Genomic DNA, 104180 nt, shown 5'->3' with positions numbered 1-104180 from the left:
ATGGGCTCCAAGTTTTCTAGGAGGACCGTGCGCCTCACGAGGCCTGGCGAGTAGAACACACTGTGCTCTCGCCCAAGAAGTATCACTGACCAGGCAGGTCAGGAAGGCACACAGCACTCCCTGGCAGAGTCAGATGTGGCTCCCAGCCAGGATGTCAGTAGGGTAGCTGGCAGAAGGCAAGGAGGCTTGGGAGAGTGAGATCCAATGCCCATGAGCCAAAGGATTATTTTAGTATCCAGCAGTGTCAGCCAGCGTAAGGACATGGGGAGGGGGGAACAAGCAGAGGGAAGAGGCCAGAGAGGCGGCAGTCCTGACCCCTCCCGGCGGCCAGTGGTGGCGCCAGCCAGGGTCACAACCGTCAGAGTGTGAAAACCATACACCTCTTATGCAGTTGGATGGTGCAAGTGTGATTTTAGCGGGCACGAATTGAGCACACCCAGAATGAGAGCAGGTCTCAGTATCCAGGCTGGCCTTGAACTTGCTAGGTAACCGCGGATGAAGACCCTCTGGTCCTCATGCCTCAATCACATAGTCTGCGGGTGCCAGGCAAGCAATCTACCAACACAGACAGCTGTATCTCCAACCCTGGGCATTTACTGTGTGTGGGCGCCCGTAAAGATGGCTGCACTCCATCTTGGCACAAGGACACAGCTGCCAGCAAAGTCACAAGACCTAAAGGTCAAAGGTGTGGCTGCAGAAGGATGCTTTGGCTGTCTTAGTCTAAGTAACAACAGACCTGAATCTGAGGCGTGGCTACTCCTGACTCGAAAGGCTAGGGAGCAAGACGTTGGAGCTAAGGTGTGGTTACTGAACCCTTAGAATAAGTAAGGAAGCAAAGTCTGCTCCATATACATGATGCCGTGTTCCCCTTTTGGGATAAGGTATATAAGAGCTGTGGAAAGAAACTCGCATTTCAGTATTGACTGACCTGCCCTCCTGACCTTCATTCTGTGTCTCTGTCTTCCTTTATCGTCTATAGCCAGCCTTTCCCTCATCCACACTCCCCCGCTCAGGTACTTGGGGCTGCACGGCTGGCTCCGACTGCAGCCCCGCAAAGACCGCTGCCGACAACTGTTCTCATCTTTTGTTTTGCTTTTATGACCCGACAGAAGCCCCCCCCCCCCCACGCCCTCTATCCAGTCTTCCTTCTCTGTTTCTCTTCACATACATGTGGGCCTCCCCGGGGTATCAGCCACCCGTGGTATATCAAGTTGCAGTGAACTAGGCTGCTAGGCTCCTCCTTTTCTGTTAAGGCTGGGTGAGGCAATCCAGTAGGAGGGATGGGTTCCAAAAACAGGCAAGAGTCGGAGACAAAACCTGTTCCTACTGTTAGGAGTCCCACAAGAAGATCAACTTACACAGCTGTAACATATATGAAGAAAGCCTAGTGTTTTTGTTTTTTTTTTTTAAGTTTCAAACTGCAATACAAAAGCAAGTGCTTTAAAGGCCATTTGTATGAAATGTTAAAAGTATACTTTTGATAACCATCAAAAAATGTTAAATTATATATGTACGTGTGTGTGTATGGTGTGCATGTATGTGTGTGTGTATGTATGGGTGTATGTGTGTATGCATGTGTGTATGTGTGTGTGTAGGTATATATGTATGCATGTGTATGTGTGTATGCATGTGTGTATGTGTGTGTGTAGGTATATATGTATGCATGTGTGTGTGTATGTAAGTGTGTATATGTATGTGTGTGTATGTATGTGTGTGAGTGTGTGTGTGTGTATGGAGGTCAGGACAGCTTTTCAGGAATTGGATCTTTCTACAATGTGGGTTCTGGAACTGAACTTGGGTCATTAGGCTTGGCCACAGGCTCCGGTACCTACAAAAGCATCTTGTCAGCCCCCCACTTTCATTAACCCTTTTATTACTCTTTGTTTATCGTGTGTGTACATGATGGAGGTCAGAGGACAATGTGGGGGATCCCTTCTCTCATCAGCCGCTCTGTGGTCCCAAGGCTTTTACGTGATGAACACCCTGGCCAGTCTAACAACTTGTAACGTTTTAGATAAACAGACCTTTGCGTTTGCTTTGATAAAGAAAAGGACTTACTCTTCTTACATGACAGGCATGTGTGCTTAGATGATATATTATTTTTATTTCCGTCACATATACCGAGGAGGAAACGCAGACTGAGACTGAATTATATTACACGGCATTTAAGGGAGGCTGCTTGCTGACAGCAAGCACCTGAACGGACTTCCAGGGCTGTGGTAGAGTTGGTTCAAGTCGCCCAGTTCCTCCTTCCCAGGACAGCCCTGTCCTCCTTGGGCGTCAACACCCTGGGTACTCCAGGAAGTCACGCTCCACGCACTCCTCCAGCTGCTGCAGGACCCTCGAGCTCTCTGTGACAGGGAGATCTGGCACTGAGGCTCCCAGAGCATTGGGGGGCAGGTGGCTTTGGGTCTTGAAAGCACAGTTTAACGTCTTGAAAAACGGGATCAACTGCTTGATGCTAGAAAGGGAATGTTGGCGCAGGAGAGGGAACTCGCTCTCCCTGGTGGCCTCATCAGAGCTGCCAGTTTCCTGCAGAGAGACCCAAAGCCAGGATCACATCCTGGGTCTTTAACCTGTTCCATAGTAAACACAGTCCAACTCCAGGCTCCTCCTCTTAGACTCAAAACCATAGAGCAGCCTGGGAAGAAAACCATCTTCTACATCACCGTTACTCGGGGAGCTTTATTCACAGCAAGAAAACAAGGGACGGAACTTATAAGCTTCAAAACTGAGAGGAGAGTCCTAGGTCCTTAGAGATGAAGGGACATTCAGGGCTTTGTCACTTTGCCTCACTTCGTTTTTGTATTTTTTGTTTGTTTGTTTTTTTGTTTTTGAGATAGTGTCTTATATAGCCCGGTCGGCCTTGAACTCACTACATGCCAAGGAGGACTCTCCTCTTGGTCCTTCTACCTCTACTAGTGCTAGGGTTACTGGTGTGCACCACTCCACTCTGTTTCTGTAGTGCTGTGGATCGAACCCGGGGCCGTCACTGTGCGTGCCAGGCAAGCATTCTCCAGCTGAGCTACGTTTCTGGGCCTACGAATGCTGCTTTGAAAAGGAAAGCACTTACCCCGTATTTTGATCGGAGAAGCTCTAGGATCCTCACAGTGTGGGGTCTACACTCTTGGTGGCTCTCTTCCAGCTCTGACAGGGAGGCGGGGTGCTCTGTGTCCACTTCGGGGACAAACGCCCATCTGTAACTGCAGGGGACAACCAAGCCAGGTGTGCTGAAAGAGCTCGTGTGTCTCAGGAGCTGACTATTTCCATAGGCTGCACTGTATGCCAGTCAGTACAATCTATCTCAGTTCTGTTGACCCTAACAGAAATCCCGCTTCCCGCGGTCACTACCGCTCAGTCTCTAGGGCAAAGCCCTAGGCACCACCCTAATCCCCGTCCTGTCTGTAGATTTCCCATTCTGGGCCTGCAGGAGTGGAATCAGACATGCCCCTCAGGGGACAGCCTTTGTCACCCATCCTATCTCAAGAGTCAGCCATGGAGGAACAGGCCGTCTCCAGACTTTGGAGACCGCACGCATGCCACTGCTCATGGCCCTTCTTTCCAAGGCCTTGATTCAGGTGTGCAGCTGAACACAAGTGACGTTTGCTCAGATCCGGTATGGCCCCTCCACAGACATCGCACACAGAGCTGCTCCAGCCTCTGGTTCCCATTGCCAGGGGCACTGACCTGCCCACCAGGAGGGCGCCAGTGTCCCGAGACTGTGCCACCCCACTTGTGTCCCCCAGCAGCCACTGCTCTTCGCTTCTGTTCCTATGGTGGTGCATTTTCAAGAATGTCACTCAAATGGGGTGGTGGCACTGTGTGACCTTCTCAGTCCGGTTTCTTTCACTCCGTAATAGTCATTTAAGAGAATGCACAAGTGTTTTTACCCATGACTCCTCTCTCTTCGTGGGGACAAGCCTTTGGGGCCAGGCATGACACTCAGAGTGGGAACAGCTGTGCTAAGCCTGTGGGAAGTGAGTGCCAGAGAGGCCCAACTCCACATAAAGCCTCCACATCTAACCGCAAGACACAGCTTGAGCTCTACCAATGCAGCGACCCTTTCACAAGCGTCCAGCAGCAAAAGCCACTGCAGCATGTACAAGAGCCATGTTTGCAAGCATGATCACCCGCCAAGTCCTGAAACCGCAGCTGTCTGGGGAAATCTGAAACCTGGGCTGTAGTCAGCCCGCCACATGCTGCTCAGTGTGTGAGTGTGTGTGTGAGTGTGAGTGTGTGTGTGTGTGTGAGCCCGCCACACGCTGCTCAGTGTGTGAGTGTGTGTGAGTGTGAGTGTGAGTGTGTGAGTGTGTGAGTGTGTGTGTAAGTGTGTGTGAGTGTGAGAGTGTGTGAGTGAGTGAGTGTGTGTGAGTGTGAGTGTAAGTGTGTGTGAGTGTGTGAGTGTGAGAGAGTGTGTAAGTGTGAGTGTGTGAGTGTGTGTGAGTGTGAGAGAGTGTGTGAGTGTGAGAGTGTGTGTGAGTGAGAGTGTATGTGAGTGTGTGTGTGAGTGTGTTGTGAGTGTGAGAGTGTGTGTGTGTGTGTACATGTGTGCGTGTGCGCCTGTGTGTGCTGCGGTTTCTCTGCACACGAAAGCACAGTGAAGTGCTCGACGCCAGGGATAAAAAACCACCGACTTCAAAGGATGTGTGGCCTCACCCGACTTACATCTGAAACAGTGGCATCTTGTCAGGTGGGAAAGAAAGCGCTGTGTCCAGGAATTTGCAAGCAGAGAGGTACATGATGAGGTCACCTGGGGACACAGCCCCACCCGAAGGCCCGGTCCCATCAGCAGCTGGGACTTTTATTCTGTTTACTTTGTTGCTGTTTCTATAAATTAAGAAAGAAATGTTTGTTATACATTCATCCACATCAGCTGCACCTTATTTGCTTAGGAAAAGTCCTCAGACACATTTCCCTGGGAAAAAAACCTTCCCAACACAGGCTCAGTGATGCATGCGTGCGTGTGTGCATGTGCACGTGTGTGCACGCATGCATGTGTGTGTGCGCATGGAGAACACTCACTCAAGGTCATCTTCAGTTACAGAGCCAGTTTGAAGACAACTGACCATACGCAAGACCCTGTCTGGAAAACGGGAGGGGCCAAGAGAGTTGTCCTTTGCTTTCCTCCAGAGGACCCAGCTTCAATTCCCAGCACCCACAACTGCCTGTAACTGCAGTTCCAGGGGAATCTGATGCCCCCTAGTGGCTTCCTTAGACACTGCAAGGACATGGTGCATATACAAACACACAGGCACACATGTACACAGGTTAAACAGATAAATACACCTTGAAAAGAGGGGGGAGCGTTTTCACACCAGCTGGTCACACTGACAGTACTCCCCGAAGACAGCAGGCGGTGTGACAGCCTACTCACCTACAGCTGTATCTAAACTGTTACCTCCCAACACGCAGTACAAAGCTTACGTGGTTTACCTCAGAGACTCGTCTTCCTCTTTCAGATCCTCTTCAAGCTGCATGAACGTCTGGATCTTAGAAAGAAGACGTATATTAGGTCACTATGCGAGAGTGATCACATTTATCTAAGTGTATGCACCCACAAAAAGATCGTGGTGGCGCACGCCTTTGATGCTAGCACTCAGGGAGGCAGAGGCAGGCGGGTCTCTAAGTTTGCCGCCAGCCTGGTCTTACAAAGTGAGTTACAGGACGGCCAGGGCTACACAGAGAAACCCTGTCTTGAAAAAACCAAAACAAAAGGCTAACAGGCAGAGCCCAGGCAGAGCCTACCAAGCAGGGAGGCCGAGGGCTGGATCAGCCCAAACCAACAAGAGGAAAGCTAGTGTGCTCAGGTATGGCTGGAGGTCACAGATGAAACACTCTCTGTTTAGCTGAGAGATAACTATGTGCCATCAACATGATTACAATTACCCTTTAGATAAGTTAGATGCCCACGGGGTGGCGTATCGGATGACAACACTTGCCTAAGACCCACCAGGTCTACTCACCAGTTCGGAGACCATGATTGGCCACAGTGAGGTCAGATGCTGGGGAGATATTCTTAGCAGCAGAACTCTGAAAAAAAGAAACATCTGAGCAGCGACTGTGGATGTCTGTCCGACTCTGAGGTTGTCTGTCAGGCGCTCTGAGGAAAGAGATTGTAGAGAAGTCACACAGATATGCAGGCTGGGGTTTCTTGTTAGCTAAAAAAAAAAAAGAAAAAGTAGAAGGGTATGGTAGCACACGCCTTTAATCCTAACAGAGGCAGGGGGATCTCTGTGAGTTCGAGGCCAGCCTGGTCTACAGAGTGAGTTCCAGGACAGACAGAGCTGCACAGAGAAACCCTGTCTTCAAAAGCAAACAAAACAAAACAAAAACAAAAGAAAAGTCTTTGACACCCTGATGATGACACCACATAAGAGACGAGCCCTGTGTGGACATGCAGGCACACCTGTAACCCCTGGCAAAGGCTCGCCATAATTGCCACAGTGTGAGCTCAGCCTGCCCCATGTGATGAGTTCTATGCTAGCTAGGGCTATAGTGACTTCTACTCCCTGTCTGAAAAACAAAACAAAACAAACAAACAAAAAAGGTGAGGCAGGTGGAGATGTAGCTTAGTCTTTACAGGGCCTGCCTAGCATGCATGGAGCCCTTGGCTTTTTTCCTTAGCACCACATGAACCGGGTGTGGTCTCACGCCCTGTCATCACAGAGAGTTTGAGGCCAGCCTGGACTATATGAGATGACTGGGGGCGAGGCAAAGAGTACGCGTTTGTGCCACAAACGCCCAACGGGTCCTGATATATAGCCCAGGTTAGCCTCAAACACAGGGAGCCTGCCTTGGCCTTCCAAGCACAGGATATGTTACCATGCCTGACTCTTCATCCATCCTCTTCACCACTGCCGCCCGATCGGTTATCAGCTAGAGTCCTCACCTCAATCTCACACAGCCCGAAGGACTGCGCTACTGTAGCCTTTACCTCACTGTCCCATTTCCCCGGCATTGTAACAACCCAGGTGTGTGTGCATCTCTGTCCTCTGTGCCCAGTGACATCCTTCAGCACGAGAGCCCAGGCCTGCCTCACAGGACATTGGTCACTCACGAGGAGGCCGAGTTCCGAGACCAGGAGAGACCGGGTGATCCCCGAGGCTCTCCCTTGGACAGACAGTTAAGGAGCTGCTGCTCTGTTGCCTCACAGCAGCCTCCGACCGACCGACAGCTCCAACTAGAACACGGCTCCTCCACACTCCTTGTCCTGCATCCTATGTTGAATCGTACATAAAACTTCCCATCAGCTCTCACAAAAACTTATAAAATTATGTCAGACTTTTCCTTTGTTTTGAGGATTGGGCATCATGTGTTGACAGAAGTTTCTGTCCCGCCTGGTCCTGCAGCCGTTTAGTCCCAAACGAACACACAGAGGCTCATATAAGTTATATGAGTTATAAACTGTTTGGCTGATGGCTCAGGCTTCTTATTGGCTAGCGCTCTCTCAATTATTGACCTATTTCTATGAATCTGTGTATGTCATGTGGTCCTGGCTTATAGGAGAATGCTCAGGCGTCCTACCTTTCATTTGTCCAACTCCGCCCACTACCTTTCTCTATCCCTGTTTGGATTCCCCACCTGGCTAAATCCTGCATGTCCACTAGCCAAAACAGCTTTATTCATCAACTAATGAGAGAAACGTATATTCGCAGCATCCAGAAGGATGCCCCCATCAGATTTCCTCTGGAGATTCCCTCCACAGTGGCTCCTCCCTCTTCCTGGCCCTCAATACCCCTCTCATAGCTTGCCCCCATCTCTCATTCCTTATATAAGAACGTAACTGCTGCTCGCTTGACCAATCATGGTTGAGATGACAGAATTGCTCCTGACGCTCCCCTCAGAGAAGCTTAAAGGGAGGCCGAGTGTCCCTCTCAGGGCCATCGCCATTTTGTACAGGTGAGTGGCCCCACACACACGTGGGATAATGAATGCTCTTGCTAATTGCATGTGAGTGGAGGTCTTTTGTGGGACTTCTCCGGGGACCCCAACAATCCCACCTCAGTGGGATGACTTCTGTTGAGAAAGGCTGCTGTGTGCTTTTATTCATTCTTTTTGGGACAATATGATGAAGTTACCGCACACGCACGCAAACACACACACACACACACACACACACACACTTAAACATGGAGCCTTTAAGGTGATTAGGCCCAGGTGAGTGGGTTTAGTACCAGCACAAAGGGACAAGTTTGTTTGTCCCCAGGACAGATGTGGCAAAAGCCCAGCATCACATGCTAGCTTGTCAGCCCTGGAGTTTCCAGCTCCAGAACTGCGAGCAAACACATTTCTGTTCACCACAGAACACCCAGCATTGGGTCTTGGGCTGCAGAACCCTGGAGCCGTCCAGGACGGGTGTGCGTCTTACCTTGTATCAGAGGAAGGTAGAGGTGGTATTGGTCCAGCTCGCCACTGAACACAGCAAAGGCCTGGCGCTTCAGCAGCATGGCCTTCTGCTCCAAACTGGGGAACAGCTTCAGGGAGCTACTCTGCATGTCTGCAACAAACACACCGCAGGCCACCTGTGTGAGAACCAGTCCATCTGGGACGCCCCCTCCCCCTTCTCAAAGTGCGGATTGCCTTTGAGAACATGCAGAAGTCATTGCTGCACACATTTAAAAATACAGAACTCCTATGTCAGGTGGGAAAGGCAGGTCACATCTATGGTCTTGTCACCCCAGAGGCTGACACAGGAGGATTGCCAAGAGTCTGAGGCCAGAGCTGGGGTGGTGATTGGGGGGTGGCTCACACCTTTAATCCCTGCATTGGGGAGGCAGAGGCAGGCCGATCTCAGTGAGTTGAGGGCCAGCCTGGTCTACAGATCTAGTTCCAGGTCAGCCAAGATGCACAGAGAAATGCTATCTCGGAACACCCCCTCCCTCCATTCCCAAAAAAGTTTTAGGCCAGCCTGGGTTACATAATGTTGAGTTCCAGGAAGCTGAGGCCATTGATCCAGACCCTTTCTCAAAAAAAAAAAAAAAAAAAGCCCAAATCAAAATGACAATACCACTAAACCTAACCCCTACCAACACCAACAACCCCCACCCCAGGAAAGAAACCAAAATAGCCGCTTTATGGGTAAAAGGGAAAAGTTTATTCTAAACCGCCAAGGCTGCTCTCCTGGGAAAGCAAGCAGAAGGGACAGAGGAAAGATTTCCAGGGTGAAATGGGAACTGAGGGGGGGGGGGAGAATATGAGAGGGGGCAAAGGCTTCGGGAGCCTAGAGGCCAGCACCGGCCTTGGTAACAGGCACCGCAGCCCAGCGTTAGAAGAGCCACATATCCCTCTTGCACGCAGATGATTAGAATGGCTCCTTTTAGCAGACAGGAACTTTCTCCGAGCCCCTGAGAAAATGGGGGCTTTTGTCTCAAGGCTGGACCTTAGGAAAGGAATGTCTTGGAGGACCAGCCACCCCCAAGCAAACAATTAATGACACGCAATAACAGGGAGTTAGGAAAGGCCTGGGGTGGGCACGGTAACGCTGGTCTGTAACACGGGCACCTGGAGGCCCTCGCAGGAGGATTGAGCGTGTGAAGCCAGCCCGGGCTGCAGAGTGAGACCCTGTCTGAAATCGCAATCTGCCTAATAAACTACAGCTGGCTTAAGACCTTCGGTGACAGGTGTGGAGCTTTCACTGTGAGACGCAGGCAGTCAAGGCCTGCCAACCGCCTGGGCAACTCACTTAGTCCTCACAGAAGCCACACACCCATCAGCTGTCACGTAGCGCCACAGAAGTTTTCCGGGAGCGATCCTGGCATAAGCCTTATTAGAGACTGCCAGCCTTTTCTTAGAATAGCTCATTGAGTTAGGAGACAGCCACCGTCAGCCCCCTCCCTAACTTCCTGAGAAGTAGAATTTAGGGCTCACACAATGCAGTTAGGGTACTAAGTAACCCCTGCTTATGCAGCTATTTACCAATTCCTGAGGCCTCTTCCCCTGCTAACAACCTGCTTATCTCTACCTGCATTGCCTCTTAGCAGATGTCCTGCTCACCTGTAATTAAGAAGGTCAGGCAGGTGGTTTGGCAGACCACGACCCCAGCACCCCGCCACGATTCCGGCCTTACGCAGCTTCCCGCCCTAACCACTCTATATAACATGCTTGAGAAAAATAAAACTTTGCAGCTCCATCAGAAAGCCTGCCCTGTTGCCATTTTTCATGTCTCCTGTCCTTCATTCCAGGACCTTTGGGGTTCAGGCCTTCGCTGCTGCCCCTATGGTCAGGGCACGAGGGCATGGTGGCGCACACCTTTAATCCCCACATTCGGGAGGTACCGTCATACAGATTTCTTTGAGTCAAGGACCAAGTTCCAGAACATCCAGGGTTACCTAGAGAGATCCCGTCTCAAAAAAAGTTTCACATGGTAGAAGCTGATTGATTGATAATGAGGGTACCAGTCCCGAAGTGTGACAATTAATTTGAAACTTACTCATTAAATCCTTAAACATTGTTTTCTCGTGAGTCAGAAGATGATCAATAATGGACTTCCAGCTGGATATGAAAAAAAAAAAAAAAAGCAAAATTAGTTAAACATGCATTAATGACAATTTGGTTAAAAGCATTAAGAAAATAGCAAGCAAGCCCTTCTGGGAGCTATTAAAACTGCTCTGTGGGGCTGCAGGGATGGCTCAGTCAGTAAAATCACAGGCTGTGAGAGCAAAGGGACCTGGGCTTAAATCCCAGCAGCTACGGAGAAGCCAGGCCCCAGCACCGTGGGGACGGAGACGGGACCATGGGGCTTAGCTGCTAGCATTGCCTGAGCCCTTGCAGGGTTCAGTGAGAGACCCTGTCTGAGAAACACGGTGGAGAGTGACTGAGGTGGACACCTGAGCGAACCTCTATCCTCCACCTGTGCACACACTCACACACACACACCATACACTCACATATACACACCACACACACTCACACCATACACACTCACACACACCTCACACACCTCACACACATACACCACACACACTCACATACACACACCTCACACACTCACACACACACACCATACACCTCACACTCACACCTCACACACACACACCTCACACACACACACCTCACACACACACCTCACACACACCTCACACTCACACACCTCACACACATACACCATACACTCACCTCACACACACACCTCACACACACACACCTCACACACACACCTCACACACACCTCACACTCACACACCTCACACACATACACCATACACTCACCTCACACACACACCTCACACACACCACACACCTCACACTCACACACCTCACACACATACACACACACACCTCACACACACCTCACACACTCACACCACACACACATACACCTCACACACATACACCTCACACACTCACACCACACACACTCACATACACACACCTCACACACTCACACACACACACCACACACACTCACACCACACACACATACACCTCACACACTCACACCACACACACTCACACCATACACTCACATATACACACACACACCTCACATACTCACAAATACACACAAACACACTCACATACACACACTCACATATACACACTCACACTCACACACACACCTCATACACACTCACACACACACACCTCTCACACATGCACACACACACACACTCACTCATGTAACCACACTCACCCAGAAGTGTAGCTGGGCTTTTCTTTGGGCCACGGCTCACAACAAAACAACCTGGAGACTCACTATTAATTATAAACGCCCAGCCCTTAGCTTAGGCTCGTGTGTAACTATTTCTTACTGAACACAAGACGTGTCCATCTGAAAGAAGGCGGGGTCCAGAAACAGCTCCAGCACTTCCTTCCTCCAGGCCCGTTTGGTGTAGGCATAGCCGCTCAGGGAGCTCAGCAGCTGGGCGCCTGCTCGGAAGCTGGGAGCATTGTATGCACTGTGGGGAGCGGGAGAGGAGGGCCAGGGTCAAAGGTCCGGGAAACACTCGATCCATTTGTGAATGGGGATGGGGCGGTGCCGTCACCTGTGATTGCGCAGGTAAGGAAACACGTAGAACAGCAAGCGGGAGAGCAACGGCACTGCCTTCTCCTTCTCGTCGCTTCGATAAACCATGTCCAGGAGAGGAGCCAGAACCTAAAAGAATGAGGTTGTTATGAGAACAGACTTCTGAAGTGGCAACCAAAGCTCCATGCTACAGCCTGACAGGATTTCTAATTTGATGTAGAATGTCCCCCAAAGTCCTGTGGGTTGGAGACTTGGCTGCCCACCTGTGGCACACTGGGAGAGGCTGAAACCTTAGGAGGTAGGGCCTAGCAGGAGGAGAGAGGTGGCTGGCAGCATGCCCACGCTTCCTGAACACCAGGAGGCCGAGCTGTGGGATCCCACCACGAGGCTGTGCCTCACCACAGCCCAGAGCAACCCAGGCCACCAACTGGACTGAAGCCTGTGACACCGTGAGCCAGAGGGACTTTTCCTTCCTTTGACATGAGTTTCTCAGGTGTTTTCTTGCTGCGGACACAGGTCTGGACTCCAGACCTCTTGTCAGACTGCAGCCCGCCTCGCACCAGGAATGGGCGCGTGCCTTCAAGGTGACTCACGACAGCAAGCATTTCCACGAGCCAGGCACACACTCACCTCTGCCAAGAGAGAGAGCGCTTGCACACTGTAAGCGGAGGGGGCAGAGGCTGACACCATGGCTGCAGCTGAAGCCTCAGCAGCATCTGCTGACAGAAAGGAGGTGTCCATTTAGCCCAAGGGCTGAGTGACCGCTTCCTTCCCCAAAGCACTTTCACGACGGCTGCAGACACTAACCAGTATTCGCTGACAATATTCAATTTCATCCGAAAGAAGTGTCTAAGTTAGGGTTCTGTTTATTGCTGTGATAAAGGCCATGGCCAAAAGCAAACTGGGGAGGAAAAGTTCATTTCAGGCAGCAGGTGCCATCTTCCAGGAAGGGAAGTCAGGGCAGGAGCTGGGGGGCAGGAGCTGCGGCAGACGAAGGAGGCAACTCTGCTGCCGGCTGGCTGGCTCCCCAGGGCTCCTCAGCCTGCCTTCCTGTACGGTTTACGGCCACAGGCCAGGGCAGCATGGCTCCATTATTCTGGGCCCTCCTACACCAAACCCTAATCCCGAATATGCCCTACAGACTTGCCTACAGGCATCTGACAGAGGCATTTCTCAACTGAGGGTCCTCTTCCCAGATGACCAGAGCTTGTGTCAAGTCATAACCCTAACCAGGACCAAGTGTGTAGGTATTCGGATCAAATGCACCAGCCCGGTCACTGCCTCTGGGTCCTTTTGGGTGACCAGTTAGCACTCCGGTCCCAGTGCCCAGAGCCCATCTTCCAACACTGGTTTGCTTTGCCCCCAGTCTACCTTTGTCCCTGTCACAGCACTGACAAGCCTTGGTCCCCAGTTCCGAGCACATCCGACCTTCTCCTGAGCTCCCACACAGCTCCCCCCCACCCCCCCACCCCGTGGGGCCAGTATCTTGGCTGTTTAGGAGCTGTTGTGGGACACACTTCTCCATCTCCACACAACATCCTTCCTGTCCTCCATCTGGCAAATGTCCTCCATTCTCCTGCCTCTCTCTCTCTCTCTCTCCCAGAAGAACCTGCCCAGGAGGGGGAAATGCCAGCTGAGCCCATTGAGCTTAGGTGTGATTATATTACAGTTTGCCCCTCTGGAATTAGCACCTGAACTTGCTGAAGGTACCAAATACAGACAGTGACTCAATCCCTCGTAAAGCTCAGTTAAAGATTTCTCCGGCACATCCCATTCCATCCATCCCCATGCGACACTTTCTGTGATGTTCAATAAATACGGAGCCTTCCTCTGTTAAACAGGCATACAGACACACAACAGACAGACAGACAGACACAGGGCCAGAGTCACAAGGCAACACTCAGGCAGGTACACACTCAGACACACAACAGGCAGACGAAAGACAGACAGACACAGAGCAGGAAGCATAATTCAAAGCTGGTCTCTCTCGCTTACATGACTTTGGGAGGAAGTGCTGTGGCTTCTCTCCTTAAAGCATTACACCGGTGACTGAGTCACCACGTGATTAACTCCCTGCCCACTTCACACGTTGTTCTAAGTAACGGCCTTGCTGTGCCACGGCTCTCTGGAAAGCATCCTTCCTACCTGTCCTTTGACTGACTTCCCTCCCTCCCTTAACGATCTCCTGGCCAACCTTTAAGAGTAGATGTGAGCACCGCATTCACACATTGCCACCTTCCCTCTGTGATATCCCCTGAATGGGGGCTGAGTTACAGAAGTCAAAACTGGTGCCCAGTGCCGACTGCTACAGCCATGGCGAACCGGCTGTACCTAAGGCTCCGTGAACAAGGGAGAAGAGAAGGTGGGAAGACCAAGAGCCAGAGGGACCAGAACGCGGGCAGCTAGGGAGTGTCTAAGAGGCATGACACCCACAGAACCCCAACAATTTGGCTGCCTCAATAAAGGCTGCACTGTTACACCATGGACGTGATAATCAGATAAGGGAGATTTCTCAAGGCCCCGCCCCTAGAGCTGCAGGCAACCAATGACAGAGAGAGGCAGATTCAGTCTTCTCCAGGGACAAGCCACACCCCCCTAGGTTATCAGATCCCAGTGCCCTAAACAAATGCACATGGGAGCAACAACCAAGCAGGGCGTGTGTGAAACAGCAGTTACAGAAGTGGTGGCCGGGCGGTGGTGGCGCACGCCTTTAGTCCCAGCACCGAGGAGGCACAGGCAGGCGGATCTCTGTGAGTTCGAGGCCAGCCTGGTCTACAAAGGGAGTTTCAGGGTATCAAGGACAGGTACATAAACAAACCCTGTCTCAAAGAGTGAAGACGAGGAAGAGAAGGAGTAAGATGAGGAGGAGAAGAAAAGGAAGAGATCATAAGCATGAAGAGAGTAAGGGGGCACAGCAAATGTAAATATAGTACTTACATGTGAAATTGCCAAAGACGCAAACGATTTCATTCTATAGAGATGGATAAATGCCTTTTCATGAGGGACTGAATTACAAACAGGTTGTTAAACAGCAAGGCTAAACTGGGCTGGGCAACTGCTCCTGGGTAGATGCTTACCCAGCATACGTGAGGCTTGAGGCTCAAGCAGAATTGTCAAAAAAGAGAAGACAGAAGAGAAGAGAAAAGAAACCAACACGAAGGAGGCGGAGGCCACGGGCTGGGAGTTCAAAGCCACTCTCGGCTACAGAGTGTGAGGCTAGGCTGGATTATGACACTGCCTTAAACAACAGCAACAAAGCCCCACAAACCAAACCAAAACACCGAAACAAGCAAGCAAGCCAGAAGCCGGCGGCACTCCAGGTCCTTACTGCTAACTGGTCACGATGCTGAGGCCAGAACGTAGAGGCTCCGAGCCGCAGTCTCCTACCCTCCCCCCATCTTTCTCCTCTGCTGGCCCCACCCGAAGCTCCCCGTCATCATCTGGACCCTGGCCAGACGGGCTTCAGACAGCCACAGCCACTGGCCGGATCCTGCCCTGGTCACCACCAGGTGGCCACCACCCCTCCCCTTTGGGGAATTCCACCCCAGATCCTCTCACTGTACTGTCATGGATGCTCTGTCAGCTGGTGACGTCACGTGCAACGCCAAATCAGCCCCTGCTATTTCCCCAAGGCCAAAATCAAGCCTCCTTGGCTGCGTTTTCAGACCACCACACCTGACCTCCACATCAAGGGCTGGTCCTGAGCTCAGGCCGCCCCACTCCACAGTTTTGCTGCTGAGCCAGTATTGCTCCTCCTGCAAACCGCTCTGGGGTCCTTTCAACAGGGCTTCTAGCTTCTGCTCTTGCACAATGTAGCCGGCCTGACAACCGTCACAGTGATGCTTTCTGGAAGACGGAGTGTGACCGACCACATGACCGCTCTGACTAATGGGGCAGCGTGAGACCGTAGATGGCCAGGGCTCCACACCAAGCCCACAGTCTCCAGTCTCCATCTCACTTCTGAACAGTTCTATTGAGGCTCTGTTCTTCACACTGAGAGCCTAGCAGGTAGACAGAAACCCCGGTACTCAGGCAGACAGACAGACAGACAGGGAGAGGGGCCACGGCTGGGAATAAAGGTGGCGAATTTCCAAGATGGCTGGCTTCTTCCTCCCCCTCCTGATTTAAACAACAGCCTGGCTTTTTGTCTGCCACCAGCATGCTGCCTGCGGCTGGACTAGCCAGTCCACACGACAGCTGCGGACCAATCAACTATCCTGTCTGTCTCGAGCCTGAGCAGGGGAGGAACACTCTTCTGAGGCTTTTAAATTAAACCCCAGGTAAGACGGGACCCTGGGCTCTGTAAGCCCTGTCTACTGAGCGAGGGTCTCTTCTCTGCGTGTGGTCCCTCACCCCCAGTACCTGCCTTCCTTCACCTCTCAATTCTGTCTACTGCGCTTCAGAGCTCTCTGCTGCCGCCCATTGTCCTTCAGAGTGTTCATGCTCTTTGCATCCTTAACGGGCAAAGGAAACAAACCCTATCAAGACCCCTAGACTGTGTCAACTGGGGCTGGAGAGACGGCTCAGCTGCTACGGCACCAGCTGCTCCAGCAGAGGACCACGGCGCAGCTCACAACCATCTGTAACTGCAGTTCCCGGGAACCCGCGCTCTCCCTGGCTTCTGTGGGCACTTGGTACACATGTGGTACAGGCACACATGCAGACAAAACTCCCACAACACATAACAAACAACAACAACAGAAACAAACCACCCTGGCCTCCCAGCGCCGGTGTCTCAACCTAATGCAAGGGTGCCCTTGAGAACGCACACATGTGCAGCAGCACACACACTTCGGGTGGGGACGGTCTCACTGCAGAGTGCTTTCCATGCCAATCCGACGCCGGCCTTTCTTCACCACTACCAAAACAAATGCAGCCGGAAGCCGAACTGTTGAGTGCTGCTGTGAAACTTGCTAAGTAAGGCGCAGGGAGAAGCCCGGGGGGGGGGGGGGGGGGCTCCCTCTACTGTCATCGGGTGGGGTGCAGTTACTCAACAGCAGACAGGCAAGGACAGCCCAACAGCTGCAGTGTGTGTGCGGCTTGTCGGCAACAGCTCAGCCTCGGCTAAGCATCTCGTGAACGGGTGGGGCCATCTCTCCCTACAACCTCAGCCCTTACCACAGCACCGTCTGGGAAAGCAGAGTTACTAAAGCAGCCAATGAAGGGGCTGGAGAGAGTTCCGTCAACTAGTGCTGATCGAGCAAGGAGGCCCGAGTTTGACCCCCAGCTCCATGAAGAAAGCTGGGCATGGTGGCTGGCTCATGTGACTCCAGGGCTGGGGAGGTAGAGACAGGTGGGTCTCAGAAACTCGGTGGCCGGCCAACCAGCCCAGTCAGCAAGCCCAGGTTCCAGGCAGAATACCAGCCTCAAAAAATAAGGCGGGGGCCACTCTGAGGAACAATAGCTGAGGACGATCTCCTGCCACATCCACCACCACCAGACCACACCTCTACCATCATATCCACACACCACCATCATCATCACCACACCCACATACCACCAGACCACATCACTACATCAGCACCATCACCATCATCACCACCATCACCATCACCATCACCACCACCATTACCATCACCACCATCATCACAATCACCATCATCACCACCATCACCACCATCACCACCATCACCATCATCATCACCATCATCACCACCATCACCATCACCATCACCACCACCACCATCATCATCACCACACCCACATACCACCAGACCACATCACTACATCAGCACCATCACCATCATCACCACCATCATCACCACCATCATCACCACCACCATCACCACCATCATCACAATCACCATCATCATCACCATCACCACCGTCATCACCACCATCACCACACACCAACCACACCATCACTGCCATTCCCCCCCGCCTCCCCCCACCACACACTGGCACAGATACCGCATTATCACCACGGGACAAAGCGTTACTGTTCCCCAGTTATCCAGCAGCTATGGCAGGACTAATGGGCTGAGCTGCCAGGTCTGTCCCTCCTCGTTCTGGGAGACAGAGAATTCCTGTTTGGGTGGCTCCATTCTTTTCTAACAGAGACTGTTTGTGTTTTAATCCCGTGTGTACCGAGTCTCCACTGTGAATGTGTGCGTGTGAGTGCCGTGCTGAGTTGGTCACAGAGGGCATCAGGTCCCCTGGAACTGAGTCCCAGGCAGTTGTGAGCAGCCAGGCGGATGCTGGGAACAAAGGCAGGTCGGCTGCAAGGGCAGGAAGAGCCCCAGCTTCGGGGCTGCTTTACCCTCTCACAGGCGCCAGCCCTTTGAACCCTCCACACCCGGTGGCCCACGAAGAGCCTCCTGAGTCCCAGAGAACTTGACTCCATTTGAGCACTGGGCCTGGATGTGCCCAGAGCCAGATACTGACCAAGACTTCTTCTTCACTTGTGAGGGTTTCATTTCTGATATACCAGATTCGGCTCTGTGTCCTCAGCTCTCTGTGCTCAGCTCTGCAGACCACCAACCTGCACACCCAAGGCCATTTCTCAGTATTGAGACTTGGGGATGATTTGAGGATCCCTCGGGGATTTATGTGTTAACTTGAATCCCTGTGAGGTGAGGACTTCTGGTGTGACGAGGGTTAGTCGCATGAGGCCACAGGGCAACATCATCTTACGTCAGAACTGTGCCAGCAGCAGGATGCTACCAAACGTGACCCCTATGGGCTGCGCTCTGAGAACCACAAGCCCAAGTCAAACTCCCTTCCTCGTAACGGCTACTGGCAACAGAAAATGGACCAGCACATTTGCCTGGAAAGAACAGCCACACAATACAACTCAGGGACAGATACCCCCTGCCCCTCAGCTACATGGGCAATGCCCTAAGATCTGCGAGGGACAGCCCACACCGTGGCTCCTACAGCATTTCCTGTGGGGTTCTTGACCTCCGCCCTGGGGAGCTCTGGGTAAGACAGCATCACCAACATATCTCAGCCTTTGGCCAACATTCAGTGTACACATGGCCATGGACCTCCACAGCCTAGGGATGGTCAGGGACAACACTGGGAGATACACAGGCATGATCCCCGTTCCCACATAGGAAAACGCGTGTTCTCTGTTTCTATCTCCAGGGCCTTGTTTGGTTAGCGTGGATGTTACTCTGGGGACTCCCACCCACCCATCCAGGTTCAGAAGAAGCTGACTATGGCAGCCTATGTCCCTTTCTAGCTGGGGACCCCAGGGGCCACACCAGACCCAGATAAGTGCCTCGCTCGCTCGGCCACCACCAGGGAAGCTTCCTCTTGCAGCAGAAGGGAACTAACAAGGAGACCCACACAACTGCACCGTGTAACCAGCCATGGAGCACTCAGTCCTACAGGGCGACGGCTTCATCAAACCCCTCCATGCAGGGCTCCGGGCTCAGTGAGGGAGAGGAGTGGGCAGGAGCGGGACAGGAAGAGGCAAAGGGGACGGCGGGCGACTCCCAGACGCCGCGGGACTGGCGCCCACTAGCTCACATAGACCCGTGGTAGCACAGCCGGTGTCTAGAGGAGGAAGCGAGCATAGTTCCCACCCCAACCCCCAGTGCACATCAGCTCACAAGGCCAAGGCTGGTTTTCCCCGGGGCAGTCTCCCTGGGCACATTAACGCACTTAAGGGAGGCCCCACACCCATTAGCAGGTGAGCAACACCGAGTAAACACAACAGTATTTTTGTCTCGTGTGGCTTTGTTTGAGCTCCCCATCATCACCGCCCGGCCCTTTGCTTGTGTATTATTGTTTTCTGACAATTTTGTGTTTCATGGTTTGGTTTTGTGTATCTGTAAAAGCTCGTGTGCATTTCTTGTGCCTTTTCTATTTTACATAGTTTTCCTGTTTGTTTGCCTGTTTATTTGAGAGAGAGGGAGAGAGAGAGAGAGAGAGAGGGAGGGAGGGAGAGAGAGAGATCATGGAGTTGGTTGGGGGGAGGATCTGGCAGGAGTTTAGGGGAAACCATAATCAGAATATATTATCTGAAAAATTATTTTTAGTTTTATATATGTACAAATGCATAAAACGTGTGCGCATACAAACACACACACACAAAACAGGCATGGACACGTGCTTGTCACTAAGCCCACAAGTGCGCGATGCAGAGGATGGGACGGGGTAGGCACCTGCGCCCACGCACAGGCTACTTAAATGAGCTCAGATGTGGGTTTCCACCTTCCAATGCCTCCTGAAGCTCCACCAAGGACAGCTGATGGGCTAGAATGGCGTACACTGGAGATTACACCCTCATGTTCTGAGCTATGGTAATCATAATCAGGTTAATTAACATCACTCCCATCCCTCACACACCCCGTGTCCCTTCCCCCACCCCCCACCCCGTGAATATGAAGGTGGCTGGACGAACACGGTCAGAACGTGGCCGAAAGAGGGACGCATGCTGTACAACGCTTTGGGGAAGTGAGAGACAGGCTCCCGAGAAGAGGCAGGGGGCCCTCCACCTCAGGTTACTCTGTTCCCTGGATTTCGTGCCTCCTACAGCAAACGTTTACATCCAGCTTGCAAGACGTGTTTGTTCTTGTTGGGTGTCAGACCACAGCTCCAGACCCCAGACTGGTGACAGAGTGAGTGAGCGGGTGCTGTCCTCAGGGGACCCTGAGTCTGGGTGTGGCTTCTGCCTTGCTTTCCTGCTTTCTGAGATCTAATCTACAGCACATGCCGGGCAACAGTGTTTCAAAGTTTCTGTCCTGAGAGAGAAAGCTGTGGGAAGGCTGCTCTGCCCGTATTTAGTGTGCGCTTCCTGGCGTTTAGTTACAGCTTCCCTTCCTTGGGTCTTTGCTTTCCTCGTCCCATTCATATGCAAAGTGCACTGAGGCAGACGTGAGGTTCCTGGCACCTGTCCCCAGGCCTTCCGGTCCCTTTCTCTTACAAACAGACGCTCGGGCCCCTGGCTGAGGCGAGCATTTCTTCCCAACCCCGTCTCCACATACCGTGCTCCTCGTCTTCAGCATCAGACTCTTCCAGGGAGGCCTGAGGCTGGGTTCTCACCTCCAGGGTTCTGCTGAGCCAGCTGGTTTGTTCCAAGGAGGAGCCAGCAATGGTCCCTACCGCTTCCAGGATTTTCTGGGTGATTTCCTGGAGAGCCAGCAGAAGCAAAATGGGACATGGTTAAAGGGGAGGGAAGTTCAGGTTCCACAGAAACAGGACACGGGCTGCCGTCGTGAGCCACTGAGGGCCAGTGACTTCCCACTGACAGATGGGGGATGGCGGATTTTAATAAAAGGCTCTACCTAAGAGACAGCAAAGCAAACATTAATGAGGCTGCAGGGTTTTTCTTCCCGGGCTTTGGACTCCCGTACGCTCACCGAATGTGTGCCTCTGACTGGCCTGCTTCCCGTCTTCACTCGGCACATGCTGTTAATGGCTGCTGTCCTCTACCAGCCGGCAGACATAACATGCAGAGCCCAGAAGTCAGAGGACGGGAAGGTCTGTACATGCACCGTTTACTACGCTGCAGCACCAGCCCTGCCACGCCAGGCCCAAAGGCGACATGGAGTCGCTCTTGCTGAAGCCCCTCTCACGGGCATGGTGGTGATGCTCCCTCTGCCTTAATCCCCACGCAGAAGCAGGGCAGCATGGACCCATGGCTGGATGGGCTCTGCTGCTGCTTCATCACCCGGTTTTGCTCTCCTCAGCCTTTCCCTGTCTGCAGAACCAGCGTTCTCTGCTCCGCAAACTGGAACGCTTACTCTAGTTACGGGATGACGCGCTGCCTCGTTCTAGAGCCACAATAAAGCCAGCCAGAGTGTTTGTAAGTCACGCCATGTGCAGCAGAGCACGCTTGGCATCCCACCACTTGGTAGACGGGGGAGGGGTGCTGAGCTGGTGCCACACGGTGGGACTCTACCTCAAACAAAGGTGTCTTTAAGATAAACTGCTGTCGTTGTGTTATTTGCATGAGAAATACATCTCTCAATGATAGAAGAAGAAGCAAATTAAGTAAATAAAGTTAGTCACGCTGGGCTGAAGTAGTGACCAGCTGTTTACAATTATCAGACGAGAGTCTGGCCAGGTTCTGGACAAGAGCTCTGTGTAAACACGGGGGGGGGGGGGTTTGAATCTCCAGCACCCACATACCGGGTTGAAGGCAGGGCTTATGGCCCCCAGCGCTGTGGGAGATAGGATTGCTGACTCCGCTGGAGGCCAGTCTAGCTCCAGGTTCAGTGAGAGGCCCTGTCTCAAGGGAGTAAGGCGGGGAGCAACAGGGGAAGGTAGCCAGGGTCCTTCTCTGGCCTTAGCATGCATGCACATGGTGAAACACGCATGTGCACACCACACACATCTGATCAGGATCAGGGACTGGGTGTAACTCAGCTGGTGGAGTGTGTCATGAAGTCTCCTGGGTTTGATCCCTAGTACTGCATACCCCAGATGTGGTGGCACACACCTACAATCCTAACACCTGAAGGGCAGAGGAAGGAAGGTCACAAGTTCAAGGCCAGGCCGCGAGGCTGCAGATCCACGGCCATGAGTCTGGGTTGTTTTTAGTTCCTCAACAGCCATTTTGTTACCCTGTCTGAGCCAGCATCTTTATGGCTGCCAGGGCATATGAAGTCAGCAGAACACTAGCTTCTACTCAACCAAAGTTCAGACGTTATCGTTGCTTTACAGACAGACGTCGGTGTGCAGAGGCAGGAGGGTGGCTCTAACAGGACAGTTTTCAGAGAAAAGCCCAGCCCAAGCCTGCATGAGCCCTTCCCTAATGGAAGAGACTCAGGGCACCGGCAAAGCTAAGATGCGACCCTGCCTGCGGCTCCGCAGCATCGGCATTCCCGAGGACAGACGATGGATGGCACTGCAGGACTGCTGACCTTTTCAGACATTCCCATATACACACCTGAAGGTCTTTTTGGTCCTTCTTGCTTTCAGGGTTGGGTGTTCTCGTCACAAAGTCGTTAAGTATACTGTTGGGAAACAGTGATTGGTCAGACCGGGTAGAGAGAGAAAATAAAATGTGTTCCTATAGGAAGCGCTGTACTCCCCCCCCCCCCGTGCATGTGGAGACGCTGTACCTGAGAAGCAGAAAATACCCGGGGGCAGCCAGGTTCAGCTGCACAGACTCCTTCAGGACGCCCAGGAGTGAGGGGAAGTTCTCCTGCAAGTCTGGTACGGAGAGCCTATGTGAGAAGCAACAACGGGAGACAGCGGTCTCAGCGAGGCACAGAAGCGTGTTCACCCCAAGCACATTTTAGACGCAGGAGAGCAGACGGGCAGGCGAAAGCGCGTCTGACTGGCTCAACCCTGGCCTGTTTTAGGTTTTTACAGTCCGTGCAAGCCTGGCTTTAGAACTGGTGCAAGCTTCTGTCATGTGGGGTACTCTGGGTAAAATAATAGCCTCAAGCAGCTGGCCAGCCTTCATTTCTGGCCGTGCTTGCCAGCACAGAGAACAGCATGCATCGTGGGTAGTCAGGATGCAGCATACAGGAAGGTGACACCCGACAGGGAACACAGCCCGGGGCAGCTCTCAAGTCAGGCCTCTCCAGCAGCTAATGAGGAGGGCGATGACATCACCACCTCACACACACACACACACACACACACACACGCACGCACACGCACGCACGTGCACACACGCGCATGCACGCACACATGCACACACATGCACTCACACACACGCGCGCACACACGAACGCACGCGCACACACGCATGCACACACACACATGCGCACACACACACGCACGCACGCTCGGCCAGGCATTGCCGCAGCACAGTTGGCAAAGCTCTGAAGCAGCCAGCCGTAGGCCCGCACGCTGGTACCCACCTCACTCCCTCCCGCTCCACCTTGGGGATTCCTCCTCTGCAGCACAAGGGTGATAAGAACCCATCCTGAGTCTACCTGGCAGCTCAGCACAGAGGCCACTGGGGTCAGCCGGTGTCACAACAGCACTGGCTATGTTGGGCCCAGGGTAGCTTGGTATACACCTGCCGCTTGGCTACACTGTGGCCATGACCTAAGGCAACACCCGACTCCAGGAGAAGGCCACAAACTGGGGGCACCCAGGAATGGACCTTCCAAGGGAAAATACCAACTATGGCAGAACGGGATCCCAAGATGTCCCTTGGCCCAGCACACCCCCATCCCTTTCACCAAGACACCCTAAACAAATGTCAGCCAGTCACGGGTTCTGAACCTTACAAACCCCTCACCCCAACCCCTGAAATGATAAAGCCCCACCCCAACTAGAGCTTGAGGCTCTCTGATTGTGCCAATGCATTGGACACATGGAGGGTCCAAGTTCGAACTTGAATACTTGAATAAAGACTCTTTGCTTTTACATCCGGGATTCCGTCTCCTCGCTGGGTATAACGGCTATCCCCAGGAGTGGTGTGACCAGCCAGGAGGACTGTGTGACTCTCCTGAGTGACGATAAACAGCTATTGTGAATTAACTCATCAACCCAGTGGCTGCTGGGATCGCCGGCCTCAGTTTACCTTTTGCAGATGTAGACAGCGAGGAGCGGGTCTGGCTGAGAGACTAACTTTGTGAACTAAGGAGACTGCACTGGGTTATCAGGGTTATTTACTGTGAACCCGCCCCCAACAACCCCAAAGGCATTTGAAATGCACAGTTTCCAGATGGTGGCGCTGTTGTGGGAGGCTGTGGAATTTGGGGGTTAGGAGGCATGGCTGGCTGAGGCGTAGGTGCCCCTTCCTTCCCTCGCTTAGCCCAGCACAGAGGTCCCTATGCAAGCTGTACCAGGGCTGCAGCTACAGAGGCCCACCTTAGCATGCTGGGGAATCCCCTGCACAGCAGCCTCAGGCCAGGCTGAGACTCAGCCAAGGAAACCAAACCAGAGGTCACAGGCGTAAACCGCAGGGGGCCCTATGCACCGTGCCCAAAGCCATCGCTCCTTTTCCTAAAAGGGGCCTGGGTCTTTCCTAGCTGTGGGTGTTTGAGGCCAATTCCATATACATCGGAACCTTTTACAGCTTAAAGGTCCTCGTGTAAAGAAAGCCTCGCTGACACAGACCATTCATCCTACAGTACATGGACTTTAAATGTCAGCTCAGTTCTTCAGAGAAAGAAAAGTACGGCCTGCCGGGGAACAGTGAAGTCAAGGCCCTTGTTCCTCACAGCACAGTGGGGCCACCTGCCGTGCAGGCGCAGGCAGGCTGGAGGGAACGCCTCACCTTTGGATGAAAGTGTAGCAGAACTGTAACACAGGAATGTCCACCAAGGGCGATTTCTGAAAAGGAAGGCAACACCGGTCACCCACGCTAGGAGGAAGGGAGAATCGTTCTTGTAAAACACTGGTTCACACCTACACAGGAAGCTGGGGAGGATGTGCTCCACAATAAACACATAGAAAAAATGACATCTAGACCAGAGGAGAGCTGCCCTGCCTAGCTCACACTCCCTTAAGTCCCAAGGAGCTGGAATTGTAGGAAAAAATGGCCCCCAAACGCTTCTTAGAAAGCTACTTAGAGAAGTCGAACTAAAATAACCATAGAAACACCAAACTTCATTTAGGCAAATAAAATCTTGTTCCTTTCTACACCTTCCAAACAAGAAATCACAGTTTCCTATAGGCTTTCAAGTAACCTGAAGAAATACCACACAGGGAAAGCTGTCTTCTGACTGTTTTCAGCTTGCCCTGGACAGACTTTCTCCGCCAGGTGTTGACTTAGTATTGTAAGAGCTACAGCCATCAACACCAACTCAAGTGACTGCAGGGAAAGCTCAAGGTGGCTGCAAGAACCCTGTTTGCCCGGCCGGTCTCTGTGCACATCTCCTTACCCGGCTTTCCTGGAGCTCTTCCTCCTAAGAGCTGAGGACTATTAACATATTAGCAGGCCTGCTGTCCCTGGGTGTGTGCTTTCTACAGCTTGGAAATTCTTTATTGGGGACATGTGGACCTTCCAAAGTAGGACCTATGTTTCTTAGGCTGTATGGGAGGGTCAGGAGAGCAAGTCCAGATGGCCTGCCCCCCCCACCCCCATGCCCCTCCGGTTTGTCGCGCTCTGACTCATTTGAGCTCCTCCTTTTTGTCACCCGCACACACAAACTGAGCCCCAGGGGGTGTGTGACAGCAGGGGACCTCAGCACAGGACCCTGCAGGCCACCTCCCAAGCACCTAACAGCCCTTCATCACAACCCTGGGCCGCCATCTACTGGGAGTGCTCCCTGGGGTGCTCCCGGGGTGACTCACCTCATCCCCCTTGACCTGCCCTGGCCTCTTCACCACCTCCTTCACCAGCTGCAGCACCGACTCTGTCTGCAGGGTGCTGAGAGCACAAACCAGGTCAACAAGTGTGTGCTGGGATGCGCTTGCCGCTGGGACGATCTGCCCAGAAGAGAAGAATTCCTTGAAAGCTCACAGAAGGAAGTAAAAGAAAGGGCAAATGCACAGCCTCCCACAGCGGCTGTCAGTGGACACAGAAACTTGTTTTCACCATGAAAGGCTTAAACTAGCAAAGAAATGAAATGAAGCCCAAGTAACTGGACTGCTGGGCGGAATTTGCTAACCTCCGGCCCTGAGATAGCAGGATACCAAGAATTCACACTGCCCCTCCTTTCAGTGAGTCGGCAGGTGGTAAATAGGGTCCTTAAGAAACAAAGAGACAGCTGCAACTCTGGTTTGCCCAGACAAGATTAATTAGCACACCCCTAAGCCCTAAGGTCTGCTGACCCTAACAGCAAGACCATCCAGCCTCCAAGGGTCACATACTCAGTGGACAGAGGGGCCCACCCCCTCCCTAAACTTGTGGGTTTTGCCTTTAAAAACGCCTGTGCCTGGAGAATGAAGCTTCTCTCTGGCCTGCGTGCTGGAGGAGCCCGTTTGCACAAACGTTTCCTGTTCTTTAAAGCCTCTTGCGTGTTGCATCAACTGGACTGGACATTGAGTTCTTGGGGTTATGGACTTAAACTGGGAGACTCCTCACTCTGAGGGTCTCACAACCATAGTGTGTTTGGAGGTGCGCACACGTGTGAACCCATGTGTGGATATGTGCCTCTGTGTGTGTGTGTGTGTGTGTGTGTGTGTGAGCGCGCACGCGCCTGTGTGTGTGGAGGCCCCAGGCTGAGGATGCCTGTCCTCCGCCTTTGTTCTCTGCCTCTTTAATTTTCATTTTCTTTGCCATGCGAGAGCATGCGTGCAGGGGTACTTGAGTGCCGTGGCGCCCGTGCGGCATCGAGCGCGGCTCCACCGCACGCGGCACAGGTCCTCGGCGGCAGTGAGCCGCAGCGCGCTCACACACTGAGCGCCCTCCACGCCTCCCCGACTTCACCTCACCTTCGTCTTGCTGTGGCGCCGAGCGTGCTGTCTGCTCCACACCGTAGCAACTGCAGCTACGAGCTGAGCCCCGAGATGGGCTGCCAAGGGGTTCAGCAGGTCTAAAATTTTTTGTCTTATGATCTGGCAAACAGAAAAAGCAAGAATTAACTGCCAATAAGAAGGTCTTCACAGAGCAGCATCAGGCCCTCCTCCACCTGCTGCACGCTTGGCGGTGTGAACCAGCAGGCTTGGCGGTGTGAACCAGCAGACTCCCTTTTAGGCGTGTGAAGGTCTGCTCACCACGGAAGGGCACCAATGACAGCTCAAAGGCAAGCGTGGTAGACCCAGGAGTTTGGTTACGATAGAGTCTCACCTTTAGTCTGGAATTTACATGGAGACCACACTAGGCTGGAGCTTACACCTCCTGAGAGCTGGGATTAAATGGTGTGTACTGTCGTGCTCAGCTTATTTATTTTCCAAGAATCCAGTAATTCTGAATTTTGTGTGTGTGTGTGTGTGTGTGTGTGTGTGTGTGTGTGTGTGTGTGTAAGAGAGAGTACACATGTGTGCCACGGCACCTGCGTGGAGGTCAGAGGACAAGCCTCGGCATCAGGCCACGGTGAGAGTTTGGACACCCGTCACTGTGCCGATTCCCTCTCTGGCTTCATCATTTCCTGTCTCTCTATAAGCCAAGCATGAGAGCACCTGCCTGTACCCCCACTGCTGCAAGTCTGAGGCCAGCTAGGTCTGCATGGTGAGTTCCAGTCAGGGCTCAGGTGTGAAAGGCAGGCACTTCTACCCACTGAGCCATCCCACCATCCCCAGCGAGCTTGACAGGGTTACTTAGGAGAGTAAGTGTGAGAGGGTTACCTACAGGAGCACAGGTAACTCAGACCACAGGAGGAAAATCTCAGGGAGGGGTGGAGTTCCATATGGGTCTCTTGTGCATCCCCTACACACACACACACACACACACACACACACACACACAAAATGGAATGTTAGTGGGCCCCATCTTGTCAGAGTCTCATGGGACCAATCACAGCTGCTCTCATTTCAAGACAGCAGTGGCCATGTCCTCAAGACATGGCCTCTACACAGGACAGCACTCTACACAGACCTCTGGAGCCGCCGACTGAACGTTCTGCGTGTACCTGTCATCAGAGCATCTGAGATGCCAGCACCGCCAAGTGCATGTGAGTGTGAGCCTGAAGGCCACACCTGGGTACCCACTTCCTGTGCTAGAGAATTCTGAGCCACCGTAAACAGTAACAGATAATCACAGACCAGCTCGTGTGCCTGGGGCCTTCTGAGACAGAGATGGGGAAGCCAACAGTCAGTACTGAATGAGAGAAGCTCTTAAGGGCACACTGATGATGCACACTGGAGGACCCAGGCCTCAGATGCACATCAGAGAGACAGGGCATATTTAAGTGGGATTCCTTAGACACTCAGGGGAGGACCTAGTCTAACCATCAGACTTTGGTTTTGTCAATGAGTCTCCAACAAAGGCGGAAACCACTCACTCCTCTGCTCTGTATAAAAATAAAAACGATTGTTCTTGTGAGAAAGGGCCTCATGTGAAGGCGGCTGCAAACTCAGTCTGTAGCTGAGGCTAGCCCCAAACTGGCTTTCCTGCCCCCACCCTCAAACGCTGAACACTACAGGCATGTGCCACAGTACGTACCCTAGGGGAGATCTCTCCAGCTCATTTGAGCTGCGGGTCCCGTTGGGCATTTGTTATGATTTGTGTATTACACGAACACACCTTTCTTCTTTGTCTCTTGAGACAAGGTCTGGCTACACAGCCCTGACTGGAACTCACCGTGCAGACCTAGCTGGCCTCAGACTTGCAGCAGTGGGGGTACAGGCAGGTGCTCTCATGCTTGGCTTACAGAGAGACGAGGAAATGATGAAGCCAGAGAGGGACTCGGCACAGTGACGGGTGTCCAGCTGTAACCCCAGCACGTGCAGACCAGCCAACTCAAGGAAGGCCGCTCACCTTCGTGGTTTTGAAGTAGACGGAGGAGGATCCTTTTGTGGCTCCCAGGAGATCCACGGGTCTCTTCTGAGCTTCCTCCTTTCTGAGAACATTCCAGATAAGGGCCATGGTGTTCACAATTCGAGGGAGCTCTTCCAAGATGGCGTTCTTGGCATTCCTCAAGTTGACTGGGTCACTGATGGCAGCAGTCTGAAAGTTCAAATGGGACCCTGAGGCTCACTGCACCAGCCAAGTCCCCTCTTACCTGCGGGGTTTAGGGCCGCCCATGTGGTGGCCTAGAAGTGACACCTGTCCCTGTATGTGTGAAGCCACTACTTGCTTTCAGAAAAAGAGAGACAGAGCATGCTGACATGCCACACTTCAAATTATAAACTTTTTCCTCGGACAGGGTCTCTCTATTCTGTAGCCCTGGCTGTCCTAGAACTCACTACACAGACCAGGCTGGTCTCAAACTCAGAGATCCACCTGCCTCTGCCTCTGGACTATTAAACAGTAGGCGTACTTTAAGACTGTGCTTTGTTTTGTTTTTTAAGAGAGGGTCTTGGGGAGTCCAGACTGGCCTGCAACTTGCTACTTAGCCAAAGAAGGCCCTGAGCTCCTCACCCTCCTGCCTCCGCCCGAAACTGCTGGCAGCAGTCCAGGCCTGTGCCACCCGGCCCGGCTTTTGTCCTAAGACTTAGCTAGACAGTAGAGCAGCCTCCTCAGATTTCACACCAGGAGGTAAAAAAACAAAACAAAACAAAACAACAACAACCCTTAAGACTAAAGTGAGTGGGGGGCCAGGGACAGGGTCCAGTGAATAAGAAGAGTATCTGTTGTGCAAGCCTGAACACCTGAGTTCAAATCCCCAGCATCCACCTGTAATGTCAGTACTGGGGAGGGCAGCAAGCAGCTCCCGGGAGCTCACCAGCCAGCTGGGCAGCCAAGCCCAAACCGAAAGCTTCTGGCTTTCTGTTCAGTGAGAGGCCCTGTCTTATGGCAAAAGGCAGACAGCAATAGAGGAAGACACCCAAGTCTTCCTCAGGCCTCCACATGCACGCACACAGGCTCATGAATCTGCCCATGCATGCAACACACACACACACACACACACACACACACACACACACACGCCAATATAGGCCTAAAACCACACAATCTGCTTTACGTTTTATCCTCATTGTCAGCGGATGGAACAATGGGCAACAGCTGGAGGAACTTGCCCACATTTGTTTCCTGTGTGTGCGTGTATATACATGCATCTGTGTGTGTGCATTTGCATAGTGTGCTTATATTTGCATAATGCACGCACTCGTAGAACTCATATTTATACTCTCATTTACATCTCTTACATACATTTGCATGGCATTAGCATCGTTTATTACTATTGTGTACTTGACACAGTCACAGCCCAGTAAAGATAAACAATACATGCAATTTGCCTCACACTCAAGGGAAATAAAATGTACCTTTTTGTGTTGGGTGGGTTGTTCCAAAAGACAGAAATGGCTAATGGTTGTTAGACCTTCCAGAAGAGTAAGTGGGTAATCCGGAGAGATGTTTTCCTTCTTTGAGGTTGTGCTGTGGCGGAGAGATGAGAAACTGTTGAACAAAATAATTAGGAGGAGACAGCAAAATTGCTGAGTTTGATTCCTAGAGTCCACTTAGAAGTGAAGGGAAGAACTGACTCCTAAGTTGTCCTTTAAATCACATGCACACACACACACACGTACCCACACACACATGCATGCACATACATACACGCATGCGCGCACACAAATACGCACACACATGCATGCACTCACACACTTAACTGGTCAATAAATACTAGAAAAATATTTAAAAATGAGACACTGGATTGTGATAGGGACCCTGCAGTATAGCTCTTCACCACTGGTGGCTTCTGGCAGGAGTGAGGAAGGACTCAGTTCTCTTTAAGGAAATGGCCACTGGGAGTTGGACCAGGCTCCAGTGAGTATATGGGTAACACAAACTGGACTAGGTATTTTTCTTCTTTTCTTTGGGGAAGGTCATAATTCAGGAGGTGGGGGTAGATCTGGGAAGACAGGGAAATGAGTGTGATCAGGGTGCAATATGTAAACTTCCCAAATAATCAATAAAATACTACATTGGGGAAAAAAATGAAATACTGGTTCTGAGAATTTAGAAGCTCATGAAGCCATGAAGGTTTCCAGTCTGACACTCAAACATGGAAAGTAGAGACAGGCCACGATGCTTGATTACCTGGGGCTCCCGAAATGAAATGTACGGGTATCTTTGTGTTATTTTACATTCATGCAATCACTATGGAAGGGTTAAGGTGTTTTAGAGTTACTCTGAAGTTGGTTTGGGCTTTGTTTGTCTCCATTTGGTAACCCTGACTCAATGACTGGCAGCTGTGACACAGCCTGGGCAGCTGTGTGGGTTTAATTTCACTTCGAGGCGGGGTATCGTGTAGCACACACCCCACCGTGTGGCCAAGGATGGCCTCGAGTGCTTGCTGGCCAGAGGCACTGCTGGGGACTGAACCCGCGGGTTTGTAAGTGCTGCCAGGCAGCATTCTACCAGACCCGGTGGGGTTAAAGCCAAAGGGTCCGAACATGCGCACTCCTGTTGACAGCGCTCACCAGCCTTCTCATGGGGCTGGATTACCTTCCAGTTGGTAACCATGGCAAAACAGACATTCCTCACAAACCCTGCCACGAGAGCGTCGGGTTAGGCATACCTGATGGACAATTTGACGGACTCGCTCTCATACTGCCTGACCAGCTCGTCCAAATTCTTGCAGATCTGAATGACAAAGGGTGCCACGGTCCAGCCCAGAGACTTCCCGAAGTACGGCAAGCACTGGGTGACCAGGCTCACCCAGGCCGGGTGCATACCATAGCCATAGGCGGGTTGCAGACCCCTCACCACGGCAGAGACCAGCAGGCCCTGGGAGGTGAGGGGGTGCGGCTGCACGTACTGCACGGCGCTGATGGCCTGCTGAAAGTTGAGGGCCCTCTGCCACTCTCGGGACAGGGCCGGCTGGCTCTGGGCGTCGTCCTCCCGACCCTGGCCCAGGTGGTGCTCCAGGACGATCAGTGATTGTAGGAGCTTGAGTAGCTCAATCTGCAGTGGGTGCTCGCTCCAAATCTGGTCCTGCCCTAGGTTGATGAGGCTCTCCTCAAAGAGGCCGTCCTCCGCCGGGATGCCGCGGTCGGCGGTGGCCAGACCGTAGCGCTTCTGGCTGGTGTGCATGGACGCTGACAGGGACAGTAGGACGAACTCCTGGACCTTGCACCTCTGCAGCAGGCTGTGGATAAACTCCACGCTCTTCCCTTCCGAGGACTTGGCCACGGACACCAGCTGGGTCGTTATCCTTATCAGGACCTCCACACTCTTGACCTGCACGTCCCGGTTGCCCAGGACATCCCTGTGGCAGACCTGCAGGTGGCAGGGGTAGTAGGACCGCAGGAAGCTCAGGCACAGGTAGGTGAGGAGCTCGATCAGCAGGGAGTGGGGGCACACGTTGGGGGCCTGGGTCTGCAGCTTGCCATAAAAGCTCTGGCCAACGAGAGCCTCCTGGTGGCGTGCCAGGAGATTGGAGATGAGGTTGAGGTGCGCGGTGGAGCTGGTGTCTATGCCGGCCCTGGACACAGCCTCAATGAACTCCTTGGGGTTGGTCTTAAGCACGGCCTCCAGCACGGAGAAGGCGTAGAGAACCCTCTGGGAGTCGTAGGGCTGCAAGTAGAGCAAGATGTGTTTGAACAGTGCCTCCAGCGACCCCTGCTTCTCCTTCTGCTTCCTCAGCAGCCTGGACGTGGTGATGGCTTGGAGCTCCACATCAGCCTCCTCATCGCTGGAAAGGGACTCAGAAGCCTGTGTCTTGTCTGAGTCTGTGCGCGCTAGGCTCAGCTTGGCACCGGACGTGAGGCTTTCTGGCTGGCAGGTTGCCAGCCAGGCTGCTGGCTTGGAGCTCGCCCTGCCCCCGATGGGGATGGGGGCACAGCAGTTCTCCTCATGCAGGCTCGGCTCCTGCAGGTCGTGGGAGGGAGAGGAGAAGGTGGATGTGTTCTCGCTGTCGGTGTGGCCAGAACTCGTGTCTGCAGACTCCGTGTGCTCGCTGCTGTCAGGACCGCCGGGGGCCAGCCTGTCTGCAAGGCCCACGCAGTAGGCCGCGTCTTCCTCGCTCAGGTCACTTCCTGCTGAGCATTTCTCTGGCTCCTTCTCTACTTCAGCCCAGATGGCCTCACGATCCAGTGTGGTGAACTGGCCGAGAGGCAGGTGCTCCTCGCAGGCACTTTCTTGCGGCTCAGATACCCCACAGGCCTCTTTGAATGTGTGCCTCTTCCTGTTAAACCAACGATGGAAGTTCTCTGGAAACCACAAAATGACAAAGGACTTCAGACCAGAGCGGCTAGGAATGGCTGGGGTGATCTCAAAGCAGACAGACAAATGCATACTGCAATTGCACCTGAGTCTGGATCACATCAGGGGCAAAAATATGTTTAGCTGGGAGGGGTAACTCGGCGGGAAGACAACCATCTTAGTGTGCAGATGGCCCTGGGTTCAAACTCCAGCACCGCATAAAGCAGGGTGCTGGCACACACAGGTATGTGGGCTCTGCAGAGAATATCCAGGAGACTGAAATTTAGTTCCACTGTCTTGGGTTTGTTACAACTTTGGTTTTATTTTCTGACAAAGTCTCGTAACACAGCTCAGGCTGTCCCCAATAACCGTCCCCCGAGGGCGGGGACCTGTGTTGTGGCCCTGTATCTGTTGCACACATCATTTTTGGTTTTGCTGTAAATTTCTGGGAGAAGATGCTTTGAGAAAACTATAAATGATTTTGTTCCGGAAACTCCCTCTACAGAAACACCCGCGTGTTTCAAAGCTGCGAGGACGGTGTGGAGAAAACAGGGAGTGAGCCCGAGACCCCCGGGGGGGGGGGGGTTAGGTGCGTGCCTGCGGCTGACTGCTGAGCATGTCTCTGCATGCATGGGTGTGAGGCGCGGGCAGAGCAGGTGGAAGGGAACAGAACAGCTCTACAGCACGAGCCGTGGGAGAGCGTCCACGACACGCAGCTCTGAAAAGGAGCAGGGCCGGGGGCATCCGTGATCCCCAGCCCGTCAACCGGCACTGCCGGGTAATGTCTTCACTTCCAAATTTTTGTAGAGTGTTTTCATTTTGTGTGCGTGCATGTGTGTATATGTACGCTCGGATGTGTGTGGGCATGTGTGGAGGACTGAGGCTCATGTCTAAAGCTTCCTCTATTGATCTCCATCTTATACGTGGAGGCAGGGTCTCTCAGGTGGAGTCAGAGCTGGGATTACAGGGGGACCGCTGTGTCCACCAGCATTTATGTGGGTGCTGAAGATCCAAACTCAGGTGCTCACCTTATCCACTGAGACAGGGCCCCAGCTCCACATCAAGCTCTTTTGTTTTTGTTGTTGTAAATGGGAATTTGCTTTAAGTGGCCCAGGCAGGCCGTAAGGTGGTCCTCCTGCCCCAGCCTACCACGTGCTAGGATTATAGGTGTGAGCCACTCTGCCTGGCCACCATCTAATCTTTAAAGTAAGCACAGTAACACTTCTGTGGTGAGGGGACAGACAGCACTTTTAAACATCAATCCTCTTTTTCTAAAGAGGTAAAAATCAAAAGACTTTGATACTGTGGATATTCTTGGCTAAGTCGCGTTCAACTAGTCTATGCCATGAACACATGCAAGCTAGGGAGAGGGAGGGAGAGCAGAAATCGGAAGTGGCTAGTGTGCCAGGCACGGCCGCGGCGGGCAGCACAGGTCAGCTGGGGCGGACGGTGGGCTTCTCTGGAACAATCTCGTGGAGCTTGGGAAGCAGCGAGGCAGCCAAGAGAGGAGCTGGGTGGCAACATAGCTCTCTTGCCACGGAGCTGGAGGACCTGAGTTGAGTTTGATCCTTGGCACTTGCCTGGTGACAGAAAGGAATCAATTCCTGCAAACCTCTGCACATGTGCCATGGCATTCTTGTGTTCATACACATACATGTGTGGGGGCATACACACACACACACACAGACACACACATGCAAGCACGTGCGCACACACACATGTAAAACAAAAGGAATACTAAAGCTTGGAGCTGGTGCACAGAGCGTCACGAAGGTGCTTGGTTTACATCTCTCTAAGCGCCCCTTTCTTAGGATGCAGAATAACTCAGTCTCCTCTCCGAGACGGGGGCTAGCTTTCCCCCCAAGGACCATCAGCAGTTACAGGTTCCCAGAAGAACCTTGTACAGGGGAGGCCATTTCCTGTTTGTCCACCTACCTCAGGGTGGCACACTGTTTCCTCCCTGTAAGGTTAGCACAAACACACAGGACAGCTGGCCAGATTCCACACAAGTTGACATTTTTAGTTACCCAAAACTATCCCAGATTTGGGATGCAGATCTAAACAGAGCGCCACCGGCAACCTCATTTAACAGCGGCACACACAGGCCCCACACCTCTGCAGCAAGGCAGGGGTGAGCTTTTCGGATGCTGGCAAGGATGTTCTTTCTGTCTGTATCAGAGACACCGTGGATTGTTTTCCCCGGTGAAATAATCAAGAATCCTTCTGCTTATTTAAATAAGGGCTACTAACCTGAAACATAACAAGCACATACCCTGACAGGATGGAATGTGGTTTTTAAGATGTGTGTGCATGCCATGAAATGGTTAAACAAAACATTCACATATGTCACTTCCCGTTTCTTTTATGGTGAGGACATTTAGGATCTACTCCCACAGAGACGGCTGCCAGAGGCTGGGTTGGTCAGCAAGGGGACATGCCGGCCAGAGGGTATGAAGGTTGTTACCCAAGAAGGATGAGTTTTTAGAGTTCTGTTGCATAGCAAGGTGACCACAGTTAATAACAATATATTGCATATTTCAAATACTTCCTTTCCGCAACAAAATGCTGACTTTTCAGAGAAAGCACCAACCCGTTAGTTCAAAGTGCTAGGTCCTGCGGCTCTTACATTTTCCAAACCCCCACAAGTTTACAAGCGAGAGTAGGCCTACACCCGTGCGTGCGTGAGGCCTCCTTCCCCACGGGGACTCTGCAGGCTGCTCACCTGCTGAGTTCTCCTGCTTGAGGCAGTGGATGGAGGTCCTCTGGGTTTTGGGCTGGAGCAGCAACAGGAGCATGGGTTCGAGGATGCGTGCCACGTCCCCCAGGGAGAGTGCGCGCACCAGCCAGCCCTGAGCTGCAGCACTGATGGCGCCATCGGTGCAAGCCAGGCTATCCAGGACGACAAACAGGGACCTATGGGTGGAGAGACAACACCTGAGACCCCACTCTGCTGCCCGCCTGCTGGCCGTGCACGCCAGGCACTCTATCCCACACAGACACCCGGGGAGCGTCAACATGCTGGCCCTACAGACCAAGTGAGTGACAGGCTGCGTGCCTAGATGCATGCTGTGCTTTTAAAGGCAGAGCAGAGTAGAATGTACCAAAGAATCCGACAGCCTCCCTAAGCATGTAGTTGATGCTGTAACAAGTGGGCCCTCGACATCTCACAGGAGGGGAGGTGACTGCAGAGCTTCAGAGTGGCTCTGAGGCGGGGGGGGGGGGGGGGGGACTCCTCCCCCCACCACATGCAAACCCTCCAAAGAGCTGCACACTTGTGGGATAAATGAGACCATGGACCGTGGACGCTGTGTCCCTGCAGACCATGAACCATGGACGCTGTGTCCTGAAGACTATGCACCATGGACACGGTGTCCCTACAGACTATGAACTGTGGACGCTGTGTCCTGCAGCACAAGGGTGGGGTCACAGCTCCAGGTGGCTCTGCGGTGAGCCTCAGCCATCTCTCCCTCCCAAGCCCCCACTTGGCTGGGGATGGTGGTCACAATGAACGGCCGCCTCACCTGTCGAAGGAGCGGTTGTGAGACGTCACGCGACTGCCCTGGATCTCTCGTGTCAGGTGCCAGATCACAGAAAACCTGAACAGAGCTTCCAGCCTTGTCCCCTTGATCAGGAAAAAAATGGGAGCGGCTTGGTCTCGCCCTCACCCTGAACCAGTCACTGCAGGCTTTCGTTTGTGAATTTATTTGTAGCACCGGGGGCTGAGCCCTGGACAACTCCAAGCAATACCCAGCCGCCTTTCAACGTTTTGTTTTAATTCTGACAGAGGGTCTCACTAAGCTGTGTGGTCTGAAGAGTAGGGTAGATTCAGCAGCCTGTCGGCCGCAGCAGAGGGGGGGGGGCAGGCTCACCTTGTCAGGGTCCAGCAGGGCGTGGCAGATGATGTCCTCACAGATGTTGGCCGTTGGGGCCAGGCAGTGCAGGCGGTAGAACAGCTCTACACAGGTGATGTGATGCTCGCGGCTCTCCTTGTTCAGCTGGTTCCAGAGCACACGAGCCACCCTCTGCGGGGGGGGGGGGGTGACACGATGTGGGGACGACTCGACACCGTGACACTGGTGCCTGTCATCCTCCTGTCAGCCTGGCCCCAACTGTCCCATCAGGGTTTGCTGGTAGGCTTAAAGCGACAGGCTGAGAGAGGCTTCTGCCCCCTGCCTGCTGAGGGGCACAAACCGCCAGGAGCTGGGACCCAGGTAGGCCAGGCAGTCCCAGGTCCCCCCAACCCCTCTGGTGCCACTGGACCTTTGCAACCCTTGAGCCAGGACAACTGTCAATCGATAGGTCTGAGGAAGAGGCCGTACACGCACACATTCCCCGTGAGAATACCTGATAGAAGTCTGTTTTCTCTGCAATGACCTTCAGTATCCCAGGAGCAATGGGAGGGACTGTCACCATCTGTAACTTGCCAAAAAATGGGTTGTTCCCAGAGGTTTTGTAGCGCTTCATCTTGTCCTCAATGACCAGAGCCAGGGACTGGGACTGGTTTATCGCTTCCAGCAGGGTGGCGATGGCTACGTTCTGCAGAGAGCAGTCATTCACGCAGCAGCAGATGGTCATGAGCGCCTTCAGCCAGGACGGAAAACTGCAGTCGCTGGCTCCTGGAGGGACACCAGGCAGAGGACAGAGGACAGAGGCAAGCCGGTGAGAGCGAGCGAGCGGCTCCCCGTTCAGATGCCACGGCGCCCACTCTGAGGGCACCACACCCGTCTGTCGGTGACCTGTACGGGCGGGCGGGACTCACTTGAAAAGCAGCCCTTTGTAGATAAACTCAGGGCAAGACTGAGCCTCATCAGGGCGGGCCTTGCTGTGGTTTGGGCTCCTGTTGGAACGCCCGATCCCCAGCTGGGGGCGCTGTTCTGGGAAGAGCTGCCGCCTAGGTGCTGGAGACAGGCCAGTAGGGTGCGCGCTGTGAGGGCTGTTGTCTCCGCCATGTCTGTCCCAGCTCCCTGACCTGCCACCTCAGGGTACAGCTGTCCCTGCTGTTGTCCCTTCCCTGTCCCCAGAGATACATACTCTCCCGACACCCTCAGCTAAAACAAACCTCTGCCAGATAATCGGTCGCAGCAGCAGCAGCAACAAAAGTAACTAAGGCACCCCTAACTGCCTGGTACCCTCACTAAAGGAGTAGTCTGTGTGAAGACATTCTGGGGTGGTGTGGCTGGGATCCAAGGGCTGCTGGCCACTTGGAAGTCACGGAGGATTGCAGCCACTCGCAGACGGACAGAGTGAGTTTGTCTGCTGGCACCTTGCTCTGGGACGTCTGGTCTCTAGAACCCATCTCTGTGAGGGCAGTCTTGGCACATGGGCAGCTGCTGAGCACCTTACATGAGTCAGAGCCCCGGGGGGGGGGGGCAGACAGGTCTACAGACACAGACCCTGAGAACCCGCATGCATGCTAAGGGAAGCCAAGGAGTCAGACGCGCACACGCGGTCTGCGAGCTAGCGCCCCTGCAGCGAGTTAGGGAAGAGAAAGGAAATGAGGGCAGCTGGGACAAATCCCCCAACCAAGGGCTTGGCATCCAGCGTGCTTCTGACCCGGGAGCTTCAGATCTGGGGATATCTGCAGAGTTTACGGAGTGATCGTCCCCAAATTATGTGCCAGTGCCCCAGTGGGAAGCTTTCCGGGCCCCCTTCTTGGTGGACATGACTGTAGGTCTTTAGACACCAAGCCTCTATCACAGGGCTCCCAACCGCAGAGCCTGCCCTGGGAGGGAGGGCCATGCTCTCACCTGGAGTCTGGAAGAGCTCCTCACACAGCTGCTCAGTCTCCTCTGCAGACAGGTATACAGGGAAGGTGGCGCAGTCCAGCAGCAGGTGGCAGGCGGCGGCCAAGGCCTCCCTGCAGTCGTCCTTGGAGCCCGCCAACTCAATGACCACCTGGTCGATGTCCCATTCCGCTTCTGCTTTTCTGTGGGGGCTGCTGGGCACAGATGACAGTGACTCTGGACTTTTGGTCTTAAAGGGAGAGCCGCGCGCTGTGAACAAGTCCGAAAGCATTTGCTTAAAGTGGGGCACAGTGATGGGCTTGGGATCCCAGGAGCTCTTCCTGCCAGAGTGGCTGATGCCCTTGCTGCTCCTCCCTGGGGGCTCCGCAGGTTTGCTTTCCTCCCCAGACCCTGTCAGTGAGGCTGCAAAGATGCTCTTGCTGGCAAAGTTGGCAATGAGCTCCTGGATGCAGAGAAATGTCCTCTGCATGGTCCCGTCTCTCTTCCAAATGTCATCTCTTTCAGCAGACACCAGAGGTGCCCTTAGGCGCTCAGCGAGCTCCGGCGATGAGGCGCTGAGCCCGATGCCACTGTCTTCAGATTTCAGTGGGGCGAAGGCAGCCTCTTCATCACCTGCAACTACAGCCTTTGTTTCCACAATGATGTCACTGCCTTCTCCTTTTACTGGACTCTGGAACGTAAAAAACAGCTGTGTCCCATTCCTTATGGCTCTTCCACTGTGGTTAAACCATGACGATGGCAGTAACCACAGTAACTTGCTTTCCAGACCCGAAGTTGTTTCTCTAGATTCTTGCATTCCCTGCCACCCCTCCCCCAGCCCCCAGCATGGCCAGCATGGAAGGACACACATGGATCACTTGACATTCTTTAACTGAAAACTTGCTGGTCACTGCTAGCAATGGTCAGCTGTGGCTAAAATCAGGAGCTATCTAATGTCCTTCTCGCCGACATTCTAGTGAAAACTAAGAAGGTACAGCCACTCTGTCAAATGTCTGTCTCCAGCTGACCAACTGATCTATGAGCTCTCTCCCCTAAAGAGCCATCTGCCTCAGTATCCCCTTGGACCCCAAACCCGTAACTGCTTAGCTGCCTTAGCAATGCCTCTCACAGTTTCAAAGGAGCAACCCTGCCTTCCGGTTGCAGTCCACTGACAACTACACCCGCCGGAAACACAGGCACCGGCCTACGTGACATATGAGGATGCACACTGCAAACCCTCTCAATAGTGAAAACCAAGAGGGATCTAGACATTCCGTCAGGGAAACAGTTATGGTACAAGTTCACTTCACAGGGAGGCATGCAGAAATTACAGAGGAAGGTGCTGCTATACCAAATACACCAGGGTGTGCCCACGGCAGAGTCTGGGAGAAAAACAGACAAACTGACCACACAGACGGTTATGACGAACTCTGCCCCTCCAGGGAGGGGCTCAAGCCCCAACCTCCACAGCCTGTATTTGAGGAAAAGGTCTTAGCAGCTGATAAAAGTGGGGGGCATCTATCTGGGTAGCCTAAACCCAAACAGGCTGCTTTCCTCATAAAAATGGGGGAATTCAGGCAGAGATTGCACACCCAGGACCCAGGACACCATGTGTATGTAAGGGCAGAGCTGGGGCGGGGGTGGTGAAATTTTAAGAAGCCTGAAGTAACCTCAGATGGCCAACTAGCTCAGTAGAAGCTTGCAGATGGGGTCTGGGGCAGATTTTTTTTAAATTTACGCTGGGAGAGAACAACCTGGAGTTCCAAACTGAGAAAACTGATTTCTACGATTTACACCACACCACCAATCCCAGGCGCACTCTGTTTGCATTTAAGTCGCGTGCATACGAACATGCAATGGAAGGGCTGCCCGTAGCTATTAGCTCTGTGTAGCCATTGTTGGTGGCTACGGGGCACGGGGCTACGGGGAGTGGGTGAATGAAGGAAATCAGCTCCAGACAAGTGTCCTGAGCACAGTGGCTACACATATTCTTGTCCACGCTGCTATCCAGACCATGCCAGTCACCTCCCACCCCTCAGAGGCAGCAACAGTGCCTTGGCCCTGAGGCACATACCGAGTTCTCACTGGTGGGCTCCATGTCTAGGTAGGAGGGAGGCATCTGGACTTTGCTTAGCACCTTGAAACATGTCTTTAAGGCGTGTGTGAGCTCAGCTAAGCGCAGGGTCTCCACCTCCTCAGCAAGAGGCTGCAGCAGGCAGCCAAGCACCTGCGGGAGGTACTGAGTCTGTACCTCAGAGTAGAGTTCCTGCAACACAGAAGACATGTCACTCACCACGCCAGCCGCAACGGGAGAGTAAGAGCCTCAGAATAGCACCTTAGACCGCTTGGATTTTAGAGGCTTGAGTTCCCATGGACCCCAAACCAAGGATGCCGTTCTTGCCTTTCAACTGGCATTACCTTCTGCTGAATAAGGCACACTAAAATGCCACATGCATCCTACGTAAACTAGCAAATGTGTTTACTGTCCCCTCTAAAACTGTCCATCATCTGGTCTCCATACTTTGGCTCAGCCTACTACCAGGCCCAGAATTTACAATCCTTTTAATTAAAACAGCAAAAAAAAAAAAAAAAAAAAAAAAAAAAAAAGAGTTGGGCTGGGGCAGTGGTGGCTCACGCCTTTAATCCCAGCAGAAACAGAGGCAGAGACAGTTTCAGGACAGCTGGGGGTGGTTACATAGAGGAAACCCTGTCTCAAAAATCAAACAAAAAACCCAGCAAACATATATGGAGCCTCAGAGCACAGGTCAGCGGCATGCGTGTGCTCAGGAGGCAGGAGGCCCCGGGATTGGTCATCATGAGAAACAAACGTGAGATGACAGGGCAGTAGAAACGGCATCGCGTAGGTCGGAGAGCATGGAGTGCACCTACCAACGGGGTTACATCCAGCAGGAACACGAGGAGGGTGCAGAGCTCGGAGACCGTGGGGGGAGGGCCGACGGCTTCTCCAATAGCCGAAGTCTGCTTCACTCGTCTAGGTCAACCACAGGGCAGAAGAGAAGGTTAATTCTTTACCATCTCTGGAGACCGATTTTCTTTCTGTTTGTTGTGTGTGTGTGTGTGTGTGTGTGTGTGTGTTTTATGGAGTATGGACACAGGGTCTCTCTATGTAACCCTGCCTGTCCTGTAATAGACCAGGCTGGCCTTGAATGCAGAGAGATGCCTGCCTCTGCTTCCCGAGTGCTGGGATGGAAGGCTGTTTTTGAGACAAGACCTCACTAGAGTAGCCCTGACTAGCTTCAAAGGCACTGGGATTGCAGGCATGCGCCAGCATGACCAGCTGGGTCTCCAGCAATCATTCTGTCTCAATCACGGTGGGAGGGAGACGGCTTTTGTGGTTCTCACTCCTCAGCTTTGGTGACAGACTACCATTAGTGGAGATGTACGGGTGATCGAGAGCCCTGCTTGGATGTCTCAGAGACAAACGGCTTCTGACTTAACCTTCGTCTGTTCAGGTGTGGGCTCACCTGTCCAACAGACACAGGCTGACATCACTAAGTAGCTTCAAGTCCCTGGAACCAAACCAAAGACTCGTTTCCAGGGGAACAGGGACCGGACTATGCCACACAGCATGAGCCAGAGGCTGTTTTTTACTGTTTGTTTGGTTTTGGTTTTGAAACAAGGTCTTACTGCATGACCCTGCTGACATGAAACTTGGTATGTAGACCAGGCTGGGCTTGAATTCACAGGAATCCTCCTGCTTCTCCCTCTTGAGTGCTGGGGTCAAGGGTGTATGCCGTCACACCCAGCTGTGTTTTACTTTTGGAGGTGCCCTGAGAGACACCTGTGAGATGTCTTCTAGAGAAGCAGAGGCTTCAGAGAGGCACAGGAGCCCTGAGTAGCAGCTGAGAAGCCTGGGTTCCGATTCTGGCAGCTACTGATCTGCTGGGCTAAGCAAGACCCTTCATGTCTCCAGCCTCGAGCTATCTCACAGATCCGAAGCATGAAAGCAAAATGCCTGCTTCTCATGAAGCTGCCCAAAGAATTCACCTCGGACTTCATAGCCACAGGACACGCAAGGTCAAAGATTCCTTCACAGCTCCAGGGCCCTGAATAAGGGCACGGGGGTTGTGAGCACACGTGCTATTCACCGCTGGGTTAACAGGGGCACAGAGCTCATCACGACTGCTTAAAACACAAACACTTTGAACCACGTCATACTAACTTCAGCACCAGAGACGTGCACATATGCCCAGGGAAGCAGCCGGGGCTTGCAGGAAAAGCTGCACGGATAAATGCAAGAGAACATGGGCAGAGGGCTTTCTAGAGTTAGGACTCGATGAATAACAAAGTGGCCCAGCACCCTGTGACACAGAGGCAATCTCCGTTACCCGACCCCCAGTCCTGTGCCACTGGACTCAGAAGCTCAGGAGAGACCACTGAGATTCTCTCCTGGAGACCCCGCTCCCCCGGATCCATGCAGCCCTCCAGTCCCCATGCCCGGCTCCCCGTTCACGCTGTCCTCATGCGCTGTCCTCAGCACCGCACTCACCTGAAGCATTCCTCAAAACACCGCGCCATGTAATCCCACAGGAAGTCCGTGCTCAGAGACGAGACCAGCAAATTGACCGTCTTCACAATCTCGGAGGCATGTCTGTTTTCTTTGATTGTGCTGTAGCGGAGGGAAGGCAGCTAAACACACTGATGGAGGAGCCATCGGAATTACAGAATGTGGCGAAGGAGCAGGGCCACCAGCTCTGTTCTCAGTCTCTGACAAACTCTGATCAGGATGCTGCCGTTTCGATTATAGGAAAGTGTTTCCACAGTTTTAAAGCATGTTTCACCTCTCCTTTGACAGTTTTATACACACACATACACACACAGTTTCATACACACACACAATGTACCATGAGCAAGCCTACCCCAACCCCTTCTGCCACTAACATGCCCCCTCTCGCCTAACAACCCACTAAGTCAATGATGGCTGCCTGTTTGAGCGCGGGCCACGCGCCAGCAGCCACACCCCGAGGAAAATGACTCCCTGCTGAAGAGTGTTCTTGCCGATGGAGCTCTTGGAAACAGATGCAGGAGAATCGTGGGAAGAACATGGCATTCAGCATTGGTGCCCACCCCACCCCAACTGTAGGTTCAGTAGGGAGATCTGACCACAGTTTTATGTTTACTATGAGGCTGGATATCAAACCCACGGCCTTGGACATACTAGACAGGTGTTCCACACCCCGCGGCTCGGTAAAGTCCTCTAGGGAATGCTGGGAAGGGGTCTATGTGGTTAAGCATGCAGAGGGTCAGGGGAGAAGTGGAGAACTTTTCCTCGAAGGGTGGTGGGATTACAGGAGATAGTATTTCTGTTGTTTATTGATAGCTTCAAATATCTCTGTATTCTACAATGAACATCTATTGCTTTCATAATTTTTTAAAAAATTATTTTTTTGAGAGAGAGAGAAAAAAAAACCTCAACAGACTGCTCAGGATATTTATTACAAATAAACCACAAAAACACGAGAATTAAATTTTGTATACACAATGCCGATCCAGGCAGAAACCAAGTGCTTACTGGATAGTGTAAACAGGTGGCTTGCTTTATTTATTTATTTGTGTAAGGACAAGGTCTCAAGTGGCCCAGGCTGGCATCAAACTCATTATGTGGCCGAGGATGACCTTGAACTGACGGATCAATAGCATCTTGATCCCGCCCTCAGTGTCATGATGTGGGTTCTCCTCTACCTCCAAGAACTGCCATGCCCCATTTCTGAACTTCCATCTTCCAATTCCCCTTCTGCCTGGGCCTCACCACTTGTGTGCTACAGATCAAGTTGCCTCTGCTGAATGACTTTCATGCTTGATCAGTAACACCCCTACTGGAGGCTAGGAGGGGACCAGGTCAGGGTCTCCCACATTCCTAAGGAGGGGCTGCCCATGGGCTGACATGTGGCCTGCCCATCCTTTCTAGCACTTGATTATTCATACTGAAGAACAGAGGACCATGGAGGAGGGCCACGGAAGGGGACCACGGAGGGCGGACACGGAGGAGGGCCACGGAAGGGGACCACGGAGGGCGGACACGGAGGAGGGCCACGGAAGGGGACCACGGAGGAGGGCCACGGAAGGGGACCACGGAGGAGGGCCACGGAGGGGGACCACAGAGGAGGGCCATGGAAGGGGACCACGGAGGGCGGCCACGGAGGGGGCCATGGAGGAGGGCCACGGAAGGGGATCATGGAGGAGGACCACGGAGGGGGACCATGTGAATATGGAGGCTGTGCTCATACCTTGTTAACAGATTCCCACTCTGAGTGTAGCTAAGCTTAAGGTCAGAGCCAAGGACATCATGACAGTAAGAATAAAAGGCTCTGATGACTTCCAGAAATAAATTCTCAACCACTTGAGGTCCTGAAACCAATAGAAAACAGTTAGAAAAGAACTAATAAAAAGTTAAATGTTTGCTTGTGTTGAGACATGGTCGGTCCCTAGCCCAGTCTAGCCTCAAAGTCTCTGCATAGCCAAAGATCACTGCGAACCTCCGATTCCCATCTCTCCCTCCTGATTGCAAGGAAAAAGGGGCTTCTGCCTCCATGCCCGTTTGTGTAGTAAGAGGGTGGATACTGTGTCCTGATTCTGGCCAGACACTCTGCCAACTGAGCTACACCCCCCAACCCTTATCCAGCAGATTCCAACCAATAATGCTAAGACACACACAAAGCACACAGAAATCCACACGCATAGGCTTTTAAGATGGATGGGAAAAACCAAGGCTTCCGGCCGCAGCCACAGCCGCAGAGGAAACTGCAACACTACTGCGCACATCACTACTGCTCTGGCCACAGACTGACTGTGCTGCTGTCCCTGACTACACAAGGTGACACACAGGTCGCAGCAGGCTCCAGGAGGCTGTCCAAGCCAGCTTCCGCCAGATGAAGGAAGCTGAACACTGCGTGCTCCAAACCTGTGAACTTACTGGCCGAACATCACTCAGTAGAAATATCTACAGAGAAGAGCGGCTTCCCTGCCCTCAGCTCTTGCAATCAAGAGCAAGAACACAGAACAATGTCTATCCTGAAAAGCTCGAGAAGAGCCTCGCAATTGCCCCAGCCATGGGTCAGAGCCGACTCCTGGCCCCGGGGGGGGGGGTGCCACATGTAGGGAGGAGTTTCCAAAGCCCGCTTCTCCTGAGCTAATGTGGGGGCTGAAAGCAAGCCCCTCCCAACACAGGACAGCCCCGCCCTTTTGCTGTGCAGACAACAGCACATTAGTCTGTTTTTCGGTGCTGTGACCACACCTGTGGCCTCACCAAGCAAATGCTCTTACTCCCTGAGCTGATAATTACAAAACTAACTTCATCTTTGACACTTTTCATAGAATCACAGTGTCCTCTGAGAGATCGATTTCTTTCTATTTTATGTGCATTGGTGCTTTGCCTGTGTGAGGGTGTCGGATACCCCTGGATCTGGAGTTACAGACAGTTGTGAGCTGCCACGTGGGTGCTGGGAATTAAACCTGGGTCCTCTAGGAGAGCAGCCAGTGCTCCCAACTGCTGAGCCATCTCCAGTACCTGACAGAATTATTTTTATAAGCGTTGTGTGTGTTTTATCTGCTGGAGGCAGCCTCTTTCATGGAGGAGGCCAGAAGTCACGGCTAAAGCCCACCAGCTAACGAGAGGACAGGACCGAGTGACCGCCTTGTGCTCCTGCTTCTGTATAACTGACTCCTGTCTACCAACACATACGTCCCGCAGACAACTAAGCCAGCGGAAAAGCAAGTTTAACAACTGCTCGGCATGAAGGTAAACACCGTCTTCTGGAAAGTTCAGTCTGTCCCGGGCAGCTTTGACACAAAACACACATCTCCTAATGCTAAGTCTTATTTCTTCTTTGAATATCTCCCTGAGCCACATAGCAAGTGCCCAACATGCTAATACCACTCTCTTCGCTTCTTAGGCTACAACTCGGCTTTTCTGAGATGGAGTTTACCGCCACGTACAGAGGAATCTTAGGCGCCACTGTTGGTGGACGCAGCTGAGGAAGAGAGATTATGAAAGCACAGGTGATTTTAGCGGAGAGGCTCGCACAGTGGGCTGGTGAATGACAAAAGGGATTGTGAGGCTCAGCAGAGATGGATTCTATTGCAGCAGGCAAGCATCTGGGGAAGCCTTGCTTAGCACTACGAGGCCAGCAGCCCATCCTGGAAAGGAAGAGAGCTATCGCCTCAAAGCTGTCCTCTGACCTCAACATGTGCACGTGGTACGCACAAGAACACAGGCACAGTACAAAGCACACGTGACGAGCTTTAGAAAACTTCAGTGAGTGTGTTGGTGTGTCTATAACCGCAGGACTTTGGAGGCAGAGGCAGGAGATGGTGGATTCAAGGCTGCCTGGCTACTTATCAAGTTCCGGGCCCGCCTGAAGGGTACAGACAGACAGTCTCAAAAACCCAAAGCACAGACAAGACCAACATCCCAGTAGCTGGAGACCATTTCTTTGCAGAGGAGTGGCTTGCTCACAGGAGTGTGTGTGTGTGTGTGTGTGTGTGTGTGTGTGTGTTCCTTACCAGATATAAACCAAGGCTCATGAGCGGCTATGACACTGGAATGCCACTCTCGGGAAAAGCACGGACGCTCTGCACACGCACCCACAGCAGCAGCCAGAACTTCTATACGCTCTCAAGACTCCAAAGCCCATGACCCACACCTGTCCCTGTGGGGCAATGGCTTCCCCCACTGTACCTATTTCCGGCTTGTCCAGCAGACTCACGAGGATTCGGAAAGGCTTGAGGTATGCGTGGTGGCGCTCCTCTATGTCAGCGTCTGAGAACTTCTGATGTAGTATCTCGGACAGAGCCTGTGTGTTCACAAAGCCACTCATCAGGGTGCAGTATGTGGGAGGGTTCAGCGTTGTGGGTTGTCTGTTGTTAAACACTGGGAGAGGACGAGGGCCGGCCCCAGCCCACAGCACATGCATGTCAGCCCTTCAGGGTCACATCAGCGTCTGCTTTGAGGTCTCACAAAGAAATGCACTGAAGAACTATCTATGGTAAGGAGTTGGGGCTGGAGTCAGAGGGTAGAGAGCCTGCAGAGCATGCACGATGCCCTGGGTTCAGTCCCCAGCACCACACAGACCAGATACAATGGCGCATACTTGCGATCTCAGCACTTAGGAGGTGGAGGCAGGAGGATTGGAAGCTCACGGCCAGCCTAGGCTACCTGGTGGGTTCGAGGCCAATCTGGGAAACGTAAGACCTTGGCTTAAAACAAACAAACAAACAAACAAACAAACACTAGAAATAACAAAACAAAAAACATAAAGAAAGAAGACTGTAATGAGAAATATCCTGATTGTGGTCAAATTTGCATTTTCAGAAATGTCCTTACCTCAACTAAAAGATTCTTGGAGTATTTATCAAAAAAATATGAGGACTGGTCTTCGTAAGAATTAGAAATGACAGATTCTGGCACAATGGTATTTCCTTTAATGTCTGAACCTATAAAAGAATAAATACCACAGGCTGTACAAAGACCTTGTGTTTCACAGGGTTTACCATACTGTGCTAAAGTCTCCTGCTACAGATTTAGTACATACAACTTCTTCAACAGAAAAGCAAAGTCAGATCTATTCACTGCTCCAGGGAGGAACCTGTACGAGGCAAGCATCCTACAAGGCTCTTATCTTCTGACAGTGCCGTCCTGGCTAAGGACCCAGCAGGAAGAACTCATCCCACAGGGCATCAGCCTAGTTTGTGCCAGGCATTGTAACCCTCTTCTGCAAGTTGTTTATAAGGATAGGAGCAAAGGCCGTTCCCGCATCTCAGTTTATTTGTTCAGCAACCAGACTGACTGCATACCTGCAAAGACCTGAGGTCCCAGCTCACAGCTAAGCAAGGCCCAGACCTTTATACACAGAGTGCCATGTTTCAATGTGTAGCCCTGGCTGTCCTGGAATTTGTTCTGTAGACCAGGCTGACCTCAAATTCAGAGACCGGCCTGACTCTGCCTCCCAAGTGCTGGTATTAAAGGCTTGTGCCACCACTGTCCAGCCAGAAATCATCCTTTTCTTTAAAAATCTTTAAAAGGGGGCTGAAAGCAACCCTGCCTCGGTGGTTAGGAGCACATCCTGCTCTTGCAGAGACCTGAGTTCAGCTCCCTGTACCCAGGTTAGGAGGCTCACGACAGCCTGCAACTCCAGCTTCTTCTGGCTCTGTAGACACCGCACTACCATGCAGAAATTCCCTCAACACACACAAACACCCAGACACACAGTCACACACACACACACACACACACACACAGATACATACACACACACAGTTACACACACACACACACAGATACACACACCCAGATACACACACACACACAGATACACACACAGATACACACACACAGTTACACACACACACACAGATACACACACACAGATACACACACACACACAGATACACACATACAGATACACACACACACACACAGAGAGATACACACACACACACAGATACACACACACAGATACACACACACACAGGCACACATAGTCACACACACACACACAGATATACACACACAGTTACACACACACACACACAGATACACACACCGTCTTTCACATACACACACAAACACCCAGACACACAGTTACACACACACACACACAGATACACACACCGTCTTTCACATACACAAACACACACACAGGCACACATAGTCACACACACACAGATACACACATACACACACACATCCACATGCACACACAGCCACACATACAAACCACATACACACACACACACACACACACAGATACACACACCGTCTTTCACATACACAAACACACAGACACACAGTTACACACACACACACACACACACAGATACACACACCGTCTTTCACATACACAAACACACACACAGGCACACACAGTCACACACACAGATACACACAGTCACACATACATCCACATGCACACACAGCCACACATACAAACCACACACACACACACACACACACACACCGTCTTTCACATACACAAACACACACACAGGTACACACAGTCACACACACAGATACACACATGCACACACAGCCACACATACAAACCACACACACACACACACACACACACTTTTTTAAACTCTAAATTTTCCAAAGCAAGCTGGAAGTGTATGAACCCTGGGCTTTTCATTTCCAGAACTATATACGTTGGGCTGGGAGGTGGATGCCTGTATCCAGCACTCGGGAAGTGGAGGCAGGGATCAGAAACAGGGAGTCATCTCAGGCTCTACTGTGAATTTAAGGCTGGCCTAAGAAACATGAAATTCTGTCTCTAAAAACAGGGGGGTAACTCCATCAGGAGCCCGTTGTTACTCATCTTAAAATCCATACTAAGCTTCCTTACAGTGACTTTTGCACATTTTACAACTAGGGAGAAGCAATCCAAGGGTGTCCTGACTTTAGTGTGGTAAGATCCATACACTGAAGGGTTAGAAAAGCTGTGTGTGTGTGTGGGGGGGGGGGTCAGCAGCGGTGAACATACCTAGCATGCCTGAAGCCTTATGTTCCATACTAAGCACTGGGAAACACGGAAGACAAGAAGAGAGATGCTACACGATTCTTTCACAATTGCTCTGCACATCACCTTTTCCTTAAACATGCAGGGACGTGGGAACATATAAACAGCAAGGTTTTCTTTTAGTCCTCTCATTTCCTGGGTCCTGTCCCTGGGAAGCCTTCCAACCAACAGCCAAGGGGTCAGTGTCTACAAGTTTCAAGTTGTCCACAAAAACACTATCAGATGTGGCCCAGGGGCTCTTGTGGTGTCTCTCCCCAGCTGTCCTCACGTGGGAGGGTTTCACAATGTTCTGGGGTTTCCCCACAGAGAACCCTGTCCTGTGAACAGAGCACACAGCAGGCCTCTGCCTCCTCTCTGTCCTGAGGGTTGGACCCAGGCTTGCACATGCCGGGACCCCCTCCCTCCCCGACCTAGCTTAATTTGATTTTGAGTCAGGGTCTTGCTATGTCTCTGACTGCCCTGCCTCAGCCCCCTTGCCCTGTGGTTAATACAAATGTCCCATCACGCCTGACTTTATAACAGGCTGACCATTTAATAACATGCAGTTACAGATTTTTGGTATTTCCTGCTCTTAGAATGGAACTCAGCTGGAATTTTAAAACCCCCTTACTTCCCTTTTTTTTTTTTTAAGGAAAAACAAAAAAGAAGAAGTTGCAGATAATCACAGCTCCTGCAGGAAGCCGACCTCGACTGACCCGGGCTGTATCAGTCATCACTGTCATTCCACAGTTCCTGACTCAGAAACATCACTCAGGTTCCACTTACTCCACAAACCAGCACCAGCCGCTCACACTCACGCAAGCTGAGTACCTAGTAACCAGGCGTAGAGCCTTCTATTGAGAGACATGTCCCTTCTCAGGAGGGTCTGGGTGGCAGCAGAGAGAATGTGTACGATGTCGCGTCTGAGCAGGGGGATGGCCCTCTCATCAGGGTCCTATCGGGAGGACGGAGAAGACATTACCTGAAGGGAACGCTGAGCAGGCTCCTGGCTTCTGACCCGTGGCTCTGCTTTAACCATCCGCCCCCCTTCCCCCCAAGACAGCTGTCAAGAGGCTGCCTGTTCCCAGGTAGCCCAAAGGAGCCAATCGATGCCTACTGCTGGGTACCACTTCCTCAGAGCTGGAGTGACAGACTGAGATGCAGGGGGCTAAGACTCACAAGGTCCTCCCCACATAGGGAGTCACACAGCAGTGTGACCGCTGGGGAGAGGGAGCTGCCAGTCTCAGCGACGCCAGGTAGGCCCCTCCCACGATGATAATGCGGCTGCCTGAGACCACCGTTCCTTTGGGTGACCCTAACGAAGCCACTGCTTCACCAAGCTGGGTCCAGGTGGCATCATCCCCTCTCTCTGCTCTGTCCCCGGTGCCCTATCTGCCATAAAGACACATTTGTGCACCTGTTCCCGGGGAAAGCGGAGCCAGGCCCAGGGAATGCGTGCAGGCCGCCAGTGGCTGAGCGGAGTGGAGAATACCCAGTGGCCCAACTCTGCATGGCGGAACTGTAGTCCACACAGGCACCTGCCCTTTGCCTGTGAGGTAACAGAAGTGTCCAAGGGGGCAAACGTTGACTCACCAGACAGGTGTAAAACGGGAAGAAGAACAGAATGATTTCCAGGTTATTCCTTTGCACAAGGACATTGGTGTCTAGCAGTGCCGCACACAGAGATTTCACCTGAAACAACCAAGCACAGTGCGTGTTCCCCAGACACCCAGTGCCCTCTGCTGGCTGCTCTTGTGCAGCCACAAAAACTAGGTAACTTTCCTGGGAGTCTGGACAGGACACTGGCACACTGGAGGTCAGGGTGGAGGCTCTGGGGACTGTGATGCTGCAGAGAGAGGGAGGGAGGCATACAGCTGCAGGCCCCATCCGAGGGCTGCGGGGAATGACGGACGGACGCTACACCCAGTCCCAGATCATGGATTCCGTAATCCCACACAGGACCCAATTGGAGGAAGACAAGGGTTCCAGTGGGTCCTGAGTCAAGGCAATGCCTACTGAGTATCCTCTCTGAATTCAGACAGGGGGTGCAGATGCACGGGGCTGAAAGCCTTAAGGCCTGTGGGAAGTTGTAAAGTCATGAGGCATGGGGGCCCAGAGTCTGAGGAGACAGCCGGTGAGCGGGCAGCTGGGAGCAGACTGGGAAGCTCCTGAATTGGGACTGTGTGGGTCGCATATCACAGAAGCACAAGACAGGCGTGCGCACAGCCACACTTTGCAGAAGCACCTAACAAAGAGCTGGTCAAAGTGGGTGGAGGTAGCCAGTGGGAAAACTGTTGGCCCAGGGGGAGACTTAGGCAGCAGAAACAGGGCTCAGAAAAGGAGAGAACAAACAGGCCACACCCACCGGACGGGAGTGGGGACACATCCATGCGGGATCTCCCACGTCCCAATCACAACCTGGAGGACTCTTCGAGTCTATCACGTAATCCCCAGAAAGACCCAGTGGGAAATCCTACCAATCCCCTGCAGACAGAGTTCCTGCTAGCTACACTCTGTAACCCATTAAGTTAATCTGGAAACCCTAAGCTTAAAGTGTGGGTTCAGTCCCGGGCGGTGACAGACAGCTCAGGGTCATGGGTGGGGAAGGACAAAGGTCTGGGTTCCCGGGGAAGGAGGGCTCCCTTCCCTTGAAGGGCCTGGCGAAGGAAGGAACCTGGGGAACCCTGACATGTAGGGGTGAGGGCAGCCGAAGAGGACCAGGGCAGAGCGAACAGGGCTTGGAGGCACCGGGACCCCAGAGCAGGATAGGGGACACTTTCAACATGAACAGTGGGGGAGTGATGGTCAGGGGCTCAGCAGAGATGCCTGTGCACCGTGTGCACAGCAGGAGTCACTGAGGGGCCACACTGCCAGGGCAGCGGAGTGGGCTCAGCAGCTAAAGGGTGCTCGCTGCTGCTGCTCCACAGGACAGGACGAGTTCAGTCCCCGGGACCCCCGTCTGTCTCTCTCACCACTCACAAATAAGAACTGCCCCTGATGCCCGCATCCCTGGGAGAGCACGGCACCTACCGTAAGCTGGTAATCGGTACCCAGCATGTATTTCTGCTCCTTGCCCGGTGAGTCCCTGATGATATGGTTCACCACAAACAAGGAGGCAGGGAGGCGGACGGAAGGGCTGGTCAGGACACTCCCCCACAGGGCAGCATAGAACACCTCCCGGCCCACGACCAGGGACAGTCTCAGGAGCAGGGCATCTGTCCTGTTGGTGAAAGAGGACAAGGTTTCAGGGGTCCCCCCTCCTTCTGAACTGTGGAAGAGCAGAACACTCACGGGCTCAGCCCTGGCCAGCAAGCCCCATCTTCCGGTCATCTCTACACTGCAGTACTTCCCACCTGCCTGCTATCATGTGTCACACCCATGTGGCACACAGACAATCTCTCAGGTTCTGAGGATGGAGTTCCGGTTGTTGGGCTTGGTGGCAAGCACCTTTGCCCACTGAGCTGGTCCCCTTTATTGCATTTTAAGTAGACTTGTTTTTATTTATGTCTGTGTGTCTACAGTCTAAGTGTGTGTGTGTGTGTGTGTGTGTGTGTGTGTGTGTGTGCTTGCAGGCACCTGTAGTGGCCAGAAGAGGGCGCTGGATGCCTGGGAGAAGGAGCTGAAGGAGGCTGTAAGGCACCCAGCATAGAAAGTGGGCACCAAACTCCGGGCCTCGTAAGGCAGCAAGTGCTCTTAACTGCTGAACCATCCATCTCTCCAGCCCCCCACACATAATTAATGCATTCGTGTGTGTGCATGTATGGGGTGTGTACCTGTGTGTGTGGTATGTATGTTGCATGTGCTTGTGTGCTTGCATGCATGAGCAACAGACACTGGCAGGTCAGAGGACAATCTGGGAAAAGCTGACCACTTCTCCCACCACGCGGGTCCCGAGGGTCAGACTGGGCACCAGGCTTGGTAGGAGCCCCCCTTTATTTTCGGGCAGGGTGTCTCTGGTATCCCAGCTGGCTTCCTGCCTCAGTCTCCTGAGTGCTGGGAATCACAGGTGTCCGTCATCGGTCTGGCCACACCTCTCATCTTCCCTTAATCTTTCCATGACACAGAGCCAGCCGCTCATGACGCACGTCACCATCAGTGAATCAGGGCCCGTGTTTTTCCATGGGTGCTAAAGCAAGGCTCTGCCACGTGTGGGCCGCTGACCCGGCAGAGAGGGCTCACCGGCCTCCTGATGGAGCTGACTCAGCACCTACAAGGACTCCATCTCTCATTTTCCCGCCTGCAAAGCGTTGGGAGGGAAGAAGGCCAGGAGCCCAGTGTGGAGAGCAGCTCACGGGTTTCTCAGTTCAACCCTTCTGTGCTCAGATCCAGGCTGAGGGACCCGGGGCAGCACTGACCTCACCATGAACCCAAAGTCTGCCCTGAGACAGAGCCAAGAGTTTCCGCCTCCAGGAGATGGCGTTCAAAGAGGAACAGCAGTGTCTGCATAAAAAACGTCATGGGGCAAAGGCGTGGGCACGCAGGCTACACCGCTGGGTGTGAGCACTGGTGCCCTGGGTCCTTTGTGGCCCCCAGTGCCAGGCGAGTGTGATACGGCTGGCACTGTGAAGACCACCCCACATTAACCACCTTCAGCTTGCCTTCTGACTAAAAAAACAAATAAACAAAAGGGAAGGAAAAATACTTGGTGCAAATACATGCTACATTTATATATTAAAACAGAGCTTGTTCTCCTTAAAAATGAGTCTGGCTGATTAATACAGAGACTCACAACTGGTCAAGTGTACAGGGAGAGGGGCTGCAGAGAGCTCTGAGTACCTGATCACCCTCCTCCCTGAGGAGGGAGAGGGGCTGCAGAGAGCTGTGAGCCTGATCACCCTCCTCCCTGAGGAGGGAGAGGGGCTGCAGAGAGCTGAGTACCTGATCACCCTCCTCCCTGAGGAGGGAGAGGGGCTGCAGAGAGCTCTGAGTACCTGATCACCCTCCTCCCTGAGGAGGGAGAGGGGCTGCAGAGAGCTGTGAGTACCTGATCACCCTCCTCCCTGAGGAGGGAGAGGGGCTGCAGAGAGCTGTGAGTACCTGATCACCCTCCTCCCTGAGGAGGGAGAGGGGCTGCAGAGAGCTGAGTACCTGATCACCCTCCTCCCTGAGGAGGGAGAGGGGCTGCAGAGAGCTGTGAGCCTGATCACCCTCCTCCCTGAGGAGGGAGAGGGGCTGCAGAGAGCTGAGTACCTGATCACCCTCCTCCCTGAGGAGGGAGAGGGGCTGCAGAGAGCTCTGAGTACCTGCTCACCCTCCTCCCTGAGGAGGGAGAGGGGCTGCAGAGAGCTGTGAGCCTGATCACCCTCCTCCCTGAGGAGGGAGAGGGGCTGCAGAGAGCTGTGAGCCTGATCACCCTCCTCCCTGAGGAGGGAGAGGGGCTGCAGAGAGCTGTGAGCCTGATCACCCTCCTCCCTGAGGAGGGAGAGGGGCTGCAGAGAGCTGAGTACCTGATCACCCTCCTCCCTGAGGAGGGAGAGGGGCTGCAGAGAGCTCTGAGTACCTGATCACCCTCCTCCCTGAGGGTAAGGGATGGGAAGACTGTAAGAACCGGAGCCAGGTGGAATGGGAGGACAGTGTCTTCTGGACATGACGGGGCCTGTGAACCCACAAGCCACTGCGCCTGTGGTTACCTGCTTGCACGAGACAGGCAGAGCCTGGGGCTCTCAACACTTCATCAAGGGAGGGGAGGGCCTCGTGAGGCCCCGCCCCTCCTTCCCTGAGGGCCTAAGATGGTTAAGGTGTCTGAGGTGACTTTCTGCAGTGGGGGGGCCAGGCATTCCTAAGTTACCATTCTCTTCAGGAAGCCCTGTTCAAACTCAGAGGGTCGCACACAGCAAAGGCACAAAGTTCAGTGGTGGAGGGAGGGGCCTGAGAGGGTCGGAAGGTGAGGAAGACACAATTCATCGCATACATTTATAGAACTGCCAAAGAGTAAAAACCTAATGCAGGTTTAGGAGCCTAAACCTTACTGCCTCCTAAAGTATTTGCAGGAGATGACGACCGGATCTTAGGAGAACAAGGGTGAGAGGCTGACATCCGGCCGAGCGTTCAGGCAAAGGCCACAGGAGGGTTTGCCGCTGGACGTACTGATCCTTCTCTAAAGGCTGAGCAAAGGCACAGGACTTGGCTTTGCTGCTCTCTGAGCCATCACACGGGGCGGAGGGACCACTTGGCAGCTGCACTGTGTGGTAAATTGGCCAGAAGAGCCCATGTGTGCCAGGACACAGCCCTGCTGAGCAGCCTCTGCGCAGGGCAGGCGGGATGCTCCTCACCCAGGGATTGCTTTAGGAACTCTGCCCGTGACCCAGATAATGTCCACTACGAACACTGGAGCACACACACATGCCCACACTCTTGTCCAGGACAGGCCGTCTCCAAGCACACGGGAGCACACACACATGCCCACACTCTTGTCCAGGACAGGCCGTCTCCAAGCACACGGGAGCACACACACATGCCCACACTCTTGTCCAGGACAGGCCGTCTCCAAGCACACGGGAGCACACACACATGCCCACACTCTTGTCCAGGACAGGCCGTCTCCAAGCACACGGGAGCACACACACATGCCCGCACTCTTGTCCAGGACAGGCCGTCTCCAAGCACACGGGAGCACACACACATGCCCACACTCTTGTCCAGGACAGGCCGTCTCCAAGCACACAGGAGCACACACACATGCCCACACTCTTGTCCAGGACAGGCCGTCTCCAAGCACACGGGAGCACACACACATGCCCACACTCTTGTCCAGGACAGGCCGTCTCCAAGCACACGGGAGCACACACACATGCCCACACTCTTGTCCAGGACAGGCCGTCTCCAAGCACACGGGAGCACACACACATGCCCACACTCTTGTCCAGGACAGGCCGTCTCCAAGCACACGGGAGCACACACACATGCCCGCACTCTTGTCCAGGACAGGCCGTCTCCAAGCACACGGGAGCACACACACATGCCCGCACTCTTGTCCAGGACAGGCCGTCTCCAAGCACACAGGAGCACACACACATGCCCACACTCTTGTCCAGGACAGGCCGTCTCCAAGCACACGGGAGCACACACACATGCCCGCACTCTTGTCCAGGACAGGCCGTCTCCAAGCACACGGGAGCACACACACATGCCCGCACTCTTGTCCAGGACAGGCCGTCTCCAAGCACACGGCACGGGATACCAGTTGCTGCATGATTTTCACACAAGAAAGGTTCCACCACCGAAAGCCTGGAACCTCTCCCACTGACCGCTTTCCACTTCTCAGAGGACACAGGCTAGCTCTCTGTATTGGAGAAACACAGCTGTACATCTCATCTTACTGTATTCATTAGAAAACAAAGGCCAGGCCTGCTTGGCAGTGTTGGGAAGAGGGGGCAGGTGGATCGCTGTGAGTTTGAGGCCAACTCTTTCTACATAGTGAGTTTCTAGACATCCAGGGCTACATAATAGAGAAACCCTGTCTCAAAAAACAAAACAACAAAACAACAACAAAAAATCCAGAAACAGGGCTGGAGAGATGACTCAGCAGTTAAGAGCAATGACTGCTCTTCCCGAGGACCTGGGTTCAATTCCCAGAACCCACATGGTGGCTCACTGTCTGTAATTCCAGTTCTAGGGGACCCGACACCCTTACACAGACACCCGTGCAGGCAAAACAATAATAAATGTGATGTAACCTCACCCAGGAAAAGCGAAATAACTAGTGAAAAACTCGGAACTTTGTATCATGTGAGTGTGATTCAGGTTACCTCCGTGGTTAGACCCTAAAAATCAGTGTGCAGTTCAGAATCCAGAACCCCAAACTTTTCATTCAAAGTCAACTGACAGCAACCGCCACCGCCACAGCCCTCCAAGCCCAAGCTATATCCCCTCTTCCTTATTCTCCCTGGCTGCTGCCGCCCTATCCCTCCTGCAGACACAAGTCCATCAAGTGAGAAGCAAGTGGGTGGCCTGCCCAGGGATGGTACCGCAGCCCGAGCATCTCATAACCCTGGCTCTGCTGCTATTTGCCCAATGGACAGACAGGAGGCTGGGTGTCTCCGGACCACACAGCTCGGTGTTACTGTTCCAAACTGAACAGGCATTACGAGTGAATACACATGAGTGATGCCAGGTATTCAAGCCAGCATTTCTCAAACCCCTGCCATCCCAGCTACTGGGACATGGAGGCCAGCGAGACGATCCCAGGAGTCTGGGGATTCAAGACCTGCGGGGGGAACGCAGCAGAACCCAGTCTCAAAAGCTAAAACAGATAAAGCAGGGTTTCCTAACCTAATGGTACTGACTGGGGGCTGGAGCTTTGTCCCAGGGGAACTTACAAACCTGGGCGCCTGCAGTACTGGAGACCTCTGGCAGCAGCGCCAGCAGCTGACACACCCCAACCTCTTGCCAGAAACTTCCAGGTCCCTCTAGCAGAGCAGTATCGCCCCGTGGACTGTTGTTGAGACAGGGTCTCACTGTGTAATTGGGGCTCTCTTCAAACTCAGGGTAATCTTCCTGCCTCTGCCTCCTGAATAATAGGGTTATGTGTGTATCCAAGCGCCACTGATTTAAGCGGTCATTTCTAGTTGCCGTGTCCCCTTTCTTCGTTTCCCCTTCCTGTGGGTTTCTGAGCTGGCTACGGATCCTTGCTGGTCCTGCCTCAGACACACTGGGGCTGGGATCACAGGCACCTGTGTGTCTCCTTACAGCCATCAAGGCACTCCCCGGCCCCTGCCCGCCCCCTCCTCCTAGGAAGGAGACTGGTGAGTGTTTGCCCTTTAGGTCTTGTTTTCTTGGTGACAAAGCACAGGCGTGTGGCTTTAGGGTCCTTCAAAGGGCTCTGGGGCAGGAATGGGGATCTGCGACCTCCAAGGGTCAGAAAGCCAGGACGGTGGCATTGTTACACACTGGCTAAGAGTGCCGTTTGTTTGCCTTCGCCGAGACGTTCAAACAGGGAAAGGTCTCCAGTACAGGAAAGCACATCCTCACAGCTATGCATCTATCATAACCCTTCCCAGTGCCTCCCAACATGAGCGATGCAACCCTGGTCCCGCCTCTTCCTGTCCGTGCTGGGAATTAACGTGCTGGAGTATTCTGCTCTATTCCTAAAGGCTTAGGTGTCCAGATCTTTCTGAGATTTAAGAAGAAACAGCAAAGACCCATCTTACACTGCCATCTGGCTCACACACTCAGGGTCTTCGTAAACGCAGCATCTACCGAGGGAAACTGATCGCCACTTCTGAGTGTGGCAGTCACCAGCTTGGCTTCCAGCGACAGCCAAATCTACCCAGCGATTCACGCAGCTCTTGGTTCAATGTCAAGAAATCACAATGTTGGGGGAAAATACCAATATTAAACAACACTATCAACTGTTCAAACAGACTCATTGATCATCAAAGAGCAAACAAAACTCCAGCTTTTTACACGGTTCTAGTGTGAGTAACACAGATTTTAATGAAGGACCTGGGGGAACTCCAAAGTAACGTGTTAACCTGTTAGAGAATGTACAAACTCATATATGCACACATTGGCACACATTGGCTCGCGCGCATGCACACACGCGCGTGCTCACACACACGTTATCAGAACACAAATGTACCAGAACTTGCAGGAAGTCTGGTAATGCCCCCCACTTCCTGTGTCACCATGACTACCGAGTTCACACACTCCCAAGCCTCACCATCATGCTAGCCATCATGCATGGCCACAAGACAGATTCTCCCTTCATGGCTGTGACTATGATGGTGGGCTCCCCAGGGAAAACCAGGGCTGAGCTAAGTGAAAGCCTCAGGGTGTAGCAAACCTCTGGTTAGGTCTGTCCGATCCAAGCACAATGCAAATGAAATGCAGCCCGGGTCACTGTCACTGGCTACCACACTCTAGACTACTCTGTTCCCCGGGGCTTTGGAGCTTAGGGGGACACTCCAAGTAAGGCTGGGATTGACTCCTTGATTCTACAAGGGGCTCCAGGCACTGCCCAAATACATGCCAGGGTGATGTGTTTGATGCCTGGGAACAGCAGAGGCCAGAGTGCCGGCATATGGGGGTGGGTACAGGCACAGTCAGCAGTCACCACAGACGGGCCCTATCACCAGTGGCTAATCACTGCAACATCTCTCAGAAGTCAACACGGACGGCAATTCTTTATAATGACTAAAAAGAAAAGAATTCATAAAGCGCTTTGTGCATATGCATGGTTTATGTGGCCACAAATTTTCTCCGGCTTCTGAGCTGTCACCAGAACCCTGTGAGCTTTAAGCTCTTTAAGCCTGCTGAGGGCTGTGAAGAGATCCTGCTCTGCTCTGGTCCCTGAGATTCTAGCACTTGGGAGGCAGGGACTGAGGCGGGAGAGTTGCAGTTAGATACCAGCTGGAGACCCATTGTGTAGCAAGACCTCCATGTGGAAAAAACAAAATAAGAAGAAAGCATAATCGGGGAGAAGAACCCGCCTCTGCCTTTTCATTTAGAGACCGAAAGGCTGTTGGTTCTGGGGTCTAAACCATGTGGATTCTACTCGAAGCTTTGTCCATCCCAGTGGTGGGATCACAGAGCCCTGCTCATCTTCCTCCCTCACCTGTGAACGGAGGTGCCAATCAGGGGATGCTTCCTCCACCAGAGGAGGTGGGCATGTGCATCTGTGTGTGCCTTCCCTCCACAAGCCGTGACGACGCGGACAACTCCCGAATGGTGCCCTGCACAAGAGCTTCCCTTACTAACGCAGACTCTTCTCAAGGTCAGGGTCTCACATAATCTCTCTATTCCTTGGCTTCCAGGCTGGCGAGGTTCTTGGAAGCAAGGACTCTGTCAAGTAGCGAGCAGAGAAATGTGATGTATCCCTGCCTTCTGTGTGTGTGTGCGCGTGCGTACGTGTGTGCATGTGTGTGTGTGTGTGTGTGTGTGTGTGTGTGTGTGTGTGTGTGTGTAAGATCCCAGACCTAGACAGGGAAGGCCAGCACCCCGAACACGATGTCCACCAACCTGTCATAGATCTCAGAGCCCTCTTCCAGGCCCGGCAGCAGGCCCACGAGGAAGGCCTGGAGACTGGGCAGGAGCAGCCTCTGCAGTGGGAGGAAGTATTTCTCATACAGGCCAAGCAGCACCGGCCGCACCGACATGGCGGCATAGGCCAGCAAGGGAAACAGGCCGCAGCTTTGAGAAAGACAAGAAGGGCGGGCGTCACAGACGGCAGAGGTCAGCAGCGGGCGGGGGTGGGGGGATGAGGGTGGGGGGTGGGGGAGAGGGAGGGGAGAGGGAGGGGGAACGGGGGGAGGGGTGGGGTTGGCTCTTTACTTCCACTTGCTGGGGTGAAACCCAGCATCTTGCCCAGGCTCCACCCTAGTCCCAGAAAGGGACTGTAAACATCAGGCAGAGCCACTCACCCGGTGACAGACGCACATGTGACATGCGATGGTCATACGACACCCGTAAGTCAAAAGCAGGCAACTGAGCTAAATGCACATGCCCGTGCTCCTTGCGTGTAACACGTGAGCCGGGACCCAGGACTCCCTGGAGGAGACCCACCTCCTGCTCCTGGCTAGGGTGACCACGCCGTGCGACTTTCTCTCCTATGCATATTTAGCTTGCCGTTTTCCTTTAAAGTTTTTTTGAGGCGGGATTTCACGTAGCTAAGGGTGACCTTGAACTTCTGCTCTTCCTGCCTTCACCGCCCCCCCACCCCCGGCCCCCAAGCGCTGGAATTACAAGCATGAGTCACTACACACAGCTTATCAGTGCTGGGATCAAACCCAGGGCCTTGTGCCTGCCGGGCAAGCACTCTGCCAACCGAGTGACAGCCCCAGCCCCTTGCTTGTCCTTTTCCAGTCGTGAACTGAAACACGGCTTGCCCCAGCGATGACAGACTAGATTGAGACGCTGCTGTACCTGTACAGGAACAAGTCCTTGGCCAGCCATTTGGTCCCCACGATCTTGAAGATGATCTCGTAGGTCTCTAGGGCCTTCAGGTGCACTCCGCTGGGCAGGGCAGGGTGCAAACATTGAGCCAGCCTCTTGCTGATGAGGAGCCTTCGAGGTAGCAGGGAATACTTCAGGTTGCTCTGCAGAGCCTGCGAGACAGACAAGAGAAGGCGGGTGATAGGACCGCTGTGCCATTTACAAAGAAGAGCAACCCTGTGGAGGCCAGGACGCGACGCGGGGCTGCGGGAGACACATGGAGAGGGTCACACACCGAGAGGGTCAGAGGAACCGTGCGCAAACTCCACAGGCCCTGCCCGTGCTGGGAGGGAGACAGACAGCCTCTTGGTGGCACTATGGCATCCACGGACAAACGGACATGGGTCATACGCACCTCTATCCCGGGAGGCCAGCGGGCCCAGAGAAATGAAGAAGGGACACTGGACTATAATCAGCAGGCAGCCTTGGCTCCCTACCAGGAGCCCGCCGTGCGCACAGAAGCCCTGGCTGTTTGCTCAGGGAGAAGGGGTCTCATTTCTACATCATTCTCCAGTTACCCAGACATGCAGTTTTGGGTGGAGCGCATACGTGGGGGAAGGACAATTTCTGGCGTCTACCAATTAGGGATTGTGCTGAGGACACCAGGATTCCACAGGAAATTGTAGCCCCTGAAGTGTGGAACAGCAGCATCCCCAGGCAGGCTGGCAGAGAACCCAGGACACAGGTTCTTCATAGCGTGGCTTCTGGAGCTGGGGTATTTGCTAGGTGTGTGCAAGGCCCTGGGTGCCGGAAGCAAACGAGAAAACCTACTCTTTCTGGCACGGAGAAACAGAGACGGAGTGCGGTATCTGGGAGAGTTCCAGGAACTGCCTTATAATACTAACTGTCTCTATCAGCACCCCCCCCCGGGTTATCTTATAATACTAGCTGTCTCTGTGGTCTACCAGCCCCCCACCCCCACCCCCCAGTTATTCTTACACACGTATGTGTATTGAGGGCATACAGGGTAAACGCCAAGTTTCCTGAGAACCACGCGAGGCCTCCAGAGCATGGTGTCTCGGCCAGACCTAACCCATTTCCACTTTGTTTCTCTTTTGGGGTATGTGTGCACATTGGGTGTTTTCCTCAACCATTTTCTACCTTAAAAAATATTTAGCGTGTGGGGAGCGCACATACTATAGTGAGTGTGTGGCGGTCATAAGACAACTTGTCAGAGTTAATTCTCTTCTCCCACCACGAGGGTTCCAGGGATCAAACTCAGGCTTTCTGAACAGGTAACTTTATCCTCGGAGCCCTCTCGCCAGCCCCCCCCCCCTCATTTCCTGAGGCAGGGTCTCTACCTGAACCTGGAGCTTGCTGACTCACTAGGCTGGGCTGCCAGCAGGCCCCTGAACCTCTCACACTCGCCTTCCTGGCATGCGGATCACACATGTGCGCTGCTTTGCTGTATCCCTCTGTTTTACACGGGTTCCAGGACACTGACCCCAGCCAGGCCCTTTACCAACAGAGCCACCTCCCGGCCTGTCACCTCACTTTGTGAAGTGTTACGACACCAGCTCCACAAGTCACAGCACAGAGCAGTCATTGTTTTCTATCTACACTATGCAGCTCCTCACCTGAACCCGCCTCCATCCACCTAGCTCACTCAGTTTACCCCACCTCCCAGGGAGGCGGCAGAGTCCCCAGACAGGACACACGTCCGTCCGTCCGTCCTTCCCTCCTGCAACTCTGGGCAAGGACCGTCTTGTCCACCTGAGCAGTCCCCAGCTTCCCTGAGGAGCTTGACACCAAGCAGGCAGCTGCATGCTCCAGCCCCAGGTCAGGACGATGGCCCTGGGCCATGTGCCCTAGGGGCCAAGACAGCTTTCCGCTTACAAACAAAGACAGACACTGCTTCCACCTCTAAAACAACTTGGGTTAAGTGGAAGGTAAAGGAAAGTCAGATAAACTAGAGGTGATCAAGAAGTTATCATTTTTTCTTTGTTTTATTTTTGTTTTCTCGAGATGGGGTTTCACCCATGTACTCTGGCTGTCCTGGAACTTACTCTGTACCGTATCAAGAAGTATCTTGAAGGGCTGGGGCAGAGGCTCAGCTGGTGGAGTGTTTGCCTAGCATTCATAAAGCTCTGGGTTCACTCCCCTGCGAAGTGTAAACCAGGCATGGCAGCACATGCCTGCGATCCCCACACTCAGGAGGTAGGACAGGGGGATCAGGAGATCAAGACAATCCTCGACTCCACAGTTCAAGGCCAGCCTCGGATGTAAGGAGATGCTATCTCAAGGTGGGAGAAAGCATCTTACTGCATGACTTAGGAAGGGTCTAATGGTCTAAAACCAAGAGGAGCCCAGCAAAACAAAGTATGTGTTTACGTAAAGACAAAAAAGATCCAAGGCAGCCACTGAAATCACAGGCTGGCACAGAGGATGGGGACCACGGACAGACAGGAAACAAATGTGGGCACGTGGCAGGAAACAGTACATTTATGTGGGACATTTTCACACACACGGAAGAACAGGCAGAACAGCCAGGTGACCGTCACCCCGGCTTGGCCAACCAACTGACGGCTGTTCCTAAAGACACAGCACTTAGATGCTCTCTGTGACTATGGCTGACCAAGACTCGTCAGTGCAGGAGTTGTTGCCAACCTCTCGGCTGGTTCTCTGTTCAAGTCCACACCCTGTCTCAAGTGTATGCCCAGGCTGGCTGCTGTCTGTGGTTTCACTGAGGTGGTCTGCACCAGTGCAGGGGACTGGGATTCCTGAGTGTGCTCACAGACAACATGGATACCCACAAAGAATACGGTTAACGGAACTGTTTCAGCCCTTCCGGTATAGGCTTCCTCTCAGGGAGGAAGGCTTAGAGATCCTCCCAGAGCAAGCCACAGTGGGGGTTCTTTTCAGGAAACTGGAGCCTCGGTTGGCGGGCCAGCAACCCTGGCATACACAGTTCATGAGAAACAGTCTACAAACCCATGAAAGACTCCGGGAGGCTGGTGAGCTGGGAAGGGAAAACAGTCATGTTTTCAAAACCATTTCAGTCACTTCCATGGAAAGGAAAAAGTATGATTGAACAGGAAATTAAACTTCCTTATTCATTTCACTCAGGAGCTATATAATCCTGAAAGAATTCCCGAAACGATATTCTTGACCTCATTACATCCATAGAGGCAGAAGACCGATGTGATCACCAGTTTGGTGAGACCCTGACTCAACATCCCCCTCTGATCTGTGTGTGCATGCATGTGCACACACGTGTTTATAGTACAAACATCACACACACACACAGCACATTCTAAACTGCTCTTGCAGAAGACAATGCTTAGCACAGAGGGTCAGATGCCATCTATACAAAATGTAAGCAAGCCGGTTTAACACGTGTCTCCCATGGAGCCAACGAGGCACAACACGCCGTCCTCGGGAAGTCTGTCATCTGCAGGGGGATGCCCACTTTACAAAGCAATAACAAAGCCGTAAGATGTCACAGTGAGTCAGGCTAGCCAGGTGCCGAGGGTCAGCATCAGTTACGCCTTCGCCAAGGGACACCAACAGTGCCCTTTAGACCAAACGGGCATTGCGTAATGGCAAACTGGCCAGGACTTCCCGTATTAAGGCAAGCCCGGGACTGACATGTCAGCACAGAGAGTCACGCCTCACTTGAGGCCGCAGTGACATGGAGGTGGCTGCAAGAGGCCTCCCCTAAGAGCCGGCTGCTGGGAGTGGGGGCCCACAGCAGGGCTGGCCCGTGTTTAACGGGGACGGGGTGTGTGTGGGACACTGCTTCAACTTCTGTGTCCACACGAAGCTTCCTTCTCAAAAGGCTGCAAGCTGAATAACACCAAGCTGCATTCAGTCAGCGAACTCTGACCCAGCGATGCCAGGATGAGTCAGCTCTCCAAGCAGGTTCCAACACCCACCTCCCGGCACTTGGTAGAGCTGCTGGAGGCGAACCTGTGTAGGTTAATTCAACTATGCATCTCTTGTACACAGATACATTAGAAAGCTAAGGTTTTCTTTTTAAAACTTCTTAAGACAGGTATGGAGGCATATGCCATTAGTCCCAGCACCCAGGAGGCAGAGGAAAAGCAGATCCCTGAGTTCAAGGCCAGCCTGGTCTACAGAGCAAGTTCCAGGACAGGTGGGGTCACACAGAGAAACCCTATCCCTAAAAAACAATAAAAATAAATAAATAAGCAAATAAAAATTCTTATTAAGTCAACTGCAGGGGCCCAGGACTAAAATCCTACCACTTTCAAGGCAGAGGCAGGAGGATTGCCATGAGTTGAGGCCCAGTGTTTTCTGAGCTGCTGCTGAGGCGGTGAGTGACAGAAGGCGGATGGAGAGTCCCAAAGTGCAGGCAGGAAGGGGCCTGGCTACTGCAGGGCAGGCCCAGAGGCCGAGGGCAGCCAGTGGATGGCAGGGATGGCTGGGACGGTGGAGGTGGACGGTGGTGACAGGTGGCGGGGACGGTGGGGGTGGATGGTGGAGGTGGAGGTGGACTGAGGTGGTGGACTGTGGTGGTGGACTGTGGTGGTGGACTGTGGTGGAGGACTGTGGTGGTGGACTGAGGTGACTGTGGTGGTGGACTGTGGTGGTGGACTTTGGTGGTGGACTGTGGTGGTGGTGACGGTGGTGGACTGTGGTGGTGGACTGTGGTGGTGGACTGTGGTGGTGGACTGTGGTGGAGGACTGTGGTGGTGGACTGAGGTGACTGTGGTGGTGGACTGTGGTGGTGGACTTTGGTGGTGGACTGTGGTGGTGGTGACGGTGGTGGACTGTGGTGGTGGACTGTGGTGGTGGACTGTGGTGGTGGACTGTGGTGGTGGACTGTGGTGGAGGACTGTGGTGGTGGACTGTGGTGGTGGACTGTAGTGGAGGTGGACTGTGGTGGAGGACTGTGGTAGTGGACTGTGGTAGTGGACTGTGGTGGTGGACTGTGGTGGTGGACTGTGGTGGTGGTGGACTGTGGTGGTGGTGGACTGTGGTGGTGGACTGTGGTGGTGGACTGTGGTGGTGGACTGTGGTGGTGGACTGTGGTGGTGGTGACGGTGGTGGACTGAGGTGGTGGACTGTGGTGGAGGACTGTGGTGGTGGACTGTGGTGGTGGACTGTGGTGGTGGACTGTGGTGGTGGTGGACTGTGGTGGTGGACTGTGGTGGTGGACTGTGGTGGTGGACTGTGGTGGTGGACTGTGGTGGTGGACTGTGGTGGTGGTGGACTGTGGTGGTGGTGGACTGTGGTGGAGGACTGTGGTGGTGGTGACGGTGGTGGACTGAGGTGGTGGACTGTGGTGGAGGACTGTGGTGGTGGACTGTGGTGGTGGACTGTAGTGGAGGTGGACTGTGGTGGAGGACTGTGGTAGTGGACTGTGGTAGTGGACTGTGGTGGTGGACTGTGGTGGTGGACTGTGGTGGTGGTGGACTGTGGTGGTGGTGGACTGTGGTGGTGGACTGTGGTGGTGGACTGTGGTGGTGGACTGTGGTGGTGGACTGTGGTGGTGGTGACGGTGGTGGACTGAGGTGGTGGACTGTGGTGGAGGACTGTGGTGGTGGACTGTGGTGGTGGACTGTGGTGGTGGACTGTGGTGGTGGAGGACTGTGGTGGTGGACTGTGGTGGTGGACTGTGGTGGTGGACTGAGGTGGTGGACTGTGGTGGTGGTGGACTGAGATGGTGGACTGTGGTGGTGGTGGACTGTGGTAGTGGACTGTGGTGGAGGACTGTGGTGGTGGACTGTGGTGGTGGACTGTGGTGGTGGACTGAGGTGGTGGTGGACTGTGGTGGTGGACTGTGGTGGAGGACTGTGGTGGTGGACTGTGGTGGTGGTGGTGACGGTGGTGGATGGGTGCAGAGGCAACAGCTGTCTCTCCCCGAGGGGCCTCTCTCACGAGGAAAGCTTGGGGAAGGCTCGGAAGTCACCAGAAGGCCAAGGGTCCATACCTAACCTGCCAGGCTGGTCTGAGTCAGGGCCCCTCCCTCACTGGCTGCCAGGCTGTCACAGGCTACCTGATGCCCAAGGCTGTTTTCTCACTCAGAAAATGTGCTGTCACCCACGCAGGGGCTGGCAACCCTGAGAGGAGAGAGACACACAGACTGTGAACCATTTCACACTCCACACTCACAAGCCAGCACAATACACAGTGACCTCACACACATCATACTGTACATGCCCTACAGAGACATGCATGCACTGGTCATCCCTTCACATGTACCCACGGTTCACGCACCTATCCCATGTACACTCACCTTTCACATGCACACAGCACAGATACACACACAGCCACATGTCTCCCACATTACAAACAGCCCCACACACGCACGGACACACATCATCAGTAACAGGGGCTTCCCATCTCCCGGTTATGTGACACGGGAGTCAGTGTACCAGGACAGAAGACTTCTGCAATTTTGAAACAAGGCATCCTCCTGCCTCAGTCTTCTGAGCGCTGTGATTACAGGTGCATGCCCTCAAAATGAGCAGAAACTAGTTCTTCAGCCAGGCCATGGCGGCTCACAGCAGGTCTGCTCTCCTCACACCAGGCTGGCCGGCTTCAGAATGGCTTCTGAGAACTTGGGCCAAGCCACAGGAGTGTTCTGTTCCCTATAAGCACACAGACTCTGGAGTGGGGCCTGGGGGTTACTCAGCTGGCAGCGTTCTTGATAACAAACCAGAGAACCTAAGTTCAATCTGGGACCTTTCCTCCACACACGTACTCAGGAAGAGCCCTGGTCCAACCAGCCAGCTGCCACTCAATGGAGACAAAGGGCAGGGACTGGCAATGGCCATCCTGTACCATTCTGTGTTCCGGGATTTGAACCCAGGACCTCTGACTGTCTAGGCAAGGGCTCTGACACTGAGCTGCAGTCCCAGCAAAACTCAGTCCATGTTCTTTTCCTATCGGCGGCACTGGAGGTGAGGGGCGAGCTCAGTGGGCCTGGCATACACCAGGCCAGGTTCAGTCCCATTCTGCAGCTTTTAAGGACACAAAAAACACCTTCGCTGTTAATTGCCAAATGTGTCGGGGTGGCCCACAGAGGATCTAGGAGGTTAAAGGATGGGCTCAGCTGGGGCACATTTGTCTGTATGGACACAGACTGTCCGACCATGCAATTTTAAATAAAGAACGCATGATGTAACTTATAAAACCAAAAGTCCAGAGTTGCCTCTGGGGGCGGGGGCAGCATTCAGAAACACCTGGAGACATTTATGACTCTTTCTGTTTGGGGGTGGGGTATAGGAGGGCGAGGCTATACTGGCAGGGAATGGAGAAGAGGTCAGAATGCCAACAAACATCTCAGAGTACACAGAAACAGCCCCCACCGCCACCCCAGCCCCCCCCCCAACACCGAGGCTGAGACATCCCATGGAGAGGGGCAGGGTTCCATCCCGGGCCTACAAATATACAGAGGAGCACAGCAACAGGCCACTCTCAAGGGAGCAAAAATAACCAAGCTGGGTCCTTTTCTACCTTGGTAGCAGAGGAAATCCCTTTCAGAAGCCGGCCAGCGGCCTTCCTGCCACACCTCAGGGGTTCCAGAAATCACAAGGCCGCATCTAAAGTAAACTGCACCATGGGAAATGGAATCCGCAAGAATAAATCTGAAAACTGGGGTGGCTGGCTACCTCAGAACTCACTCCCATAGCTTTTCTCCACACAGGTGGAGAGCCACACACCTGCCTCACACTCAGAAGTGAGGAGTCTGCATATGAACCCAGCTGCTCCCACACTGAGCATGCTCAGTGCCCCGCCCTTCCAAGGCAACCCAATTAGACTGTCTTCCAGTTAGCTGGGGAGTCACCAGAAACACTAGGAAGAAAGGATCTGCCGCTTGCACAAAAAGCAGCACTTTGAGTACTATGCACACACACACATTATAAGGGCGTACTTTATTTTTAGAGATAATGTATATGTGTCCATGTGTGGGTATGTGCATGTGACTGTGGTGACCTCAGAGCCCAGAGACACTGGGTCCTCTGGGGTTGGAGTTGCAGGTAGTTGTGAGCGGCCTGGTGTGAGCACTGGGAACTGGACTTCGGTAAGAGCAGTGTGTAATCTCTGCAGACCAACACTTGGCATACTGGTTACCAGTGAAATGACACACGCAGTAACTGTGCAACAGAGGAAGGGCGTAGGGGAGAGACAGCGAGAAACACCGAGGCTGTCCCGCCACAATCACTGCCTAACGCGATCACCTCCCCATTCGCCCTCAGCAAATGCTTGCTGGGCCATCTCTCAGGCAGGGGACATGTTTCAGTATGGTTGGGGGATGTGAGTGGGAGGAAGGTGTGCATTAAGACTTATCAAACATTGTTGTGGCTGGAGAGATGCCCAGTGGCTAAAAGCTTGTTCTGTTCTTACAGAGGACCCGAGTTCTGTTCCCAGCATCCATGTTGGGCAGCTCACAACGATGGGTAACTTCAGCTCTAAGGGTCCTGACACCTCTCCAGAAGCTCCTGCTCTTACATGCATGTGTGAGGGAATGTACACGCGTGTGCACAAGCAGGACTGAGAGAGCTATGTAGAAACTATTTGTTTTTCTGTCCCTCACTTTATCATGGCCACACTCTCCTGTTAGACTACTGGTCTACCTCATCTGAAGGCCACATAAGCCATTACACTGTCACATCATGGTTCAGTTCAAGGTGCTCCCTGACTGACGCAGCCACTTCCAATTATTTGTTACCACATACAACAATGAAGGCTCTTACAACTACCTTTGTGTTTTATGACCATGGGATTAAAATAAATTTATAACGGCCCATGCTAACATCCTAATAGTTTATCATGTGGGAAATGCAAAAGTCACAATGAACTTCTAATCCATTCCCTATGAATAATGGCTCAAGTCTGTGCATACCAAGTGCTAAGGACAGGAAGGGCCACAGCTCCTACTACATACAGCACGGTGTTGAATGGTGCATCTCCCGGCAAACCATTTGTGGTGTCTGAAGATTAAACTGAGCCAGGGAGATGGCCCAGCAGCTAAGAGCACTTGCAACACAATCCAGAGGAACAGGGTCTGGAGCTCAGTGCCCTCGTTAGCAAACCTGTGACACTAAGCAGTCCCAGCTCGCTTCTGAGCTCCACTCAAGCACGGGTTCATGCACCTACACACACATGTGCAGGCACACATACAACATGTGCACACATACAGATGGACAGACAGACAAGTCTTTAACAAATTAAAACAGGGCTGCATTTCCAGAGGACCCAGGTTCAATTCCCAGCATCTACATGGCAGTTCACAACTGTCATGACTCCATTTCCAGGGGATCCTCCGATAGACACACTAATAAATCACTTTTGAAAAATTAAAACACACACCCGCTGGAAGAAACTCAACTGTCCATTACCAGGAAATGGATCTACAAATTGCATCCATGGACCTTATTCAGCAGTACAAGGTAAATGAATCATCAATATCTATGTAGCTTGGTTAGACTTCAGAAAAGCTTTGATAAATGAAAGAGGCCAGAACAGAAGAAACAGGATGTGCCCATTTATACGAATCTAGACAGTGTTAGGGAGCCAAGGCTAGCCTTAAACTCACTATGTAGCTGGAGGCTGCCCTTGAACTCTTGAGTGTCCTGTATCGAGCACCCAGCTGCTGGTATTATACGCCTTTACCATTACACCTGGCTCTGTTCATATGAGACTTCTTAAAATACAAACTCATCTACAGTGACAGAGAGGAAGGAGACGGCTGTCTGGTGCTGTGGATACAAAATACGACAGGGAACTTCTGGAGGTGACAGACACACGCTCTTGATGATGACGATGCATGTCACAACCCATCAAATCACACTGACATGTGCAGGGCTGGCGTTTGGCTCAGTGATAGAGTTCTTGTGAGGACTTAGGCCTGTAGGACCACGTTTAGGCTGCTGTGTCAATACAGCTTGTCTGGAGGTGTGGGCCCCACTGAAAGTACAGATAGGAATGCCTATACTGGACTCAAATACCAGCTTGAAGGGTGGTGTTCACGTCCAAACCGTTGGCTGGATTGAAAGGCAGCCAAGTTTAACTTTGCTCTTCTGTCTGAGTCTGATTACTCTGCCATTACAAAACATTACACACTGTCTTTTAAACAACACGAATTTACCACTGAGAGTACAGAGGCCGCAAGCAAGGGGCAGCTGCCTGGGGTCTCTGCCTTCTGGCTGAGTCTTTGCATGGGGTGTTCGGAGGGAGCAGACAAGGAAGGACCTGCCATTTTCCCCTGTTTCGAGGCCACCGTCCTATCAGATAAGGGCCCATCCTATGACTTCAGTTAACTTAAACTGCCTACTAATGACACTTTCTCTAGAGTCACTTGGGGGGGCTAAGTCTTCACCATACCACTGTCCATGTGGGCAGAGCTCAAGCTTCACTTTCTAGGCAGAGAAATGTCATGAGTCACTATCTCTTTCCTGGACCCCGAACTCCATTCTGCTGGATGACACTCCGCTGCTATTTAGTTACTGGTCACTGGAGGGTTGACTGCCTATGTAAACAGGGCTGGCTTCCATTCCTCCAGCAGACTGGAAAGGGTGAACTACAAACAAATTCTTTCACTCAAACGCAAAACGCTATCCTGGTCACAAATTACGGGAAAGTGTACCGGACTCCTCTTTCCACAGAAAGGTCTTCTCAAAGAAACTACCTCAGCCTCGTGGTGTCTGAGAAGCTCACACCGGGCAGCTAAGTCAGCAATGCCTTCAGAGCCTCAGCAAGGCCCCAGGAATCTGGGGTCAGGGCCATGATGTCACCTGAGCACAACACACCAGGATTCAGCGGCTGCTGCCCCGCATTGGAACCAGGGGTTTGAGCTGAACACTATTAATGGAGAACATCAGAGGGTTGTGAGCAAGAGGCTAAGACCATAGCTCCAGGCAGAGGTGTCTCGTGCTAGCAATGACGAGCTAGGGTGCAGAGACAGCCCCGAGATCCCGTGGCTGGGAGGGGCATCGCATCTCCTCCCTTCTTGGGGCCCAGGCAGCAGGAGAGAGTCGTGCTAGGTTAGCTGCTCAGGGTAGGGAAGATGCTTAACACTGCGGGGATCCCATGCACACCTGTGAGATGCAGGCTACTAGATCTGAACAGGCTAGCTAGCGGCCACTGGCAATGAAACCACATGGCCTCACTTGGGCAATGTGGGTGTGTGTGGGGTCTCCTTGCTGTGAACAGGCACAGCCCATCCTCCACACACAAACTGCGTAGTCACTGCCAGGACAATTCGAGAAAGCCTAACAGCAGCATAGCTCTGGGGGTCAGGCACACCAGCTGAGCCTGTGCAGGAGCGTGCGTGGTCAGAGCTGGGTGTCAAGTTGTTTTACAAGTATCTTTTTATTCTAGTCTATCTTACTTTATGCTACAGCACTGGGGATTGAATCTACAGCCTCACCTGTTAGGCAAAAAAAAAAAAAAAAAAAAAAAAAAAAAAAAATCCCAACTCAGAGCTGTACCTTAAACCCTCTTTTTATTTTTTTATTTTGAGACAGGGTCTTTCTAACTTGCCCAGGCTGGCCTTGAACTCACTCTGCAGCCCAGGCGAGCCTTGTATTTGCCACACTCCTTTCTCAGCCTCCCAGCAGCTAGAAGAGCAGCCAGTACCACCAGGCCTGGGGCGCCATGCACATACTACAGTATGGCACAGTAGGTCTTAACACACCGGAAGTTCTCAGTGAACGCCAGTTATCGAAGGCAGAGGTCAGGGTAGAGTCTCACCCTGGCACCCTCCCAGTGAAGTCTTGCAAATCCTTCAGGCTGGATGCTCTGACCCACTGCCTAGTTACAGCGGCAGGGAACAAGAAACTAGCCAAAGGGTTGGGGCTGCGGCTTAGCTTTCTCTCATGCACAAAGCCCAGGGTTCAACTGTATCACCACAGGGTTGCACCATCACGGGTAGGGTGGAGGGTCGGCAGAAAGCCAAGTTCCCTGCCAACCATGAAACATGTTTTTGGCCGCCAGGTGGGTGGTGGGGGTGGCGGTGGTGGCATCAAGTAGTATTGCCCAAATGACAGGGTGGGATTTCTTGGGTAAAATCTGTAGCAAGAAGTGACCTTAAAAAAAAACAAAACAAAACGAGAAAACCTTTATCCCGTGCAACACCACAAACAGGGGTCATATCGGGGAATAACCCTTAGGAAAATGAGTTGTCAGGAGCCTCCCCAAAGGGACGAACGACTCAGTTTGCACCATCTGTTGAGAACCACGGAGGCGGAAAAAGGCAAGTCCAGTAGGGTGGTAGCACCTGCCAGTCCCGCGAAGGGCCGCGAACCTGGGCCAGGCGTGCTTACAGTGCAGCCCTTTCACGCCTCCGTGGCTCTCCTGGGTGCTCACTGGGGTTGTTATCTCTGTTTCCCGCCACACCAGGACAAGAAGCAAAAGAAATGTTAGCTACAGGTTGTGCCCAGGAATCAAGCCCTTCAAAGTGTCCAAGACTGTCCCTCCAGCTCCCAGGGTGCCTTAGCCGCACCCACAGTAATCCATTACCTTTCTGGGATTCAGTTCCCTCACCTGAAATGCACCCGAGTACCACCGCGGCTCCTCTGTCATAGAGCCAGTTAATAAAACACATTTCTGAGCCAGGCGGTGGTAGAGCACGCCTTTAACCCCGGCTCTCAGGAGGCGGAGGTGGAGGCAGAGGCAGGAGGATCTCTGTGAGTTCAAGGCCACCCTGGTCTACAAAGCTACACAGAGAAACCTTGTCTCGAAAAAGCAAAATAAGTGACAGAAAGACATTTCTTTTGGACTACCACGTAAGCAATAGCTCTACTAGACATGATGGTTACTACCGTCAACTGACAGGCAGACCTGGGTCATACCTGTGTGAGTTTCTAGACTAAGATAACCGAGGGAAGGGCCACCCTACACGTCGCTGGTTCCATTCCCTAGGCTGCGAGGAGAAAGCGAACTGAACACCAGCGTTCAGCGCTGCCTCTAATGCAGATGCAATGAGACCCCTGACTCAAGGTCCTGCTGCCATGACGTCTCTGCATGTGGTACATGGTATCCACATATCTATGCCAGCAAAACACACACTCACACACACTCTCAGTCACACACACTCACACACACTCTCAGTCACACACACTCACACACACTCACACACACCACACACTCACACACACATCACACACTCACACACTCATAAACACTCACACACACTCATAAACACACACTCACACACAGTCACATACCACACACACTCACAGTCACACTCACACACACTCACAGTCACACTCACACACACATCACAAACACACTCATAAACACACACTCACACACACTCACACACACTCAGTCACACACGCTCACACACCACAGACACTCACAGTCACACACACTCACACACATCACACACACTCACTCACACACACACACACACACACAGTCACACACACACACCGCCATGTTCTTTCTGTCTTTCCTTTTGTTTGTTTTTGAGACAGCCACAATAGCCAGAGCTGGCTTTGAACTCATCCGGTACTTGAGGCTGCTCTCAGCTCCTGGTCTTCCTTGTCCCCAGGCTGGGAGCCTGGTGCTTAGACACCCGGCCAGGGTCAGTCAGGTGCTGTGCCCAGCAGTACACGCCCAGCAGGACTTGAATGTGCCTTGGCCTCCCGCTGCGCCTCTTCCCTATCCCTGATTAACAACCGGGCTTCTGAAAGTCCCTAAGTGTTACCTTCCTTCTTCCCCCGCTGAGTGCTCCTTGCCCAAGGCTGTCCAACCTAGAAACCCCAGGCTCAGTATCTACAAACCTCAGGAGTACAAATGTGTCTGTCCTATTGAGCACCTACCTGACTGTGACATTTCCAAGTGAATGTCCCTTGCAGGAAACCAGGCATTTCCTGGCCAATGAGCTACAACCTCATACCTCACCAAGCGACAGCCATCTGCCAGGCTGGGTTACTAGCCCCACACCCTCCTAGCTGGGAACTGAGCCCAGGGCCTTAGTTAGGCGTGCACTCTGGGAGCTGCTTTCTGGGCTGGGGTGAGGGTGTTGAGGTGGGTGTGTGGGGAATTCCTTGACCTGTAGAATCGAGATTCCCCCAACTCCCAACTGATACTCATGCTACAAACCCAAGTACTGTCCAGACAGAGGGTTCTCTACTGTGACCACAATGAGCATGGTGTGTCTAAGAATCCCTGCGGTGTCTTGCTTGCGCGGGACAGCAAAGTCACAGCTGGGACTCCGTTTGATCTGCTTGGATCTTCCCAGGCTGCTACCCTTTCTCCACACCCAAACACATACACACACACATAAACACACACACATACACTCACACAAACACATACATACATACACACACACTCATACACACACACTCACACAAACACATACACATACACACATATACATACACTCATACACACACACACTCACACAAACACATACATACACACACACTCATACACACACACTCACACAAACACATACACACATATACATACACTCATACACACACACACTCACACAAACACATACATACACACACACTCATACACACACACTCACACAAACACATACACTCACACACACATACACACACTCTCATTCTCGCACACCACACACATACACACTCACAATTAGTTTGCTTGCTATCCTTCTAGAAGTTACCAATCAGCAGAGAAAGGGCCCAAAAATTCGAGCACAAAAGAAACGGGAAAATACTCAGCAGGCACCAAGTAACCTTTGAATAACTGGGCTGACCATTTTAAATTATTAGCATACAGACTCATCAAGAAAAGGCCACTCACAGGCGGCACACACCCATAATCCCAGCACTTGGAGGCAGGGACTCTCTGAGTATGAAAAAACAACACAATAAATTCTGTGCTGTGCCGATGCTAGGAGAGTTGTATGCAATGTCAGGCTTTGGTGGTGCACACCTTTAATCCCAGCACTCGGGAGGCAGAGGCAGGTGGATGTCAGTGAGTTCGAGGCCAGCCTGGTCAACAGAGCAAATTCCAGGATAGGCAGGACTGTTACAAGACAGAGAAACCCTGTCTTGAAAAACTAAAAATTCAAAAAAGAAAAAGAAAAGAAAAAAGAGTTGTATGCAGTGGCATGTGCTAAGCGTGTTAAATCTGAGGCACAGAATGGCTGGTTGTCCTTTCTTTTCTGTTTTTCTAGTTGTGCTAACCTTCACAAAGGCCTTACCATAATAAAAAGACAACCCCATCCCCACCGCCACACCTTCCGAACAGGAAATGCCCAGTACCTTGTTGAGCTTGCCAAGTGAAGATATAAGATCCGCCCATTCACTGGAGGACTCGAAGTTTCTTAAAGCCTTGTCGATAACCGAGGAGTAACTTCTGTATCTGTAATCGTTTAGCAGCCCCTGCTCCTCTGGGTCCATCTTACATTCTCACACGGAAGGAGGGTTCTAAATGTGAAATCAGAAACCGCATGAGAGAGTTGCTCCCAGGCAGAGATCCTCCCTAGCTCAGCTCCAGAGACCGGTGTCCACAGCTCGCTAGGCAATCCAATTCAAATATTTACCAAGGCTCCTAGGCCAGGCACGAAGTAAATAAAGATAAAGAGTTCCCGCCCTCACGGATTCTGAGGGACACAAGTGCACTGGGCAGAAAGAAGCAAGGATGCGAGGACCTGCCTAATGGACAAGATCAATTCTAGGAGCGAAACTAGCAAAACTACATCTTACGGCTGGCTGGTAATTCTCAAGGTCCCTCCCGCCACAAACTTAAGTCCACTTAGCTTCTGAATCCTCTACAGCTAGACTAGGAGACTTGAAATCTCCACAAAAGCCAAGTAAGAGGGCCAGCTAGATGGCTCGGGAGGAAAAAGTACTTACTGTGTGGGCCTAGAGACCCGACTGAGCCTACAATCGCAGCACTAGGTAACAAGGCTAGAGAATTAGCAGTTCAAGGTTATCCTCGGAGGTGCTCTGAGTTGAAGACCAGATCCTGGGGCTTATGACAGACATAGACAGACAGACAGACAATGGAAGACTGGGGGAGGGGGGCATGAGATGTTGCAGGGTTAGGGGAGAGGAAGAAAACAGAAACCTAGTGGAAATGACCAGCCAAGCAAGATCACAGACTGGATGACTTCATTTGCATGGAGCACCTGCCCAAGTCTCTCCTGATGGCAAGCAGGTCAGTGGTAGACCAGAAACAGACAGAGATAGGCTCATCTGAGGTCACCAAAATGTGGTTATGGCAACCATTGCTCAACTCTGTGAATCTACCGAAAATCGCTGAATTATATGCCTGCTGAATTCTGCAGTCTGTAAATTATACCCAAATTAACACTTAAAAAACAAAAATAACTAACCTAAACCGAATTCCATCCACTCAGCACTCTCTATCATTTTCCCAGTTTGCAGACAGTGCCCCTCTGTGGGCCAGACACGTTGCTCTGGTCTCTTCCTTCCCCTGGCCTGCCACCCTCAACCCAAGGTCCTTCCTGTTAGTTCTGCCTTGTCCCTCTATCCTGTGGTGCAAGCCCCTGCCCCCCCCCCCTCAGGTGTCCAGAGTCTCTGCTCTCATGCTCCCTGTCCCATGTTCTCAGACGGCACCTCCAGAACGCTCCTCCACTGTAAGTGAGCTCTCCCTACACACTAATGCCAGTCTGCCCCCGGCTGGCTCCAAACCCTGCTCCTCCGGCTTCCTTCACTCTACCAGACGTGTTCCACAGCAGGCTCCTCCTACCATGCGGCCTCTGAGCTGCTCTATGCAAATGAATCCACAAAATTCATTCTCAGGAGGACCTGCAAGCTTTCTCTGAAATTACAGGCTTTCACACCTTGGGGAAACAGAATGAAAAGGTGCCAGTGGCTTTATTTTGCTGAGTCAAGTCTCTACGAAGTCCCCGTAACCTCGAAGTCCTTTTCCTCTAAGGAATTCCCAGTCTGAACTCCAGCCCTGAAATACCCCTTGTACAGTTTTGTTTATTCAGGGTCCCAGAACCAGGGGAAGGAACCTGAGCAGGACTAACAGAGGAACTGCTTAAATAGTTGCAGCTGAGTTTGGCATTCAGTGACAGAGGGTATGCTGGAGTGTGCAGTCTAGACTGAGGAGATGGCTCAGTCAGGAAAGTGTTGCGGACCTTTATTCCATCTCCAGAACCCATATAAAAAAATCAGACATGATGGGGCACGCACTTGTAATCCTAGCACTGGAGAACTCTGTCCATAAACCTGGCCTAACCTGAGCCCCAAGCTCAAGAAGAGACTTTGCCTCCACATCAAATGGGTGGTCTTTCTGAGAAATGAAACTCAAAGCTTGCCCCCAACACATGCGCACATACACACGTGTGTACACACACACACACACACACACACACACACAGAGTCTGATTTGGACAAGAGCAAAGGGAAGAGGAAGCCCAACTATCCGTGGAAGTGCCCTCAAAGTCCACAGGTGTGGACTCTTGTGTTACCAGGAAGAGAGGGCCACCACTGATAACATCAGTGCTCAGGATGCGAGTGCCTGGCTGGTCCTGGCGAGGAGGCTATCAGCCAGGGGAGAAGGCAGAAGGTGGAAGTCTCTGCTAAGGTCTGATGAGAGGAGAGAGTGCTAGCATGTATAACAGCACGGCTAAGACGCTTAGAAATTACTCATTCGGGCTCTTTAAACACCTTCAAAATACAGGGCGTGGGGGATTACAAAGCTACACGGCTGTGTGTCGGCACAATACATGTTTCACTTAGGAAGCACACTGGAGTCCCAAGAGGGACGTTCCTGCAGAAAGATGAGAGTATTGGGAGCTAGTTCAGTGGGATGTCTGTCATGAGTGCAAAAGTCACCAGTATACTGCTCTTCTTGCAAGCTACGCTGGACACCTTTGTGAGACACAGCAGCTCAGCAAAGTGAGTGCTATGTAGGCTGCAAATGACTATACACAAAAGGAACAGGGGTATGCACACGTATGCCTTATTAACCCTTACAACAGAAAGCGTCAGTAGGAGCTCTCTCTCACTCACGGCACCCATGCATAATTTCAGTGGGAAACCCCAAACCGTCTGCTAGGTCCGGAAGTCGACTGTAAATACGCTTACAAGGAAGGACTCAGACCAGCACAGTAAAAACCCGACAACCAGCAGCCTTCCAATTTACCTGCAGATAATGTCCCTGCGCCTACAGCGCATCGACCCTCTTCACCAACTGGTCTTGCACAGGGAGATCAAACGGCACTAGGAAGAAAAAAAGAAGCCACCTGGCACCTCACAGGAATAGATTTTAAATGTGGGGTGTCCTCAACAAACCACCCCTGCCAGGTTTCCCGAGAGGGACACCGCTGTCACCACCGGGTGACAGCTAATCCGCAGGCGCAGGGCCGGGCCGGGCCGGCTGGTGCACCCACACGGGCACCGGGAAGCCCTGCCCGACAAAGGCTGAGCGCCTACACCCGCCCTGGGCCGGCCAGGCGGAGAGGGGCGCCATCCGACCTCCACCTGCGGCCCGAGGCCCGCTCGCAGGCACCGTGCGGGGCGCAGGAGGCCGGGGCTGCAGCCCACACCCACGCGCGGCCGTACCCGCAGTGCAGCAGACGCGCCGCCGCCCGGCCCTGCGCACCCGCCGCCCCGGGCCCGCCGGGCGGGGACGAACAAGGCTTACCGGGGGGCTGGGCCGAGCCCGAGGGCTGCGGGGCACGCCGCAGCAGCGAGCGGAGGAAGCGCAGCAGCAGCCCGGCCCAGTCGCCGCCACTCCCCGGCACCAGGCGGCTGGGGGCGGGGCCGGAAGGCGGGGCCTCGGGGCTGCTGGGCGGGGCCTCGGGGCGGCTGGGCGGGGCCTCCAGGGCGGGCGGGGCCACGACCTCGGCGCGTGAGCGGGGCCGCAGGGCGGGGCTTTGACGGTACGGATGCACCTCTGCCGTCATGGGCGGGATGGGCGTGGCCTATGCGGGGCGGGGCGGGGCCGAAGGAGGAGATTGGCAGCGGGGCGGGAGGAGGTTCGGCCGGGCGGCTGGGATCTGGCATCTCCAGGCGGGGCTCCGGGGTTGCCTGGAGACCCCTCTTGACGGACGGTGGGTGGGGCCCCTGGGGGCGGGGCCTTGGGGTCCGAGCGGCCCGGGGCTGCCCTGGTGGGCGTGGCCTCGCGATGCAGGGGGCGGGGGAAGCCTCACAGGGACGGGCAGGCAGGTGACCCTGGGCTTTCCTGACACCACCGCAGGGCAGAGGGCGTCAGTCAGGGCAGGGCAGAGTCGTCCACCCCTGCCCCTTCGGCCGCGGAGGCCACACCCACATCCTCCACCGCGGGGAGGAGGCAGGAAGGATCCCAAGGCTGGGGGGCTCCGGGGTGAGACGTCTCAGCCTTCCCCGAGCCCACCCAACCCGATCCGGAAGAGCGGTGGGCCTGTGGTGGGGTCCCGGAGCCCGCAGGGCTCACCCAGACAGCGGTGCCTTCATCACTCCAGCTGCAGCTCCCAGCCGGCTGAAACAGCGCTGCCTGCTGCCTGAGAGGTCATTGCAGCAGGGCCCTCCCCCGCCTTTCGCCCATCACAGCAACTCGGGCTAGGCAGCGCATGAAAGTTTAGAAGGAGTCGTCTCTGCTGCCTAGTTTTATGTCAGCTTGACACAAGTCATCAGAAAGGAGGGAAGCTTAATTGAGAAAATGCCTCCATAAGATGGGCATTTATTTTCTCAATTGCCGGTGGACCCACCCCTGGGCTGGTGGCCCGGGTTTTATAAAACAAAGCAAAACAAACAAAAACAGCTGAGCAAGCCACGAGAAACAAGCCGCACCCCTCCATGGCCTCTGTATTAGTTCCTGCCCTGCTGGAGTTCTTCCCCAGACTTCCTTTATTGATGAACAACAGTGCGGGTCGAAGTGTAAGCCAAACAAACCCTTTCCTCCCCAGGTTGCTTTTCGGACGTGGTGTTTCATCAGGGCAATAGTAACCAAGACACCATCCAAATCCATTTAGTAAGGCGTTAATGCTTGATGTGGGTGGGCCCAGCTCACTCTGGGTGGGGCAGCCCTGAGCAGGTAAAAATCTTCAAAAAGCAGACTGAGCAAGCCAGGAAGCAATGGTCCTTCGAGGTCACTTCTTCAGCTCCTGCCTCCAGATTTCTGCCCTGCTTGAGTTCCTGCCGAGGCTTCTGTCTTACTTTCCTATGGCTGTGACTAAACATCCTGAACAAGGCAACTTACATAAGACAGTATTTAACGGGGGTGGGGGGATGGGGGTGTCTCACAGTTTAAGGGGGTTAGTCAGTCATGTCTGAGAGGTGGGCAGGCAAGCAGGCAGGCACGTGGGATTGAGTTAATTATCACCAGAATAATTTTCACCAAATTGTGCTGGGCTTAAATATGCCTAAAATAAACCATTCAGGGTCAAATGCCAGAGGTTTGAACCAATACTGGCCCCTGAGTGCTGAGGGGAATTCCCGTGGCTTGTCTCTCTACAGTGAAGGTCACAGAGATCCCAAAATCTCCCTTAAGTCCCACATCAGCAGAGTCACCCATGTGTCTCCCCTGGGATTTATATTGCTGTGAAGAGACACCGTGACCACGGCAACTCTTATAAGGAAAACATGTAATTGAGGCAGTGGCCTACAGAGTCAGAGGGTCGGTGCATTATCATCATGGTGGGACATGGCGGTGTGCAGGCAGACGTGGTGCTGGAGAAGGAGCCGAGAGTCTGCATCTTGACTGAAGGCAACAGGAAGTGAACAGGGACGTTGGATGTGGCTTGAACATATATGAGACCTCCCAGCCCACATCCACAGTGACACAATTCCTCCAAAAAGGCCACACCCACTCCAACAAAGCCACACCTCCTAACAGTGTCCCTCCCTATGGGGGCCAAGCCACTATACCTTGGCTTTTAGAACTGTAACAGAAGCCAGGTGTCCCCAGTGTCAGGTACCAAGGGACATTGTATTCAGACAGTCCTGGATATGCCTTGCTCTGTGTCGTCCAGGACAGTGAATTAAGGTCTGTGAGATTTTATACCTTCCTTTAAAAACAGAGTGAAGACAGGGTATGGTCAGTACAGAATCACCCAACGCAGGGGCTGGAGCAGGACACTCACACGAGTTTGGGCTACATAGTTCTAGACATGGGCCACAGAGCGAATCCTCATCTTCAAAACAAAACAGAACAACTCCCCAGGTTGGGTTGGCAAGATGTCTCAGAAGGTAAGAGCACCTGTCATACAAACCTGAAGACCTCAGGCCCCTGGCTACCATGGTAGAGAGAAGTTGTCCTCTGACCTCCGCACACATACGGCAGCATGTAGATGTCATGGCTTACTCATAACATGGCATTTACACACACACACTACACACACACACACACACACACACACACGGAGGAGAGCAATAATAATACAATTTATAGAATAGTATACATATGTAGCAATCACCATGCAACTTATGTTTTTGTATGCTACATGTCCTTCCCCTCCCAACTCCCTCCCCTCCAGAAAAACCAAACTGAAGGAACAAAAAGGGAAAAGGATAATGTCATCGGTAATAACGCATTACCACGCTGGTTACCTAGAGCCACGTTGGGAAACACCAGCATGACGCACAGCCTAATAAGCGGTGGGTGTCTTCAGTTCACCATTGTGCTTTCCTATGGATGCTAACCCTGGTTATCATTTTCCCTAAAGCATACCACCAAACATTTGAATGCAATTCTATCACTCAAGTTCCTTTCGACTGCCAGCAAGCGTTCAATTCAACCTAAGTAAGGAAAAGAGGGATTTTAAGCCTATGAGATTATCTTGAAGCTCCTCCTAGATGCCCATGCTCTCAGGAACTATCTGAGGCAAGGGAAGAGACACTTTGGAAAGGGGGCTAGTCCCCAGGCCACTTTGTAAATGTTCTTCTTGAGGGCTGACCTACTTTTTCCCCCTGGCCTGCCTGGGTTTGTCCCTCTGACCACATGATTGGGGTGTGGCCATTTACAGCTCTAGCCCTAAGCCAGTCCAACCAGTCCTGCTTTTATTAGATCGAGACCAAGTCACCTACACTTGTCACTCAACCCTGAGGATCCAGAGGAGGAGCAGCACATCTAACGTGTATCGAAGTTGACAATGGTCTCCTAAACTCGAGGCTGGGATTGGCTGGAGAGCAAGTAGAAATAGAGTAGGCAGTTAGTTGCCTTCCTGTGCGTAAGCAGAGCCTGCAATGCTGGGTTCTCCTTCCCGGGGCCCCAGCAGCAGCAGGACTCTGGAGGCTGGCTGCAGGGGGACATGTGGCTGTGGAAGCCACCCAGGAGCTTGCTGTGAGACATTAGTGTTGTAGACCTACAGCCTGGCTGGGTGGTTGTTGGATTTAGTCAGTGAAATAGAAGCAGGCTGAGGGGCTGGAGAGATGACTTGGTTGTTAGGAGAGCTTGTTGCTCTTGTAGGGTTCCTCACAAGAACCTGTAACTCCAGTACAGGGGATCCAACACTGTTTGCAGGCATCTAGGGGCACCAGGCATACAAATGGCATGCATGCACACATGCACTTGCATATACACATAAAATAAAAACTATTTTTTTTTATTTGAAAAGCCGGTACAACGAACCGAATGAAAAAAATCAAGGATCAGAAAGAGTTTGGACATAGCAGGTTTAGATTGTTGGAAGCACACAGGTGTGCACAGACCTTCCTTCTCAGTGTGCAAAGAGAAACTACAACTCCATCTCCCGCCAACATTTATTAACCCGTTAAGTCCCAGAGCAGATGCTCACCATGTTTGCACGACTTTGTCACAGACCAGCTGGCCCTGAGGCTCAGTGGCATCTGGAGGCAGAAGGGCCAAGTAAACAGGGGTTTCAGCCCCCTCCTCTGTAGTCCTGGAGCCCTGGCCCCTGGACATGTCCGTCTTCACCCATCCCGGGCAGCAGGCATTGAGCAGAATCCTGTCTGCTTTTCGCTTTTCATCCAGCTGCCGGGCCAGGATTCTGGAAAGGACTGTCACCCCCAGTTTGGACACCCCGTAAGCCGAGTCTGGCCAGCCTTCCCTCTCGTGGACTTCATTTTTGGTGTCCTCCACAAACTTTTTCATGAGGTCGACCAGGTCCGCCTCTGTAAGTGTGTCACATCGGAACCTTTCCTGAAGATCTTCACTGCAGTTTTCAAGAGCCTTTGACCCCTGCATACTGCTGACATTCACCACTCTCCCTGCAACAGACAACAGAGGGCACATCACGGGGCCCACTAGGCTGCAGGCACCAGTCACCATGCAGCCTGTGTTTCATTAGGACATGACTCAGCAAGTAAAGGCGCTTGCCTCCAAGCCTGATGACCTGAGTTCCATTGGGAGGCCCCAGAGTGGGAGGCGGGGACTGATTCCTGTGGTTTGTTCTCTGACACTCACACATCCACACATCCACACACACACACACACACACACACACACACACACGTGTATACTCATAGATACCCCCAATAAATTTAACAAAAAATGAAGATAGAAAGCAAGTCTAGGAGACATACAATCCATGGGCCCATGGGTGTATGTGCGTGTGTGTGTGTGTGTGTGTGTGTGTGTGTGTGTGTGTGTGTGTTCCAAGGGGACACACACATCTCCACCACCAGGTTTTCCTTCCACGCCAATTCTATTCTACTATTGCTGGAGTTGCTGACTTAAGTTTCATATAAGGCATTCTTAGCATAGAATTTCCAACTACTTCTGAGGCCCTGACATACTTCCACCATTTCGTACTATATAGAAAGACTGATGGACTTTGGAAAGTGTTGAAGATATGCTACATCCTACAGCATCAAATATTCAACCCCCATCTAACCCTCTCTGTAAATAAAGAAGCACATGCATCTCAATAGTATGCAAATTTGCCTTAATCTTAAATGGCAAAATTCTGTGGGTTTTTTGTTTGTTTGTTTTTGAGACAGGGTTTCTCTGTGTATAGCTCTGGCTGTCCTGGAACTCACTCTGTAGACCAGGCTGGCCTTGAACTCAGAGATCCACATGCCTCTGCCTCCCGAGTGCTGGATGTTACCATCACCTGGCTTCAATCCACCTCTTGGATTCCTGATCCTCCTGCCTCCACCACTAGAATATAGACATAAGCCACCATGTCCAGTTTATACATTCCTAGGAATTGAACAAACATTGTGCATGCCAGCCAAGCAATCCACCAACCGAGCCACACCCCCAGCTCTAAAAGAATTAAGATAAAGATCTTGACGGTTCATTATCAGAAAATGTCGGCTTATATGCCTATTTCATATGCCTGTTATCACAAGAATGGAAATGGTTTAAGAGGCCTTGCTTTAAAGATGACGGTATGTTAGGTCTGTAGAAAATCTGTGGCAGGTGGGGACCACCCAAAGGGGAACTAAAATACTGAGCCAGGGAAGGAGTCCTTAGGATCACATCTGCTTTATGCTTTTACAGCAAAGACACAAGAGCAGACATGGGACTCAGGGGCCACCCACAGCCCCATAGTTAAAAATATCACAGGGGCTAGACAGTTTCAGGTCTGCAAAGTCTACAAAGAAAGGAGGGAGGAAGGGGAGAGAGAGGGAGGGAGGGAAGGGGTAGGGAGGGAGGGAAAGAGGATGGAGGTAAGGAAGAAGGGAGGGAAAAGAAGAAAGTAAACACTGGCTGCTGGGTGCCTTCCTTCCAGGGAATTATAATCCTTATTGTGGGGAGTTATCTTGTGTCCTCTTTGATCTGAGGGCACATATGTGGAAGATGCAGGGGTGATCAAAGGTCAGCCTCATAACCAGAAGAGTGTGTGTGTGTGTGTGTGTGTGTGTGTGTGTGAGAGAGAGAGAGAGAGAGAGAGAGAGAGAGAGAGAGAGAGAGACAGACAGAGGCTCCACGCATCCAGAGACACCTCCCTCCTCTTTTTTATCGACAACAGGCAAGTAGCTCCCTCTAGTGGCTTAATTGTTGCTTAAGCTATTTTTGTCTTGAGCAAGTAAGCAATGTGCTAAAAGTTAAATAGAAAGTAAGAGGCCATGGTGGTTAGCACTGTGCCCCTCAGTGAACATCCCTTTAGCAAAGTCAGATATTCCAGCCATACTATACTCAGGTTGCCCCTTGGGAAGGAAATTGCAGACTAGACCAGAGAAGTGGCTGTCTTGTTCCTACACCCTGGGTTAACCCCAAGCCCACGCTGGGCTTTTCTCTACCATCCAAGTAGCTTGATTCACATTTGATGCTGAATCCTGTTTATGTTTTTGTTTTTTAAGACAGGATTTCTTTGTAGCCTTGGCTCTCCTGGAACTCACTCTGTAGACCACGGTGGCCTCGAGCTCACAGAGATCCGCCTGCCTCTGCCTCCTGAGCGCCGGGATTAAAGGTGTTCGACACCACCACTGCTCAGCTAATGCTATATACTTCTTATTTCAGTAGAATCAACTGTATTTGATCAGGTAGTGTAGGTCAAGCTGACCTCCAGAATCCCAGGCTCCTGAGTGTGGGGACCGCAGGTACGGGAGTACCCACAGACTTTCTATGATCCTGTCCCACTAAGAAAATGATGGAGTGACTTTGCGGGTTGGGAGTGAACAGATGGGTGGGCAGAAACTCAAGTGCGTCTCTTATCACATTTTTCAGATTGAGATTTTCTTACAGCTACACTGGTACGTTGGACGGTACACTCCTGGAACCCCAGCATTCAGGGAGCAAAGGTAGAAGGGGGGGATCGGAAGTTGAAGGCCAGCCTGGTCTACACAGCTAACTCAAGGCTAGACAAGATTATAGAGTGAAACCCCGTTTCAATACAACAAACCAAACCAAGCAACCAAACAAACAAAAACAGAGGAAGATAAATTCTCGTATCTTGACTTAATTCTCATTCAATTGCATTTTTAGATTTATTTTATGTGTGTGTATGAGTGTTCTGTTTGTCGTATGTGTACCTAATGCAGGCCCTGTGCCCAAGGCAGTCAGAAGACGGCTGGACTTACCATGTGGTTTCATTATGGGTAGTAACTCAGCGCAGACATTTCTAGTGGCAAAAAAGTTAGTCTTCAGTGTCATCTCTGCTTGAATGTCGAAGGGTGTTGGATCATCCACTTTGAAAAGCATAAGGGAAAAAAAGAGAGAGGAATTAGGAATTACATTTCCTTCTGAAACTCTCGTGAGAAGGTGGATCCCATCATATAATGATTAAAAGAGAAGCTAGCTAAATTTAAAACAATCTTGCTAAGCGTGGTGATGCACGCACACACGCACGCACACACACACACATACACACACATACACACACTCCCTCTAAACTAGACATGAGAGTTCTAAAGCTCTTATGAGCACCGGGAAAGAGCTCTCATCGGCACTGCTCTTATCACGCCTCAAGAACACATAGTTTGGCGTCCCCATCTCAAGCTGGGATATATATATATATATATATATATATATATATATATATATATATATATAGGCGCGAAAACACAGGCTCTGATGCAGCAGGTGTAAGACCTCCGTTTCTATGTGGATAGCTGGGACTCAAGTTCGCATACGCATCCCCTCACACTTCCAGAAGCAGAGGCTTCCAGGGCCATAATCCACAAACCCTCCATCAGTGGCTGACAGTAGCTGGGGTGGTGAAGTCTCGCCTTCCCTTCCGCAAAGCCCATGGACTGAGTTTGGAAGTGCCCGCTGATGCGCGGTATGCACTGGGTGTTATGCAATGCACCTGTGTCTGCCCAGGACCAACAGGTTAGAGACTTCTTTCTGCTCCACGATTGTCTCTGTCCCTTGTCAGTTTCTGCCTCACATGTCCCAGCGTTTTAAGTGAAGCTGGCCTGTTTGTTTTTGTTCCCACCATGTGACAACTGAATAATTTTGCTATTTGAGCATTTGTTAGAGTAAGTGATTTTGACCCCCCCTCCCCCTTTAAGGAAGATGCTTTCAAAACCACACTTGCAAGTTTGATAACAAACCTTAGCTCCCAGGAGGAGGGAAGCGGGGCTCGCTTCCTTTTTGCTAGAGCCTCTCAAAACTCTCCACTAAAGCCCATAGGAAACCACTATCCTGCCAGCGTGCGCTAATTGTGTCTGGGCAACCCATTTCCTGTCCTCAGAAGATGTGCCCTGGCATCTATGAATGCGCCCTTGTTTCACGCAAAGCGAAAGCTCCAACCGCTTTTGGAAGACCCTCCGTGAGAAAAGCTTTCGTGCGTGGAACAGAAAGCTGATGAGCTTGGCAAGGCGTGGCCCACTCCCAGGAGGCCGGTTTTCTTGTAAACGGGCGCAGCAGAAAGTTCCAAGGAGGGCCTCAGGCATCGCACAGGCCAGCACAGGCCGCCGGCCGGCTGGGCAGGCAGGGCGTGGAGTGGGGAGCCTGGGCAGGCCCGCACCCGAGTTACTGCACGCGGGAACCCGCCTCGCAGGGTGTGAGCCGGGCGCGCCCAGAGAGGATGGCGTAGCCCTCCCGGATCTCCAGCGCTCGCTGCCCAGCACCCTCGGAGAGCCCGGGCACCTCCTTCTGGAGCCCGCACCTACTTCTAAAGGCGATGCCCGCGTTGTTGACCAGCACGTTAAGTCCCCCGTAGTCCTTGAGCAGAAAGTCGCGCAGGGCGCGGATGCTGTGCCGGTCGTCGATGTCCAGCTGGTGGAAGCGGGCACTCAGGCCCTCCGCCTGCAGCTGCTGCAGCGCCGCCTTGCCCCGCGCCTCGTCGCGCGCGGTGAGCACCACGTCCCCCGAGAACTTCCGACACAGGTCCCGCGTGATGGCGAAGCCGATGCCCTTGTTAGCCCCGGTCACCAGGGCCACGCGGCTGCAGGACGACATACCGGAGGGACACGCGGACCTCTGGTTTGCAGGGCCGGCTGGGCAGCGGGCGACGCGCGGCCAGAACGGTGGCGCAGGACTAAGTCCTGGGACCCGGCTCTGACACTGCTGGAGAACAAGGCCCTGGGCGTCGGTCCCTCCCCTCCGAGGAGGGGCCATCTGTTCGCGAAGGGTCCGCCTCCTCCCGCAGGCCCGCCGAAGGAGTGATTCGGGCTCGGAGCTGAGCGTGGGTCAGGGACCTGCTCCCGAAGGAATCGCAAGGGGGTCAGCGGACTCGTGGCAGTCGGGTTGAAGCAACTATTTTGGGAAGGCCTCAAAAGGAAGAGAACAAACGCTACGTGGTTTTCTCAGGCTGGAGCCCGTCGTTTTCTGCAGAATGCAAATGCTTGCACTGCACTGAGATTACTTAACACAGAGCCTCTGCAGAGCCGATTGCCGGCTGCCAGCCTGCTTTAGGGAACCGAGCCTGCGAGCAGACTTCACAGGTGTGGGCGAGCTCTGCGCGCCTGGAGGTCTCGCTGTGCGCCCACCGGGGACAGCAGGTTCACGTTTACAGGACCGTTTTATGTAACCCGGACACCGACAGGAGCCAGCAGTGCCGACCTCTGTTTTTGCCCAAGTGTGCTGGAGTACGTTGATAGGTCGGTAGGGGTCTAGATCGACGCGAATCCTCTCTCAGGAGACAATTGAATTCAGGAACGAATTCCGGGCCCTCTAAATGTGGGCATGAAATCAGACCTCTCCCATCCTTCAGAGGAACCCGAGTCTGCATTGATCCGATTGCCTATCCATTCATGGTTTAAGGACAGCTAAGTCCTCGCGGTGATTCAGCTTTTCCCAAGCCGATCCTGTCAAACTGCCCTGGCCTCTTGCTCCTACTCCTAACTCCACCTTCTCTTTGAAAAGGTCCCAGATGAGCTCCATCGGGGCCCAGGGTGCCTGTGGCGGTTAACCTGAGAGGATCCAGGAGACAGACATCATGGGTGTGTCTGTGAGGAAGTTTCTCAACAGGCAGGGGTGCCTTAGCACAGGCATGATGAGATGCTGGGCTGAGGCTGTGGAGCTGGTTCAGGGGTAAATAAAGGACTAGAGTTCAAATCCCCTTAGGTCCACATAAATGTGGGGGCAGGGTGGCTGGTCTGTAATCCCGGCCTATAGGAGCCAGAAACAGGATTCCAGAAGCAACGCTGATTAGTTCACGTGAGAGAGCCTGCCTCAAAAATTCGGGAAGAGATGGATGATGAACACGTTTGATGTCAACCTCTGACCTCTGCACTCTTAGGCACCCCACCCCACACAGGTAGCACATACACACATGCACGCACACGCGCGCACATACACACTCACACATGCACACACACACATTCACACACACGCAACAAGAAACAACATGAGCTAAGCGCACTAGAGCACATCTCTCTCAGCTCCCTGACTATAGACATAATGGCTAATGCCATTATGATCTCACCAATGTATTTTAAAGTTGTCTTGATGTATGACTTTCTGTGTCCTGAAAGACTATAAAACCTTCATGAATCGGCTTCTGTGTTGGAACACAGAACTTGGGACAGCTGAAAGCTGTGTTCTGGGGGGCCATGGTCACTCAATGGCTCCAGAACAGACTGTCTTGTTGTGGAAATTATTTTAACTTTGTAAAGATGTTTCATATTCGCTTATGCTGCATTTAACGATACAGGAATGTGTGTTTAATTACGTAAAGTTGTGTTGTGTTTGTTTCACTTGCCTGCTTAACATGCCTGATCGGTCTAATGGAAGAGCTGAGCAGCCAGTAGCTACGCAGAGAAAGGCTAGTTGGAACTTCTGGGGACAGAGAGGTCTCTGGGAATAAGAAAGGCAGGTTTGCCAACCAGATGCAAAGGGAGCAAGACATACAGGAGGAGAGGTAAAAGCTACGAGTCAGAAGGAAATTTCCCGAGAAAGCAACTTTGGCATTCCTTAATCCTTGTTTCTCAATCTCCCCTGACTATTTTAATTTCTTTTCTGATCTCTATTTCCTGGTTTTTGCTCTCTGTGGGTTTTATTTGCTTATTAGTCTCTTGAAGCAGAAGCCATTGAGAGGTTTCGTCTTTGGTGGCATTCTTAAGTGTCTCTTTGTTTTGGGGTTTGGGTGTTAGAGCTAGAGCCAGAGTCAGTGTAGACCAGGTAAACTCCCCGATGCTGATCTACACCATCAGCCCCTTCCAGTTTGGCATCTGGTACCTCTTTTGACCAATCTATTTAAAGAAAACGTCTTTTAATTCCAACTGTTTGGTAGGGTTCTCTGCCTGTCTGGCTGTTGGTCCCTAGCAATTCCACTGAAAGCAGGGAATACACTTCAATGGCATCTTTCTTTAAAGAAGATAAGGCGGTGCTGGGTTCAGCTCAGGAGTTCAGACCATCCTGGGCAATGCAAAGCAGTACCCCCCCCCCCATGCACTCCAGTATGCCCTGGAATTTGTCACCCTCCTGCCTTGGTCTCCGAAGTTCTGAGCTTACAAGTCTGTGTCATCATGCCTGGAAAAACCTGTCTCTTAAAAAACAAACAAACAAACAAACAAAACCAACCCTCAAAAGCTGAGGGACACCAAAGAGTGTTTCATGTAATAACAACTATTTCAGAGAAACATAACAATTAGTGGGGACACAATAATTGGAGAACAAAATGTGTGGGAAGACAAAGTTGCCTGGTTCCAGGCGTCCCCCGGAGACCTCAGCTGGCCGTGTGGCGGTCTCCTGGGTAGTGGAGAGGAAGCTGGGGGGCAGACACACACGCAGGTCCTGCCACGGACACAGTCACGTGCGCATTTGCCCAGGAGCGATCGCTTCTTGTGGTTGAACAAAATTTCCCTTTTCCTTGTCACTCAAAACCATGTGTTTCATTAGGGTATTTTCACACATGTGTTCCGCTCTGCTCGCTTCCACCCCAATACTCTCGTGTCCTGCCTCCCTTCGGCGCCCTTAGGCGCCCTTACTCTCCGGCGGCGGGAGTAGTCCCGCTCGCTCGGCTGATCACCCTGGTTCCTGAGAGGAGAACACGGGTGGCGCTTGCTCTTGCTCGTGACTTACTTCACTTCACACAATGCTCCCCCCCCCCCAGTTCCACCCTCGCTCCTGCATTCTTCACGGCTAAGGAAGACTCCGCTGGGTACGCTGGGTACCACATTTCCTATCTCCACTGGCCTGTGCGTGAAGGCTGGCTCCCGGTCCAGACTCTCATGAGTAAGGCCTCAGGCAACATGGATGTCTAAGAATCTCTGTGGTGCGCAGACTTACGTTTCTTCAGGAACAGTCCCAGGAACAGTATATATAGCTGGGTCATAGGAGATTCCCGTATCCAGTGTATTTGGAGAAACCTCCTGCCCTCTGGAGGGTTTTTAATGAATATGATGACCTTCACTTGTCTCTGTTCTAACCGAGGCAATGATCCCCCCGGACCTCCCCCCCCCCCCAGCCTCTCTGTCCCTGCTCATGTACCTCATGAATTCAGGAATATCACGCACACACACACACACACACACACACTCTGCCATACCTAGAGATCTGCTGGGTTCCTTAACCATGAAGTAAGCACCGAGTCCTAACCAACAACCCGCTATATTGAGGTTCCCTTGTGAGACTTCTACTGTGTATCTGTGGAAAGGGATGGCCACGGGTAGACCTTTATCTGCACCATCTAGTTGAGACTAGGTGCCGGGCATGTTCAGAAGTGACGCTCCCTACCCCCTGGGGCTGCTCCCATCTCTGGTTATTTTCCGTGTGACTCTGGGTAAGATTCCCAGTCTCTCAGTACCTCAGTATTACGTACCTGTAATGGTTATGGTGCCGGGTTGAGTGGCAGCTGTAAGTTCCTACAATAAAAATGCTGGGTGTGGGGTAGGGGGATGTTTCAGCCGGAAGACACTGGAAGGCACCGGCTGTTCTGCAGAGGGACCTGTTTGTGATTCCCTGCATCCACAGGGCAGCTCACAGTCATCTGTAACTTCATTCCTGGGGCCCAGTGTTCTCTTCTGACCTATGTGGGCATGCCTTGTGTACATGGTACACGGACATACATGCAGGCAAAATACCTATATACATAGAGTACATTTTAAAAATTATGTTAGAGGTAGATGCTGAATTATTGGGTCATGTCTCCTTTAAGCTGTTTGTGACACAATTCCAATGACATTAGACAACTTTCATGATCCAAGAATGGGCAAGGGAAGGTTTGATTAGAAGCTTCCTTCTTTCAGAGTTATTTCAGAACTCATGTGCCGAGTTGGTGTCTTAGTTAGGGTAACCATTGCTGTGATGAAACACCATGACCAAAGCAACTCGGGGAGGAAAGGGTTTATGTGGCTCACACTTCCACAGCACTGTTTATCACTGAAGGAGGTCAGGGCAGGAGCCTGGAGCAGGAGCAGAGGCCATGGGGACCGCTGCTGACTGGCTTGCTCCCCACGGCTTGCTCAGCCTGCTTTCTTTCCTTCCTTTCATTTCTTTCTTCCTTCCTTTCTTTCTTTTTTTTTTTTTTTTTTTTTGAGACAGGGTTTCTTTGTGTAGCTTTGTGTCCTGGAACTCACTCTGTAGACCAGGCTGGCCTCAAACTCACAGAGCTCTACCTGCCTCTACCTCTAGAATACTGGGATTAAAGCCACCCCTGCCCAGCTCAATCTGCTTTCTTATAGAACCCAGGATCACTCGATCAGAGGGCATCTCCACCCTGGGTCCCCCCCCATCAACCACGAATTAAGGAAATGCCCTACAGACTTGCCTATAGCTCAAGAACCAAAGCCCTAGTCTTGTGGGAACTAGGCAAAGCCCTCCCAGCCAGATCAGAGAGACGGCAAAACCTCCCTCTGCTCCCGGCATGAAAATTGGTGGTATGTGCAAATCCTAGCAATGGAAGCTTGCTCCTGTGTGATGTTCACAGCCTGAGTCTGCTGGCCTCCAGAATCTGCCTGTGGAGGCTAGCTAACTCCTCCCAGTGCTGTGAACAATAAACTCAACGAGTTTCGTTGTGCTCTGCAGGATGCATTGTCTGTCCTTTCTTCATCCCCCATGCCCCCAGTCAGAGAAAGTTCCAGATGCACTGGATGTGGTAACTTTCTACTTGAGTCCATCTTAACCACCAGATCATTCTTTCTGTAGCTCGGGAGAGTACCCCCCATCCCATCTACTGCCAATATCTTGTAACCTTTGTGCTTTGTATTAATCTCAAACATTCAAGGAGAAAGATCACCAACCTAATTATCATGTCCAAACTAACTAAAGCTAGCAATTAATTAAAGCAAGCTTCTTTCTTTCTTTCTTTTTTTCTTTCTTTCTTTCTTTCTTTTCTTTTAAATTCATGCACACAGGCTGCCTCCCCCTAAGATGCAGGATGAGATGTCAGCGTTGGGCATGAGGAAGACAAAGTTTTTACTGTTCAGTAGTAGGGGGTTTCCAAATGGGGAATTTGGCAGGAGAAGAACACAGTTAGTCATAATGACCTCCTGAAACAAAGGCATGTGTTGTGGAATATTATTTTAAGGTGTGCTACGTTTATTTATGCCGTGGAACGTTTGTTTAGTGATGCAAAGATGCGTTGCACTTGTTCATGCTGCATTTGTTTAACTCTGTGCAGCTGTGTTACTTTACCTGTCTGAGACACCCGATTGGCCTAATAAAGAGCCAAACAGCCAATAGCAAGGCAGGAGGATGGCTAGGTGGGGCAGGCAGGCAGAGAGAATACATGGGAGGAGAAATCTAAGAGGAGGGAGTAAGAATAGAAACGGTCAGCCACCCAGCCAGCACAGGATGAGGATAGAAAAGACATACAGAAATAGAGAAAGGTAAAACCCAGAGGCAAAAGGTAGGCGGGATAGTTTAAGGTAAGAAAAGCTGGCAAAAACAAGCCACGCTAAGGTCAGGCATGTACAAGTGAGAGTTAAGTCTCCATGTGTTAGCATTTGGGAGCTGAGTGGTGGGGCCCTCAAAAGAGCCAAAGAGCCAAAAGAGCAAAACAAAGAAAACAAACACCAACAAAAAAACCCAAAAAACCCAACTACAGACATGATCGCAAGGCTCCAAGATGGTTACAACCTTTCTAAAACAAAGACATAGTTGCCATTTCCTGTATGGGGCTGTACAGACCACAGGTGGTTGAGGTTCCAGGTGCGGCCCAGCCCGGTCCTTGAGAAACAGGTTCAGTCATAAACAGGAATGGACTCAGTTCGCCTTTACTGCAAGATGGCTACGACGCCCAAGATGGACACACCAGGCTCTTCACTTAGTGCAGCAACCACGGCTTCCTGTTTCAGTTCTGCTTTAAATCTTGACGGTGTGGATGTAATGATTTCACTAGACAAATGGGTGTTCACTGGGGAACAGTTACACAGAAAAATAGAAAGAACCGCCGAGCGCTTCTCTGCCCTTCTTTCAATCAGGCTGACCCACCAGAAAAGACCAAGGGAACCTTAGCCATGCATGCCTCAAGTTTCCTTCCTTCAGACTCCACCTGAACCCACACCCAAAGGGGCGTGGCCACCGTTACAGGTTCATAGACCAGACCAAAATCCAGCTGGATTGTAGAACTCAGTTCATAACTATGAATGAAAACTAAGTAAGAATATGCTTAGAGCAGTGTGGTCACGTGGGTGTATAAACAGATGACGTGACTGCTCCATGGGGTGGTTAAGGGGAAGTGTGGGTGTGTGTGGTTAAGGGAGACGGAGAACACGCAGAGGCATCTGCAAGAGCCCAGAGCAGAGAAAGAAGCGGCCCGAGGCAGGGCCTTTAGACTGGACATGGCCAGGGATGGAAAGTAGAGAAGACATTGTGAGGGGAACAGGAGAGGGAGAGAGGGGGCAGAGGGAGGGAGAGGGAGGGAGGGAGAGAGGGGAGGAGAGGGGGCAGGGAGAGAGGGGGGAGAGGGAGGGAGAGAGAGAACACAGCAAGAATAGCAGAGTACTGGGGGGGGCAGAGCTGGAGGGAGTTTAGGGGAGGGGAGGAGGGGAGGAGGGGGAAGGGTAGGGCATCAGCGTGGACTGTGAAATGTGTAACAGGTACCTGTGATGCCCAGGGAGACTGGAGCATGAGCAGCACAGCCAGCCACGTGTGCCTCCTGCTGGTCAGGGAAATGACTGCTCCTGGAAGAGGTGAACAGTTCCGCGAGCCCCACAGAGTCCGCGTGAGCCTGTGTCTGGATAGTAGTTGGACGGCCTTTTAGAAGTTGCTGAACTGGAGTTTGGGACCTGACAATGACAGCACCATAAACTCAGCCTTGTCTTACTCTGCAAAGGAGGAGGGACATCACCCCAAACAACGTGTCATTTATCAACACCCTCCAGACAGAGTGTGTGCGTGTGTGAGAGTGTGTGAGACTGAGTGTGAGAGTGTGCGTGGGTGTGCGTGAGTGTGCGTGAATGAGTGTGTGAGTGTGTATCTGTGAATGAGTGTGTCTGTGAGTGAGTGTGAATGAGTGTGAGTGTGTGTCTGTGTGTGAGTGTGTGTGTGTGTGAGTGTGTCTGTGTGTGAGTGTGTGAATGTGTGTGTGAGAGTGTGTGTATATATGTGTGTGTCTGTGTGTCTGTGTCTGTGTGTGAGTGTGTGTCTGTGAGTGAGTGTGAGTGTCTCTGTGTGTGTGAGTGTGTGTATGTGTATGTCTGTGTGTGTATGTGTGTGAGTGTGTGAATGAGTGTGAGTGTGTCTGTGTGTGTGAGTGTGTGTGAGTTCATGAGTGTGTCTGTGAGTGAGTGTGAGTGTGTCTCTCTGTGTGTGAATGAGTGTGTGTGTGTGTGTGTGTGTGTGTGTGTGCATGTATGTAGGGAACAACAGTGACTCAGGCAGTACTAACTTGCCAGCCACAGGAGGGAGGAAGAGGAGAGTCAGCCTTGCCCCAAGGATGTGCCACCACCCTGTAAAGGACAGGGTAGCTTGGAGACAGGCTGGGGCAGGAATGAGACTCAGCACCTTCTGGAAGCAAGGGGAAGGTTGGGTCCCTGAGCCAGCAGAATAGGTAAACAGACGGTGGCTCCCTCCCCTTCCACCAGGCCTTTCTGCCTCTCCTCCTCAGGGGTGGAATGTAAGGTGAGCTAGGGTCAGCAGTGGTGTCCTGTGAGTGTTGTGGAGGTGATAAAGGGAAGTCCCTCGTGGTGGCATGTTGCCAGACAGTAGCCCGCCCTCCCTTCCAATCCTGTGCACCCTGTGCCCCAGTGGAAAGGAAGGGACCTGAGCAGATGGGACAAACTGGTACCTGGCTCTTCTTGAGGTTACCATGGCGACTGTCCCTTTGGTACCCTGGATTGGTACATGGCCTTAAGACTCAGAGCGACTCAGGGGACAGGTGACCGCTGGTTGTGTTACTGGCTTGGCTTGGAGGCAGGTTTTTCACATGCAAATGGCGAGCAAGGCTGTTTATGTGTGATGTCCAGGAGAACCAGTTAAGTAGACTGGATACATTATAAGTTTAGAATCATTAAAAACAAAACGCTGGCCTGGTGGTGACGAGGCACACCTTTAATTAATTGCCTGGGAGGCAGACAAAGGCAGATCTCTGTGAGTTCAAGGCCAGCCTGGTCTACAGAGTGAGTGTCAGGACAGCCAGAGCCACACAGAGAAACCCTGTCTTGAAAAACCAAAACCAAAACCAAAACACCAAAATAAAAACAAAAAGCAGAAACACTATTCAGGCTGTCATTGATGACTGTGAGCAGTACTCATGGCCAGACAGCGCCCTCTAGTGGCCTTTCATGCCAACATCAACTTCCTAACTGTCATAAGACTGGACTGTTACAGTTCTAACAGAAGCCCAAGATCAGTCTCCGACGGCCTGTGTACTCAGCAATCTCTGGCGAAGACCCTGTTCTGCCCACTTCCATCCCTCTCTTCCTTTCCTTCCCCTTAATTTATTATTATTATTATTATTATTATTATTACTATTACTATTATTATTATTCTTTATACAGGCCTCAGACTTACTATGTAGCAAAGGGTGGCCTTGCAGCTTTGACCCCTCCCGAGCACTGGGATAACAGACATGGGCAACCAGGCCCTGTTTGGAGTAATGTTGAGAATGGAACCCACGGTTTCTAGAATGTTAAGTAGTCTGACGACTGAGCTGTGCCCTAGACCCTCCTCTTTTGCTTTTTGTTTTTGTTTTGACCTTCTCCCTGGTCTGGAACTCCTGTAGCCCAGGCTGGCCCTAACCTGCAGTGATCCTCTCCCAGGCTGGAACTCACTGTGTAGCCCAGGCTGGCCTGCAGTGATCCTCTCCCAGCCTGGAACTCACTGTGTAGCCCAGGCTGGCCTGCAGTGATCCTCTCCCAGCCTGGAACTCACTGTGTAGCCCAGGCTGGCCTGCAGTGATCCTCTCCCAGGCTGGAACTCACTGTGTAGCCCAGGCTGGCCTGCAGTGATCCTCTCCCAGCCTGGAACTCACTGTGTAGCCCAGGCTGGCCTGCAGTGATCCTCTCCCAGCCTGGAACTCACTGTGTAGCCCAGGCTGGCCTGCAGTGATCCTCTCCCAGGCTGGAACTCACTGTGTAGCCCAGGCTGGCCTGCAGTGATCCTCTCCCAGCCTGGAACTCACTGTGTAGCCCAGGCTGGCCTGCAGTGATCCTCTCCCAGCCTGGAACTCACTGTGTAGCCCAGGCTGGCCTGCAGTGATCCTCTCCCAGGCTGGAACTCACTGTGTAGCCCAGGCTGGCCTGCAGTGGTCCTCTCCCAGGCTGGAACTCACTGTGTAGCCCAGGCTGGCCTGCAGTGATCCTCTCCCAGCCTGGAACTCACTGTGTAGCCCAGGCTGGCCTGTAGTGATCCTCTCCCAGCCTGGAACTCACTGTGTAGCCCAGGCTGGCCTGCAGTGATCCTCTCCCTGGTCTGGAACTCCTGTAGCCCAGGCTGGCCTTAACCTGCAGTGATCCTCACGCCTCAGCTTCCTGAGTCCTGGGATTAGAAGCATGCACTGCCACACTGAAAGGTCTCTCAGGCACGGGTTCCGGAGCGACAGAGTGGATTGCTAGGGATGGAGAATGCTCTAGTGGAAGAGCGATGAACTTCGTGGGTAGACATGCGTACAACAGCGTGGCAGAGGCATGGAGGAAAGTTCAGTGCCAGAACAGAATGGCAGGAGCTCCACAGGGGAGTCAGACCCACGTGGCAGAGTTCGGGTCCTTTCTTGGTAGCCCTCTGAGGAAAAGGTGGGTTTAAAGCACACGTAAAGCCCTCTGAGATGCTGACAGGAGGTAGAAAGAGGGTGGCGGGAAGGATGTGTGGCCACCATCACCCTCTATGATGTAAACTCACTTCTCCAGGTGAAAGATCCCAGCACCTGCAAGCCTTGGCTGTAGGCTCTGGCAATGCTCTCAGCAGTGTGGCTGGCTGGCAGAGTCTGCGAGAGGGGAAGGGGCTGAGCAACCCCGCCAGGACTGGATTCTAACATTACATGGTTGAACATCGCAGCATTTGGGCTGTGGTGTGGGTATTGCTCACTGTAGCTAAGCAGCTGTCTAGCAAGAATTCGGAGCAAAAAAGTATGGCAGAAGGATAGGGAAATGTGCATCTGGATATGGGTGGGGTTGATAATTGTAAAAAAGATTGGTGATGCCACAGGGTTAGACAGTGTAGAGTTTCTCCGTCCTGAACTCTCACCGTTTCGGTTTTGATTAGAATTTAACTTCCTTGATGAAGGATTCCATGAGAAATTACCAAATTCTATTCTAGGAACCAAGATGCCCCAGCTAACTTAGCTAAACGATTGGCACAAAACCTCGCCTGGCAACAGCTGAGAGCTTATCTTAACTTTTGCGTAACTGCTTGCACAACAGCTCTGCTCCCAGCGACTTAGCTGGTGCAAAGCCTCCCCTCCAGCTGCTGAGCAAGAGGACAGGGTGTGGTTTTTGCCTTTTAAAGCCCCGTGGTTTAAATGCTTAGGGCTATATTTGGGTCCCAGGTACCTGAGTATAGTCCCAGACAATTGGAATAAAGACTTTTAATTGGTTATAAATTGTGCCTGAGTGAACATCTCTGGTGGGCTCCCTGTGACACTACAGTGAAGACAAGCACAATAAACATGAAGACGTATTTGAAAACCGTTCATTCAAAAGGACGGTCTAGGCAGGAGAGATGTATCATGGATAAATAAGAATCTGGGAAAACGCATAGGCTGATGGATGTTTATTCGGGGAGAAATCACTTACACCAGAAACAGATGGCCACCAGAGGTTCCTGTCCCAAGGATGCCTCTGGATGCTCTCTGTCTCCCACCAGAAAGCAAGAGAGAGCTGGGGTCCAGGACCCCAGACCTAGTCCCCCCAGGTCACGCCCGCACCTGTCTCCAAACCCCAATGGGCGTGGTCAGTGCATCAGGTGCAGGTGGGGTGGATGTCTCACTACAGGTCTCCTTCTAGTCTAAAGAAAAGATTTAGGCTTGAAACAAAACTATATACAAAGACAGTAAATATCAAGTATGCTCTAGGAAAAGGAAAATTAAGACCATACAAACTTGAGATCTATTGCCAGTGAGGTAATAAGAGCAAATGGCAAGAACTACATATCCAGTCCTAGGGCAAAGTCATAACAGAGGTCACTATAGAGTTGTCCTAAGCTGGAAAGCGTAAGTCTTGTACCTAATATTTCTATCTAGGAAGAGAGAACAATAATTGTGACAGTCTAATCTTCAACCTTATCAAAGACCCGAGAAGGAAGATAACAGGCCAACAATTCATAATTAACACAGTGTCTCTGTGTGACTGACATGCCTGTGCGACCAGGCTTGGGGGAAACTGCTCACAACAGAGATGACTCAGCTGGTGAGGGCACTTGCTGCCCAGATGGCACTTGAGTTCCATCCCTTGGACATACATAGTGGAAGGAAAGAAGACACTGTCCTCTGACTTCTGTTAGAGGTCCACAAGGGCTTGAAAGCATGCACACACGCGCATGTGCACGTGTACGCACACACACACACACACACACACACAAATAAAGGTTATAATAATTTAAAAGATTTGCAAGATGTCCTGAAAAACTCACATCTGCACATAGTGTGCTGCTGTAGAGGCCCCCTGTCTTATTATGACCACCCAGGGGAAGTGTTTTCTCAGGCTAAGACGCCAAGACCCTCAGAGGCAGCTTTAGCTGTGGTAATTGGGGGCCGATAGTCCTCCTGGCGATATAATTTGTCCATTGACAACTGCTTCAAACCCACCTAAAGGCGCATTTTAGTAGCCATCACTGCAACATCTGTCCTGATGTTCTGAGACCACAGTGGTCTGGTCTATTCCATTTGTTCACGGCTATGTGATCCAGACCCAGAGGGTTCCTGACTTTAATTCCCAGCAGCCACGTCAGGCATGCCACAACCCCCTGAAACTCCAGCTCCAAGGGATCTGATGCCTTTCTGGCCTCAGCAGGCACCTGCATTCATGTACACAAACTAACACACATGCACATAATTCAAAATTTAAAAATACATCTTAAAATTAGGATAGGCATTATATGAATAGACACTATTCCTTGAATCTCTTACTAGTTACATTTGAATCACATTCTCCTTCTTCTTCTTCTTCTTCTTCTTCTTCTTCTTCTTCTTCTTCTTCTTCTTCTTCTCCTTCTTCTTCTTCTTCTTCTCTCTCTCTCTCTCTCTCTCTCTCTCTCTCTCTCTCTCTCTCTCTCTCTCTCTGTTGATGCTTCAATACAGGGTTTTTTCTATGTTGCCCTGGCTGTCCTAGAACTCATTTTGTAGATCAGGTTGGTCTTGAACTCCCAGAGATCTGCCTGCCTCTGCCTCCCAAGTGCTAGGATTAAAGGTGTGAACCACCACTGCCTGGCACATTTTCTTTCTTTTGTGGCAATTTATTATTTAGTTTTATAGTTTTTATTTTTGTACTGGGGGTTGAACCTACAGGCTAAGAGAGCCACACAAGTTCTCAGACGTGAAACCTCTTCCTGAGGAACACATTCCTCTCCCTGACTACAGGCTTCATAGTATCCCTTTTCTCAGCATGAACTTCTTGGGGGAAGTTCCAATTTTTTGGTGACCACCATTTATAGTTACTATTATTTTGGTTTTTTGAGACAGGGTTTCTCTGTGTAGCCCTAGCTGTCCTGGAACTTACTCTGTAGACCAGGCTGGCCTTGAACTCACAGAGATCCGCCTGCCTGTGCCTCCCAAGTGCTGTGATTAAAGGTGTGTGTCACCACCACCCAGCCGGTGACCATTATTTTAATAGTCTGATGGCCAAAGAGATGGCCACAAGTGTCTCTTTACAAGATCTTCCTTCCTGCCAGAATGGTTATACTCTGCAAACATTCAGAGTCAACTCTCAAGGTCAGAGCTGAACTGAATGAACCTTGTAGTTAACTTGAATGGCAGAAGCAAGGGTCAGGACCATCACGCTGTGTAGGCGAAGGGCCAGTTAGGGTTCAGATGGACAAAAGGTCGGCAGGACTAGATATGTAAAATAGGCAGACAGACAGGTGGAAATTCAGATGGGCTGTGTCAGCAATGGAGACCAATCTAACCTGAGGCTCCTTCTGGGACAGTTCCGAGTTCTCTAGCTGAGGTTCCTGGGACAGAGTCAACCTGAGGCGGTCGATGATGGGTAGGATGATACCTTGACTGGGACTGCTTAGGTGTGCATTTCTCAGGCCTTCTGTTTGAATCTCTTTAGGACCCTGAAGAGGGACTTTGGGGCAGTCAGAGCTTCCCCCACCCCCCCAATGTGCCACATTGAATAATATGTTTTTTTCTCTGCTTTTCAATAACCACAGAGTCAGTGTTCTGAGGGAGATGAGTGTCACTCCACTACTGACTTGTGAGATAAATCCACGTCTTCACTATCAGCTGGTTTAAACTATTGCTTTTTTTTTTTTTTTTTAAGAGCACAGCTCCATGGCTGGTACAGGGGAAGAAAACGTCA

General features: G+C 52.3%; 2 protein-coding genes across 3 annotated transcripts; both read right to left on the bottom strand.

Annotated features, from left to right (window-relative positions):
• Positions 1-2077: 2077 nt before the first annotated feature.
• Dop1b (DOP1 leucine zipper like protein B) lies at positions 2078-81246 on the bottom strand. Of its 2 annotated transcripts, XM_051191918.1 has the most exons (38): positions 81208-81244; positions 80707-80783; positions 77847-78011; positions 62614-62795; positions 61711-61881; positions 53782-53971; positions 52345-52443; positions 51583-51706; positions 48582-48691; positions 47937-48051; positions 45487-45607; positions 43749-43868; positions 42128-42230; positions 41313-41504; positions 39263-39929; positions 37860-38131; positions 37385-37537; positions 37037-37137; positions 36238-36428; positions 31891-33523; positions 30635-30746; positions 29187-29375; positions 27203-27325; positions 26120-26254; positions 25101-25156; positions 22981-23085; positions 22806-22872; positions 20899-21043; positions 12596-12681; positions 11985-12094; positions 11751-11897; positions 10430-10491; positions 8369-8497; positions 5964-6100; positions 5434-5489; positions 4666-4827; positions 3074-3203; positions 2078-2532 (listed from the first exon to the last, which is right to left on the bottom strand). In XM_051191918.1, exons 3-38 carry the CDS (start codon positions 77982-77984, stop codon positions 2281-2283), a joined length of 6885 nt encoding a protein of 2294 aa, XP_051047875.1. In that variant the 5' UTR covers positions 77985-78011; positions 80707-80783; positions 81208-81244; the 3' UTR covers positions 2078-2280. The 2 variants fall into 2 exon arrangements, 1 of the variants encoding a protein (XP_051047875.1); XR_007834993.1 differs by lacking the exons at positions 2078-2532; positions 3074-3203 and having other exon boundaries at positions 4781-4827; positions 5964-6030; positions 81208-81246.
• Positions 81247-85228: 3982 nt separating this feature from the next.
• Cbr3 (carbonyl reductase 3) lies at positions 85229-90358 on the bottom strand. The gene is made up of 3 exons (XM_051191917.1): positions 90009-90358; positions 88473-88580; positions 85229-85712 (listed from the first exon to the last, which is right to left on the bottom strand). The coding sequence occupies exons 1-3, from the start codon at positions 90295-90297 to the stop codon at positions 85276-85278; spliced, it is 834 nt and encodes a 277-aa protein (XP_051047874.1). The 5' UTR covers positions 90298-90358; the 3' UTR covers positions 85229-85275.
• Positions 90359-104180: the final 13822 nt, after the last annotated feature.

The sequence above is a fragment of the Phodopus roborovskii genome, unplaced genomic scaffold (genome assembly GCF_943737965.1).
Source record: "Phodopus roborovskii unplaced genomic scaffold, PHOROB, whole genome shotgun sequence".
NCBI classification, from domain to species: domain Eukaryota; kingdom Metazoa; phylum Chordata; class Mammalia; order Rodentia; family Cricetidae; genus Phodopus; species Phodopus roborovskii.
The sequence above is the reverse complement of the archived record's forward strand: the minus strand, read 5'-3'. Positions and strand labels throughout refer to the sequence as shown.

Coding starts and splice junctions, on each gene's coding strand:
- Dop1b (XM_051191918.1), bottom strand. CDS start 77,984: ATGGACCCAGAGGAGCAGGGGCTGCTAAACGATTACAGATACAGAAGT. Junction 39,930..41,312: donor AGCCCACCAGTGAGAACTCG/GTATGTGCCTCA, acceptor TTTACGTTCCAG/AGTCCAGTAAAAGGAGAAGG. Junction 23,086..25,100: donor TGCTACACTTTCATCCAAAG/GTGAGGCGTTCC, acceptor CTTCTCACATAG/GCTCTCCGTACCAGACTTGC.
- Cbr3 (XM_051191917.1), bottom strand. CDS start 90,297: ATGTCGTCCTGCAGCCGCGTGGCCCTGGTGACCGGGGCTAACAAGGGC. Junction 88,581..90,008: donor CGCGGGCATCGCCTTTAGAA/GTAGGTGCGGGC, acceptor TGCTTTTCAAAG/TGGATGATCCAACACCCTTC. Junction 85,713..88,472: donor ACCCATAATGAAACCACATG/GTAAGTCCAGCC, acceptor TGTCTGTTGCAG/GGAGAGTGGTGAATGTCAGC.